General features: G+C 44.0%; 2 protein-coding genes across 3 annotated transcripts; one reads left to right on the top strand and one right to left on the bottom strand.

Annotated features, from left to right (window-relative positions):
- The first annotated feature begins 71,777 nt into the window (after positions 1 to 71,777).
- Positions 71,778 to 82,476, top strand: SMNDC1 (survival motor neuron domain containing 1). Its single transcript, XM_080347690.1, has 6 exons — positions 71,778 to 71,938; positions 72,590 to 72,709; positions 76,542 to 76,684; positions 78,613 to 78,774; positions 79,896 to 80,049; positions 80,732 to 82,476. The coding sequence occupies exons 2-6, from the start codon at positions 72,590 to 72,592 to the stop codon at positions 80,867 to 80,869; spliced, it is 717 nt and encodes a 238-aa protein (XP_080203816.1). The 5' UTR covers positions 71,778 to 71,938; the 3' UTR covers positions 80,870 to 82,476.
- A 5,073-nt stretch (positions 82,477 to 87,549) lies between these two features.
- Positions 87,550 to 143,800, bottom strand: MXI1 (MAX interactor 1, dimerization protein). Of its 2 annotated transcripts, none has more exons than XM_080347552.1 (6): positions 143,517 to 143,800; positions 132,991 to 133,123; positions 116,466 to 116,495; positions 92,108 to 92,222; positions 90,743 to 90,914; positions 87,550 to 89,448 (listed from the first exon to the last, which is right to left on the bottom strand). In XM_080347552.1, the coding sequence occupies exons 1-6, from the start codon at positions 143,698 to 143,700 to the stop codon at positions 89,285 to 89,287; spliced, it is 798 nt and encodes a 265-aa protein (XP_080203678.1). In that variant the 5' UTR covers positions 143,701 to 143,800; the 3' UTR covers positions 87,550 to 89,284. The 2 variants fall into 2 exon arrangements, with proteins under 2 accessions (XP_080203678.1, XP_080203679.1); XM_080347553.1 differs by lacking the exon at positions 143,517 to 143,800 and adding an exon at positions 133,818 to 134,316.
- Positions 143,801 to 144,179: the final 379 nt, after the last annotated feature.

Raw genomic sequence — 144,179 nt, 5'->3', positions numbered from 1 at the left:
GTCTCATTATAGATCAGTCCTACAGCTGCCTCTTGGGCAGAGCTGTTAACTAAGGTGAATGACTTCATTTGAACAAGCTGCAGTCAGACACGCACAGAAGACCAGCTCGGGAGCTCTTTATTTTTGAAGGAGATCCTTCTCTATCTGTGCATGGCCAGCATTCACAGCAGAGGTCCTCTGCTGCTCTCACTTCTTGGCATGTGACAGACTGAAAAGTCCCAGCTACGATGTCCCAAGCAGGGCTATGTAGGTGATGTAGAGATCCACTATCTTTTCATCGTAGTGGGGAAGAGTTGTTTTGCTCCCCCAGCCAAGCTTGAAAACTCTCACCCTTCATTTTATTATTCAAAACATTTTCAGTTTTGCGGAGGAGGGTTTGCTGATATTTCAGAAATGAGAAGACAACTGCTTTGTGATCTGGTAACTAGGGAGAAAATGAGAGCTTTTTAGAAAATGGGAAAGGATTGCAGGAGAGTTACACATTTCCCACCTTACTCCTGTGGGTTTTTTTTGCATTACAATTCAGTAGCTTAAAAAGTCTTCTGCCACAGATCTTGTGATATAAGGTGTTTTCCAGGGACCCAGTCTTCTTGGGAGTCAGAGCAATACCTAAGACACTCAAGAGTAAAAGCAGAGGTTTCTGTTTCACAGGACTGAAAAATGTGGGCAGCAGGAAGCCTCAAAATTGATAAGCAGGCCGTCCATCAAAACCAGCTCACCTGGAGACCTTGGCTTTTTGTTGTTTTTGGAGGGTGTACCTAAGGGTTTTTTATTGCTTGTGCTTTAACTACCAAGCACAGTGAGTGGTGTTACAGTCAGTACTAATCAACTTCCCTGCATGCTGCCTTGGGAAAGAAAACCAGAAATTGTCTCATGTGGGATAAATTAGCATGCACCTCTATAATGCTTCCTAGTCCAGGCTCAACCATGAAATTCATGTAGCTGTTCTGACCGAGCTGTGGTTGAGATATTCAGGTGATAGCAGACCAGGGAACTTGTCCACTTCTTCTCGTACCAAGATCAGCACTTTGCCTGAGCAGGATTCAAGGGGCTCTTTCTCAGGCAGCGGCATCTCCTCCAGGGAAATCCCACCCAGCTCTGTCTGCATGCTGTTCCTTGCGGCACGCTGGGTTTTGCTTTGCAGTCCCTCCATCAGTTTTTGGGCCAGCACTCTTGTTGAACCCAGTTGTCTCTTTCATCTATGTATAAGGCAGAGGAACAAATAAATAAATATACAGCTGAGGTTTTGTGGTAGAATTTAGAGCCTCCTTTCTTCCCCCTTGTCTCAGCATTTTGTACGTAAAAAAGCTGTCAGATAGGTACCGGAATGTGGAATCACTGCATCCAGCATGTACAACTCTTTTTTGTTGTAATATTGCTACATTTCATCTACTCAGGGTCTTTGGAAGAACAGGGTGCCTAAAATATTTATACTTGGAGCAACAAATATAAATAACCCCAGCTCTAGACAGTTCTCTATCAAGTTCACAATCAGTATTGGATGTGCTCTTTGCTAGGGAGTTACTTTTCTCTTAAGGGAAATTTGAAAGAAGAAGCACAAGGTCTGTTAAATAAACCTTTTCTAACCAATTGTTAAATTGCCTGTGATTCCTCTTAGTGACAAAGCCAACAAAGCCCCACTGGACTGGTTACAAACTCCATTATAAGGAGACAATTGTAAAGAGTTACCTTGAAAGTAATTAATCTTATCTAAGTCTTTAATTGTAAATGCATGAAATGATAGTATGCTAAGCTTAAGGGTGCTTCATTTGCTGCTGAATGCTGGTAATAGGATAAGATTTGTGTCACCTTATTGATCTGTGTTTACACACCACCACTGAGCAGACAAGCTTAAGGAAAGGGCCACATTTCCTCTGCTAAGGGCTACACCAACTACTTCCCAACGGCTTGACAACAGGGAGGAAGGGAACCAACTCGCTCCCTTTGATTCAGAGGTGTGGGCTGTGCAAATGTCTCCCTTTCATTTAAGATAGAAGATTTGCAGGCATTATCCTTCCTTTTGAGATTCTCCCTCTGTAGCGAGAGAGCCCATCTGAGCAGAGGAGACTAGGGTGCCACCTTCTCCTTAGCCCTGGCCACACCTACCCTTGTTCCTCCAGAAGGCAAGTGTGTAGGGAATTAATTACTTTTTTCTCATTAATGAATTACTTTTTTTCCTCATAGCATCACTCCTATCCCAGCCCAGTTGTCTGAAGTGATTCGCTTTCCAGCCACACCAATGCAAGTACTGGCTCAAAGGAAGGAAAAGGACCGCAGTAGCTCTGATTTATGTCTGCATGAAGATGCTGTGATTTTGTATGTCCCATTGCTGTATCTGTAAAGGCCATGCCCTCTTCAGGTACCCAGGGTGAGGATGAGGAGCTCCTCAGGAGGAAGGGTTGCATTGCCTTGCCTATATGGCTGAGCCACACACACTGTGGGCAGCCTGGGAATATAAATCAGAAGCCATCATTGCCCTGGCGAGCAAACAATGAAGAGTGAGCCAGTTAGTTACTTCTAACTGAACAGCAGGCGGAATGTAACAAAAACGTGCAGGTTAAGTCCATTCGACCACACACATTCTCTCGCTTCCCTCCCTCTCCCAGGAAAGTAAATGCCACATGTTTTGTATTTCTTAAAATATCCCTCGTTAACATAATGAGACCATTGACAGTAACCTCAAGTCAGCATCCTACAGTGATTCCGACAATTCAGCAGCATCCTCACAACTCCAAGGAATTGGAAAATACAAGTAGTGCAGAAAACACAAACATCGATGTGCAAAACAAACACATCTGATGTATCAGAGCAGCAACAAAGAGCCTCCAGAGACTGCAGGGAAAGCACCTATTTGTTGAGAAGAGCAAACTCGGGAGACGTAATGAGCTGGTGAGGCACGGTTCAGCTTCTGGGGATTCAGAAGGCAATTAAAGAAGGCAGAAGTCAGCAGAACAGCATATTACACTGTGACTTCGTTAAAGTCATCAGCACTCACCCCCTACTGAGAAGTCTTCTCTTTTCCCTTTCTCCTGCCCCAGGCACATTTTATTAGCAAAACCCAGGGTCACCTCACGTAAATGGAGAAGTTAATTTTAAAACTTTCTCAAAAGGCAACTTGGAATCTTAGACTTTCTGTGCGGGAAACGTATAGAGGAAATCAAATCAAGTAAGAAGAAGGTTAGTCAGACGGTGAAATGAAATGAAACTGTGGCTGCAAAACTTCATGGATTTTTATGGTTGGGGGAGCCCATAGCAACATTTTGGTCTCCTGCCAGCATAGGCAGCAGCACAAAACCCAGCACTGTCCGGGTAGATCAGTGCGTATCTGGCACAAACTCTGCTGAAACCCAGCCTCATACCTGGCACCAGTACAGCTCCATCCTGAGTTCAGAACGACTGCTGATTTTAAACACTGATAGAAGAAAAACCTGTCTGCAGTTGGCTGCCACAATATAGTCGTCAGAATGGTATATATCTGACACTGGAGAGTATTCAGGGCTAAAGGGTTGCTTTCAGGCTAGTATGGTTACATAGTTCCACACTTCAAGGTCTTTCTAGATGGAGTTTTGGGGGAAGACCTTGTTCCCTCTCATTTGCTTTTTCGTTTTCACTCATAACTAAATATCCTGTGTGTGGCCGAAACTGGTCAAAAAACCATTGTCAGGAGAAGTGATCTCACGGCATTTCCGAGCAGGCAGGGCACCTGGTGCTGCAGCGGCTGTTGCCGTTACTGCAGTAACCAGAACATTAAGAGACTTTTCCAGAATGACGCAGCCTGGAGAACAGCAGGCTTGCCTAAGCAGCTTTGCAAGGCCAGTGCCACATGGCCCAATACATCATCCCAGACGAGGCCAGACCCGCTTTGCAAAGCTTACATTCCCAGAAAAGAGGAAAAGATCAAAGCCATGGGAGTACTTTTAAATAGAGAACTGCCTCACTCTGTTCTGCTGTGTGAGAGAAGGACTTTGTTGGAGAATTAATTGGTTTTCTGTCAAGACAGTAACCTTGCACTGCCTCCAGCCCATTCCTGGCCACGCTGACCTTCATCACACCTTGAATCTTTCAGCCCATCTGGCTATAAATTAAGACAGACGGGTTACGCCCTTTCCTCCTCCTGTACTGCACATGAACATCTCGGCAGGGCTGCTGGCACATAAAAGCTTTTGCCCTTTCTGTTTCCCTCCCCAGATAATGAGCCATCTATTAGGGAGGCAGATGCAGTTTTAGCTGGTGATCTCTTATGTAATTATGTGGGTGAACTACAGAGACAGAGAAAAGATAAGATGGTGTAAACCAGGAAAAGCCAAAGGGGCAGAATTTCCAGAGCCCCAAGAGCTGTAATGTCACCAGTGTTCTTCACCTTCATCATGTCCTCACCACTGGAGCCTGCAAGAAAAGCTAGCTCCCCATAAGTCCCAAGCAGCAATTTTCCACACTGGTACTATACCAGACCCATTTTAAACAAGTCTCAAAGTCCAGCCTATCCCACCAGTGTCAAGTTCTTACGTTGACCAGCTTACAACAGCTGGACATCAACCAGTCCAACCTTAGGCCTGGACTCCCAGGAGAATGAGGTTTTTACCCAAGATTTGTGTATCTCATCGATCCCCCACTCTTAACCATCAAACAAATAATATCTTTCCACTCACTTGGTTTCTTTGGTATAATGTCCACCACGGGTTTGTGTGCCGTTCCTTTGCTTGTGCCTATATTCACATGGACTTTCAGACGCTCTCCTGTCAAAACTGGTGTGACCAAGGCTGCCAGAAAACATTGTAGAGGCAGTCTTCTGAAGAGGAAAATAGTAATCCTGGTACCAGACAGGGAACAAGAAATGTAAGAAGCTAAAATATTTTCCAGACCTCAGATAAATATCGGTAGGATGAACAGTCACAGGTGGAAGCTGGATTTGGGTCCCAAGCGTTGCTTTGCCTCAGTCCAGATCTGTGATTTGTTCTAGATGTGGGTGAAAATCCAACCCAAGTCTCACAGCCTTCTGATCTGAATGGTGAATTTGGCTTCATGATGAAAATAAAAGGTTTTCGGTTAAGTTTTGGGCAAACTGCTACTGATCTTACCGTTTTGTTATTTTTACTGCAGTTACTCACCCATCCCTACCCTAAAGCTGACAGAAGCTTGGCTCACAGACCTCTCCTGTGGGATCCACTTGTAGCTGCCAGCCCTGCACGCACACGCACATTAAATCTTACCTAATGAGTAATTACCAGGGGACTGGGACATTTCATTTGCCTGATAACAGAACACACCTCAGGGAATGAAATAACGTTTTGAGGCTGGACACAAATGCACGTAACACAAAGATGTAACAGTTTACCCCACATGACAGTCATGACAAAGCCCAGATACAAAATGAGGAAGCAGGTAGGAGAAAAGGTGCCGTATGATGCTAGGCTCTCTATGTTGACCTGGGAACAGGCAACTTTTTCTTAGAAGATTTTTTCATTTAGGACATTAGATGGGTGAGATGAAGTACAGCTATTTTCACGCCACAGACTGGAAATGGATGCACAGATGTGAGAGGTGATTTGCACAAGAACTTGGTGGCAGAGTCACAGACCTCTTCTCCTTCGCACTCATTTCTCAATGCTTTACCTACAACATCTCCCCTCTTACTAGTGGTGTGTGAACCAAAGACAGTTCTGAGTGGGGAACTTTGCTTCCGCAGGCATAGTGGGAGTGTTAGAGGTCACCCAGACTTTCACATGTAAGCTGGAAATCCTGCATGGACGTGCTGTCTCTGGCCTGGGGCTCTAGGCACTCTCCTGGCATACTCACTTCAGAGAACTGTTACACTGCCTTCTTTTCTGCAGCAAAAGTAGATATGGTCACGGGTCCATTACATAGCCACAGACAGCCTTTACATCAGATAGTGCTGCGTCTCTGTTCTCCTCATATTTATGGTGAAAAAAACTGGGCTGATTGCACTGGGCTGTACTTACGCACATGCCAGAATGATGAAATCTCTCCTTCACCTCGCCCAGCGCACGCACGCCTGGACACCAGGGTATACTGGCACCAGCTTGAGGGCCGGATGGCTAGTTTGGTTTCCATTGTTCACTCCCACATCAGTGTCTCAGACAAAAATGTGAAGAAAAGACTGCCAAGTTGAAGAGGCCAAGGAGCCAGGCACACACTTGCTGAAGCAGATTTGCAGTGACACCGCATTTCTGACCCACAGGCCAGCAGGCACTCTGCTGCTGGTGCTCCTGTCAAAAAGATCTAGATCTGTGTTGGGGTCAGATTTGCGTTTAGGAACATACTGTAGAGTTTTCGCTTCTAATTTCTTGCATGACTGACTCCTTTGCCCACCGTGTTAGAAGCTAATTTAGGTCCAGTATGTGAAAGAGCAGCATGTAGGAAGCAGAATGATACTGGGGAAAATAAAATAGCAACAGGGTCCTGTAAATAAAAACTACCTGGGAAGGAGCATTCAGAAAAGGTGCTAAATGAATATGTTATGGACAACTTCAAACTGAGATGCAATACAGAATACAGAAGTGAATATGTTTTCTGATCTCTAAAAGGGGTAGTTTATAAATAGAATAAGACCCATGAAAGCACTCATTGAAGAGATAAAATTATATTTATCCCTCAAACTCACCATGAAATAGCTACAGTTTTTCCCTCTTTTTTTTTTCTTCCTTTCCCCTTTGAAAAAGAATAGGAACCTAACTGGTTTACCTTACTGTACCTGCTGTAAATACCTTTATGGCAAGGTAATTGCTAAGTGCATTGTGTTGAACAATTCGTTGCATTGTTAGAGGAGCATTTGTCATGCCCTTCGGAGATGGTAGAAGAGAATTCCCCTGTGACCTTTGGAAAATTAAATCAGTGGCATTACTCAGAAGCCGAAGTCGAGAAGTTTAAAAACAGACTTAAGAAGGGCTTCCCATGCCTCCTGAAAAAGACATAATCCGTACTTCTACTGCAGCCAAGCTAGCTTATACCAGCCCTTTTAGACCATTAATGATTTGTGCCTAACTAGCACTCAGGGTAGGTGATTCACTGCTGAAAGCGCTGCAGGGCTCCCTGTCCTGTGCACAGCCCCATGCTCGTCATCTCAGCAGTACAGGACACAACACCGTGGGCTGCCTGTGCTGGAGAGAAGATCATGAGCTCGATTGTGTGCCACAAACAAAGAGAGAGCCATTATCAGACGCTGCTCCGCCAGGCTGCATGAAAAACCGCCTCTGCAAATTACATAATGCCCCTGGATGTTCCCAGCAGTGCCATGGCAGGCCCACGGCGCTGGCGCTCGGACAGGGAGGAAGCCGGATCTCCTCCCTCCCACCCTCCCTCCCAGCATGGGAAAGCTCAGGAGAGCTGTTGTGTAGGCAAAAAACCCCCATCACTTATCTCCTGGGAAAGAGCTGCGCTGCCCTGGAGTGACATCTGACGCACAGAGTTGTGGTCATGGATCAGAGGGAGCCCAGCATGGCAGCAAGATGTAGCGCAGAGCTTTGGGGAGCACCTAGAGAGGGAAACAGGAGAGATCTCACACTTGTTCTCCTTGTGCAGATAGCATGTCCCTGTCCCTCAGCCTGCACTCGTCTTGTTTGCTGAGATAGCGCACCCCAATTTTGATCGGTCACTGTGCATTACAACAGGAAACTATCTACAGGACAGGGAAACACTGTAAATTCAAAACCTGTGTGTACCAAAGACCCTGTGTCTCACACTCAGTGTACAAGAGATGTGGTTTAACAACACAGCAAGGCTGCTGTGGTACCTTGTTCTTTGCTGCCCATGGGTGGGATGAGTATCTGTGCCTGCACCGAGGAGGGATGGGAAGAAAAGTGCAGCTGGGGCAGAGGGCTGCTCGATTGCCTCAGAGGTACTGTCAAAATGCAGCGTGAGGCTGAAATCTCCAAGTAGCACAAAATTCCCACAGGAACAGCAAATAGCAACATTCCCAGCCGATGTTGAGTGGGCAAGATTTCACCATGAGCTAATGTGACCATGATAAGCAGCGTGTGTGACCTACCCAGCTTCATTTCACTTGCCTGAGAGTCCATATGGTTGGAATGCTTCTTCCTTCACCTCCTCTGCCTCCTCCTCCTCAGCTATTACTGGTGGCACCAGGGATTTACGAGGCACCAGGGAGCATTTCCTAATACTGGTTGGGTGTAACTTTCCAGCATGACTGATCGTGCCATTAACTGAGGCAAAGGGAAGAGCACAAGTGGGCAGGCAAGGGAGAGCGCTCCAAACCCTGGAGATGAATGATAAGTGATATTAAATAGTTCCATGTATGCAAAATAAATGTTTGAAGTTTGCAAGGCAATTGTTACAGATGTTCATGGGTTTATTAGAAAAGGGAAATCTATGTAGAAAAGTGGAGCCTATGTAGGAAAAAATGAGATCTATGTAAACAAGACAAAAAGGAGCTGGGAATTCATGGAGTTAGAGTTGCAGGAGAGTTTTAAATTGAAGACTGGGGGTAAGGGAGAGGTATGGAAGAACACACAGTTTGGTTCAAGCTCTCAGATCTCTCTGTTAAGAAAAAAGGATAGGACAGAAGGCAATGGAGGGAAGTAGAAAACAGAGACTATCAGTGTCTACAAACGAAGCCCCAATTAAGTAAGGTGCACGCACACACACAAACCACACAAAAATAGGTAGCTAGCTCAGGACCACATTTAAAACTACTTCTGTACAAATGGCAGTGGTCTGAAAATAAACTAAAGGAGGATGAACTAGAATGCCTGGCTTTAAAAAAAGATATTGGCAACATGCTTATCTGGGAAACTTTCTAGAAAGAACTAATTAGTAAAGTAGTATTATACCAGTTTTAAACATTATAAATGTCAGAACAGTTCATGCTAGGGAGGGAAATATAAGTAAGTGACTCAGGTTCTCAGAAGATCAACATAGGCTGAATGTACCAAATTAAAAATTTACCTTTAAAAAGCAGAACCACATAAAAGTGAAGAAATTTGTTGATGTCAGCAGCTAAAAACAGTAAAGCACTTGTAGATGATATAAGGTTCAGGTTCAGATGATAACAGGCTCAGCATCAAATAAAAAAATATTCAAAGAAAAAGTAAGCCAACATGATTAAGCATGTAAAACTTCTCAGATGTAAAAATAAATTCTTAAAAAAATAGAGAGTTAAGGAAGATGGAAAAGAACACAAAGTCTGGCAAAGTGGATGTGAAACTGCAATAAAGTACAAAATAAATGAAAAGCAACTTGTTAAAGGCACAAAAGCGAATGATAAGATTTTTCAAGCACAGCAAAAGCAGAAGACTGCCAGAGTTCATGTGGTCCATGGATGATCTGTATGTAAAAGGAGCACTTGAGAGAAACAGGCCATAGTAGAAAATTAAAACAAATTTGTTGTGTTGGTGTTCTCAGTGGAACTCCCACACTGGATTACTCTTTAAGGAGGATCAGTCTTAAGGGGCAGTTCCATGACACCTTCAACAGGACCAGGCTGAGGTCTCTGTGACTTCTCCCTTCTCCTTGGTTGGGGTCTCCTGCTCCATTTCTTGTATCAGCACTGATCCCATGGTGAGCTGGCTCAGGCAGGGAAGGCAAACCCAGGTGAGTCACCGAGGGTATGGGCACACAGACTGGGATTCCACGTAGCAGGGATACCCTCCAGCGCCAGGGATGCTCTGCCTTGGTATTACAAACTACCAGCTCTCCCAAGGAGAAGTTTGACAAGGGACTTTCAAGAAAGGGGGCTGCAGAGACAGAAGCCACTATCTGGAAGCTCAGCCCAGCACACAACAAGAAAAAGACATTATAAAGGAACTGTGAGAGGGGCTGAAACCTTGGACATTAATATAAGTATTTTATGCCATAAGCATACCTGGGTCCACTGCTGCACGCAGGAGCCAACAAATCTCACCCCGCCGAACACTGAGCCAGCACAGCCCATCACATTGCCTTACTGTGACTACATAGCACTCAGCAGGCAAGGAGGGGCAACGTGTTGGGGATGCGAATACGACATTTCTGAGCTGTGTGGTTCAGAGACAAAGCAGGTGGATGTCAGTCAGCCCACTGAGGTGGTTCATAGGGGCTGGTAAGGGCTGCTTTCCTTTACCTGATACAGAACTGACACAGAGCAAAACATTAACTCTCCATTCCTCATTGAACATCTTGATAAATTAGGATAATACCCACCCCATGAGGTTTTTTCAAAAATTAATTAATATGGCCAAGGCTTTGAGATTCTTAGATGCACACACAAATTATTTAAACAGCTTTTAAGCAGTTATCTTTTAAATGTGAAACAGGCCCAGTTACGTCAAGGTCCTTTCGACTGGATATGTGACCAAGATGAAAGTGAGGGTCTGGAGCTGATCATCTTCAAAGTGGGAGCACCTGGGCTGGCTGCTCTGTGTGGATGCCAAGCACCGCGCAGGCACTGGAAATTCAAAACATTCCAGCTAGTGATTTGTTACACCAGCCTGTTTCATCTGAGCTAGATCAGGCTGTGAATCAACATGGCACAGACTTCCTGTGATGGACAAAATCATGCTGCAGTCATGTAAAGTAGTGGCATACTAAAGCTGTATCCTTTTGATTTCTGAGCATTTCTGCTTATCAAACAATTAAGCAATTTCAAAACTTGCAGTTTTCCCATAAACATCTGCCACAAGCAATTACATTTAGCCATGTCTTGGCAGGTCTTGGTTCCATGAGCAGATTTTTAATAATAATTTCTATTTCTCTAGTGGTAGCTCTCCAAGACTTTATTGGGAACCACTTTGTGCTATCTGAAGAAGAAAGACAGACTTCATATTTTATCCAGACCCAAGAATAGGATTCTCTGAAACCAGGCACAGCCAGAAATACAAACGGATGGCTATCACAATATCTGACATGCTAACACTAATTAAAACAAAATTACATGAAGATAACAAGCCTTTGATGATGGCCTCTTTTCCTTAAATTTGGTTATTTGGAATTTCCTAGCCACATGGATCTTTCAAACCAAAATTTCAAGTGTTCCTTTTCTTCACCAAGGGTCAGCACGCTCTGTCTGAGGGCACTAGAGACTTTTCAGGGAGGCATGGTTGGAAATACTGTCTCCTATATGTCCCAATCAAGCTCCTGAGCCACACTGGTATGGGGGCACGTGAGGTTGGTGTTCAGATTCTTCTGAGTAAAGCTGTACATCTTGGCAAATGCTTTGGATGAGATGAGTGCTTTCTTCCTAACATCCCTCCCTGGAACATCACATGGTCCAGCCTTGCCATGCAGTCTAACAAACAAGCTTAAGGTTTAGGTTGTTGTTGCTTTTTCAATCAGACCTTAGGTCACCATCCATTAGGCCTTAGGCACTTTGAAGCTCAAGCATGTAATTAAATCCAGTTAAACAAAGGCTAAAATCCATCTTGTCTTTATACTGTCTTGAGTGCTGACCTGAAATAAGCTGGTGTTGTGTTTGCACTTTTCGGCATTCTGCAGTGGAGATCAAACACATCCCATTTCTCATGCTGGGATTAATAAATGACTCCCAGCTAGCTGAACCTCTCAGCTTCCACTATACGAATACCTCCAACACTCTCATTTCCAAATAATTTAGCCACTTTCATGCCATTACTGCAATCTCTGATTAATCTCATAGTCTTGAATGCATATATACCCATCACATCTATGTGACTGACAGCTTCTGCCAATAGTACAGATGGACAGCTCTGGACCAGAGAATACATGTCCCACATCACGGCAGATACCTTCCAGCCCCTTGGAGTCCTCAGCAGCCAGCATAATCACTGCACCAACTTTTCTTTCCCGTTTTCCCTCTAGCAAAAGACATGGGCCAAATCCCACTGGCATCTGCGAGTATCTTACCGTGGACTTCACAGACCTTCTGCTGACTTCAGCAAACTTGGCTCAAACATAATTGCTCCTGCCAGCCATCCTGTGTTCCTGGACTTTGCAAGGTAGCTGCTAAGGACAGAAATAAACCCTTTGTTTACTCTGGTAACTGGAGCGCTGCTTTAACCTCTGGCTAAAAACAGGTGCATTTCCTATCAGGTTCATGAGTCATTTCATCCGAGGAAAAACTGGTGAACTTGGAAAGCCCAGCACTCACTGAACAACAGGAAAGGATGACTTTTTAATTGAAGGGAGGCAAATTCCATCATCCGGTTTTCCTGGGTGGCATTTCTCTTTCTAAGTCATCAGTTTAACACAGCTCAGGCCTGTTCCTTGCAAATTCCTTTTCTGTGTGGTATTTCAGCATCATATCCAGTTCGAGATGGAAAACATGACTGGTGTTAGACTCCTATAGGAAACAGCAGGTGTAATGTGTGACTACATAAACAGTGCAGGCAATTAATACCTCTGTAAAAGATTCTGTGCTTGATCCAGCATAATAAGACCTTTCAGCATAGGGGCTTTTTTTTCTTTGTAACGTGAACAAAAGTGCTCCCTTTCTACAGAACTATTTTCACAAAAAACAGTATTGCTTCTCACATGCTGTCTAGCCAGCAACAGCCAAGGAATTCTTAAAAGGTGACCTTTGAAGGTGACTTGTTTCTGATGAATTAAAAAAAAAAAAGCAACTGGCAATATGTTTCCTCTCCAATTTTAACACTAGAAATTCAGGTCTCATCATCCACAGCTGAAGACTTATGATGACAACCTAAGAAGCTGCCCTGGCGATATTTCTCCACTGCACAGTTAACTCATATTCTGACTCAAAATCAGTGGTTCTGGTCACACTCACAGAAGAAACCTCTGAGCTGGACAGGGTGTGCTCCCAGTCCAGCCCAGTTTACCTGGCTGGCTGTAGGGAGCAGAACCTGGGACTGAACCCTGTGTGTTTTGCACGGTGACTGCAGACAGGAAAACTAACTAAAAATCACCTGAATTCTGGTGGTTCTCCAGTGTGCCTCCTCTGGCTCCCCTGTGGCAGCCAAGTGGCTGCAAAAGAGTCCTAGAGCCTCTGAGCCACAGAAAAGTCTGGCTCTGTCACTCGATGCACACAGATCAGTGCAGCATCAACAAGGTCACAGAAATACAGGCAGGTCTCTGCCTCAGATTAGGCCAGGTGAACTGTCCTGTGAGAACAAAGTTTAGGGGGAGAATCGATTTTTGTGTGAAATTGCTGATGGCTTTGCTAACACCTCAGTAAGTCAAATGTCTATGAAATAAGAAGTCACCTGGTGCCTACAAGGCAGGGATGTTCAAAAGAGTCCTCTCTTCATGTCTGTGTCCTTTGAGGAAGATCAGTGTATGAACGGTGAAGAGAAGGATTGACACTCTTGGCTCTCGAAGCAGATAAATATATCTTCAGTGTCATGGGAAACATACATAGATCCTTCTCAGCAGAGTTCACAGAGGAAGATGCATTGAGCATCTCCCCCTTTACACAAATCAGTCTTCAAAGGCCCTTTTCTTCGTTTTATGTCATAAACCACAAATATTTCTCCTTCCTACCTATCCCTACCCCATTCCTCCCTCTTCCCCTGCCTTGCCCCGCTTCGGGTCACTTTGAATGACACTGGCAACACTTGCAAACACAACAGAAAGTCAGTTACCCATGTACATTATTGCAGGGTTAACGTTTAACCTCTTCTGGCTGCACAGTCAAGCAGCTCAGTAAGACATGTTCCTGCAGCCAGTGACTGAGTGACAGCTTTCTGTTCCTGTTGTGCATGATGCGGAGGCTCCCACAGGAAGGCAGAGTCCTGCAGAGCTGTAGCATGTGCTCCCAGCACAAGCCCTCGCTGGGGCAAGAGGCCAGAGGGCTGCAGAAGCCACACGTGCTTGAAGGGCTGCAGGGATACATATAAGAGAAAAGATGAGTGCTACACATGCATCTGAGAAAACTGATGTTAGTTTGGCTAACTGTGAGTCTTAGAGGTCCACAGTGTCACAGCCAGTGCTTATCCACCATGACCAAAGGCAGCGTCAACAGGCTGATGGGGAGCTGGGCGCTGGCTGTATCTGTCCATGACCTCTCCAGGTGCCACAGACCCCAGATTTGGTGGAGCAGGCAACAGCACACACTGCACATTCACTCCACGCTGTCAGGGAGAGGATCTGCAAAGCGTAACTAACCCTGGTGGGCCAGGAGTCAGTCTTTGCCTGGCTCGTGCAGGGACCCACAGCCTCGCAGCAGCAGGGAGCAGCCACCACCCAGCTGGGGAGAAGCATGGGGACAAGCACCATGTGGGGCTCTGCAATGTGGGGTGAGCCCCTAAAAAAGGATCTTGCTTCTCTCTGCCACCTCCTGCAGCCTCAATGCCCAGTCATGTGCTCCAACTGAAACAGCTTGCTAGCCCTACAAGACACCCAGCTCAGAAAAAACGTACAATAAAAGATATATAAAAACATAAAATAAAAGGGATGAGCAGATATTTTCTAGCATAGCAAATTTAACAAGCTCATCCAAAGCATTCAGAAGCACCAGAGCTGTTGTAAGCAGTGAGAGAAGGTAACAAGGATGAGCATTATGGAGGAAAAAGATTTTCTCTCTGGTGATGGGCAGTTGCTAAGATGCCTTGCACCATGGCAAGAACAACACCTTTAGTCTGTGTTGAGGGAAGAGCCACTTGAAAGTGTGGATACCTGAGCTGAAGCAAGACAGACAGTGCCTGCCCTCTACCTGGCTCCCTGCTTCAGCCTTCCCTGCAGTGGTCCCTGTGTGTCCACTGGGCTGCACCAGAACTAGTGCTGGCACAGGAGGGAACAGGTTTACATGGGGTCCACATGCCCGTGTGGTTACAGAGAGAGTATAACAGCAACAAGGAAGAAAGATTTACAGCTTGCTGAGATACATTTTATAAAGTGTATGAAGTTTTGTCAAGTCTGTTCTTGGAGTTATGTCCACGGACTTTCCAACTGAAAAGCAATTTTCTGCTTTTCAGTTGAAGATGTATGACCAGCTCTTTTGAACACTCCTCACTGGAGAAAGCCCCAAGCACAAATACTTTTCCCATAGGTATAGTCTGGAACAGAACAGAAAAGCATGATGAAAGAAAAGTACAAAACAATCAGCTTGGTGATGCCTGCACAGGCAGCAAAGCCTCAGCCTCCAACCCCACTTCCAGGGGCCAAGTTAATGTGTGAGAGTAACCCTCTCAGCTTGATAAGCCTGCAAGGGGAGTTTTTTGACAATAAACTTGCCTTAACAACAGGCCGGCACTGTGAGCCCAAACTGCGAGAGAATCCAAGGGCAAAATTGAGCAGAGTGGGTGAAACAGAACTGGCAATGGAACTGCGCTCAGACATAAAAGTGACCATATGTTCTACTTAAAAATAATTACTCTGATCTCAGCTGTCCTTAAAACCACTAGTAAGGAAACTGATTATTATACTGGTTATTATTTTTTTATACATATAAAAAAGGAATACTACTAATGCTAAAAATACTTCCGCCTCAGTGACAATCTAATAAAGGCTTCTCAATTCTCTTCCACACTCCTGAACCCTATAGGATTCTATTACCTTTAGGGCAGCCAGTATAACATGCCATGTGAGCACAAACACAATTATTTCTAGTTGCCTGCTTGGAGGCCAGTATACTCAGAAGCCAGCCCAGCCTGCTCTGAGTCTGATCTGCCCCAGACACTGTAAACCAGGAGAGAGAATCCAATTCTGCTTCCACCACTATCACTTCTCCTAATGGCAGAAAAAGAGGACTGGTCAAGAGCAGGTGAAAAAGGCTCTTTCTGCCCTGCCAACATTACAGATTGAAAGCACCAGAGGGTGGGAAGGTGATGGCTCAGTACATTTTCACAGCAGAGAGAGGAAGGACATCAATAACAGAGAAAAATGCACCCTGCAGCTCTCATGGTACCAGTGCTATAACATACATGCATTTCTGGGCCACCTAATAATAGCAGAATATTGATAAATGGAGGGCTGGGACTAGAGTGGACAATGAGTGGGGAGAGCAATGACGACAAAGGAAAAGCTGATGTGGGATGAGGCAGGAATTGATCAATATGAGAAACACAGGGGCACAGAGTTAGCTCCACTATCAGCTGTCCACATGCAGGTGAAGGACATAAGTGGGCAGGCTGGCCAAGGTGACAGCCAGGCTGCAGGAGGGATGGGGTGTTCATCACCATGGAGGTGATGAGTGTCAGGTGAGGGACAGCAGTTTGAAGGGAGGTAGTGGCTTTTTTTTTCTACACTGCTCAGTTTAACCCAAACCAGCCCAAAACAGTGTAGCCCCATGCACGCATCAGCACTGGGCTGCAATGCAAACCGACCTGATGCTCTGCAGCCCAGCCCCCAGCAGAGAGAGAAGATGGGTTTCTCACCACCATGTACCACCCTGTGTCCCCATCCTGCATGATGGCCAAGGCCAGGCTTTTACACGAGTGCTGATTTAACAGGATTCTCCACCTTTTGCAGGATTTGGTCCTTCAGAGGTCCATAGGGTGAGGCCATCACATAAGGCAGCACTTTGTAGTGAGACAGAGAAAATCTAGCACTAGGGAATCCTCCCCTGCAACGTGAACCAGTGTGGCCTCTCTGCATGCCCATAAGTGTTTTTTCCTGGAAGTAAATTGCTAGTAAATAAACCAACACATATGTTAAGGCTTGGGGATTTTTGTGTGTGTGGTTTTTTTTCTTAGTTTGGTTTTGTTGTTTGTTTGTTTTTTTCCAACCTTTTCAGGCATTTAGCAGCTACGAAGAGGGATGGGAGGATCTAGTTTTGTTTAGGAATTAGTGAAAACTTGCCTTTCTTGTTTACATGTCAGGGTTTAAGGAGCCAGCGTTGAGCCCTCGCTGTGCGTGGCCACGAGCAAGTTGTGGCTTAACCACCGCAGGGGAGAGCGAGTCGGAAAAAATCCCTCGTGGATTCCCAAAGCAGTCACTGGCTGATCTGGTCCTGAGGTGACTAATAACAATTTGGACTGATTTGACACTCTATGGCTTCAGTGGAAAGTTAACTTTTCTTCTTCCCCTCCCCACCCCCAGCATGAAGAGGCTCCCACCCAGTGCTGGGTTCCAGGGAAATACAGAGGAAGGTCAAACAAAATAACAATTTACTTCAATGCCATAAATGTCACAACAATAATCATGGGAGGGAAGTGGGGAATTTCATCGGACCTGTGCTAAAATTCCCTAACTAGATCATGTTCATTTCTGGCATCTCAAACAAGCCCCACAATAAATAAGGCCAAGAGCAGAGAACAAAAACACACAGTGAAGAGGAGAAATTTAAGCCAGTCTCTTTCAAAATGTAGTGCAAGTTGGGCCTCAGTGCACCTTGATCTTGTTCAGCTTCGCTAATTACCAATCCTGGGTTGGCTGGTTCTTTGCTTGGCTTTAAAATACTATTTCTGTGGTCTCTGGTTGAAACCTATTACACCTGGTCTCCAGGTTTCATGGGAGCATTATCAGCCTTCAAAACCTCCTGCATTCCTCCTTCATTCTCCTGTTTCTGCATCACATCATTCTCCACCAGCCCAGAGGTGTCAATTAGAGGATGATCCCAGGGCACTCACACAATGCCATCAAAAAGCTGCCTTGTCACCTCCTCACACCACTTCCTACAATTCCCATTTTGCTGGAAGGCAGGAGCAGGAAAACAAATGTGAGCTGTGCTTCTCCAGGACAGACTCACAGTAGCTCTTTCTGTCAAATTAGTAAAAGGAACTGGCAGAAAGGAGCCTGTTATTCCAGTTCTACCGGCCACCTGATGACAGAAGCAATTGATCCCAAATGCAAATAAAAATGTTATGAAATGAGTAAGAGTCAGTTGTCCTTAAAAAAAAGTCTGCAACCAGAAAGCTGCATTTTTTCTTTCCTTAGTAACAAGTTCAGAAACAAAAATAAATTCGTCAGCTGAATCATCTGGAGGTGCTTAGTCTGCAGGTTTCTCAAAATAATACTGAAAGCTAAGATTTTTATAAGTAGCAGAAGATGGATACAACCAAGTTGGCCTCTTCTTCCCCTTTTCTAAGCATGCTTACCTGCATTATCAGCAGAGGTACAGAAAACATAACAGAGGGAGTTCAAGAAGCTCAAAAATGCTACATTTTTTATATTGAGTTCCAAACTTTTCAACATGAATCTTTTCAAGTGGGATGAAGAGAAACTTACATTCTTTACTTAAGAAACAAATAAACAAAGAAGCCACCCACAAAGGATAACACCACAAGCCATCCAAGCCCTGGTTTCAAAGTGAATATTTCATGTAAACCTAACATCTAGTTTTGTGAAATTGCTCCTGAGAAAAGCTTTAAGCCACAAATAACTCAATTATAACATTTTCAGACCTGAAGTTCTCAGGATTCATAGTGCTTTGGGGCATTTGCATTTCCCTCCTCCCTCACTTCCTACTTCACTACGGCAAATATTTCAGGGAAGCATTTAAATGCAAGTAAAAATCTGCTTTCAGTGTTGACTATAATTTTCAAGTACACAGTATTGAATAGGGAAAGGAGGAGAATCTATTTTGATTTTTTGTGGCTTTGTTCTGAATCACAAAGCCCAGATGGGTAAGTTCAAGCAGAACTATTTTTGTGTCTGAATGGGAAACACACAGAACAAATGATAGCAAAAGCCAAACCTCCTGCATAGCAGGTCCCTCCTGTAGCAGTTCTCAGAGTGAAACACAAAAAGCATCCCTGCCCCTGCAGACCCCTCAGAGATGGAAAGCTTCAGAGCACTGCAATGCCTTTTTAACAGATACTTCATAGCTATATGCACCAAATTTATAACTGTCTGTTCCTTCACAGACAATATAGGATGAATGAACAGTGAAAGGCAAAGCTCTTTTTTGCTCCATTAATATAAATGTGGCCAATCCTTTTCTTCTTATACAGACTCTTGTGTGCACGTACTTTGTGTGCAAATAAGACAGTAAAACGTTATTCTGACTTGGCCTTTACCTCTTACCAAATGGCTATAATAGGGAATAAACATTTTTGTGAGTATATCTTGCTTCAGTCTCCAGTATTTCTTCCTATCTCTTTGCTATGACTTACTTAAACAATTATTTCTACACTTACACAATCCAGATGCTAACTGACTCACCTGTACTGATTAAACCATTCTAAAGGGATTATCTCCATTTAATCCCTGTGGTCCTACAGCTACAAATTAGAGTAGCATTTGAAATGCACACTAGGCAACTCGACTAGTGTATTTAACTTACAGCTTCCCTGCTTGCCGAGGCGTAGTCACCTCCCTTTCTTAAATGAATATCTTCCTATTGCTTCCCTTTCCAAAGCTCAAACATCACATCTGCACCTACACAATTCATCTGCTTTTGTACCGTGCCCCTCCATATTCCCTTTCCCACCTGTGTCGGCTCTTTTACCAGCTGCCCATACTCCATCACCCTTTTACTGTGCAAATACCTCTGAGTTTGTACCTGTCCCTTCAGTATAATGAGAAGAGCATCCCTGCTCCATGAGCTGCTGCTCTGCTGGACACCCGCTCCAACCAGGGCAGGGAGAGAAAACAATCAGTCCACAATAGCAAGGCCTCTTTTGACTGTTCATATTTCTTTCAAATTTGCATATTTAGGAAATAAAGACAAGCCTGAAGCTGTGTGATCATGGACCCCTCTTCTGTAGGTTTTTTTTCTTCCATATGCTACATGTCACGTATTAGACTGCAAACTCCTTGCTCTGTGCAGTGTCTCTGTTCCCAGTTTTGTAGTTTGACACAATGAGCCTCCCTCCTTCATTTCAACCTGAGTGACAGGATAATAAATACCCAATAATAAATAAACCATAATGAATTTCCACATGCTTACTGAGTATATCTGAAGGAGACAGGCTGTACAACAGCATCCCTGGTGATTGCTTGAAACCTGCAGATCTAATACTCAAAACTTCTCTAAGCCTGGAAGTAAATAACCTCTCTGTGGCACTGCCCTGTGCTCTACCCACCAACTCTGCTTTCAAAAAATAATAGGCAGTAAGTGAAAATGAAAGGGTTAATTTCTTTGTGTCTCTAGTTAAGCTTTCTGGGCTATTCAGTTTCCTTTCAGACTCCAGCCCATTGGAGGCATGTGAGGTGAAGGATAGAATTACATACTGGGCATGTTTCCTGTACTTAGTGGGTGGATAGAGCACAACTTCCGCACTAATAATGTCAAGGTAATTAGGACATCCTGCAAAACCTGTAACAAGGAAGAAATAACCATTGTTTATTGTCATTTCTATTGCTGAGGTGGTGGGCTCCCCTCACAACTCTTCTTGCCTTTCGTTTCGATCCCATCTCTACTTCAGCAGAGACACAGCTGGGCCAAATACAAGAACCCCAGGATTTGCAATATGGACTTGGGCTAAAATCTGATTTTATTCCCCAGCCCCAGCACCCATCTCAGCCCTGTCTAAGGGCATGAAGCAGTCACTCTGACCCTCACATAAGCCTCTGAGCTAGCAGGCTGCAGAAGCAGATCTCTGGCTTGGCAGTGAATTAGTTTATGCAGCATGACACATTTCCAACAAGATGGATCAAGACAACGTTTTGCACACTCCTTTCTTGCACAAAGCAGACTCTAGGCCTGGCGGTCAGGACAACCCTCAGGCAGATGAAGCAGGGCTTTAGAAAAGCATCTCCCCTCTTGAGAAGAGCCCAGCATGCAATAGCTTCTTACCGGAGTCACTTTTCCAGGCTTCTGCTGGAAAGAAATGCTTCTCACTTGGATCTTGAAAGAAAAGTCACCAGCACTAACCTTCAAGCATTATGAAGGCAAACAGTCCCATCTCAGGCCACAGAGTGGGGTAAGATTGAAATAATTCTGCTCAGTGTTTCCTACTGGCACCCTTAAAAATGTCCTTTCTTTGATGTGGGCTTTGGTGGGTGCCGTTTAGAGGAGCAGAACTCTTCCTCTGTCCCTTGGGAAGTCAGATTTTGGAGAGAAGTAACACGCTTTTGTTGTGGCCAGTGAATGTAGCTGGAAAAAAAAAAAAACAGGCAAGTTTTGGGTAACTGAAACTTTTTTTAGATCTCTATTTCACAAGGTTTTTAGCAAGAGACAACTGACCCAACAGGTTTTCTGTGACCTGCCTCTCCTCTCACTAGAAATATGTTGAGTATTATACGTTTGCATGGGCACAATACTGGCAACAAGCTGGATGCGCAGCTCAGGGCTCCATGTTCACTGATGGATATGAATGGGAAATGAGACAACAGAGAGAGAACGTGCAAGCCTTTGCCCCTCAACAAAACAAAACTAAAACCAAACAAACAAACCTACCAAAAAAACCCCTTTGCTTGTCATTTCTGTCTGCAGTGACCGCAGTCTATGCACGCACACAGATGCCAGCACAACCTGTCCCATGTCACAGGAAATGTCTACGTGGTCAGATGCAGTCAGATGGTAGCTCAGCCCCGCTGGAGAGCTGGAAGCTGCTGGGTTCCTGAAGCCATTTAGATGCATTAGCAAGGACCATCTCACTATCACTTAAGCCTTGGCAAGGGAACGTGACTGAGCAGACATACCCTTGACCAGGGCCGCCAGCTACTAATTTGTGCATACGCTGCCCAGCTAAATGGGCCGTATGTCTGTAATGGAATACAGATAATGATCTGTTAAATTATTGCTTTTTCCTCTTGTAAGGTTTCCGGGCTGCTGGCTGCTGATGTTTGTAAGCTCCTCAAGGAAGGCAACCTTGATTTTTCCTCAGGTGGAGGATTTCAGGATGCCACGTGTCTCTTGTTTGCTCTGCCAAACAGATTTCCGAGAGTCGTGGTTTTGCACACATTGCAGGCACAGCCTGCATCAATATCCTGGAGGGAGCCGTGATTCTAATTAATGACAGAGTCCTTCTAAAGGTGTCTCTATTAAGCCTGTACGTAAGGGCAGTCTGCTAGGAAATTTCCCTTCGGTCTCACATGGCACAAGCTGTTGCCATCTGCAAAAGATATTGACAATAATGCTGAGCCTAAATTGTTAAGTGCATTGCTGCTGGGCATGTGGGAAGAGCCACATGTTGTACAAGCCCTATCTGAAGGAGCTTGTATGTAATGAAATTCTGCACTTGATTTTCAGAACTGCGAGGTTTCCAAATTGCACTTGTGATTGTCATCAAATTCAGCCTCTAGAAGAAAGCTGTGCATTTCAGATGTGAGGGAGAGGCAGGCAAAAAGGATCTTGGGTCCTGAAATACTTAAAGATGACTCTGAAATAGTTTGAGAAAGTGAGATTGTGAAAATAAGTAGCAGCATAAGTCAACATGGGATTGCTATCAATCAGAAGATAATGGTTGTCTGCAACTATGCTTTTCACCCCATAAAATAACATTGGTGTCTAAAGGCTAGTCTCCACTCAGAATTTACTGGCATAATCATACTCCTAAAAACATCAGTATAGCTCTGTTTGAACACACTTATTTCAAAATAAGAACATTCATATGGGGTAACAAAGTATATTTTGGTAAACTTCCCTTGTGCAGACAAACCCTAAGGAAAAAAACTTGTCTGGTCCATTGCAGGCATAGATTTTAGAAGCAATCTCCAACACACAGACAAAAGAAAGAGCATGCCCACCCGAAAGACAGGTCCCACAGCCTGTGTGCTTCTCTGTCTGCCAGGCTAAAACCAAAAAGCTGAGACTTGCAGAAAAATCCACCTTTCCACAAGAGTCTGGAAGGAGGAGGTTGGTGGCCAAAGTGACTAAGTGTCAGCAATGCCTTTGGTCTAGCTCACTGTTTCCTCTTTGCTGCTACAACGTGGGAACAAAGCTGTGGGATAACTGGGGGTGGGAGAGCTGTGATGGTTGGTCTGGGCAGTGCCTTTCCCTCAGAGACAGAGAATTTAATATACAAGGCAGCCTGTGCCTCTCAGTCTTCTGGAGGAGTGCGGGCCGGCAGCGGTTAATGATTGACCCTAATCCTTCTGCCTGGGAGTGGGCTGAACTGAGGCAAAGGCAGCAGAAATTCTTGCTGACGGGTCTAGAAGGGTCACCTAGTGACAGGCTTCAGCTCTACACAAACTCTGAAGAATGTCCCTGCTTGCCAGTCTTGCTCAGGCCACTGGAAAAAAAATGGGGATTTCATTGGGCTGCTCAGCTGCAGGATTTTCCACTTGTTTTTCTTCTGAAAAGGAAGATCCCAGCCACTGGACTTGGACGCTGTAATCCTGAACGTCATCTGTGAGCAGTCCATGACCATGCCCTGCCTCAGTGCTTTGCTCAGCTCAGCCTGCAGTCACACAAGTTCCACGGATTTCAACCACTTCCTTCGCAATGCTGCTTCATAGATATCCCCACAAGGAATGCTATTTCCTTTTGCTGAGCTTTCTGTGCTATTTCTAGTCATGCCCAAGTAGCTATTCTCCTGTCTGACTTACTCAGCCTTTGAAGACACACAGCTCCTAAGAGAGGCAGGTGCCAGAAAGTGTTCTTAGGAGTCCGGCATTAGGACACAAACACTTAATTGCTGAGGGCCTTCAAGTCCCAAGCATGTTGCACCAAATCCACTAGCAACTATCAATAGCAACAAAAGAAATACTGTTTTTCGTCCCAGAGACTCTCGGATACTTGTTTGTAGCAGAAGGCTTTATAGAGAAGAGCTGTCATGGCCTGGATACAGACTGCTGTCCATTCTGCTCAATGACCTCTCCATTGAGGCCTTCAGTTCCTCTCAGTCAACTTTCTAATAGAGGGAAGCAGCTGCCCAAGACTCAGAGTTCTTCAGATGTTGATTTAATCTGTGCTCAGAGCTGTGTTTGCCCACAGGAACTTGGAGATTTGGATAGGTACAAGGAAGAGCTTCATTCAGAGAAACACTGCTGCCTGCTCAAAGCTGCTGGAAAACAGTGGGGCAGGACACAGCAAGTGAAAGAGGCCTACAAAATAATAGTAGCCATAGTCACTTTGAACAAAATGTTGTGAATTTACCAGTGAAAACCCTTCAAGAGAGAAATTAGCCACCAGCGAGCCTAACAGCAGGCTACAGACATCACCCAGCTTTCTGGGAGGAACCAAATTCTCTTCATCATTCAGTGCCATACAATCAACACCTCTGCATCTGGGGACAAGCATCCAAAAGGGATGACTGGGGACAAGCATCCAAAAGGAATGACTAGTGACAAGCAAAGTAACTGAGACACTTTGCAAGGACCCTTCTTTAGCAGCCCTCTCACCTTTTGCATGGTGTTCCAGGATGGCGAATGGGGCACATTGCCTTACATTATGCTGTCTGATGGAGGAGACCAGCTGGAGCACTCAGAAACTACACAGAGCCTCACTGAGTGTCTGAGACCAATGTAGATAACCTGTGCTGGAGCTCTACTGCCAGGTGGCATTGGGACTTTCATCAGACAATCAAAAGTCACAAAAAACATGTACAAATTTTAAAACAATCACTTAACACCCTCAGAACAGAGGTGAAGAGTCTTCTCTATGGTTACTACAGCTTCATATAGCTCCAGTTGGTAATAAAACCATAAAAGTGCTCTTCTCCTAAGAGCAATCACAGAAGAGATATTTCCCATTTCAGGCATCATTCTGTAAACACCACAGAGCTCAGACTTTGCTTATGAGACACCCTGGATGTCATGAGTGAGATAAGTCTACTAATTCCCCATAGTCATGCCTCCTGGTTCTTCAAAGGAAACAGCAGTCTCACAAAAGACATATTGCTCATTGCCATTGGATCTTTTCATGCAGAAGAGAAGCAGAGCCATTCCCCACCAGGTGACCCTGTAAGGGACATCCTGTATAGGTATGCTAACAGACCCCTGCCCCAGATCAACAGACACCTTCAGTGATGATGAATCCCACAGGCACCTTGTCCCAAGTCAAAGTGCTTGCAGGAAACAGCAAACGACAGAGATTCCTCCAGCTCTGCATAGGAGGCTACTGAAGTCATGCCTGCACTGAAAAGCAGCGTTGGCTGTTTGCTTTTTTTCCTTAGGTCACCCTAAAACAATCCCTTGATGTTAACCGAGCCCTATTCCTGCCAGGACACACGCATATTCCAGCGCCATCTAGCCAACTTGCCTTAGAAACATGCAGCAGCACCCAAGTGTTTCTGCACAAAAGCCAGTGGAGAAGTTGTCCCTAAAAGGGCAAGCCTCTCAGCACCAAGCCTGACACCAAAGGTCTCCCTGCCTGCACTGCAGTTTGCTAAAGGCCTCTTGCACTTAGTTGGCCAACAAGTTCAGTGCTACCCAGAGACTGAGTTTCATCTGCCTTTGCTACCAAAAGAATGAAGATAACAAGAGGTCTATTGTGGCTTCAACTAACTTTCATTTCAGATTTTGTAGTTCCTTTGGATGAGAAGCAAGAAGTGAAACCTTAGGGTGAAGGTGCAGTGTAAATCCCCAGACAGATCTAATTACATGAAAACTAGAGTCACCATTTCAGTGCCGCAATGTGGCTTGACCTAAATTAAAGCTGGACCTTAGCGAGGCAGACTTTGCAAACAACTCCAAGCAGGAAACTCAGCCAGGATTCCAAGGTGGGATGGCTGTGACATGTATGGAAGAAGAGTCAGTGCTAACACAGACCAGCAGCTTTCATTGAAGGATTTGTTTTCATGATCAGTTTAAGCCAATACAAGTCTGCTTCCTCCCTGCTGTCTATTGCCATCACCCCTCTTGTGTGGGTAGCAGTCATCACAGGGTTAGGTGCAGTGCCAGACTGACCTGCTGATCCAGTTGAAAACCAAAGTCCTGAAAAGACAAAGTCTTCAGACAGGTAGAAACTAATCATTCTCCCAGTACAAGTGCAAGCACCAAGAAGGGAAGCAGCAGGAAGATGTGGCCAGATGCTCAGGGGAGGACAGGACTGCTTCTTCTGGCAACAGTGCAGACCTAAAGCATAAATCCTGGCACTATAGAGAAATAATTTAATTCATAACAGCTAGCTAAAGTACATGCTCATTGTCCTCACTGAGTACACCCACCTTGCAGGTAAACTTTCACATGAGGCAATAGAAGATGACATAGAAGAAGCCAGAAACTGAACTGTAGTAGTAACATAATAGTACCACCTGTAAAGTGACACGTCTGAATGCCAACCTTTTTTACTGAAAGTTCATTCTGCATGAAAAATGAGAATTTTCCTGTAATGTCACAGGGAAAAATAAAAATAGATACTTGGTTCATCAGTTGCATACTGGCCTGCTTTGTGTGTACTGAGGATCCCCAGAATTGACATGACAGAGATTAAAAAAATTAATCACAATTCTTTCTGGCCTCATGTGGGCAAAGGCCACTAAATTTCAGTGGAAGAAGCTTCATGATGGCAGACTTTTCCTTTGCAGTAAACACTATGGTGGATGTCAGCGTGGGCAGTTCTGGAAAGCTGAGCTGATGTGGAGCACTGAACATGTCAGTAGTGAGTTTGAGATGACGGATTTGTGAATGCCTAATTTTGGAAAATGTGGGAGTGGTACCCATATTCCATCATCCGAGTGACATCCATTTATATTATGAGCCTTCTGTGTTTCTGAGAGGAAATATCGGCCTCAAGCTGGTCCAGCTTGGTTCACTAGTCACCAGGAACTGGCCACAGAAGACTGTAGCCTACCTGCACGTCAAATCGAGACATTGTTTGCTGCCTAAATGAGAAGTTAAAAGTTAATCCTCTTTAGAAGGGAAAGCTGCAAAGGAAACACAATAGCTACTTTCTCCTGCCCTTTGAATCCATAAAGAAATACTGTAAGCACCCAGTTCAGAGGCTTGAGCCTCATACTGTCTACCTATGGGGTTCCCTGTCCAGCAATGTAAGCACCAGCTGACTGCATGGTGTTCTTTCAGCAAATATAGAATCACTGAAACATTTTGGTTGGAAGACACACTTAAGATCATCAAGTCCAACTATAACCTAACTCTAGCACTAAACTGTGTCTCTAAGAACCTCATCTATACGTCTTTTAAACACTTCCAGGGATGGTGACTCCACCACTTCCCTGGACACCCTGTTCCAGTGCTTCACAACCCTTTCTACAATTTTTTAAATCTCAACTGTGACAGGAGGCAGGAGCCATTCAGGCATTTCCCCTAAGCATCTAGTGCAGATGCCAGTCAGTGCAAAGGGCACGGGCGGTTTCTGGCAGTGTGGAAATGCAGCTCCCAACTGCCAAGTCATGGGAGAGTGACTTGGAATGGCCAGCTCTGCTTGTCCCTAGGGCCACAATTTCCTCACTGCAGCATGTGGACAAGACTGTTTTGGCCAAATGTCTCTCCAGAGACACAAGGTAACGGTTTAACTTTCACCCATTGTCCGACTCACCCCATCCAGAAGAGTCACTGGACTGGCAGAAAGCAATGGCATGATACTACTTCCTTGGGCTATAACCCACCACACATTTGAGAATTTGGCCTTTTTGTGAACAGTTTTCATTTTCATTTGCAAGGATTTTAGTGCAACTTACAATCTGTGCTTTCCCAAATCCTTGAAGAGCAAAATGGTCAGAGCTTCAGTCCAAGCCTATCTCCAGGCCACAGCTTGGTGAGGAAACCACTGACAAAGACCCAGTATTTCCAGATATAAATGTTGACAACAAAAATTCCCCCCTCCACAATGTTACGTGAACTGTGATACAGCTGTTTCAATAGGCACAAAGAAGGTGAGAGCTGAATTGCAGATCTTTCTGTGTCACTCCTGCATCAACTGTGCTTGCATTAACCATGGTAGGGCTGGACTCTTCATCGCTGGATTTTCTAAATGAAAACAAGGATGTATTTGAGATATGTGCTTAAAAAACCAAAACAAAACAAAAATCCAGAAGTTATTGGGCTCAGTGCAAAGATAAGAAAGACAAAATTCTCTCTGAAAGCACATTTCAAGTCTCAACAGTAGCGAATCATTTCTATGTTATAAACAATGATAATGGGAACACAAATGGGGTTACTTCTGAGAGTGATCCAAGTTCATGCCAATATGGGAGAAGTGCTGTATCCCTGATTCTGCCATGCATCTTGAGTCAATCTGCTCTGCAACACCAAGAGAGGCAGAAAATCTCTCCTGGTCACTGGTTTAGTTACCTGCCTCTTCAAATCATCACTTGAGGTAACAACATGGCAAATGAAGGAGTGATTTGGTGTCATACCATGAATCGGATAGAAGTTTATTTAGAAGGCACTTATTTACAAGTGGGCTACATCAGAGCGAGTCTGTTAGGGCCAGTTGTTTGAAAGTTACAGAGATCACTGAGCTGATGCAGAGGAGCTAATATTTGGGTAGATGTTCTCTGTTTGGCAAAGAGAGCTACAGAGAGTTGGCCTGGCAGCAGCCTTCTCTATATAATAACATCACAGTGACAGGAAATTCATGCTGTTTTCCAGCATTAAATTTCTAATTCTGGCATCTTGCTTCCCTCAAAAAAATTTTGTCATGTACGTAGCTGCACTAAAGCATTATTATCTTTCGAAAGCCTGGTTTGCAGCTTTGTGAGCTACAGTCGAACATGAGCAGTTTTTTGGCTTTGTACAATAGTACGTTATTGCTCCATCATCAGGGAAAATGGAGACATTTCTTTTGAGGCAGAGAGGAGTTCTGGAGGGAGAGAGGGAGGAAATAAGTTTGAAGGTTGTTATGGGCTTGATGGAGATGCTCTGCTGTTTTTGTCAGTAGCTGTACAGCTCTTATATAATATGTTTGGGCAATGGCCAGCACAGCCTCATAGAAAAGTTTTGGCCAATGTTTCTTGGAAAGTAGGAGAGGATTTGAATATATCTGATATCTATGGGTAACAGAACGAAAGACAAAGATGATGCAGTTAAAGCTGCAGCCCACATACACGGCTTCTAAACACAACCCTTGAGAAAGGAATTTAATCAGCAACTCCTCCCTGGCTATGTATGGTAAACATACAACTCAATGCTGTGATGGCTGAGAATCCTAAAAAGTACCCAGGGCACCCCCTACATGGGGAGATAACACTGTGTTAACTGTTTCCCCAGTACCACTGGTAGAGTCCCACCTGTATCCAGCATAGAGGCACAGTTTGCTGAGTGGGAAGGGAATAAGTATTGTGTTATATAAAAAAATCCCTCTTACTAGAACAGCAGCGTAGTCACAAGAAGCTTTACAACCCTCCTGGTTAAAAACAAAACAGAAGGAACCCAGACATCTAATCAGTGTAGTTACATCCCCTCGCCACCTACAACAGGACACCAGGCTGGGTCAGATGAGCACCTTGCAGGGAGACCTGTGATTTGACATGCCAAACAAAGTATTCGGAAATTACTGGATAGCTGGAATCCTGAGTTTAATGTATACCAGCCACTGGAGACTAAAAACCCCACAGCACTACATAATACCCATAGAGTTATTTATGGTATACCTATTTACCTAAGAGTGAAAGGGAATTACTTCTATTGTGAAATATCTTCCTGCTTCAAAGTTACCTCTGTTCCAGTAAATGCTGAAAAGCCACTGGAGGTGCCCATGTTGATGCTCTACTCTGTTAGACCTGCTCTGGTGTGGTAACTGTCACAATGTCTGAAGGTGGTTACTCCCTTCGCTTCTCCATTCAGGCGAACTAAGTACATGGTATTGTTAATTCTGAGCCTGCTGAGCAGATGACTGATGGGAATAGTCTGAAGTCTGCCTCTAATAACTGCAGCTTCAGTTTCAAATTATACTATTGCTGTGATTCCAGGATACATCTAAAGCAACCAGCTACTTTCTTGGATGGTCCATTTCAACTGCACACTCAGCTCAATCCAGTACACTTGCTGGGGTTTCAGCTCCCATGTTTGAAGCTGGTGTGCTGATGTGTGCATAGGGTGCGGTGTCACTGGGGACTACTCTGTCCCCAAAAGTACCAGCTGACATCAGGAAGGAGAAAGGAAGTGGTGAAAATTCATTACTCTTGGTGGCATTAAACCTTGAGATTGCATCATGTGAACAAGAACATCCTCATAAAAGCCTTTGTGCCTGCCTGGGGATTTGCTATTTCAATATTTCATTTACGAGCTGTGGCCAAATTTAGTTTCAACCTATGACACTTTTCTGTCATATTTGTTCCGATCTATATTCTTGATTCATCCTAAATTAGCCTATGGCCCAATCTAGACTGTAACAGTCAAGGACTCAGTTACAACTTGTGTTGCAATCAGGTCTGGGAACAAATTATTTCCGTTTTGTGGTGTTGATGGGAACTGTGCCCATGAAAACTTGAACCCAGAGAAAGCCAGATGGTCCCATCAACTCCCTTGATGGGAGAGAGGAGCAGTGCTGGCAGAGCTGCTTTTGCACTGTTGTGCTGGACTATTATGAGAGCAAATTCCTTTCTCCATCCTTTAACCCAAGCTCACATACCCATTTTGGGTGGTTGGCACATCTGGCTCTCAAACTTATTCTTTCTCTGATTGACAGCTGGCAGAGGTTGGTGGGTGATTTTCATGACAAAAAGTCTTTTGTTTGGCGCTCCTTCCCAGCTAGCAGATGAGAAGCAAAGACACACACAGCAATATTCAATGAACACAGTGCAGCCTTTTCCAGGGATAATTTCTTTTTGAGCCTTTTCTGTAACAAAAATATCTTTTCCACTGAAGTCTACATATTTCTGGAGAATTAATATATGTATAATTGGTGTTACTTCTCCAGAATAAACATAGATATTTTATATTTTACTCTACCTGCTGGTAAGACTATTCAGTTTGAACAGCCCTCCCTGAACAATCTCAAAAATGAACTCAACATATTGAACTCAAGTCTCAACCTCAGACTCCCCTAACCAGTTTAAGCAAATCCAGCTCAGGTCTGAATCTTATAAATATGAACAAAAACTTCTTCATACAGCTCTAAAATAGGGAATGACTGCCTGCATTATATAAAAGGTTATTTTGGTCTTGTACAGAAATCTGTTTGGCCAAGGTCACAAGAATATTCTGGCAGAGGAAAGAATAAAAATCTTGATTTCTTGTCTCCCAATCTGCCCTTTAGGCAACTGAAACTAAGCAAGTACCCTGGGGAAGGAGATATGCAAGCACCATGCCAAATTGGGAATAGGAGAGGAAGAGAATTTGACATTGTGACAGGACAAATATTCTCCTCCTCATGGGAACTGTATCTCTAAGGCCCCTTCCAGCAGAAGCTGGAGCTCAAAGAAATGGCTGATCTTTGTTCTTGTACCTTGGAAGTGCTGAGAGCCCATAGACAAGCTGTAAAACCAGAGTACCGACATTTCCCATCCCTTCACTGACACCCCAGGGGAGTTTACATCTGACACCAATTACTCCATGCACCCCAGATGGTTTTCAAACATGTATCGGCAAATATTTAAGGTGTGTTTTTCCTTTTTAGCAACTGCTTTTCTCTGTGGCTTAAAGAAATGTCCACTAATGAATGGATAAGAGAGGAAATCAACAGAGGAGTCAGACAACTGTGTGATTTGCTCCCACACCTCACTTCCCAAATCACTTCAAGACTTCATCTGTGAAGCAATTCTTCAGCACATTAAAACACACCAAAGCAAAGCTCTATTCCAGGTTTCAGCCACCCATTGGTGTTCCTGTAGGTTTCCCAGCCTGCCAACCATAGCAGTTGGCACCCATCACCCCGGGCTCTCTCATTGTCCCTGTCTGATGGCACCACACTGACTCCTGTGTCACCTTCTCTTTGTAGCTGCTTGCACTACATACAGTCAGTGTACACTGCTGCAGTACAGGCTGGTGTGAGGAGGAGGCTGCCTTCGTGAGAAAGGCTGGATTCCCACCTTTCAAGCCAGGAGGACACGTTGTCCCCACAGCATACCTGGCTCTGTGCTGCTGTGGCAGCTCAGCCATCAACTACAGTCCACAAATATCCCAGTTTGCATCGGGGCCCTTTTACTGGGCTGATTCCACCACCATGGCAGATCCTGGAGTATTTATTTCACCTCTCTGAAAAAACCGCCATGAAATGAGCAAATTGCACCTGGCTGCTAGGAGGAAGAGCGGGCTGATAAACCTTAATAATAGCATGCTTGCCTAGAAGCAACCTTTAACAGAGAACTGACGGGCACTGACAACACACCAGTTTTTCAGGTCTGAATTTGGGAGAGGCTGAGGGTATGCAGTGGGAGGAAACAAGCGTCTAAATGTGGAAAAGGCATGTGAACTGTTAGACACCATGCTGTCAGGTGAGCAATCAAGATCATCCAGGGCTTGCTTGGATTACCACCAGCAGTACCTAGAAATACTGGTCCTGGGCTGAGCCGCACCATGCTCCTCAACATGGTGCAAACACAGAACAAAGATGGTCCTTACGCAACATGTTTAGCAGAGGATACCCCAGCCCATGGCACAACCAAAGCTACTCACCTCCACTCGCTGTCAGTACACAAGCTTGTTCAGGTTAAGAAAAAAAATCCATCTGTAAAAGCCTGTTGGGATCTTTGGACAAGACCCAGAGCCCTCCTACATGGCATCTGTAAGAAAAAAATAGGTTATATTGCATTGGCCTCTGAGGATAAGTTCTCATAATAAAGCCTGGGCCTGCTTAACTTAGCAGGCATTAATACTGACAAGAGTTCAGGGTTCATCAGTCAAGCTAATTTGTTGAACATTACCCTGCTGTTGCTTATCTAGGATAATCTTTCTTTCTGAAGAAGGGCAGCAGCAGGCTAACACACTTGGTCCCCCTTTGCATGAACCAATTTCAGCTTCTAGCCAGGGCTCCTGTTTTATTACAGCATTTCTGTTTGAAGGCGGCCACAAAGATGGAAAAATGTGTATGTGTTCTCTTTGTTTCTATTTCATGATGTGCCAAGGAGACAAGGAAGGCTTATTTCATTACGAACACTGTATCTGTGCAGTTTCAGCAGCAGCACGAGAGGGCTGATATCACAATAGGCTGAAACAGAGGGCTCTGGAGCAAATCTGTTCTGAAAAGTCTCTATTGAACTTGTTTTTGATAACCCTGATTTTCATTTATCTTCCCAATACACAGTTGGGAGAAGTTGTGTGGGAGCCATGCCTGCCTCTTCCATTGGGAGCTGAGAAAACTTTCGCTCATCGATTCACTTGTGAAATTCTCCAGCAAAAACAACTGCCTGAAAAATTTCAAAAACATAGAACATGCAATGTGAAAAAGAATCTGAAAATTACCCTTCCCTTGACAGAGCCTTCAATGAAGGCAGAGTAAATTGTGAGACCAGATCGTTTTAGCAGGGAACCATCAATGGGAACAGAGCAGGGGAAGGGCTGAGGGACCACGTGTTCTCTGAAGCATATGGTTACCAATTTGCTGGACATATGTTGTATTTCCCACAGGGCACAGGAGGACTTCTGGATTAAAGGGTGTAAATCATTGGTTATCACCATAGAATTAAGTTCTATTCTAAATGTAAAGAATCTAAATATATACCTTTTTCTCCCCAGAGATCTCTTCCCCTAGTTGCAGGTCAAAAAAAACCCACCAATCACACTATGCTTTGCTTTCAAGAAAGAAAATGGAAATAACTGTTCACACAGACTTTCTTCCCTTTATTATAAGACTTTATAGGAGCTGGGGAGGCAAAGAAAAGGGCAGGGAGAGAGTAGAAAGAAAAATATCTTGGGACATTTTATCCCATAATTTCCAGAGGGAGCCATTGATCACAGATGTGCTTTTACACCATAGCAGCACCTAATCATTTCTCAGTACTGTTGCAATACATGCTTAGGAATCTCTGAATAATAGAACCATATGGTAACATTGTCAGAAGGAGAAAATAGAGACTAGTAGGCTGGGGGAGGGAGAAAGCATTAAAATGTACTGGCTGTAAATAGAAAACAATTTGTCAAACAAAGAATGAGGAAAAAGCAGAAATGTGAATTGTTACAGATAAAGATTTTCTTCATGTTCTTTGGAGAAGATTCCAAGAGCCTTATTCTTTGTTTCCCAGCCTTTTTGTTACAGTCATTCCCAGAACATCTGTCCTGTGAGACTGGGTACGGTGCTGCCACAACATTTTTTGAGGGTTGAGAAGGAGCTTGGACAGTTGTTTTACACCAGGGAAGGCAACCTGGACATGACATGCATGGGGAGTTCTGGATGTGCCATCAGTTGTATGAGCCCTGATGCTTCTGTGAAAGCTTCTCCTGGTGTCCTGAAAGGTGCTGAAGCATCTACAGAAATATGGGATTTTGCCATGAAAGCTTTTTACTTGGGAGAGTGTCTGTCTGGACAGAAGTTGTCCAGGCAATGCTGGTCTCCAGCTTCACAACCATACAAATGCAAACTTGTGGCATCCCCACTCTTTCCTGAAGAAGTTACGCTGGGACCCGCTGAAGGGTTTGGCTCTCAGAGCCAAACAAAGAGCTGCTTTTAGGCCCAAGAACTTCCACCTCTGCCTGGAGCATCTCAGAGATAAATAGATGTGTATGGAATGGGTAACAAAACAGAGGAGATGATCTGATACATCCACAATGACATCCACTCTGTTTTACATACACTCTAGTTACGGTTCACCCGTAGCCCTGGACGTTCTGATGCTCCATGCCTGCAGCTAGGCTGTGAGATATCCCCAAATCCCAAACATATACCCAAAGTCCTCAAAATCCTCATAGATAAAATGGTCACCGAGAAAGAAGGGACCTGCCTGAGGAAAACCCAGGCCAAATAACTGGTAGGACTGTGCTGGACACTATATCGGAGCTGAAGTCCCTTCCCTTGACTTTATTTACATTCTCAATGCAAAGCAGGCAGGTCAGAGCTCAGCCTCAAAAGCAGCCTGGGCTTAACCTGCCTCGCCAGATGAACAAGAAAATACATGCTAAAAGTACACATGTTCTGGTGATAAGGGCTCCTCATCTAAACAGTCACAGAACTGGGAGCTAAGTTTCCAAGATAAACCTACAATGCAGTACCAAACGCAGGAGGGACACTCACGCACACAAGAGGAGGTTTTTTCCACCACAAAGCTTGAGGTTAAATGACTCCACATGCTTGTCATCTGCATGGGCACTGCAGTGCAGGAACCCACCCAGCTGAAATCAGGGCATCAGAGGGTGACTAGGGGCTGTGCACAGCAGTGAAAGGAGCCTCTCCTGAACAAAAGGATGCCACAACAGTGATCACAATGTCCCCAGCATGAGGCAGGGGCAGTTGTAATGGTCCAAAGTGCTATTTATTCATTACCCTTCACTGAAGCTGTACTCTTGATTGTGCCTCTCAAAAAAAAAACCCCTTCAGGGCCACTTCTTTCTTGTCCTCAGCAAGATGCAATTTCCTCTGTCCTCCTAGAGAGTACACTTAATCATTCTACAAGGGACCAATGAGTTTACTTCACCCAATGAGTTAATTTTAGATCTTCATTCTTGCCTTCATATTCAGTTCAAATACACTTTATGAACAAGAAATACAAATGCTAACAACTTTAGGGTCACATTTTTCCAAGGAGCTCAGAAATCCTCACTGTAGCTGTGTTCTTTTGCATGTATAAATAGTTAACAATTATCATTTGTGACTTTAGTTATCTGCCTAATGTGCAGAGAGCATCAGGTAGCCAGATCTCCAAGGGGAATTCACAGCAGCTACAGCTGACTGCAGGAACAAAACTGGAAACAGCTTCCCACACACAGGCCCGTAATGTCACTGAAGGATCAGAAAGCTGAAGGAAATATGAAGACCCATGTTCCTCCCCTCAAAAACCCCCAAACCTAAAGAACCTGAAGAAAAGACAAGAGAACTAACTACCTAGCCTTCCACAAAACCCAAAGCAGCTACTCAGTCTATTCAAAAATAACTACAGATAACATTATTATATGTTACCATCATCCTTACTTAAATAAGAACAAACTCCTCATGCTTATTTCTTTTTTTTTTTTCTTTAGCTAGCTATAAAAGAACTGATCTGGGCATAGGTAATAACCTCACTACACATGAGGAAACTTTCTACAAGGTGGTTTACTCTACTAAGACTCAGTTTACTGCTGATAATTAAAGCAGTGCAATATTTTGCATTGTCCTGTTGTTGGTCCTTATGAATCCCTCTGGATTGCCTCAGATGCTGGCTGAGGAAGACAATGACCATGTGTTGGCCAGGCTTGATGGGGAGAAACTGTTGAGTTCAAGACCCAGACCTATCAGTCCACCAAACATTTTCTGATTTGACATTACTTTCTGCTTTTACTTACCATTGCCAGTTTAATCTTCCTGTCCCTTCTGGCTCTCTTTAGCAGTTACCATTTCCTAGATCTCTCTTTTTTACAACATCAGTTTTGAACTGTTTTCTTTCCAGATCTAGAAGTCTGCCCAAGCCAAGCCTCAATGTTAATTTCTGCCCAGGTTTTTAATCCTCCTAAATCAATTTGTATTGTCTTCTGTCAACACTGGCTGTTACAAAACCTCTCCTATCTTGGCACAATCAGCTTTTAAGTATTTTCTTAATCTTTTTTGCTCAGGGCAGAAAAGGAACATTCTTTATTTCCAGCTCAGCACCAGAAGCGCCCAGCACACTGTTCCAGAGCCAATGCATTGCACAGGAAATACGTTCCCTATAGACATTCCTAGATGACAGACTGGAACTTGCATGTGACAGACCCAACTCTGTTTTCTTAGTGATTCATAAAGGATTTGCATCTACAACAGACACCCAATATAACAATAATTACATGCCTAAATCCTTAACAAACCAAACCACTGAGAAAGGCTTCCCAGATGCATTTATCAGAAAAAGGTTAAAACAATAGCTTCTTCTGCTGCTGTGGTTCTATATCTGACCCAGACACGCTGCTTCCAGACTAAGAGCAGAGTTTCAGTTTTCATGGCTCATTTCACCATTGACTTATCACTTATTCTTTTATGAGGGCATCATGCAAGTGCTAACAAAGAGGATACCTTCCACATATGTCCGTGGGTACGAGAAAAAGACCCAGAGCATCCTATTAAAAAAATAAAATACATTAATGAAGACCTGTTGCCCCAGGCACAATGGGGCAATAAAAAACCAACACTGCAGACTGTTAGTAGAGAAATTCACTGGGTACTTTGTCTTACTTAGGTTTCCTCATCTGCTTGCATAGATAGCCCTGTATACACAAAGTGGCTTTAAACTGTGTGGCTATAACATGTCCACCTTAGATAAAATGTAAGGCTTTCTGGATGCACAGCAGTCAGTCAGGGGAAACCTTCTTAATGGTGATATAAATTTGGAAACACTCATTTCTTAAAATCATGAAGGTGACAAGTGGACTCAATTAATTCAGCCCATGATCTTCTATTAGGTGTCCTTGACCTTCACCCGCTATCAAAATTTTCTGGGCAAGAACAGCCTCCACAGAGCTGAGGCTGGGGGTTTGTACACCCTCCCTTGGGGTGCTGGTCTTGGAGTCCCACCGTCCCAGAGCCTACTCTTGGCCCTTTGTATCCCAAGAAGATAATTTGGGGCTAAACTCTAAAACATGGCCAGATAAACTCTGTAGATGGGATGTATTTTCAGTCTCTCCATAATGCTAGTGAATAATGGGTATGCAGCAACAGATTCACATTTCCATCATGTCAGGTCCACTTAGCATCCTTTCAGAGTTTCTTTTTTCTGATACCACTGACTAACCTGACAGAGACTAACATAGCATGAAGCAAGGTAACATGATTGAAGAGTTTGAGAAATATTACACTGAATACATTGCAATGAAATTCATACCACTAATTGTTTTCCCTCCCTCCTTTTTCTTAAGAGTGCAGGTAGGGGTATTCAAAACCAGAAAGGGCCTTGAAAGCAAATCTTGTGAATCTCTCAGTCCAGTAACAGGAAAGTTGGCCTTTATTTTGGAAATCTTCCAGCAGTGCCAGTAAGCTCAGAGGGGAAAAGTGACCTTGGTCCTAACCAGGGTCTTTCCTGTGTTGATGGTGTAGGCACTGCCAGTCCTCAGTGGAGAACCCCTGCAGATGACTCAACAAGTTAGATGACACATTTTAGTTACAACCTTCATTTTCTTCCCTTTATGCTAAACCTGAATCTGCTCTTTCCTCAAAACAAAGTCAGAGCTGGGCCTTTCCATTCCTTTCATTTCTTCCCCTGACCCCTATTTTTAATATTGCTATTAAAGTATGATGGCCCACAAAGTTGTTTTCATTTATACCCATAAAGTCATCCACATTTGGGGGCATCAGAATGAGAATGATGCTGTCCACAGCTTTCAACCCTTTCCCTTGACTTTGATTCAGGTTATCCACTGCCATGACTTTCCATTCCTTTCTTGGGTGTTTTGGATCCTGTGATGCAACCGAAGAACACTGGTCATGATATATTTCTAGTTTAAGTTACTCCAGTTTTTTTAATAGGCCTTTGACTGAGCAACTGCTAATTCCTTCAACCTTAGTGTCATAACAATACTGTTTTCCTGAAAGAAAGATACAAAGGAAAAAAAAGACAGAAAGGACAGACAGAAAGAAAAATAATGTACACAACTTACTTAGCATTACCACCAAGATGTACTTCAAAACTATGCAAACATTCACAAACTCCTGCACCAAAACCTACGCATGATTAACCAAAACAAAGCTATTCTGTATCATCATTGATGACAATAAGGGGTAAAATTACAATCAAGTTTCCACTGATTCCATAGTACTGCAGCTCCATTACATTGGTATCTTAGTAAGGAAACCTTAGACATCTATTTTAAATTAATTACTATTTCAACAGAAATAGTCTTATGAAAAGTCCATAGAATTAACAATAATTAAAACAAGTGTGATACTGATACTTGTTGCTTTCATAGAAGTGGGGTCTAAAATGTCTGATAGGACAGAGAAAATATCAGATTTTTCTTCTCTTTTCAGTCTTTATTAAGTGATTTTTCTAACTCAAGCCAACTGAACAATATCTTTCTTCTTCTTGCTTTTTAGTTTGATTAAAGTTCTCACATGCGCCTTTAACTTCCTGACTTGCCCTGGACTTTACGTGCATTTTTTGAGGTTACATTTCAACCTGGTTTCCCACCCTGATACTTCAGCGTAAAAATACATGTTTTTTGGTGCTAGCCGTTCAGAACATCTTGTGGTGTTCATCTTGTTCATCCACCTCTTTCAGTGTTGACTCATCTTTGTGACGCCCACTATTATTTGTCCTGTCATTTCTAATTTATGCCTTACAGCATTATGATGTGTTTTCCCTTCCACACTGGTGAACAGATATGATTTGAAAGAGAGAAGTGATAGAGAATAAAGGGTTTTCCTACTGATCTCATGTCAGCTGGGTCACTCCACGATGACACACTTTTCATCAGAACCCCCACCAAAACCAGAGGAGACCTCTGTTCCACAAAATATCAGCCTTTCTTTAGCTGGATGTCCTTAATCACCATTTGTTAATTCACTACATTCCCACTCAGTGCTGTTCTGTATGCATTTTTGTACTCATGTAACTTTACTGGTTCAAGTTGAGCCATTTCCCTGTGAAATGTCTACAAAACATAGGCTTTTAAAAGGCGCTTATACATCAGGAATAAGTCTGATGTAAGAACCTCTATTCCTACTTAACTGCAACTGCTACCAGAAGGTTCATTCCATGCAGATATACCCACCTATACATGGGTTGAGCCACACTGGCACAGATGCTACGTATAGACTGGGCACAAATGTATCACATCATACATACATCACTTCTGGGTCTTGAGACCTCCTGTGACAGTGTCACTAAGGGTGACTTTTGCCCCTCAGAGCTGGAGGCTTTAGGAGTAACTGACCTAATCAAAGAACAAAGAGCTGCCCATACCAAGATGTTTGACAGAACCTTCCTGTCCTGGTCATTGTCTTTGGTAGTTTCATGGGTTTTGGCAGAAATCATGTCAACACCTAGAAACCACATTAACCCAGTAAGGTCTGTCTTAAGGAATAGCTATGCACTAACACAAGTTTCTTTACATTAGATAAATGAATGCCTAACAGGTGGTACAAGCAGACCTAAAATGAGTAGCAAGAGAGTAGGATGTGATAAAAAGGCATTATTTAGGGACACAGAGTTAAATCAAATCATCTGCAACAGCAATCTGAGGACAGATATCCTGCCCAGGAAATAACAACAGGAAAACAACACTTTACATTGCAAGACAACAGTAGGTGACAATCATCTTATGGCCTCATCTCACTGCCATCAGCAGTGACCTGTGCAGCTGTTAGCACCGTTGGTAGCTCAGCACTCTGCTCCCCAATTTCGCACTTCAGTGCGACCAGTACTTCACACTCTGATCATAACTCAGCAAGGAGGTACGTTTCCCACCAACACTTCTGTTGGAGAGATCTTTCACAGTCATCCTGGATATTATACCCATGAAAGATATCCTGGATATCAGACCTATGGGTATAATATTAGAAGAATTCCTGGCAAAAATCAAGTAAAATCATAGTGACTTACAAAACAAGCCTGAAGACATCACTCCCACTTCTTGGCTACCTACAACACTAGGAAGGTAAATTATTGCATACTAACATCATGTTTAGCTCTTCCTGTGAACCGTAGTGGTGACATCCTTCCAAAACTAAGGACAACAGTGGAGAGGAAGACGAGCAACATCCCATTGCACATGGGCTGCAGACCTGTGTGAGAGCAGGTCCATGACCTTGCACAACCCATGATTGGTGGGCACCACCACACAGTCCCGCTCTCTCCTCTGCTTGAGCTGAATCAAGGTTTCAGCCACACATCTGTGTTCTGCTCCAGGTCTGGGGAGCTGATGAGCATTTTGGAAAGGGAACCAGCAGCCTTTGGAGACTGGTCAGCAAGACTGATTCATACACCCAGACAACTGGGCTGATCCAAGACGGACCACGTTTGGGAAAGGGAAAGCTGCAGGGAATCAGCTTTGCAGGTGATGTAATGTCTCTGGAAAGCAACACGGGCAGAAAGCTCTGATGCATCGTCTCTCTGTCACAAGAACAAGAACTGGGGATGGAGGATATTCATACAAACGTGGGAAAAGGCAGAACAGAGGGAGGAAGGAACAAGCAGACGGGGAGGAGGAGGTGCTGAAAACCGGCAGGGGAACAGCTCTTTCTGGGAGGGAGTAGAAAGGATTTTGCGTTGAGGAAAGCTGTCGCCAGTTATTTTTGTACAGATTTTAAAGTTCACCGAACCCAGCTCTGGAAGTTGCATGTTGTGTTTTTGGCTGGCAATATCAACACACCATATGGAGAAGCCTCAGTTTGAGTTTTACAATATTGTTTGGATTTGATATTGACGTATTTTCATTACTGAACCTGCCTTGAACTGTATGTTCTTTTATTTTGATGTACCAGGGGTGAAATAAACCCATAAAACAAAGAAGAAAAGCCTAAAAACAACAAAATAAATGCACAGGGAAATTCCTGTATTTTGAATTAGGCCTGAAATTCATTTACTTTAGCATTATGTCTTTAACAGCAGCTACTAGATAAGGTAGATTCCAGACAAGAGGAAGAAGCAAGAAATACTCTATTACTGTAGATATCACAGATGCTGTTTCTCCATCTGTTTGTCCCATTATTATTGGACTGCTTCCCTGTTATAGAGATTTGTTGATCTGCTGGGGTAAAGGGGGGAACAGCCTAAAGATAGTCCTTACATTTACTGGTATAATAAGAAATGAAGGGCAGCAGCTCCCACCTTGTACACTCTGAGAAGAGCCCTAGCAGGAAACAATCTGGAACAAAAACTTGGAATGGGTGAAAATGCGGAGGCTGAAGAGACTGAAACGTATGGGAACAGAGGAACCAGGGGTCCCAGAGACACAGGAGCTGAAACCACTTTCTAGTTTCTCTACCTCTAAAGCTTTCCTCTTGTGATGTTTTATTCTCCTGCTGAAATTGTGCCACTTTTACTTTGAAAAGCTCAGGGCTTTTGTCACTCCAGACCACTGATCACAGCTGCCAATGGCAAGACTGTCAGGTAATTAAGTGCCATGCAGCTAAGCTGCTGACCTGGTCACAGCACTTGGCATTGGAGCCCAGGGACCTGATCTAAGCCGATGAGAACAACCATGGCCTTTCAGATCAGCCCAGTTAATGCTTGAATGGAGCTGTGAGGAAGGGCAGGACAAGTCAGAGGGTGGCTGCAACTTTCCAGACGTGAGAACCACTGTTGAGAGAGAAGGGCAGCTTACTTTGCAGACCCATCATGCTGCAAGGATGTCAGTTAATAACATGGACCGTTGTCCATGGGGAATATGAGAATCTCAAGAAGCATTCTCTGAGCTATATGGGGGAGCTGCAAGAATCCAGGGGAAGTCTAAGGGAGGCTAGCTTCATAAGGTCAAAACTGGCATTTGGGTATCTGTGGTTGGTTGGTTTGGAGGGGCAGGAGGAGTGATTTTTTTTTTTTTTTTAAATAATATGTTAACATTGCAAACTTTTTGGAACACAAGTACTGTTGACTACATTCTTGCTGTGCTTACCACCTTGTGTCCTCATCCTGGATAGGGCCTCTCATTGCTACTGTAATATGAAATCCAACATCCAGCAGGATCCAGCAGACACCCTGGGCTGGATTTGAACCTGAGAGCTGTGCAGGGAAAGATTTCACATTTTTTTAAGCCTCTCTTCAGCCAGCCACTGTCCCTAGCTGACACTTTTTGCTACAACCTACATTTTAATAAACTGTACTTTCCTCTGCTAATTACCACCAGCAGCATGAATTCAAGCAGTAGTAAAAAGCCCTCCTACACATCTCTTCCTCCTCCTTGCAAGCCCATGCTCCACCAACCCGCATATTTGCATTTTCAGAGACTGCTTGCCTGAAACGTAATTGAAGACATACAGATCATCTGTTTACAGTAACAAATTACAGTAATTTCAGTGAGGCTTTCATGACAATTTCACTCATAACGTGGCTATTTTTGATATGCAGTTAAAACAGAAAAAAGATGCTGGTGACATGATCAGAAAACCTGTTAAGATGTTAGATGAAGAAGGAATATTGTAGTAATCTTTGCTGCAGATATAAGAAAAGCTATACTGAAAAAAGACCTTGAAAATGTTAGAAGTCATTCTGGAACACAAATTCTCCTTGAATTTCACCAAATGCTTAGTTGCAACTCTTGATCCTCAATTCAGTTCTCCCATAAATTCTCTCTGATTTTCTGGCCATAGATAACTTTAATACAAAATGTGTTTAGGTCTACTAAGTAATCATTATCTGCGATGGCAACCTTATATTTGGAGAAACACTAGAAACACTAGTTTGGTTCAATCGATATGGTTATCCTCTTTGAAATATATCTCTCTGCAAACCCCTCAATGTCACATTCAGTGCAATGGACCTTCCTCTGTGCACCAGTATGAAAAAGTAAGACTCTCTCTTCTGTCTTCAGTGAGCAACCATAAAAGGGAAGAAGCTGGGTAAAACAGCTTCAAGACCTTAAAAAGGGGCCATAATCCAAGTCCTATTAACCCATCATGGCTGTTTGGAAAAAAAAATATTTTCATCACAAGTAAGAACATGAAACATTGATGAATTGATGTAGATTAATAGGGTATAGCAAGTACTACTCAACTACTCTAACCCCATCAAAGTAGCCCAGTTATTCTAATAAAGCTGTTGAGCAAACAGAGACAACTGGAAAACACAGTTGACCTTGAATACATGTGATAACTACCTATTAACTTAAGATACTGAACGTACATATAAAATACTATAAAGAACTGAAAAACATTCCAGTATAAAGGCAGCCTGACAGAGCAGAAAAGCAACAAAAATACTAAATTCTGACACCTGTATCAGAAAAAAAAAAATAGAACTTTATATCTTCCATTCTTCAAGCAACAACAGTTTACGTGCAGATGAGAAATAAACAGAAAAGTTCTATCAAAAGTCTGGAATTGTCCCATTTATAAGGCAGATTAACTAACCCAGGGGAAATTCAGGTCAGCAAGAAAGTAGAACAGCCTTGCAAAACTGACTTCGTCATTTTCAGACTGGCAGATTTCAGTAATATTTTTGAATTTCTTTTCCCCATCTCTGACCTTCTGGTCAGAAATGAAATACTGAAATACTTGAGCGGAAACAGCCAGGTCAACCCTCCTGCACTTATCTGAGCCCACTCAGCATGTGGGAGGTAGGATGGTTCCACGGTTAAGTCAACTGAGAGTCACATTCTGTTCCTGGCTTCCTCTGTGCCTGTGGTTGCCTAAAAATTATAAATCATTTCTCTGATAAAAGAGAGGCTATAGAGGAATTTCATTCATCATTGTGTGCAAGCACGCTCAGATACTGGAGAATTAGCATATGCCAAAGTCCCTCTGTGTGGAACATCTGGTGTTTTGGAGGTTTAACTACCACTGCACTTGAATTTAAGCCATAAAATTTATACCAGATCTCAGACATGTTTCGTACTCAGGTGTGTTCTTGCAAAGACAGGGCCAGTGTGCACAACAGGGTACAATGGGGATTGTACTGTTCTGCCATAATGAGTCCTGAAGTTTTCATGTGGCCCTCATACAGAATTTTACTTTTAAAAAAATATATCACTCAAGTGAAAAGAGAATCAAATGAACATATCAGCCTGGCAGACAAAGCATTACTGTCTATAGCCAAAAATGTCCATTACAAACATGGGAAGCAAGAGGCTGTGAAGCATATATTGCTTCAGCTATATTTTCAACTGTAATGCCTACAGCCGTTTCAGTTTCCTATCTCTCACTTGTTTACATTGTGTCTACAACACTATGTGAGCCAGTGGCAAGCTCTGCTATCCATCACACTGAAGCTGAAATGAGAGCAAGTTGTCCTTCAACAAATACATTGGGCTAGATAAGACCTTAAAATGAGTCAGTACCTGGCAACAGAGCCAGAAAACTCCTTTCTCTGCCTCTATTTCTGCAGCACACCTCTAAAGAGACAGTTCTGCTCCAGTCCACCGCAGAGTTCATTAGGAAGATGCTGCATGATGCATCAGATGTAGGTGTGCGTGGGAAGCAAAGTTCATAGTTTCGCAAAGCATTTTTGCAAATGCTTTTCTAGCATGTGTAGCATCATTTGCCTCAGCTGTTTAAACCTTTGCATTTAGAGCTCTGCTCAGAGTATTTCAGGCTGCACAAGAAAAATTTAATTAAAGCTTCATAAATATTTCTGTAAAGAAAGCTAAGTGAATTCTGTGCAAACAAAAGGAACCAAACTGACTGATACCTTTATGAACTGAATTCCCTGGTTTACTTGCAAAACAGTCTGAGGGCAAACACAAAGCCAAATTTCCTCCTACACAATAAATGTCAACCTGAGGAACCTTCTAGGAAAGAATGCACCCATTCATTCATTTTCTGTCCTAAGACTACCAGCTAAGGAGACAGAGCTGGGGAGGGGGAAGGAACATAAGAACTCTGTGTGAGGCAGACCCCTGCCTACTACAGGCTTGATGAAGGCCACTAAATTATTTTATATGATCTTAAGAACAAAAACAAACAAACAAAAAAAATGAGACATTCAAAAGCAACCTTTCTAATAGGGAAAACATACACACACCTACCTATCCTGCCCTCAGATGCTTATTTTAAGAAGAGAGATGGAGATCAGCACAAAGAAAACTTACATAGCTGCTAGAGCCGTATGAACCTTTCCAGTAGCAGGAGTGCTTCAACCTCCAGATACATTAGGAGGGAAGTGACATTTATAGCCCTATTGAAAACAGAAATAAAGAAAAGCAATGAAGAGACCAGTTGTTTCCCCTGCCTTCCTTTCTCTCTCGCCTCCTCCTAACCCACATACCCTCCAGGAAGAAAGATTTGACTCTATTTTGACTTTTCAGAACAGCTGGTCTGTCTCTAACAAATGAGATACGCAGAAGAGGAAGTTACGGCATGATGGAGCTGCTGAAGAGATGCAGCTGACCTCAGGGCATCACTTCCCCTCCATTGGAGAAAGAAACCCAGCTCTTCCCAAATGCCAAAGTTGAGACAATCCCCCCCAGAAGTTCAGGGAAATCTCTATTTTGTGGAATGCATCTTGCGAATACTTCCCATCATTGCTCAGATCTCACTCTCTGTTTCATTTGAGGAATGCAGGAACAACCCAGCCACTGTTGCTTTGACTGTTACACCACTGACAACTGCTGTGAGCCTTACACACAAAGGGCTACAATTTTAGGTAGAAATTTTAGAGTTGTTTCTAACAAGCAGTATTTTCTTACTTCTTTAGAGATTTGTCATTTGTTTACTTATTTAAGTGGTGTTAGGTTTCCTCTAAGCAGACGGAAGAAAGAACTTTGGATCAGAACAAAAGCTGATGCATTTCCAGCCCGATTCATAAAAAATGCTTTCACATCAGGTGTAGCAATGACTTGGGAGAGCCTCATCATTCTGCACAGCCAAGAAAGATTTTCAGAGTTAATAGAGAGAGCAATACTGATGGCAGGCTATCCACATCATTGTTCCATGCTAGCAGTAGTGCAAAATGAGAGCTACAAAAAATGCCAGGGTGAGCAGAGGGACATCGTGTTCATTAGGGGGTGCAGATGGTAGTTAAAACCGATCAGCAAAGTGCTACGTACATTCCTTAAGCAGCTCAGTTCAAATAGCAAGCACAGAACGCTACAGGAATCACATGTTCCTTGAGTAATTTCCAAAGCACTGGCCTCAGCTAAGACCAGGGGATCAAAAGCTGCTAATGAATGAACAGAATGATTCTTCACACTCAGTGGAGGTGGAGTAGGTGGTGTAGGTCAGAAATGATGTCCAGAAGACTGAACAAAGGAGCGTGTTCTAATTATTATTAACAGCAGCCACGTTTTGTAAGAGCTCCTAACTTTCTTGAAATTGTACCCAAAACCTTTAGACTGTTCAGAGACGTCTGTCTTTGAAACACTTCATTGTGAAGCTCCCAACCACACGTCTGCCATCACTGTCCTGCATCCAGTCAGACAACTTGGATGTCATTACAATCAATTCCTAACAGATATCAGCTTAAAGTGGCAAATTTAGATCTTCATTCTGCCGTGAACTGACAAATATTCAGATGCAAGATCTGAGCCTTCTCCCCTATTTCCAATAGATGTTTGAAAAATCTACCTTGAGAGAGTTAAGCAGCAGCAATCTTTAGTTCAAGCATGTGCTGCCGTAACATACCATGAAATTATCATCTAGTAGTGACGTAATCTGTGACCTGAAAACTATCCCCTTTCCCCAGGAGGGGGAAGCAATACTGCCCAATCAAAGGCTGTCACTCACAAACCAAGTGCAATTAGCCAGAGGCATGTTGCTACTGATAATAACTATAATGAATCCCAAGCAGAGACACCTTCCCTGGCAGGCTGCTGTTTGGGCTTGAAAAACAGTTTCATAATAAATAAAACAAAACCAGAAGCCATCACATTAGCTGCTGATTTTTCACCTCCTACTCAAGCACTCCATAGAGATCCACTCTGGGCTCTGTCAAAAGCAAGCAATTACTCTCAATCAGAGATATCTGGCACAGAGGGAGTGACTTAGTGCATTCCTTGGGGTGGGCGGGTATTTTTATACTAATTCAGATAATGGAGTTAGCTTGCTGAGTGGGAGAGGACTACTCATTCCCAAGACTATCTCCCAGCCCCCCTTCAACTCCATTCCTTGATTTTTAACATACTCCCACTGCTTTATGACTGGTGCATTACACATAACCAGCTCCTGAGGTGACTGCTCCTGGGTAATAGAGAATTGCTCACATTCCAACATTGGGCGAGTTGATTTTCTTTTTTTCTTGTACTGCATATAACAACATGTATATTACACTGCACTGCAGCAAACCCAGATTTTTTCCCCAGCCTCTCCCTAAATCACAGAATTTAGAAAGGTAACTGAGAACGCCAGGAACAAAGAAATCAGACTGTGTCCAGTTGCAGAAACATCTGGCCGCAGCTTGTGCTCAGCTTTTCACAGCTGGTCTCAAAATGTACCAGATTGGTGACCAGTTATCTCAGCCAAAACCAGGACAGGAAAAGAACTGGTGTCTGACTTCATGCTGACGCCTCTGACATCTCTGGCCAAGGCCTCCAAGACGATATCCTGGGCTGAGAGATGGTCTGAGCATGTACTAACTTGTCTCCCTTTTGCTAAGCCAGCGTTTGTATTTCTGGTCCCTTTCACTTGTCAGAGGACAAAGTAAGTAAAGAGAAGGACTATGACGGTGAGATGAGAGCATTCCAGGTGCATTCCAGACACGCTGTTGGTACAGACAACTTGTTCCAAAATACAGCCAAGACCTAGAGCCCCCTTCCCTCTTCCAGCTACTTCAAACCCGTCAGCCCCTGCTGGGGTGCATGTGTAAAGTAATGTTGTATCTCTACAGTCTTGCAAGAATTTGATGGTGTTTGTAAAAAGCTTTGTTGTTACGAAGTATCAAAGAGTAGTGTTATAAAAAGTAACTTATTTGTTGTCTGGGAAAAGAAATACAAGGGAAATATTTTAACGTTATTCCTTGATACTCCCCTATTCAGCATGGTAGGTCAATTATGCCGTGTTATCAGCTATGCCATGTTATCACTAGCCTCATTGCCTAGAGGTGCTTTGCTGGAAGATAATTCACTAGACCTCTTCTAGTTGAATTCAAAGGTTTCTCTTCCTTCCACTTTTGCCTACACATTCTCCAGAACAGAATAGAAGTCGTATTTAGATTGTTGAACGACAGTGTTAGTGAAATCTCTTTCCAGCCTTATCTGCGCTAGCCAGCTGGCAACTGTGGATGTCTGTAGCATCCAGGTAGAGACATTTTCAGGGGCTGCTCCTGGCACTACTCTACAGCACCACAGCCTGCGATGTAACAGGGATTTCTTCTCAGTACTAATCTCTTTTTTTAAAATCTCTTGCAAGAAACCACGTCCTTTGCCAGCATAACACTGCCTGCAGTAATCCGACTGCAGAAGAGCAAATAAATTACAGTGGCACATCAAAATCTCAGAGTTCACTACGGGGAAACCTTGTCAGCGAATTTCCTCTGTTGGATACATAATCACTGGTAGCAGACAGCTGGAAGTCAAACAGCAGCTGTAAACCCCTTTGAGATGTGACAGTGGCACCTTACAAATGGGTATTGTTCAACACTCGTTGCAATTTCTACCACTTTATTTTCTTCCCATTATGAATTACACTGGTTTCCCTGATATAACACACACACTGAGCAGATAAGGCCAAAGAAAGCAAATCTTAGCTCAGTATAATTTCACTATGAAGGTAACTAGTCACATCCTTGCTATTATCATTTAAAATAATGCAGAAGAAAGGACCTACCCACCACTGAAAGATTATTTAGGTTAAGATAGATAAGACTTAAAGACAATACTAATATTTGAACAATTTAGTGTTCAAACTTAATCCAGAATAAAGGCAGAACTGCTGTGATTTACCTTCCTCAAAGATTTGCCTTCCAGGTAAAAGAAATGAAACTGAAAGAGGTAAAGAGGTATAATTTCTCTAAAATATAAAATTATTATTAAATACTTTTTAAAAATATCATAGAATATTGTGCAGATAAATCCTCAGATTTTAAGTAAAAACAATTCTTTACTATGAAAAAAAAGAATGTTTATTTGAGGTAGCATGTCAGAACAAATATGCAAGAGGAGGGGAAAAGGAGGGAAACATAATGGAGAAAGAAAAGCTTTTAAGTTTGGCTATGCGTAAGAAAACAAAGAATTACTCACTTCTCTCAACCTAAATGTTGCTGAGTTTTCCTCTTATATAAATTTAGGCTTCCAATCCAGTTTCAGACCTACATTAGCATCACAACACTGAGTCACCCAGCTGACTGACGCAGACATACTGAATTCTCCAGCTGAAGAATTTAAGCCTTTCTCCATTAAAAACAGAAGCTTTTTTCTTTTTTTTTTTTTTTTTTTAAATCTTAACACATTCCTCCTCTGAGGAATATCAACAGTTTTAAAATGGTATAGTCTAAGCGTTGTAACACAGAAATTATGCTCTCTTCTTAGACAATAACCAACGTGTAACCTGAAAACAAATGTTACTTTCTGTGCCAGCCTGGTTCATTTAAACTTTAAAACCCTTTTCACTCTTTTGTGCAACTTCCCACAAATAAAGTAGAAGCCCACTCCACCAACTGTGGTCATGGGAAAAGCTGCTGCCAAGGTACTATGCTGCCCGACCACTGTACATCAGTTTTAGTGTGAAAGATTAAGAAATAATCCCCATTGCACAAGTATTTCTGGAACTCTTGAAGGTTGAAAGCTTGTTAGCTGTGAACAGCTAATGAATATTGAAGGTTCCAACAAAAACAGCGTTTTGTAACTCACTTCAAAAAGTTCTGCCCGCAGTGGCTGCCATAATCTCTCATGTTATCTTGTCTTTCAAATGAAGAGAATTTAAATGAAAAAATGCAACCCAATTGTGTATCTCACCACTGATTAAGCAGCAGTTTGTGTCTTAAGCCACTATTAATAAGCAACGAGTAGCTCTTCGTCATTCTAGCAGATGAGAGCACTTTTCCATTAAAAAGTCACTTGCCCATAAATCAGAGCTTATCAAAAGCGACATTTGACGTGCTTGCAGGGAAGTAGGAGAGGAACTCTGTGAGTGAGCAGCAGGCAGAACAAGCGCACAGAAGCGCACTATACGCTGGACCAAATGTGCGTATCACACAGAGATTCAGCACAGCTAATGACATCTTTTCTTGCCAGGCATTAAGATTCCATTAACTGGTGAATCATTCTACCATCTGCAAAAAGCAGGTCCTTCCTCTCTCCTCCCCTCACTCAGGACAAGTAAAGGGAAAGCTTGAAAATGACTTTCAGCTCTTTTAATTTGTCCTTATGAGCAGTTTCATTGTCTCCCTTGGTGATACCATTGCTGGTATCTCCAGTTCTCTCTCAATGGGATTTTACTACAGTGTAACATAACATGCAGAGACCAAGAGGTTTCTAAGCTGCATGTATACTAACATCCAAAGTGACAACCAGAATTGACACATTTGAAGACAGCTGCATAGACAAATAGGTGGTTTTGTGTTCATTGCCATTAAGCAAATCAGCATTCATTTTAGATCCAGGACTGAAGAAATAAAAAGAAAATATTACAACAGAGCATTAAGTTGGGAGATTAACAAATAAAACTCAGCCTAGCTACCTGCTAAGCCCATAGTCATCTTGCAATCTCCAGAGACCCAACAGGAATCTTCTGGCAGGTCAGACACAAAGGAGGGCAGTTTGCTTTGCAGGTGAGTGCCTGCCACAAAAATTTTGTAATATCTGGTGGCTTGGTGCTCTGATACCAAGCAAAAACCTAGACAAAGAAAAAACGCATGTCACTTGTCTATCTTGAGCTACCAGAGGCCAGGAACTGCTTCTCTTTGTCCTTCCAAAGAGGTCAATTAGTCACTCATCAGGGTGGGCAGACCTGGGACCATTACACTGGTGAGTTACGGGTTCAAAAGTTATTATGAATGTGGTTCTCCAGGAATTTCCTTAGTACCAGTCCACATCCCACACCGTTCCAACCAGAGCTGGCACGGCTGTTTGGACACCCCCACTGGCAACCAGACTGGGTAACCGATCCAGATGAAAAAAAAAGGTATTTTTTTGCTGTGCTAGCATCATGGGCAGCCGGCATGAAAGCTGGTTAACATGACTTCAGCAACATTGCTGTAAAAAGTAAAACCACAGCCACATCATCTGTTTTAACAAGGAAGTTGTTTGGTTTTCATTTTTTGAAGCTATTTTCAAAACAGTTAAAGCTGCAATTCAAACTCTGCATCGGCAGTATCTCCTCCCTCACCAACAGCTTGTTGGGTTTTTTTTAACACTCATGTGGCTTCCAGATCGAAATGAGAGTGCCATTAATGGTCCTGAAATCAGATTAGAGGAAAAAACCAACTGACCAACAAACCAATTCAGAAAGTCTCACTGACTTCACAGGCATTTAGAGAGACTTTTTCATGGCTGAGTTCAGACTTAGAAACAGGCTATAACATGCCCTTGCCCCTCTCAATCTCTAACACCTAGGGCTGCTCCCTCTCCACTCCTGGTCAAGAACAAGGTGGGAAGGAGCCAGTCCAAACACCCTCCCACCCTAGTCTACTATTCACATGCCGGCTCCTATTTCTACTAAGAAAAAGGAAATATGGGGGTTGGACTAGATGACCTTCAAAGGTTCCTTCTAACTCAAACTATTCTAGGATTCTAAGAAAAGAGCATCACAGTGCTTAACACCTAGTTTTTCTAGTCATTTCCCATAAGTCCCACATTTAAATAAACAAGGATTAAAACATGAGAAGGAGGATGCGCCAGCTGCAGTTGCATCAGTTTCAGGGGCTTCATGCTGAACTGAACACGATGCTCCTAAAATTTGTGTTGCTTGGTGCACCTGAAGGATCATTGGTATCTCAAGAATGACTTTTGCAGACCTTGTCTTTTTGGAACTTTGTTTTTTCAGACAACAACTAACTTCGGAAATTGTAGATATTATTTCGCTAACATGCAAGCTCCCTCTTGCTTCGTTATGGCATGAAGCATCTAACCTCCTCTGCGCTTTACAAAGAATGCACAGTTCTGGCTTTAAAGAGAACATCAAGTGCTGTGCCAAGAAACCTGATTAAGACATTATTTTAATTTGTAAGTTACAAACATTCAATTCACAGCTTTAAATAGATGATAGAAGACCTCCTTTAAAATAACATTTTAAAAATCAAAGAGGTAAATCAATTCTGTCCTGACAGAAGAGGAAAAAATTATTAATTCATTAAAACTAGTTTGATATACTGATATACATTCACTTGATATAGAAATGCAGATTGTCACAGCTGTCTTAAGCAGCGATTACAAATGAGTTATTCAGAAGTCGTACCCATTCTTTGCTAAGAGTTATTCAAGTTACTATATAATGGCAATGCACTGCCAGTCTCCTGACAGTTCCCCAAGGTCCCCAGCAGCTGGAAGTGGCAACCTTGCACCTTCTGACACAAGCTCCTGCAAAGGGGCAGTACTGCACCACTGAGCTATGGTCAGGGAAAAACAACACACTAAAACTTCACCAAATTCCCCAGGAATGTAGCTTTTCTTTTTATTCATTTTTTTCCCCCCGTTTCCTTATTCTAAGATCCCACAAATAATCCATGAACAACTTATTCAGTGATTTCAGCTCCCTTTTTGATCACCACTTGTGTGTTTCATGGTGAAAAGTTTCGTTCTCTTTTATTCCTAGCTGTCCATACCCACATTCCAAGTGTACCGCTCCAGTAACAGCTGGTTGGGCAACTCAGATGGTGCTGTTTGTGCACTCCAAGGAGATGAGCACCTCAGTGCTGCACCCCATGGTTGTCATTGCTGAAGAAGCCTCTATGTCATCAGTGTTCCATGGACATCACCTCTTCATGGGGTTTCTCCTTTCCCTCCCTCCTCTGTCCTCAGTTACCTTCAGCTTGTATGCTCACTCCTCTAGTTTCCAAACACTGTTCTCACTGTGGCCGTAACAACAGATGCAGGAATTTGGGAGGGAGCAGACATCTCATATCAGTGCTTTCCTCAAGACACTATTTCATTAACTGCATGGCAGCTAAGCTAATGCCTCAGGATTAGACTCACAGGATATTAGAATTATATAGGGGGAGAAAAGGATATGAGTAGCAAGAGGAAGTGTTTAAACAGCATGTTTAAGGCCAGTCTTTCTGTCATCTTGCATCAGATAGGTAATACTGTAAAAACCACTGCAGGGAGCAAACAAACAACTTTCTGCACAAGTGTATGTGGCAGCTTTCCCTATGGGAAAAGTTTTTATTTTTCTCTGAGTGATTTATCCACAACTCAAACCTTCATGTCCTCCCCACTCTTCAGTGGCTGCCAGTGCACAGGGAGTTTTGTGACGTGATTGTCACTGATGCATCTCACGAGGCTTTAGAATGCTGCCTTATTTTTCCACTCTGACCAACTCTCTCCCCTAAAACTTCCCACAGGGCGAGAACTTGAAAGAAACAAGAGGAATCAGTCACTTAACTTCACATTTGCAGTGAGTGGCTGCAGCCTGAGCTGAATCAGAGCCTTTTGAAATTGAGTCATTTTGCCTAGTTTGCTCAAATGTGATAAGCTAGATGGGATAGAAATTCTATATATTATTACACAGAATTATTTCAAAACATGAAGTTAAGATAAAAGCAGAGTCCAGGGAGGGCTAATCTGTGCCTGGCAGCCCACACTTTAATCACATGCCGATTGCTTTGTTAGTCATCTCTTCATCAGTGCTCTCAACCCACTCCTGCTCCTCCTGCAGTAAACTTTAATTAACCAAAGAAACACTGAAGTTACTCACCGAGAACAGAGAACCAGAAAAATGGAGGAGCTGAATGCCTCTCACAATAGGTGAGAATGAATCAGTTTGGAGGTAAAGTCAACTCCTTAAACCAAAGCAGCAGGAATACCTGTCTGTATGTGAACATTTTGAAACAATCCAAAAGGAAGATTTTTTTGTGCCATTGCTCTTTCATGTTTCTTTCCCTGGCATATGTTTTGGGATAGCAGCCAGTCTTTTACAATAAATTAAACCAAGAAAGAAGCAAATAGAACAACACACGGGTCACCTGTGTGGAGAGTTCACCAAAATCACTGCTCTTCATCTGCTGTGCATGATCCTTACCCTGACAGGACAATTGTCAGCTAAAATCCAAAACCAAGCAAGTCATATAATAGCAATGTTGGTACTTTAGGCTGAGCCTTCAGTTCTTTCTAATTTTAGTGAGCTAGCACCACCCCTACATGTCATGCTGATTACCACAACAAGTAACAGCATCTGTCATGCTACCAGCAAGTAACATCTGAGGTGTTATGGTTTTGTTATGCGCTTAGGGATAGTAATTAACCATTGATGGAAAGGAAACCACTACAGTAAAGGGTGATCCCACTGTACAACTAGTTGAACAAGTTGTCATAACTTCCTAAAGAGAATCTGTGGCAGAGCTCAGGTTTTATCCTCCTGGATCACCATCCTTGCACCAGCAATTGCACTCTTACCCACCACATCAAGCAGGGCTGCATGAGATCTGGTAGATGACTGAAGGAAAATAAGGCCCTGGCTCTTCGGCTGGGCACATTTCCACATCAGTTCTCAGATGCGACAAACCTACTAGGTTACTTTAGCTGTTAGGTGAGTATCAGAGAAACAAAACAGTCTGGCAGGTCCCAGACTCTCCCAGGTTTTACGGTAGCTCTGAGTCACACGGAAGAGCTGTGCCTCGGATGAAAGCTGTCTATTAGCCTTGCATGCTCTTAAGAGATTCAGCATAGCATCCCACACCCAGCATGCACCTGGTGCATTTGCAAAATTCCCAGCATTGGAGTAGAAAGAAGACGGATGAAAACAATGACTGAGGCGATATTCAGCTCCAAATGGATGTGCTGCTACCACCCAGCCATAACAGGCTGCTGACAGAACTTGCTTTAGAGAGATTTGTCACTTCCTTGGTCTCATTGTCTCTTCATTCTTCTCCTAACCTCTGTATTACTTCATTAATGCCTCCCCCAGCTTCTTTTTCTTCCCACTTCTCACCACGATCTACATTTTGGCCATCAATAGCACTCTGCTACCACAACACTCCCTTTCTCCCACTCATGATGTGATGTTTGTCTTTGTGCCAGCGTCTCTGCTTCAGCCACAATGGGCCAAGATCAACTACACCAGGATCCTGCTTTTGACAGTGACTACTGGCAGATACCTGAGAGAGGCAATAAGAATCAGCCTCTTTTTGCTCCACTTGTGAAGCATCCCCACTTCTGCCCCTCACCAATCAGCACCTGCTCTTGTGCCTGCTCATGTGAAGATACAAAAGATCATCATAACCAGGTCTGAGAGGAACAAGAGCAAAGCTTTACAAGAGCTCACCATCTGGACAGTGCTCAGTATAGAGCTGTCACTCAGTGCCACGCTGACATGCCAAATCGGATCTGTCATTAGAGAGATTCCTGTATGCATGAGCTATATTCATAGCTGAACCAGAGCAAATCTCAGCGAATTAATCTCCATTTTTACACCCTTTCTTTCATCTCAGGCCATGCTGTAGAAGCAGTGTCTCTGATCGGGCACTTTGAGATGCTATTGCTGCATCCCAAACGGCAGAAGAAGTACCAAAGTTGACAAGACTTCGCTCCTTCTAAACACCGTGTGAAAAGCAGGAGATTCTTTCTTACCATAAAGGGTCCCATTCCCCTTAAAGAATTTCAATTTTGCTTCAGGAAACTGTTATCTACTTTCCCTAATAAAAAAGAACCCCACAGCGGTAAGTGCACTTAACCAACCTCTGTATTTCAGAGTCCAGCAAAAGAGAGAACAACTGTTGTGTTGGCACAGGATGGACATGCAGACGGCCACGCACAAACCTGCTGACCTGGCACAACATTCAGCTCTAGTGCAGAACTACTTCCCCATGCAACTCATCGTTAGTGTTTAATTGCGAACACTGTAGAAAAAGCTAAGGGATTTGGGGGGAGGTTATGGGAAGTAGAGCATGATCTGGAATGCTGTTCCACAGTCTAGAGAGCGGTCGAGGAAAGACAGCAGAGGCTGCCTGGATAAATGAGGAAGGTTGAGAGAAACTAGCGCCATGCAACAGCCTGTCTCCAAGCACAAATATGACTGGATTGACACAGAAATCAAGTTTCATAGCTGCCCTCATGCCCACTATAAAAGGTATAAAAATCACAAATAAAAAGAGTAATAAATCACACAAGTATTGCATGATTCTGGGGGAGCAAAGGGAAAATTCAGCATGGTGTTTGCAGAAGATTGAAGTCCCTGCCTACAAAGGGGTGGCTTTGGAGCTGAAGGAGCTCATATTTTCATGAGTACTCACTTTAATTTCTAACATATAGATGTGCAAGTCGTGTGATACAATACAAGCATATAAATAAAATGTGAATAAAATTCAAAACTGAAGTTCAGTAAATTCACATACCAATGTAATATAAGCAGAGTGTAAAGAACTACTAATTTGTTGTCAATGATGTCAAGCTCAGACCCTCTTTTTGAGGTAAGGTTTTCCGCTCAAATATAGTTATGTCTTACAGTTTGATTTAATACCACCAGCTCTCATCTCCTCTAGATTGCACACAGGAGTTTTGATAGCTGAATAATTACTTGCACACTGAAGGAACGGACTTCACCACACCTTCTGTCACAGCGTGTTACAGCTCTTCCATCCAAATCACTGCTAAATGCTGTATCTCGTATGCCTGTAACTGCAAAAATGTGGGAGTAACTGTATTCCTTACCTTTTTCCTTTCATACACTTGTACGCTTTGATAAGAGTTGCAACAATAATACAACCACCAGAGAGGTAGATCAGAGACAGAAGTTTCAAACACCCCATCTCCTCCCTGTGCAAGAAGTTCTTCCAAGCACCAGGTTCTTCTGCTGGTTCCCCTTTGTACTTGGCCGAAGCCCTGTTCATTTCTGAAATTTCAATCTTTTGTTTAGCTAGCATGAGACTTCTTAATAAGGACTGAGGGTTTTTTCCTAAATTTAAGATAGCTTAAATTGCTATATGATCCATTGATGGCAGAAATCTGCATCTTGATATTTGTACCTGTCAGCTATATGTTACAACTAACACTACGTCCAGTTAAAAAAAAGAGTCTTAACTAAGCTTCACAGTCGCTTTACTACAAATAAACATCATGCTTCACTAGGCCATCTTGCCAATCACAGTCCCCTTCCTTTCAGCTCAGTGGGACCCTTGAGTCCCTTCTGATATTAAATTCCTAACAGGAGCTGTAACTGATCATGTCACCCAGCTGGAACCCTGCTTAGGGTATTAAAACCCAAAAATATATGCTTCTCAATAGCACTCTCTTGATTACCTAATTGATTTTTAGAAATCAACAATAATAATGCTAAAACACCCAGCAGCCTAATTATCAGCTGCTTTTCATTTATACTCCCATTAAATTCACAGCTGCTTTGCAAAGTGACAGGCTGTTGTATGAAGACTGCCTTGTATGCTCTCACTCAAGCCCCTTCCATTCATTCCGTAGAGAATGACGACACAAATAACTCAAATGCCTGCTTGGTATTTGGCAGATGCCATTCGCATATGACATGCTATTCAAAAAGCAAACAGCAAGAATGACATGACGTTCTAAAGGAAAAAGCAGGGCATTTTTTTCCTCTCATGCTAACAAAACAGTTAATTTTCAAGCATCTGCTAATCTCTCTGCTATCCAAAGGAATTTTACTTTGAGTCAAATCTGCCAGCTTACCTGTCTGGTAACAAACCAGAGCTGAAAAGTGGATAGTTGTGAATACAGGAACAACTGTGGAAGGGTGGGGGGAGAAGAAGTGACAAGCAAAGGCATCTGCATGACTGGCACACTCTGGACAGGACCCTGAGGTGTACAAGTACCTTTTTCAAAAACCCACCCAGGTGAGCTCCTTGGCAGGAACACCTCAAATCCAAGAAAGAGCCTGCAATTACATTTGTTTGGCTTTGAAACATGCTACATTGACTGAATATATGTCAACTTTGTGCAGTGAGATGTTTCAGCAGCTTTAAAATGTATTTGCAGGTGCTTTTTTAATTTGCCAGGGCATTCTCAACCCCAGCCCTTGACTGACAACACAAATCTACACCAAGAACAAATCTGCAACATCTCAGCTAAGAACTAGAATACTTTTGCTATACAGAAGTAGGCTGATTTCAGGCTAGACATCCCAAGGAAATACAGGAAGCTGCATTATACCCATACATTACGTAGGAACAGCCTTGGAGTGACTCAATCTGCCAGTGCTTTGGCCCCTGAACTTTCGTTGCCCATCAAATCTGATGCAGTTTTTATACACGCGTTCCTGTCCACTGAGGAGCAGGCTGGGATTTGCCTACCTGTATCAGGTTTAGCAAAGGGCTTCCACTGTAAAATCTTACCTACTAACATGTTCCAACTGGAATCATCCAGACGACCCAAGGACAAAAATCCTAAATAACAAACAGACACCCCGCAGTGTTTAGTTTTCTAGGATCAACTAACCACACATAACTTAATTCAGTGTCTCCAACAAAAGTGAGAAGTACAGCTGAGACATCTTCAAGTAATTACATTTCAACAGCAACCAGTTTCATCACCATATAAAAGTGATTTCTAGCCATTCAGGCTACTCACAACTAAAGTATCAGGAAAAGTACACAAGAGATTGAATATTGGTTTTAAAGCAGCCATCAAAGGCCAAACACAACCTTCAGACTAAGCTGATGTTTGCCTAGTCCTGATTTAAACCAGCAAGAAAATGGGATATTCAGGCCATATTTGATTTACAAGTTCTCCTAAACAGACTCCTCAAAGCCAGTGACAGGATAGGGAACAAAACATAGAGGCTAAAACACTGGACATGCTCAATTTTTGAAGACATTGATTCTATTTAAAGAAGAAAAGTTTGTCCTGAAAAAAATGGAAGCAAATAAAAGTGCTGGACTCACACAAGATGCGAAGTAATATACAAAAGCAGTTTGGCAGTATTAGTTGATGTGATAGACAACAATCCCACATTTTAGTGGTTAAGAATTGTAAAAAACCCTTTCTCATTTACCTCCGAGCCCCTGTACTGACAGCAATGCTCCCTGTGCATTCCTGCAGAGCAGAGGTTGCTACATTTCTCAGACAAAAAGCTTGGAACAGGTGTAGCTTATAAACCACCAAACAACCTCAAAGTACAAGATGCAGCCTTAAATACTAATTGGCAGTAAATGCCACAACCTGAGCTGAAAGGAGAGAGAAAAAGAATTTGCACTTGTTATTTTAGGGGTTGACTCAGCCAAAAAGCCAAGGAAACCTTGAAACCTTGTTTATTAAAAACTTCTGACTCATTTTTGTCTTCTTATTTTCAAAGAGTAATTGAAAACCTAAAATAATAAAATATGGAAAAGCATAACAAACCTAATAGCAATAGAAATTTGCAGTAGGCTCTGCATGCCTTGGTTTCTGTTTTAGAATAAATCAGATGCCAAGTTTGGATTCAACCTGGAGTTTCATGGGGTTTTTTATTATGGGGCAACCAAACCATGAATAATGTACTTATTTAAAGTTCTGTTACCAAGTCCATCAAAAAATGTGTCTTACAGTCTCTTCTAACAATCCTCAGCCAGCATACACAGCGTACAATGATACAAACCTGATGAATTACATCTAGTTTCATCATCCTGCAGCTCATAAACCACAAAGCAGACCAGAAGCATGTTTTCGCAAAATAATTTGGAGTTAATCAGGTTTCACAGTTTAAAGATTTTAAACTTGGAAACAGAGCAAGAAACAGGAGGCAAATGTGAATTTAAGGCAAAGGGCATGTTTACTATAAATGATGTTCCTTCTCACATGGCCATAAACATTTGGGTGGCTTGTTTTTGAAGGGGTAAGGAACACATGACAAAATTAGATTCAGTCATTCTGTTTGTTATAGAAAACAAGATGTTTTTGTTTATTGGTTTATAACTGAGTGCTCTGGGACCTCTCCTGATAAATGCTTCACTAGCTGAGTCACAGCATGCGCAGGATTAGTCACGGCTGTAGAAGTGTCCTAAGGTTTCATTTACATCTGCACATTTACCTGATGTATATTCATTTCTTCTGTACGTTGAAACTCTCTGAAGCTGCGTGCTTCAGAAGCTCCTGGCTCCGTCTTCTCCTCCACGTCACCACACGCGCCACCTGCCCCGTTCCAACACGAGGGTCAGACTGCGACAGCACGCAAGAAGGAAGGCGATGTCTGCTGGCCGTGGTAGGGAAGAGGAGCGGAGGGCTCACAGCTTGTACATCAACATATGTTATGTGGGCCACAACAGAGCAGAGCATGCGTCATGCTGACTTGATGCTATTTTAAGCAGGAACGGGGAAAATAAATTACTTAGATGAGCGACCAAGCACCCTCCTTTCATTATATGTTCCAGAAGAGTAGTCTGAGTGTCCAGCAGGATCTCTGTGCATGTTAGCTTCTACCTGCTGGTATTCCCACTCTGCGGATGGGGAGCAAGGACAAGAAGTGAGTAACTTTGCACAGGGTTAGACTGCAAATCCTTGGTAGAATAAGCCCCCTGACAGTACCTCAGGCTCTAGATTTTAAGCCACTCTCTCCATGTAATCCCTAAAAATCCTCTGGCTGGAATGACCTAGCACAGCCCAGCTCTTCCGTGAGGGGTGTCAATAGACGCCTATATTGGATCACCAAACAAACACCAGGCACCTTATCTCAGTGACCCTTCCTCACAAACTGGTGCAAAGTCTGAACACAGGTGCATGCAGGAGTTTGCTGCATGTTCTCTGTTTTGGGAGGCTTGCATGAAGCAAAAGGAAGATCAGACCTGACCATGTGAGCAACAATATGAAACCAGAAACGCAGGATTCCTAAATGGCTTAAATGTGTAGCCAGCCTTTGAAACCTTAAGGCATTCGGCTTTACTGCACTTTACATCCAGCTTTTACATATGCTTTAAACACGGTACTATTTAGACACAGAGAGCCCTCCAATGGTGCCCACATCCTTACGCTACCTGTGTGAATGATGCTCCTTTCTCAATGGGCAGGTCACTTTCTGCTCAAGGGACATCTCAGAGACTTGTCCCCGACCAACTGAACTACAGACACACCTGAAGTTACCTCCAATGGAAGTCTATTTTAATGGGAAAACATTTGAAAAGAGAAAATTGTAAAGTAAAAAGTATTTAAACTGCACCTGAAGAGCATGTCATTACAGGAACAGCTCCTAAATAAATTTATAATCTCTGTTAAATAAATCTTTACACAAAAGCAAATCATGATGAAGCAGACAGCGAAGTCCAAATGATGGCATTTATTTGCTCTATGCTGGCTTATGTTGTTTACAGTATCCAAGACAAATACAGAGGTCAATTTGCCTAATTAAAACAAACATTTCCACAAGACTATTCTGTTTCTTGTGAGGTGAATATACACTTTATTCAGCTTTGCATGTCCATGAGGCATGTGCTATACATTAAGTCAGTTCTGCACTTCTTCCTGCAGCAGAACCCAAATTGTTAACTCTCATCTGTAGCTTAAACCACCCTAATTTCCTTCCTTCTATTATTCTGTATTCTCCTTCCTTTCTTCCTGTTTCTGTGCTAAGGATACTGACATCTACTTATGACAAAATTTTTCTCCTCGCTTTCAACAATTTCTCCAATCAACAAATTGCTGTAGAAGGTCCTTAGCTGGTCTTATGAGACACATGGAGTTCTTTAATACTGTGTAAATGCAAACATACTATCTGAAAGCTTGACTAGCTCCAAAAGAGAAGTGAATCAATATCTACTGAACACTCTGTACTAAAATCACTTATATTATTAATACAACTGATGACAGGACTAGTCCACAGAGAATTATCTAGTGATTTAAAGTTTCACAACCAATAGCATTTCCCTGCTCAGACCCATACAGATGCTCCAAAGAAATCTAGAAAGATTATTTCCCAAGAGGTTTCACTAAACAAAAAAAAAAGAGGATTAACACAGCTGATCTAATATTTCAGTCACTCTGCAACACAGTTCCTGACAACAACTCCCTCAAGGTTAGCCTTAAAATTATATCACAGCTCAATTTGTCCTTGTTTTACATTAGTCTGAAACCATATCTATATTTTATTGAACTCTGATTCTGTTACTGGTTTTACATATTACCCAGATTAAATTTTTAAGACAGTTTCATGGTTTGAAAAGCACCATCATGTACTGGTAGGGAGTATTTAGTGCAGCTGGAAATGGAATTAGGAAAGATCTGCTGACTTAATCGAAGATGCCGCTAAAAGCATTTGTAAACTGCAAATATCCTGCCCTTCTGATTTCAGCAGTGATGCTGGGAGGAGAGTATGGAGCAAACCACCCTCCCTGCACACAGCTGTAGAGAAGTCTCTGATACAGAATGGACTTGCCCAGGTACATCAGATAAACATTATCTCTGGAAGAAAAACATAATTCGGCATCACAAAAACCACTGCTGCAATGTATATTTGAATGCCCAATGTAACAAAAAAAAAGGATGAATGTACTATGAAAACTCATCCAGAGATATGCAAATGGTTATTTCCTATGCTCGCTATTCTGATTTACCAGGCAGTTACTGTCTTCATTCTATTACACTAAAAGGGAGGTGGAGAGCCCGAATGAATACCCTAAATCTAGACATAGTGAGCTTCATGAGTGTTAGTGAAATAAGCCTGCTTGGAAATGTCTCAAATGAAAAAACAAAAAGAAGGCAGAAGGTAAATTTTGAGCTTCCCTCCCGTGTTCTATCACTGCGGCTTAAGATATCAGTGTCCTGACTCACTCTGGGGATTGAGTTGCTCTCTGGGTGACACGACCTCCTCATACCAGCTTTGTTCTTCATTCTAGTACAAACTGGTCATCCATGAACACCGAATGAAGAAACTTCCTTATTAGTCATATCTATAAAACTAATACCAGAAAATGATATTTAAACAAGGCCACTGGCACTTCAGGTACATGCCCTTCCCACATTTCATACCTAAATCATTTCATCAGGTGTGGGAGGGAGGATAGAAAAACAAAAAAAAAAGTTAGACATCTGCTTTGAGGCTCTAGATAAAATCTATGGATCAGCACTTCTTGCAGCATTTTGGATCCATATTTAGCTTTTCATGTTTATTTGCTTGACTGGCAAATCCCAAGGAGATTCTGAGACTGATGCTTAAAAAACAAACAAACAAACCAAATCAAACCGCATCAAGCCTTCAAACTCGGAAGGCTCAGCTCTCAGCTACACTTCAGCTAATTAGCTTCCCATCCTCACTTATGCTATAAAACACTGTGCCTTCCCATATTCAACCACAAACAGCACATCAAATCCTCCTGCTGAACAGAGGAAGAACAGGTGCTTGCCCACACATGCTCTTGCCTGCACCTCTCCTGGAAAAGTTCAGTACATTACTAACCTGGCATGAAGCTAAAAAGTCAGAGAAAAGCATACTGCTTCTCAGTAATTAGTGTGGTTATAGTGTGGTTGTCTAATTCAAAAGATACTGCAATAGTATCAAAAAATACCTCTCACAATGGTCACTGATTAAACATATTCTTATTCCCACTGACATTGGTTGCTTTTTGTTTTAAGCTCTCTCCACTGGTAACAGTAAGGGGTCAACTGTCATCAAACAGCGTATTTTACCCTCTCACCAAATGATGTGAACAGGCATGGAGGACAAACATCCCCATAATTTTAGGAGACATAACCAGAATCTGTCAACTACCCCGAGTCAACAAAGTATCAAGCTGAGTTGTGAATCCTTGTGCAGCTCTAAAGCTTTGGAAAGACTTTGGATCTATAACTACACTGAAGAACTAAAGCCTTCTTGCAAAGAGAAAAGAATGGAGAATCAAAAGTCTCACGGCACATTATATCAAATATACGTTTTTCTTTTGTAAGTAAATGAAGTACATAGCACTGCACCTGAGACGAGTAAGATGAAATTGCGAAAAACCTTGAAAGAAAAACAAAAACAAACAAAAAAAAAAACCCCAACCAAACAAAAACCTCCCATAGATATTTTTAGCCAATACACGACAAGTAAAAATTATCCCAGAGCCCAAAAATGTTGATACCACTGTATGAACAAGAATCACATAGTTAGGCTTCCAAATCTCCTATATGTTAGTATACTCTTGGTAACCTGTCATCTTGGTTTCCCTGTCACATTAAGATGGATACTGCAATATTGTTAAATGGAATTTGGCATTTAAATACAGATCAACCAGTAGCTCTGCATTTTTTCCTTCGAGTAGCATATAAATAGAAACATTTGTCAACAGAGTTCTAAGTGCCTATCTGATATACTCTTCTTTTATTTGTAGCCTCTGCAAAGCGCCGTTTGCTTGCCAGGGATCCAAACTGACTTCATTTGGGAACAGCTGCAATGACATGCAAGACAATTACTGTAAGAGACATTTCAGTTTCATTTTCAGAGGAAACATCTGTAGAAGGACTTTCAGTTTCTCTAAGCATTGGATCAGCTGTAGGACGTGAGACAACACTGATTACCAGGAACAGGATGCTAAACCACATGAAATCTGTCTCACTGCTCAAGTAGTGACTAACATGATGTAGAAGGGAACATTTAACAAGTTCATTCACGCAACAGGATGGGTGGCTGCCATACCTCACCACTATGTGCATACTCCAGAAATTCTCTCACTTCAGGAAAATTTGTCTGAAAGTCTGTCAGTAAAATGAAGGATAGAAAAGTTTGGAACAGCGACGCGCATATTTTGGATTTCATGCAAATTGTACATATTGTATATATTGGTAAAGAAAGCACATTGATGCATGTCTATTCTGCAGCTACTACAGCATAGTTAATGTTTTTAAAGATTCATGTACATTGTAGCTACCAAAAATAATGTTATCATAGTTCAGCATTAAAAACGTTAACTTCTAGAATCACAGGGTGGAAGTCCTTGATACTGCTCTGATGCCAGACATTCACAATCTGGCTCTATGTCAGCAGAATTCTATTTTAAAGAGAGAATTCTTAATTTTCTTACTGGCTTTCATGTGATATTCATAAGTAGTGTGCTGCAGCATTTCTTAAGTATTCTTTTCTACAACATAAGGCAGCTTTACTATGCCTTGTTCTACAGGAGGGCAGAGAAACAGAAATACCAAGGTCCAAAGGTGTCCAAGCAACTAATTAAAGTATGATCTTGTTAACTTCAGGAGAAGCAGCAAATAATCAGAACCCTCTTTATAAGTAAGTTTCACTGTCTCAAATTGCTTCTTTCTATTCTTGACCACTCTTAAAGAACTACTCAGATGGCCTAAGTAACATCAGGAGTGGCAGCAGTTCCAAGGCAAGATGCCATGATTTTTCAAAACCTAGGAACGTATGACAGCTCCTAAAAGCAATCTAACCTTGCCTCAGTGGCAGCAAAAACACCTCCAGCTGAATCAGAGCTTCTTTGGTCAGTTTTCAATGACAAGTCCCATGGGGCAATTAGCTCTGAGTTTACACTCTGAGCTTTCTTTTTTCCCTATTTGTAGGTCTACCTCACTCATACTATGTAGATACCCCTACACAGATCTTTATAGGGATATTCAGTAGCCCTCTTGGAAAGCTCTCTTCCTCTTCTTTCAGCTCACTTTCCTTTAAAATTCAGCAAGCAGAGTCACAGGACCTACAAACAACAGCCCACCTTTAACTAAACATCCTTGAGTGCTGTAAATCCTGTGTTCTGAACAGAGTGCTTAGATCAGGAGTGTGTAGCTCCCATGTGGGTGGACCAGGACCACCACAGACCAACTGCCAGCACTGCACTGCAGCTGCAGGACATGGCTGAGGGGTTCACCAGCGCAGAGCAGCCCCCCAGCTCTTTGGGGGTGACCACAAAGCCCAACTTGTGCATGGCTCCCATACTGGGGAAACTGTGCCACTGTACTCAACACTGGTGAGGCCCCACCTTGAATCAATTCTGTGTTCAGTTTTGGGCGCCTCATCATAAGAAGGACATTGACATACTAGAGAGAGTGCAGAGGAGGCAACGAAGCTGGTGAGGGGGCTGAAGCACAAGTGTGATGAGGAGCGGCTGAGGGAACTGGGACTGTTCAGTCTAGAGAAAAGGAGGCTGAGGGGAGACCTTATCGCTGTCTGCAACTAACTGAAAGGAGGTTGTAGTATGAAGAGTGTTGGTCTCTTCTCCCAAGTAGCAAGTGATAGGACAAGAGGAAATGGCCTCGAGTTGCACCAGGGGAGGTTTAGATCGGAATTAGGAAAAAATTCTTAATGGAAAGGTTTGTTAGGCATTGGAACAGGCTGGCCAGGGAAGTGGTGGAGTCACCATCCCTGGAGGTGTTTAAAAGGTGTTTAGATGAGGTTCTTAGGAATGGTTTAATGCTAAAGTTAGGTTATGGTTGGACTCAATGGTCCTGAGGGTCTCTTCCAGCTGAAATGATTCTATGAAAATGCACACAGTCATCACTGCTGTCAGCTGCAGCGAGTACCCCCTTCCCTCTCTTCTCCTGTACTCACTGCAGGTTTCCCTCTCCTTACATAGACAACACGCTTCCTTCTGTCTGCCTCACTACACCAGGACTTGGACCTCCTTATAGTAGCTCCAAGTTCTCAGGCCTCTAGCACTGACACGCTCCCTGGCACAGAGGGCAGAATGCTTCAGAGAAAGAGCTGCACCTTGTCTTGGTGTATTGCTCCCAACTGAAGACTCATGTTGAGCTGAAAATACCATCTGACAAACTGCATGTTGTGTAAGTCTGATTAAGACCCATCAAATGGACCTGCTGCTTGTGCCAGAAAAGTGATCACAGTGGCAGGTTGTCATTTCCCACGTAAGTTGGTGTTTGTCAGCTCTCACAAGCCATCAGTTGCAGGGGAATGAAAATCAAAGAGCCTCAGACTCTTCTGAACCAGATGATGTCCTAACTGATGCAAGCTTTTGATCCATTTCTTCCTAGTTCTGACATTTTCTCCTTCTCTCCATGCTGCCCTACCCTGGCTCTTATTCCTCATCCAGTTCTGATTCACTTTTCCTCCTCAGTTTTAGTCACTGTGCCTTTTTCACTGATGGGGCATAATTACTGCGATCATTCAGAGCACACAACATGTTTGAGTTCTGCTTCTTTGCTCAGCACCACAATCCATGTTGGCTCCCAGGGTTGTAGAGAGTTAAATTATGTTTGGAAATGTGTACTTCCTTACCTAACTGACTTCACTTCCACACAAACTTCTATGTAAACAGGTATTTCAAAACCTTACAATTAGGTCAAATTTCAGGACAGTAGAACAGCAAAAAGTGAAGCCTTAAAACAAGCAGAAAATCCCTAAGTTTTAATCCTGTGCTTTAGAACTAAGAGGCACTTGAGCCTCTCAACAGAATAGCTGTATATTTTAATTGTGTGCCCAGCCAATCCGTGTTTCTTTCTATAATTTGATTTTATAAGTCTCAAACCGCTTAAGCTTTCCAAAGTTCAGCCAGAGCAGGAAAAAAGTCCAGCTTATAGAAACAACTTCTGCAGGAGCAACAACAAAAAATGCCTTATAATGGGAAATATCACATAACTGCATCTATGGACAAAGTTGACAGCTCTGCCCATGATGATGATGGTTAAAAAAGCACCGATTTTGCTCAGATGCACAGCTCGGCTGAGAGAAAACAAAAAAGCTTCAGGTAAATAACTATCAACATTTAATTATTAATTTGATATTTACCTGATGATTGGATCCAAATTAATATACTAATGACTTTCATCCTGACATACTGTCCTACTAACAGGACAATGCCTGCCAGAAAAACCTAAAAAAATCCAGTGTATCCATTTTGGCCTAGATTTGTATTGGAATGTCTGTCATGAGGACTGTTTTGTTTGCAGAAGATAATGCTTTTTCTAGTGACTAGATCCCTGTGCTGAGCACAGCAACCTATCTGCACTAAGTTGAAAATCAGGGATATTAAACCATTTGGACATAATTGTCTTTAAAGCATTAGTTGCTGCTGAGGACTTCGATCTCTGACCCTTGGCTCCATCAGGATTTAACATTAAGGAATGCAGGATATTGCCGCTTTAAGTGTACTTATTCACCGTAACTCATACACATTATAGTGTATGTATAGTCCCAGCTGTCTTCAAAAATAACTTCAGATCTATGCTCCCATTAGCCCTAGCTATAAAAATAACACAGCAGACTATAAAAAAGAGACATAATCGTGTACCTACGACGGAGTAAGTTTCCTGCGTGGCTACTTAAACAGGGCTGGTGACAGGGATGTGTTGTGCAGCACCACTACCACCTCATGGACAAACTGAGCAGGGCTGCAGGATGCGCCAGCGTCTCTTCAGGCTGTAAAATACTTTGTCTTGGAGACAGGCAGGTCCTCCAGGAGCCCCAAGGAATACAGAGGTTACTGGAAACCTCCCCTCCCAACAAGCTGTGCCCTTCGCCACCGTGTCACTGCTGCTGCTGCACTGGCTGCTGCCCACGGCACCAGCACCATGAGAAAGTCTCCAGTTACACCCGCTTTCCTCAGTTGTTCCCCAAGTACGTCCATGTCCGTCACACACCTTCCCACTAGGAGTCAGAGTGGAAAGCCTCAGCGGCAACAGAGCTTGGCTTAGATAAGAGCTGATAAACTTGCCTTTTCTTTCTGTTACTAAGTCAGGGAAACAACTTCTAAGGCATTTGTGATGAAGTATTGTCTTAAATTTACATGTCTTCATTCAGCAATGAACTACACTACAATTCTATGTATTGTAGACGAGAAAATGTGATAAATTCCAGTAACATGGTACCAGTTACTTTGTAATAAAGATATTGCTGCGGTGTAACTTTATAGCCTGTAAGAAATACGGCTTAATTCTATTAATACACTGTAATACTGCACTACAATGCATAAACATCTCATTAAAAAGTAAGGGTTTATGAGGAGATACAGTTCTGGCAGATATTCTGCTGCCCACAAATACGTAGAAAGTACTGGATGCAGCTAGAAACATTCAGATACAGCCCAAACATACCTGAACCTGCCTTGATCTCCTAACAAATACAGAAAGAACAAAATCTTGACATGAAATTGATATATATTGTTTTAAATAGTGCTAATGTGCTATTATGCAGATATTCCTCCAAGCACCAACCATCTTGTGAACTGGAAAACATATTGTTTGAAAATGTTAACCTGTAAGACAGGAGGAAGTCACACTTATACTGTGTTATTCCTCAATATAGTATAAAACAGCTTCTTTAGTCAAACAAACAAAAAATCTCTGCTTTTGGGTGATGGCAGTTTTAAGGATGCAAATAATGAGAACTTCCAACTTGAGTTAAAGAGCAGTGGTTTGAAGATCCATCTTGTCTTCCTATATGTAGCAGCACGTACTGGAATGACAACGTGTTGAAACAGCTGGCTAATGGACTGAAGAAACCAAGAGAAAATAAAACTAACCAACCAAAAACCAAAACCAAACCAAAAGAGAACAAACCAAACTCTTAAAGGTAATTGCACCTTTAGCTTCCAGTCAACTGGGCATAGTAGACATTGCGATGTTTTTATGTTTTGAGTACTTCATACTACCCTTCTTTCAAATTAGTTACATGTTGCAATGAAGTCACCTACTCTTCTTCCTTTATAAGCTTAATAGATTGAGCACTTCAGTGTTTCACTGCTAGAAAGGCACTTTCTCCAGCCACCGAATCATGTTGGTGGCTCTGGTTAGAAGTCTGTAGATGCCACAAAACTCCAGAACCAGATATACTCTTTTAGTATTAACTTTCATCAAAACTTTTACAGAAATACTTCCTGCCCTCGTTCCTGCTGATGCAACCACAGAAATGTTCTCCTTTTTGCTGTTGTTGCCTCTGGGGACACTTCAGGTGTCCTCAGTCCCTCTCTGTCACTTCAGTCCTGCAGATATGGCCTATATCTCTTGTTCTGAGAGGTGAAGTTGAAAGTGATTGTACTAATGTGCATTTTATCTCATAAATACACTCAGTCATTAGGGTTGCTCTGTATCAATAAATTTCTATGTCTTTTCAACAGTCATTGATCTGTCCATGAACTCTTACCAGAAGATGTTTTCTATATCTATTTTTAGGTCATTAATAAAAATGCTAGAAAGATGCTACTGTTGTTTTCTTAGTTGTTAGAGTTGGTCTCATCAATCAGTCTGCAAACGGCGTCCAATACTTTCTGTATTTTAATTACCAAATCATACACCAAGATACAGAAAATGAGTTTTATCTTCAGTCAGGATATCCTCTGAGGGTATAAACCAAGTGTCACAGAACACAGTAGATATATTTCTCCCTTAATATGTAAACAAACCCAAGGAGTCCAAGTGAGGTCACTTTCCTGTGAAGCCACGCAAGCTGTGACTGCGAGGGACAGGATGTTCGCAGGAGACGCTGATCCTCCTGGTAATAGCAAGAAACTTCTTGGGCGCCCGCTCAATTCACCCGGCCCAAAGGCTCAAGGCCAAATTAATGACTGGATTTCCAGCAGGAAATAATTTTTCCTTCCTGTGACAGGCTTGAAGAAGCCACTGAGCTTTTCCTGCCCCTTTCCTTTCCTATTGTAGGCTCAAATACCGAAAGTTACTCTAAGTTGTTTGGTAGGAAGTTTTGCATGGTTTTAATTGTCACTGAAGCAGCCAGAAAGTCCCGTGTTCGAGAGTGCAAAAATAAATACATAAAGGGTGAATGTCACAAGGTTGGAGCCAGGCCCTTCTCAGTGACAACCAGTGATAGGGAAAGGGGCAATGGGTGCAAATTGGAATGCAGGAGGTTCCACTTAAATATGAGAAGAAACTTCTCAGTGAGGGTGACAGAATGTTAGAGGTTGGAAGGGACCTCAAAAGCTCACCCAGTCCAATCCCCACACCAGAGCAGAAACACCCAGATGAGGTTACACAGGAAGGTGTCCAGGGGGGACTGAATGTCTCCAGAGTAGGAGACTCCACAACCTCCCTGGGCAGCCTGTTCCAGGCTCTGTTACCCTCACTGAGAAGTTTCTTCTCATACATAAGTGGAACCTCCTGTGCTCCAGTTTGTACCCATTGCCCCTTGTCCTACCATTGGCTGTTACCGAGAAGAGCCTGGCTCCATCCTCCTGACACTCACCCTTTACATACTGATAAACACTAACGAGCTCATCCCCGATCCTCCTCCAAACACAACGCACCGCACACCCCCTGCACACAACCCCCTCACACAAACCCCGCACACAAGCCACGCACACAAGCCCCGCACACACGCCCCGCACACACGCCCCGCACACACGCCCCTCACACACGCCCCTCACACACGCCCCTCACACAAACCCCTGCACACAAACCCCTGCACACAAACCTCTGCACATAACCCCCTCACACAAGCCCCGCACACAAGCCCCTCACGCGCTCCCCGCGCGCCTGCGCGCTCCCCGCGGCCTCGCGAGGCTGCACGGGCAACTCCCCCCGCCCCGCTGAGCCCCGCACGTGACCCGAAGGCCGCGTGATCTGGCTGAGGCGCTCGGCCAACCAGCGCCGCGCGCCGGAAGCACGTGACCGGACGGGGTGGAGGGGGGGGGCTCTCGCGAGCGCCGGCGCGCGCTCGGCCTTTGCCCCGCCCCCGCTCCCGGTCTGCGGCGAAGGAGACGGAACCGCCGCGGCCCGACGGGATCCAGAGCGGCGCCGTTCGCCCGCCCCCGGCCGGCACGGGCCCCGCACGCCCGCCGAGGTGAGAGCCGGCGGCTGCTCGCCGCCCTCCTGGCTCGCGCTCCGCCGCCCGGCGGCCTCGTCCGGCTACGCTTTGGCGTAGCCTGGATCTAGGCCTCGGCTTAGGCCTGAGCCTGGGCCTGTCCGCCGGGCCCAGGCCGCCTGCCGAGCCGTTCCGCCGCACCCCGAGCCGCCCGGCTCGGGCCGACAAGTGGCCCAGGGATGGGCTCGCCGGGCCTGATGCCGCGCGGTTGGGTCCCAGGAGGGTTTCGCTGCTGCGAACGTGGAGGAGGCCGTGGCTTGGGGCAGCCGGAGGGGAAAAGCCGCAGTGCGCGGTGGTTCTGTAAAGACGTGGGTGGTTCCGAGGGTGCTTGGAGGCTGCGCTGCCTGTGTGCTGTAAGTGATACGTTTTCCCAGGGCACACAGGCGCATGTCTAAGCTTTCTGTTTTATAAATTGCTCGGAAGTAGTTGTGCAGTACAAAACTAAGGTAAGTAGCTATCTGTAGTCAAATAGTGAGTTACTGAAAGTTAGTGAGTTGTGTTTTTAATACTTCAGTAATAGCTTTTCGTGTTATTTATTGATCAGTTCCACTTTACTTGCTCCACAGGAGCTGATTAAAAAGCAGCAAGGCTGTTGGTTTTATCTGTTGTGTGTGTGAATGTTTCTTGCAGATGTCAGAAGACCTTGCTAAGCAGTTAGCTAGCTACAAAGCTCAGCTTCAGCAAGTTGAGGCTGCCTTATCTGGAAATGCAGAAAATGAAGATTTACTAAAACTGAAGAAAGACTTACAGGTGAGAACTTGAGGGTATGAGCAGTTGAAACTTTAGGATGTTTTGCGAGTGTTTCAGCTTTCCTGATTGTTTGCATTGCAGCAAAAATATATGCTTTGTGGTTTATTACTTTCTTTTTTGCGTATTTTGATACAGTTATGGTAGGGATGGTTTGCAAAAACACAAAATGTGGCCTATTTTAAACTTATCATGTAGGTTAGTGAAAAAGATGTACAATTTATATAGCAAACTGATCTGCTAAAAACTTAGCCAGAGTGATGAAAGATATGCCAGTGCTGTCTTGACTGTCTCTTTTATTGTTTTTTTATAAAGCATTTCTCAGAAAACAATTATTTTTTTGTTGGTTTTACTATGCTGAAGCCTGATGATTTGGCTTAACATTGTAACTTTCTGCTTATTTTTGAGTCGTCAGATCATTTGATCCAGAATCTGTTTGTTCGTTACTTGGATTTGCAATGATAAAAGCTTTAGAGTGTAGTTCAATATTCCTTGTACATCTAAGCCTTGATGGTGTTAAGGTTTTTCTATAAGAAAGGAAAAGTCGTATTCTTCATTTACCATCTGCGGTTTTTTTAAACGTTTGAGAACATACCGCATTCTTAAGAGCTAAAAGTCATTTCTGGTCCTTAAGGTATTGTTTGGTGACAGGAAGACCACCAGCCTAATTTTAAGCTGATAAGTGGTCTCTTAGATTTTTGAGCATATAAAGACACATTGGCATATAAATACGAAACCAGCAGTACTGTTAAAATTTATCATGAGAGTGCAAGATGCTGCTTCATTTCTGTTGTGGATTGCTTTAGCTTCTGGATCTAAAAATATATCAAACTACCCAGAGTTAGTAACCACTGTTTGTATGGAAATAACAGCAATAAAAATGATGCTTCAACGAAAGTGCGAGTAGTGCCTCAAATCAGTGATCTTTAGAATTCCTTTTAAATTACAAAGGCTTTGTGCCCACAAGGCACTTTATAGATCATCTTAATGTCCTTTGTTGTACACTGTTAAAAGCATGTGTATATTTTTATATTTTTAAAATGCACAGCAAAACCCATATGGGATGATATTTCCGATACCAACACGACCTCGGCTTTGATATGCAGAGATCATTGATGTGAAAGGACAACTTGCAAACTTTTTAATAAAAGCTTTCTGCACAGAATGGGGAAGATCTTTACACTTTCGTCCCCAAAAGGTTTGCTATCCATATGTTCCACCTTGAAAATGACATAATGTTTTGCAGACTTAATATATGCCAACCTAATGATTGTAAAAATGGGTTCGATGCTTCAGTGTCCCAACTAAATAGCTTTTTCTCTGTTCAAAAAGAATATTAGTATGTAATTGAAACATTTTTTTCTATCAGAAATAGTGATGCACTAGTGCATTTGGTATACTTAGTTTATTCCTGAGTAAAAGGTTAAATAAATATTAGAAGTCTTTCTAAATATGTAGCTTTTCCCTTTTTGTTTCACTGAAGTGCTTTTAGGACGGTGTCCATGCACCCAAGGACCCAACTTACCTTTGCATCAAGTAGAATTGATGGCAGCTGTCATCTTCTGTAATTGGAGATTATATCTGTGGGTGTTATGTTCTGGAGTGTGGAGCTTTGTCTGGCTTTGTAAAGACCAGTTGGTCAGGAAAAGCCTTGGCAAGCTCTAACTAGTATTCTCTGCGGGTCACACCTTTGGGTCACGGGATGTGGCAGCAGGCCATGCTGTTCAGCCCATGTGGCTGTACTGAGCCGCTGTAGCAGTCTAACACATGCTCACAAATTTTATTTGAACGAGTTATTCTGTTAAAGACTTTAGAACTGTCCCATGGGTTGCAATAAAATTACTGTTTCTATTCTGCATGATTAGCACTATGATATGATATCAGATAAAGATGTTTACCAAAAGTTTGCTATTTATAGCCTGGTATGTATGTGGCTTTTATCAAATTCAAAGAATCCTTGTTAGAAACTATTCACATTTGAGTTCTACAATGAGCCATCTATGGATGTGGCAAGAACAAGTCAACAGTTTCGTATTACTGGCAGTCAACATAGCTGAAACACACTTTCAGGTTGCTTGTGCCTGATGCGTTGTGTTTGACCTGCTGAGATAAGATACCTTTTCCAAACTGTGATGCCTCTTGGGTTTTCAGAATACAGCTGTCTATATGTTGAGGAATAGTTTGGGGTTTTGCATCCGGGAGGGGAAAGTTAGGCTAATGCTAGATATTCTGCAGAACGCTTTCAAATTAGGTAACTTGATCAAAATCTGTTCTGGTTCAGCTGTAGTTTTACAGAAAATGGAGATTTAAGTAGTAGAAGTAATTGTAAGGATGTTTCAGTGCTTACAGTTGCTACTGATTGTGCTTACTGTTGCACTTATTAACTAGTAGCTCCTCTAAAACAAAGAACAGAACTTTTGTTAGGAAGGTGTTTGAAATTCAGACATTAGCAGCTGCAACAGAAGCATAATGTTCGGCCATACATGGCAGTTGTATAGTTTATCAGATAGAAATGCACATCAGCTTTGATTTGGCAGTTGCTGAGGATCCTGTAGGTTCTTGAGGAATGAAGAAGAGCGGCTTTACTGCTTTGTCTCAAGCTAGTCTTTGTGTGCCCACAGCTGAACTGGGATGTGAAACTGTGAGGAAGGTTCAGGCTTTGCTGAGCATCAACTGAACATTGTTTATCTGTAGCTTTACCTTAATTTTAATAGTTCCTGTTAGTTAGGAGAGTGACAATAGTTCATGGTGAGATACTCAAATAACTGGAGAGTTTTTCTTTTTAAGGACTGCAGAGTTGCTTTCCCTTATACAGAAAGTTTAAATGGCATTTTAGGTGCTGACTCCTCTTTAACAGTAGTGAAAAACAGTGGTCTTGACTGCACAGAATAAAAATGTAACATTGGTAGGAAGTTGGGGAGGGGCTTTTGCATGTTCCTGTCTGTGAGTGAATAGTATTTAAAGGAACTGGAAAAAAGTTGTGATTTTGTTATTTGTCTTGTTGTATTAGCAATGGGGTGCCTGACCTGAAATCTTGAGATCAGTGAATTCAGAGAAAAACAAACACTTATATCAAAATGACTTAAATAAATAAATTTCTTTACTATGCACCTGAGTGTCTTCTGTAAATGAGAGGGCTTGACAGAATGGCAGTCTTGGAAGGAACTCTCCCACACTGGCTCTGGGTGCTTCACATATTTTTGAGTAAACTGAAAAATGTTTAATCACTTAGAAATGCTGCAATTATACTGGTAGTTGTTGTGTGGTTTAGACATTACTATATATAATGTAGCCAGTCCCAAATGGGAAGGGATGGGAATAAACTGCCCAGCAAGAGAGAGAATAGAAGCGTTATGTCCCTTCATGTTTTGTCTTCAGAGCACTGTCCTGCTGAACACTTGCTCTGACACATGTGTTGTGATTAATTTTTTTATTTTTGGTTAATAAGCAACATCCCATGCAGCCACGTGTACAGTCACTGTTGATTGGGTTTTTTTTGTCTTCTTATTGGAGGCTGGCTGTGTCTTTGTGGTTATGGATGAATTAATCTAGAAAGAAATGCCGTGAAAATAATAGGCTACTTCTTGAAATTTTGAGGAGGGCTTGGGTAACTTTACTACAATGCAGTGAGGACCATACATATTTCTGTCTGCTTTGGCAATGAATGAGTTTAGTTAAATGATCAAAAAAACAAACCAAAGTTGGTCCACTTTACATCAGCTATGAATTTAATATTGTAACTTCAAAAAAAACCAAACCAGTAAGCTTGGGGTAAAAATATGTATGGTGAGAGAGTCTGAAAAATTATTCTTTGTGGGTTTTTTGTCTTTTATAGGAAGTCATAGAATTAACCAAAGATCTCCTTTCAACACAACCTTCGGAAACTCTTGCAAGTTCTGACAGTTCTGCTTCTGCTCTGCCCAGTCACTCCTGGAAGGTTGGGGACAGGTGTATGGCAATATGGAGTGAGGATGGACAGTAAGTGTAGAAAACTTCTCTAACAGTTACATGAAATAGTTCAATGGTAAGAGACTTTCATTCAGTTTGAACTGCCTCTAGGGTGACTAAAAGCAAAAAGAAATTAAGAAATAAATATGATATTAGGTATTCTGGTACAGGCTTTATTAAAGGTCAGTATTTTAGAAAAAAACAGAGAGATGTGGAGTCACTTTCCAGAAATGCCCTGTTTGTCACTAGCCTTATAAAAGTAGGGTAGCTTTGGTAAATTACCATTTGCTTATGTAATACGTGGTAGACTATCATGAATTGACCTGTCAGAGCAGTCTTTCCTAAAGGATTCAGGATGTATAATTCATAATTTGTCATTGCATTCATATATATGTAATTGATTGCTATCAAGAAAAATCCTTGCTGTATTTCAGTTTGTGCCTCTAACTGGCAATTATTTTTTATATTGTAAATGCTGGTTTTTGGCTATGAAGTTACTAGCTGTATAAGGTAAATACAGAATTAATCAACCTTTTGGTTTTAATCTCCATTACATTAGCCTGTGAAGTTCTGGGAACCCAAGCAGATCATTCTGACTTCATAATCTCTGAAATAAACATTCTAAAATTACTGTCCATACTGCAAAAATGTCTAACTGTTGCAACTTTCAAAAAATTACTATTTATGCAGGACTAATATCCCAATCATTCTCACTTAGAGAGAAGCTCTATTCAACGAATGTGGTTTTATTAACAATGTAGTAACCACATAGAGATTTTGGTGTAGCTATTAATGTCCTAGGTAGAAAATAAACCTAAATGTGAACAATTTTTCTGTCACAGATTATTAATAAGTAAAATACTTTTGTGTAAGAACTTAAAAATTGAATTTTACTGTATTAGGTCACCATTGGTTCATTCTTCGTGCTCTGATTGCTGGGTTAGAGAACCAGAGGTTGGGGAAGAGTGTGCCAGAGTGTCCACTGAAGTGGATCTTATTGGACTTAAATGTATTGCCTTTTTTTTTAATCCTTTACTTCCTCTGCAACGTTCCTGAAGTGAGCAGTGTTTCATGAAGAGCTAGCTAGAGATGAATACTTTTTACCTCATGCAGTCTGGGTTTCTATGTATTTTCATCTAGCTGAACTCAAGATTTTGTCGGCCCACTAGAATAGCAAAAGAAATTAATTTAGTGAATGTGAACTGGATTATTGTCTATGAAACAACTCATTTTATTCCTCTGTTTGCTTTAGATGTATCCTTCTGCTCTGAATTTAGACTCATTTATTTTAAATATTTTTGGAAATGTCGCTTGTCTTTTTTTCCCCTTTCCCATTATGAGGTCAGTTCGACCAAAGTTTTTCTTACACATAAATATGAAATTGACTGATTTCTGCTAAAATTTCAAAATTGCTATTTTAAATCCATAAGAAAACTTAATTTTGAAGAGGGAATATTTTGAAAGCTTCAGGGGTTTTTTTGTTTGTTTGTTTTTCGTATGGAGAAAAACGGAACTAAAGCTTTGCTCTTGTGAACTAACGTCTTTCAGAACTACTCAGTGAATTCGCTGACAGCTGTGGCTGTGAATGCAGTGTTCTATCGGGTTTTTTTTTGTTTGTTGCTTTGTTTGCTTTTCCAATCTCATGACCTGCCAGAACTAGAACCAAATCAGGATATCTAATTAGATTGGCCCCAGCATTAATCATTAGTCCTGGTAACGGTGAGGCCTTTGCTTCTTGATGCTAACGGTCAAATACAGCAGCTTCCAGTCTTTGTACTTGTTCCTCTTTGCCCTTAAGAAAATAATCTCTTGGTTTGATTTGTGTATTGACCCTGAAAATGAAGGCTGATATGTTGCAAACTTTTTACTTGATGCCATTAGCTGGCTGACAGTGTAGGTGTTGAAAGGCTGAGTATTAAAGCTTTACTCACATGCTTACAGCCATGATATCTTTACAGGTGTTATGAAGCTGAGATTGAAGAAATAGATGAGGAGAATGGAACAGCTGCGATCACATTTGCTGGGTATGGCAACGCTGAAGTTACACCTCTGTTCAACCTCAAGCCTGTGGAGGAGGGAAGAAAAGCAAAAGAGGACAGTGGCAACAAACCTATGTCCAAGTAAGCAACACACAGGCATAAGTTTGAAAGCTGCTTTGTGGTTTTTCTGGGTTTTTGTTTGTTTGTTTTTCCTCCCACAGCTATAAACATCTGTTAATGAAATAGAATGTATCTTCTTTTTTTAATTTTATATCTCTTCAATATCTTCATGTGTGCTTGAAAAAGGATCTTAAATCAATCTAGCATATAATGTTTGGTAGATTATTGTGGCCGATATCATGTGTGTTATGTATCCTGGCAAGATAACATGATAGACTTTGTTTTACTCAGATTATGCTATCTCAAGGTATAAAGTGTGTAAGCAGTAGATGAAAAAAATGCGTACTCTTTCCTTGAGAGCAGAGAGCCTGCAAGTTTCAGCCCAGATTGAGTGCAGGCTGTTCTCAGAGCTGTGGTTTGGCTAACAACAGGAACAGGTATACTCACCAGCACAAAGGGCCTCTGCCCCCTCCCTGTGTTGGGACAGCTGTGTTGACCCCATTGCAGGGCAGGTGTGCTGTACACACTGTCCTGCTGTGTCTAACACAGGAAGGTATTTTTAAGGGCTGAGACCATTTTTTTTTGGAGTGGGGAAAAAAGGCGATATGATTTTAATTCATTATAGACAAGGTTCCCAAAGGGATTTCTCTGAGGGGCACTGCATAGATCAATTCCTTGAACTTCCTTATCTTTACTAAAGTAACTCATCTTTGTTCTTTTCCTCGCATTCCTGTCCAATACTTGGTAGCATGAGAGTCCTTCAGACCTCCAGAAAAGTTTAGGCTTTTCACTCGAACGGGCTATTCAAATTTTCCAAACCCTAGATGTTTCTAAAATTTAGAAGTGCTGATAGGTACCTTTTATGTTTCAGAAGCGAATTGCTTGCAGTCCCATGGGTTGCTGTGTTTGGCATGGTCTCAATCAGGTGGTGGTTGCTGTTATTATGCCCACATATTTAAAAGCAACATAATGCTTATGCATGGAAAAACTTAATTTTTTTGTTCTTAGAAGTGGAGGATATTTACGAGCTTTGTTTAGTCATTTACTCACGGAAAACTATTGTGCTTGTCTGTCTTAAAGGGGTTTTAGTTTCTTACAGGAAAAGGCACAAACATAAAATGTCTTCTTTTTCTTCTCTCCAGAAAAGAGATGATAGCCCAGCAACGAGAGTATAAAAAGAAGAAAGCTTTGAAAAAAGCTCAGAGAATTAAAGAACTTGAACAGGAAAGAGAGGACCAGAAAGTCAAGTGGCAACAGTTTAACAACAGAGCCTATTCTAAAAACAAAAAAGGCCAGGTTGGTTTGACTTTTGTCAGTATGGGAGTAACAAGGAGGTGTAGAATTCTGTGCAGTACTTTGGGAGAGAGGAGAAAGTGGTTTTAAGGGGAGTTCATTGGGATCCTGAAGTGTGCGATGTGGTTATTTTGTACAGGTGAAAGGCCTGGTTTTGTGCTCAGCTCACTGTTAGTTGCCAGGTGGTGTTTGTTGGACCTTAGAACCTGATGGCCTGTCTAATCCTCCAAGCCTGACTTCTTGCTGTGTTTATGACCTGTCAGACACAGGGCTAAACAATTGCCTTGGAATGGCAATAACAGTTCAAAAAAAGGTAGCAAGGACACTTTAAAGCCTTATTTCATTTTTATCATGGCTTGACCAAGAGCTGCTGGCCAGTGTGGGAAACTTCAGGCTTCCTTATGAACTATTATTAGATATCATCTTATGAAGAAGGTGAATTTTATTATCGGCCTGACCCAAAGTTCTGAGTACTGCAGTCACATCCAGTACTTGGGTACCTGGAAGTTCCCAGCTGTGTTGTCTCACTTGCTGGTAACATGAGCTGGCACTTAGAAAGTGCACCTGTCGGTAGAATAAGAAGGTGAGCGTATTGAAACACTTAAAATGGTAACAATTGCTTAGGTTTTTTTTTAAGAGCCAGTTAGTAATTATTCAGAAATGGTGTTTTCCGTTTCATTTGCAGGTCAAGAGGAGTATTTTTGCTTCCCCCGAGAGTGTAACTGGCAAAGTTGGAGTTGGAACATGCGGAATTGCAGACAAACCTATGACACAGTATCAAGATACCTCTAAATATAATGTCAGGCATTTGATGCCTCAGTAACAGAGGAAAAAGGTGGAGCTTCATCTCTGCAGGGCTTTACACTTATCTTTTTATCATTATATTTTTCTAAAAGTAAATTATTTGTTGGCACATAGCGAGTAGTCCATTTTGTCACCATCACTTTGGCTTCAGCTGATATGAGCCTTAAATCTCCAGCTATTGATTTGACCCTCCCTCCCCAATCATTAAACTTTTTGTAGTTGCATTCAAATACATTCTGCAGGTAAAGGCTTCCATGAACTGCTGTTACCTGTCCCTCTGAAAGCAGTGGTTATCTGCACCTTTGATGTCTGGAATTTTCCATTCATACTAGTAGTGGAAGTTTGTTTTTTTTCCTTAAGAAAAGTGGTGGTAGGATAAAAATGGCACCTTAACAGCCCCTCTTGTTTCTGTAGTCCCAGTGCGAAGCTCAGCATTCCAGAGCTGCTGCAGCTCAGAGGGAGCACTAGACTCCATCACAGCTTATACATCATGTGGAGTTGCTGAGAAGTTCTAAATTCCTCCCTTACAAATCCAGTGAAGATCGATCTGTACAGCAGTTAATGGGGGTAGAGCATGGCCAGCAGGATCTTTACTACTAATGAGGATTCATGTGCTAGAAACAATAAATCTGGCTTTAATTGAAGTCTGAATTCCCTGTGTTACAAGTTAAGCAGAGGAGATGCTGTTTTGTGTTGGTTTGCCTTTTTTTTAATACTCATTGAAATTTAATAGGAGGTTATTCAAATGTAACCAGAAAAACATAGGACATGCTATTTTGACTTGTTTCAAAGTAGAGAACTGTATTTAAAAATGCCCACCCCTCCCCGAGAATAGAAATGGTTTGGGCAGAAACCATCATCTCCCCTCTTGCAGATGTTGCAGGTTTGATGGTACAGAGCTGGAGTGCACGGAACAGCTTGTGTCTGGGCCACCCCCACCCCCTCACGCACAACTGCAGCACAGTGGGTACAAAGGCCGAGATCCTGCTTAGTTGTGCGTCAGTCCAGGTTTGCCTGAAGTTTCTGTCCTTAAATAAGTGACTGGCCCTAGTGTTACTGTCACTTCAGCCGTATTACAGTGCTGCTGAGCCCCTTCAAGTTTATTCAGGAAAGAATGTGTAAAAGCTCTTGCTTGCTTGTATTTTATATGTGACCTGTTTTCCTCTGTTACTTGTCTCTCACAGTAGTGGTGCCATCTCTGACCCTGTAACGTGTTTAAAGAAGTTAATGGGTAGCCCTGTATACAATGTAGATATTATTTTTGTAAAATCTAGGGCTGAGTTAATGGACGAGAGTACATCAGCTGTTTCCCCCATTAAAGGGTGTTTCTTGTCCGTTAACCCTGACCATTATTTCCCTGTATATTATGTTAATGTAGCTCATTCTGTAATTTGTTAACTAGATCAGGTCACGTCAGCAATTGTTGATGCACTGATTGGTGGAAATGTCCATCAGTTATCTGAGTCACAACTCAAGCTAAACTCTACAACTTGTAGTTTAGAATCCATACATAGAAAAAGGTTCTCCCTATAATGGGAGAAGATGATTTTTATGAATACAAAGTGTGTTAATTTCAGTTTTGTATGTTTTAACTTTTATTAAATAAAGTGTTTAAAATCTGCTGGATACATTTGACCAAATTATGAAAAAGTAGTCATGGTGGGGGGCCAGTAAATGATCAGGAAGCTGGTAAATATAGAATCTGCTGGCTGGAATGTAGTATATGAAAGTGAATCAAGTCACTGCAAGATGAAGTAGATTTTGCATAATGCCTCATCTTCGCTGGTAGCAGAGACATTACATTTCCTTTTGCATAGAAAAGCTCTTAAGAATAAAATAATCTGACTCCATGGCTCTTTGAGAGGGAATTTGTACTAGAGCCTGCACCCTACAGCAACAACTCTGAGCAGTGACATTAAATAGGTGAACATCTTGCAACAGTGACAGAGTGGGGAAGGTCACCTGGTGTCTTTCGTGGACAGCTGTGACACAGAGATCCTGTCTCCCTCTCACTATCCAAAAGAAACATCTTCAAGTTTTCAGGAAGCCATGTGAGCTTTTCTTAACTCCACCTGTCTTTTCAAAAAGAAAATACAGCCCTCTCCCATAGCTGGCATGCACTGCATGTGCTCAACTTTTGATGTAATAAATACAATAAATGGTCCATCACAGGGCTATTTGTTCACTAGTCCTGAAGAGGACTAAAGGTGCAGTGAGTCAGTGGAACACAATGGGCACATCAGCCTCCCTTATGATAACAGACAGTCCAGCCTGAGACAAAACTCGTGGGTCTCATGGACTTTGTCATTTTTGCTGAGCCTTTCCAAAAAAACTCAGCAAAACTGGTACACTTCTGTTTACTTACTGTTACCTCTTATAACCGGGGTTGCCTAATGAACTTAGCTGAGCTAACTCTGCTATTGGGCACTGCAAAGAAATACTGAAAGTTTTGATACATATTTTTCTTAAATGCCTTACCTGGAATAGATTGTAACCCAGTAACAACAGAACATTTTGAAGACAACTTGAACTTACGTTCTGTTGATTTCTGGGGCTCTCAGCAGGCAGAATAAGTACAGTTAGTGATCTGCTAACGAACAACCTGATGAATCAACTTCACTGACATGTCAGAACTCCAGCCTTGAGCTGAAGGCTCTGCTATACAGACCACTCACAGGATTTCCTGTTGCAAAGCTATTACCTTTCTGCGCTGAACTCACCTCGCAACGGTTCTCTGCTCTGTAAGGACCTGCAAAGCTTTCCCATAGTGGATGCTGACAAAAAATGTCTTGCTGTCACCTAGACTGTAAGGTGGAACTTCCCAAAGAGAAGTAAGTGCTCTGTGAGTAATAACAGTGATGCTCAGTTTTAAACCCGACATTTTTAGCAGCCCTACGGAACAGGTATTCCCTAAGGTGGCGAGTGCTGTTTTGTACAGTTGTCCACCAGTCCAGGACAGGAAAGAGCCTTTGTATTTCCCCATCAAGCCTTCCAGGAGGAGATCAAAACCAAATCATTGTTTTGAGACAAGTATTTTTGAAAAGGGGTCAAATGGCAGGCATTTCGTAGCCTGGGCTAAACCGAACCCTAGCTACAGCACTGGTAGCCCAGGTGAAGCTATGAACTAGGTCTGTGCGCATTCTGACCAGCAACACAATGTTACAGCTACCATAAAAATCCTTTAAATTCTTCGACACTGCAACATCCCTTAAGATCAAAATGAATCCTTGCTGGAACACAGCCCTGCTGCAACGTTCAGACCACAATGAGGCTTAACAGACAACTCTTTCATTTTAGTCATAGCGACACCCCAAACAGAAACCCTAAATACTACATATTTCGTACCAGAGCCGCAGTACCAATACCCATAGAACTGTCATCTCTTCTTCTGCCTAATAATTAAGATCATTCCTCTTCTCAGAAGGAAATGAGCAGGGAAGCAGGAGGTCAGTGCTGTGCATTATCCCCAATTAAACCACCTGCCTTTCTATAACAGATTGCTCCAAAGGAAAACTGTGTGTATGCAGACAACCGCTCTCATCTCTCATTCATCCTCCCAAACATCACTTAGATCTGTTGGCCAATTTCAAGCAAATTTGACAGCAAATGAGTATTTTCTAAATATTTGGTGCAGACTGGTGAAGACAGAGGAAGAGGGATGCGCGCCTTCTCCCTGAGGGTCCCCAGGACAATTCTGACTGAATTGCAGATGTAGAGGAGTTTCAGTCACTAGCAGGTCACAGAATTTATCACTCACTAGAGAACCTGTATACAGGACAAAGCCCCAGGAAAAAACAATTAGACTTTACTCTGTTATTTATAGACTTTTCATCATTATCACCTCCCTAACCTCAGAACAAAGTCCTGGGTTTTACCACTATCTTCTAGGAGGCGACCCCAGTTTCTCTCTCCGAGGACGCACGCCTGGTGTCAGAAAACACAAACCAGCAAAAGCTTATGATACTAAGGGAAAAACAAACAAACAAAAAGACTCCATTTAGTGCACGTGACTGAAGCCAAATGTTTCACCCATTTCAACAGGGCAACACAGAGTACAGATTACATACAGTGAGCAGCAAGTAAAAGAGAACAAAGAGCAGAAAAGCAGGAGGCTGGAGCTCACAGGCCAGAAACAGATGGTAGCAAACAAACAAACAGAAAACACAAGGCAAAAGCTGGCAAACGACAGGTCTGTGTGGTTAACCCCATTCCTATTGACCTACAGATTTCCTGAGACAGACGGATTCGAGACCACCTTCCTCACTGACATGCCTCTAATGGAACGGACATTAAAATGACCTTCAAGTGACAACTCGCCACAGGATGATAACCATGACAAATGCTGCCAGATAGTCATCTCCAGCTCGTCTGCAGACGCGAGATGACACTGTGTAATACACTTGTGTCAAAAGAAGGAAAATGCTGGATGGTGGTTTTAATGGGTTTGTCTGTAGCAAAAGGCCCTGCTGGGGATCTAATTTCAGGGGGAGGACTTGATAGAATGAGCTTACGAGGGAGCCGCTTGCATGTGTGCATAGTGGGTGGGCAAGTGGCCTAGGGAAAGCACATCCAATTCTGTTTTTACAGGAAAAGTAATATTATTCTTGTAAAATTAAGCAGATAATAGATTTAGGGCTTCTCTTACCCTACAAACACAAAAATAAAGCAGAAAAACAATAGCAACCATAAAAACCCTCACGCTATTTTGCAAAGATGAAAGGAAAACCTGATTCCGTACCAAATTACCATGTGGTGAGAGAAGTGTTGTTCTGGATGAAACCACAGTTAATATGGTGGGCAGACACCTCAGGACACAGAGAAGACTCGAGTGAAGTGTTTCATTTTACTCTCTACTTGCAAAGGAGTAAAATGAGGCCTCGGAAGCAGCACAAATCCCACACCATTGTGGATTAAAATATATCAGAGTTGGGAACCCACACAGGGTGTCTTTATCTTTTGGGGTGAATGAATTTTATATATATATATATATAGTTTTTTTAAGGCAGAGTTTGGACAGAACACAAAGTTTCTGTGAGTACTTTTCTGGGGAAAAATTAGTAAAGTGACTTGCTGTACTGGATCTCTTACAGTTCAGCAGTGTGAGGGACCATCTCAGCTTCCAAAGGGTAAGAGACACCTGACCCTCGAGGGTTTGGATTTGCACCTTCAGATACTTGCTCTGTTTTACAAGATTTCAGGGTGACCATAGAAATTTTGGTGATACTTTGAAAACTGACATGATCTTAAGCAGATCGGGCACACAGGACTATTCTGGCTTGCCACAACAGGGAGATTCATACATTTTTAAGCAGAAGGAACTATTACGATCACCTAACTGATGACCTCTATAACCATACAAATTGGCCTGTACAATCATCTAAAAGTAATTTATAGCAACTTCTCTGAGCCAATTAGTCATCTTGACTGTGTCAGCACAACACATCAGACCAACAAACAGCAAAGTGAGGAGCGTGACAGACTGCATGAGCTGCAACAACACAGAAAAAGCCAGAGTCCCTGGTGCAGTAATAAAGCGGTGCAGAGCAACCTCAAAAAGCCAGAAATAGGTGTTTCCATCACATAAGAAACTCTCCAAGCCCCAGCTGAAGTCGGCTAAGCCCTGCCAAAAGAATCCTCCAGCAGAGCAAACAACCTCTTGTCTGTAGCTGTTATCATAAACACTCTTAATATTGTTTTCTCGCTGTCCGCACCAGCGCTGCCAGCTGAGCGGTGAGGCAGGGGCAGCTGATGGAACCTCACCTCCTGTACATCATCCCCATGGTATTTGCACTTGATACCCAGACCCCTTCAAGGCCACAACACTAGAAAAGGTAGGAGATGCCAAACTGGCTCTGGAGCATCCAAGCAAACATTTCAGATACGTTTATTCCAACCACTGTTTTATCCCAACCAGGAGAGCAAAGCCATTCCCCACCCCTTGAATTCCTTCAGGATTTCTCTGCTGTGGTATTTCTTTCACAAGTGGCCATTTAAAACAAACAGGAATAACAGGAAGGAGGACATGCCGGGACAGCTACAGAAAAAGGGTTGTAAATAAGTGAATCCCACTGGTATTCAGCCGCTCAGCACCAGGGCTGCCTGTGGTCGACACTTATGAGGAGAATAATAATGAATAAATAAATGAGGCCTTGCTAGAGCTGAAGTTTCCCACTTTTCACCACTCAGATGACTGTCCCAAACTTTGTGTCATTCAGAGATTATATGGACCCCAAATATCAATCCAAGCAGCATTTCTTCTTTGAAAACTCTTGGGCTCCATTCGCTAACCTAGAGCTCAACTCAGCCCATGGCAGAGTCCCACTTGGCCAGGTCACCCCCAAAGGAAGCAGAACAGATGTACAGAGCCACCGGATTACACACACGCAAGGGAAAACAGATTTCACAACAGCAACCTGATCCAGATTTAGTAAGCAAATTAATTTTAAAAACCCAAACCACACAGAAATCATTCATTACAGCCATGGAAAGATTATAGTGTGTTATGCCTCTCACAGGGGATGACACATTTTGGAGGAAAGTGGGGAAACATCAGAATATTTAAACACAGGCAACTTATCATAATGCAAAACTCTACAGCAGACTCACTCAGGATCTTCCCACTGCAGGATCGAAGGGCACAAGAAGAACAGAAGGTTGGCTAAAGTGATACGAATGAGCAAGATGGAAGAACACAACTCATTTCAGATACAGAAATGTTTAATGGCGTTAAAGTGCTACTTTAATGGGGACCATATGCTAACATTTAAACACAATTCCACTGCACTGCTAAATATAGTTGTCTTTATTTTTTTTTTATTTTATTTTACCTCTTTTTGCCCAACCCTACGTAAAACAATAAAATAAAATCTAAAGAACTGAAATTAACAACCCATTCAAATCAGCAATAAGTTATGAATTTTATAAAGCATTTTTTTCCTCTTTTTTTCTTAGTAATGAGGGGTAGTTAAATTACTTAAGGATATACAACGTTTCAAACAATGCCATAGGTGAGGACTCTATTAAGGTTCTTAAAACTTGGAAAACAAAATAATCCTGGCCATTAAAAAGACAAAAATAAAAAAAGCAAAGCCCTCAAAGTGCAGGTTAGAATGCTCATCTCCGAGAAAATTAGAAAACATTTGCTATAATAGCTCTTAACAGCACCTGCACAGGTAAGATGGCAAGGCCCTTGGGAACAGGACGTGCAGTCAAAACGTTACATTAACATGAGAGACGTGCTGAGCTTAACTAGGTTAACTACTGGACTGGAACTTTGAAAGTCAGCAAAGGGAATGATTCTAAAAAGAAAACCGAAGAAACCCCCACCAAACCTGGCCTCTTCCAGCTAGCACAGCCTTCATCCATTGTGTGCACGGCAAAAAAAGCATCTTCGCATTTCATTGGGTCAAGTGCTTCATCAAAACAGAGATCTTTTCATGGCGTAAATTCATATAAAAGACATCTAAGGTTTCGTATGGATAAGCTCTAAAAAGACACATCAGACTCGGGGTGTTTCCCCTCCCAACACATTTACAAATGTTTATCAAAAAATCTCTTCAAATAAAAAGGTCATAGTGGCTCAGTATCTGGGCATGACTTTCGGGCATATCACCTCTCGGATGTGCTGGTTTCTTTCTGTCCTCAGCTGGTCGTGTGCCCGCGTACGAGCACCATCTACCGGGAGATCTGCCGTGGGTGTCACAGCCTGAGGCGTGTGACACAGCCCACGATGTGCTGGTAGATTACAAGCGTGCACCCCTGGCTTTAGCCACGCATCAGAGGTACTCGCTTTTTAAATGATGTCCAACAGAAAGCTGAGCTGAATGGTGTTCTCTCCTGAACATCTCTTTGCTGCCCCTCTCTCTCTGGGCACCGAATGAGACCTTAATCATTATTGTCGTTGTTATTACTAGGCTACGTCAGCCTTCTTAGATTTCCTAGTACATTGTGACAGCACTGGATTGTGATAAATTGTAGGACATGGTCCTTTTAGGACCACAAAAGCTCTTCAGAAGGGCCTAAACTAGGTTGTTTAACCTGAATGCAATAGAAGAAATTGTGACATTTCTCAGATCTCATGACAGAAAGAGAGGGATGAATTTCTAGTATCCTCTTTCAAACAAATAAATTCAAAACAAAGTGTTTCATCGCTAAGGTCTAGATCCAGGTCCCACAGAAACAAACGGATTTCACTGACTTCAAAGGGACTAGGGTTTGGTCTAACTTTTTGCCAGCAGGAATTGGGATTGGTAACACAGTCAAATAAACACATGTGGGTTTCTGTGGAGGCTTCCTTTGCCCAAAAAGCTTTATATACATGTGTCTCCAGGACTAGCTGTCAATATGTCATTTCTGAAAGAGGATACTTGCATCTAAGACCCAGTTTGATCACCCCAGTGAAATCATTCGCCCTGCACTGTTGTCTCACTTGGTTCTAGGAAGCAAACGAGAGCTTGACACTGGCGCTGGAGTAACCCTCGTCACTCCCAATACTCTGCAAGCTGCTGTGATCATCAATGTCACTGATGCTGGTTGTGCTGATATTGTCCACTTCTCCATGGGAGAACTCTGTGCTTTCAACGTCCACTTCAATCTCTTCTAAAAAGGAAAACGAAAGAAATGCACACAGGTTAGCACCAGACCCAAATGTCCCTTCAAGCCACCGACCTGCCAGGTCTCCCCCAGTCAGGGATGAAGCTATAGGCTGGCAGGATGGGCTGGGGACATGATTTATACAAATACCAGATATCAGCTTAGAGTTTTATTGAGGGACTTGGCAAAGGGATTTGCCTGCTCCAGCGTGCAGGCCACACTGTCAACACAGGCAGGACACCCCATACACTGAGCTTGTTCCACTGTTTCTTCAGAGCTCTACTACCCCAGTGATGGAAACAAGCAGAAACAGAGAAAAAAGAGGGCAGGAGAGAAAATGGAGCATGAAGTTACCCTGAAACATGCTCCTTGCTTGATATCACATTGTCAAAGCTGGTACCACTCAGGGCATCACGATGCATTAGCACGGGGATCTGGATTACTCTCAGAGACACTCAGTGGATTTTAAAACATAAATTGTATTTTTCAGAAAGACTCAGGAAGCAGAAATCTAGGTAACCAGACATCTTTGTTCCCATACTATTCAGGATTTTTTTTTTTTAAACTACAGACTCCCACCCAAACTACATAGCATCTTTGGGTCTGTCAATAAATATCAAACCATCTATTGTGCCTAAGTATCTCTCCACAGCAGAGATATTCAAAATAATAAAATTATCTGAACTCAGATAATTTCAGTTAGCCACTCAGATCATTTCTATCCAGTTTTAACTGAGAAGATGAACTCTCTGGGAAGCTTGGAAAAAAAAAAAGATGGGGAGTGTAGAATGACTCCAGGAATTTTAAGAGGCAGTTTGCTTGGTTATACCATGGTACCTTGGTTATACCATGACCCAAATACAGAATGAGAAGCTGGATGCTGCTTTGCAACACTCATTCCAGTCCCACTAATATCTTCTTAGATTTTCCTCCTTGTGTCACCAAAAGATTCAGTAGACCAAAGAACACAACAGATATCTCAACTTTGCCATCAGGTATTTGGCTATCATCTTGTGATCACATTATTTTTCCTAACAAATGGTTCTGCATTTTAGAGAACTTTTCAGAGAAACAGGTCACTTTAAATGCCACAGAAAACAGCTGAAGTTGACAAGTTCTTCCAGACTAAATTAGATACTAAATTCTTCATACATATATGGATGTCTGTGTGTATGTGCATATGTGTGCTTAAATACCAAAGGCCATACGAAGGGGTCAGCTGAGAGACAAGAAATGCATGAATCTCGAGCCGTTGCTTTGCAGAGTCCTGGGGATTCAGTGCTAGTTCAGTGACACCCACCTCGCTCCGAGTCCGAGCGATCCGAGGAAATGGTAGATCCGATGCTGTCCATTCGTATTCGCTCTATCTCCTGAGGACCCTGTAGTTGTTCCAGTCTTCTCTTCAAGAATCTTTGTTCTCGTTCCAGGTTCTCAAGCTGGTGTTGGCTTCTCCTCTCAGCCTCTTCAAGTTTCTGCCATGATGAAATAAGAATCAATAATTAGTTTCATCCTTTTCTCCTTCCATCCCACCTCTACTGCCCAGCCACCTGTTTTTTTCACATGTTCCCAGGCCCCCGAAGGATTTAAGCTGCAAAATAGTGCTGAATTGAGCTGAGTTACACTCTCCAAGAACAATGCCACCTCCTCATACCTTTTCCACCTCCCAAGTCCTGATAAATCATACACATTAGTACAAAAAGTCTCTGAGGACAGCCTCTCCAGGGGAAACAATTCGAATTGTAGCAGTTTGTGGGTCACTTCGCATGAGTTCAGCCACTTGCATTACCCAATTTGTCCATGAAGGGGCCTCAACTCCCTTACCAAAGCAATTCACAGTTTGTTATGATCCACTGTAACATAAAAACATGCTCTGCAGTTCTGTGTTCCTTGCTGCATGGTTTAGTAGCATTTCTCAGAAATAGTTTTCTATTCATTAAGTGATTTACATAACCTACTACAGATTTCTTTGATCGCAGCTGGGAAATCTACCAGGACGCTGCTCGTTGGTTCCTACGACAAGCACATTGCATAAGGACGAGTCATTTCAGGCAAACTCTGTGCCTTTGACAGTGCTTTTTCTCCTTCGCCATCCCTCCTCCCTCCCGCTACTCTGACCTGCAACGAAGTATTTCAGCCTCTTCCAGATACTGACAATGCTGCATTTTCTTTTCATGCTTCACTTTGCCAAAAGTGAATCTAGAAGAGCGCTGGGCTAGCTGGCAGGTTCACACATGAAACCTCAGCGAGCCAACCCTGTCTCATGCTCCTGTGGTTTGTGCTAATGCTTCAGCAGTGGAAACTCGCTACCACATCAGAAAAAAGCTCTATTTCCCATCAAAATGCGGCCACTTAACAGTAGGTATGTTTTTCTCTAATGAGATGCAGCTGTCAATGAATGATCACAATATAGAACAAGACCCCTGCTCTCCAAATCAATCATTTCTGCAGTTAATGGAGTTCATTATGAACTCTTCTAATAATGTGGCTTGTAGTGAGATGACAAATGATTAACCAACGGGGCAAGGCTTACTTGCTTTTGCCCTTTTATTTGTCTTAAAGGTGTTAGTCTCCTTCAGCAGTGTTACCTCTAGGCAGCAAGAGCGAGCCACTGAATGGCCCTTCCCAACAACCCAGACCGAAAGCAGCTGGGAAAAGCAGCTCTTACCTTGATATGTGCTTTGGCTTTGTTGAGCAGCCCAAGCGTGGTGTGCCTGGTGCAGTCTGGTCCTAGCGGTATCAGAACTTTTAAGCGTTCTAGACACAGGCGGAGGTGAGCTCGGCTGCAAGGGGAGAAGAGGAGGATCAGAGCTATGCTTTCAGAAAGGGAATATCATTTTCTTCTCTACTCCCTTCCTATGAGGCAGTTTTCATATTTCCCACTTTCCATACATCACAAGATTCCCCACAGGTACCAGGATAGGCTGCAACTCAACTATTTACACTGCAAACATCAGCTCACCAATACTTGGATTATTGCTAACCTCTGACAGACACTGTTTATTTTTTTGCTGTCTGAACTGATAAACTGACTCATCTGGATGAACTTTGTGCAGGGGCAAGGCACACAGGCAAATGGTACAAGTATCTCCTGGGTTTCCTCTCTCTCAGCTATTTGGTGTCTCTTTTGCTGAGAAGAGCTCTTGTGAAAGCAGGTTCAAATCTCTGCTACTCCCTGCACACTCGTGCACTGCTGGCTCGGGGACATTTGCTATGAACTGATCTAAGTACAGTCTTTTTGCACAAAATTAAGAAGCTCAACGAGAAACATGGTCAGCCCAAACCATCCAAACACAACCCATTTCAGATACAGAAGGCACCAGAGGGATGGTAATTCCCAAGAACCACACTCTTACTCCTTTTTGTGCCCAGGTCTGAAACACTGCTGGGGTGCAAGGTCTGTGGGAACAAGAGAACTCGAGACCTTCCCCTGGGCAGTGTTCTGACCTTGGCTCACGTCTACAGAAACAGGCTCCAGCACGGCAGTGCTGCTGAAGATTTGAGCCACTTTCTGCAGAATATGGAAACATGTTCTGGGGTAAATAGTTCAGGCAGCAATGGCAAAGCACATCATCCTCGGGCTGCAAAGGAGACTATTCCCACTGTCTCTTCTTCTGTATCACGTATGCAGGAACGAACAGCAGATTTATGGAAAACTATCAAGTGTGGGTTGCCTTTCTCCCCTACCTCTCTCTTTCTCAGACATTAATGATTTATGTTCAAACTTGTCATCCCAATCAATAGCACAATGACATCAGCTCCACCATTCACAGACAAGAAACACTGGGGCAAAAGAGTCCTGAAAGGCTATCCCAGCCCCTTCTCAGGCACAAAGAAACCGAATCTTAGCCTGATCCACCTCAATGCAGGGAAAGGAGAGGAAAAAAAGAAAAAAAGAGCACGGACAGTTCATTTCCATTTGTTTTTCAAATTCACTATTGCACCCAGTTTGAAAGGGGTGGGGGAGAGGAGTCTGTAATCAGGCAATTATGTCAGTGACAAGCAAGGATGATTAAGGGTGGAAGGGTCAGGGGTTTTACTGATGAACTGTCAGTGCAGGGGAGTGTTCACTAGTGGTGCTGTAGCCGTGAGCTCCTCACTGTTTCTATTATAAATCTCCTTACAAAGGGTCCATCACTCTGTCTCAAGAACAGCCACAGGGCTGCATATGACCAGCAAGGGCCCTGAAGAACACGTATTTTTCATTAAATATTAACAACCCAAAGGCTCGGGAAAGGGAAATCATGATCCAAAAATCAAACTGAAAAACCAGTAATCACATCAACCTCATCTTTTACTTGTCAGCTTGCTCTAGGGCAAACCCCACTGTCATTGAACCCATATGGCTGACACAAGGGGATTCTTTCCACCTGGAAGCCTATTTTCGATGTAGAGCTTGATCAACAGGAGCTGTGTCCACTCACTACAGCTGTTTGCCCAACATCTCATGATGACCTGCTGGGCCAGCAATGAAAAAAATTGTTACTGGTTCACACCAGCATTATAGTTCATGTCATCCCACGGGAGAATGGACACTGACTTCTTGCAGCTAGAGAAAGAAGGAGGAGGAGGATCTTGTGGTTAAAGATATTCTCGGTTTTGAACCCACTTTTGGCTAAGCCACAGACTTCCTGAATGGCCACAGAGACAAGTCACCACGTCAGAGTCACCACGTCAGCACAGCCACCAAGCTGCAGCATGGAGCAGCACGTGTCTCTTCACAGCACAAGCCACACACTTCACTGACGGGATCAGCCCAAGTTAAAAATGCAGTTTGAGCAGAGCTAAAGATATGTGCACAGAGCTGGGGGTGAGGAGCAGGGCCAGTTCCACCTAACAGGGGATTTGCTACACAGCACTTGCTACAGGTAGGGACCACAGACCCCACCTCAGCCCTGCTGAGCAAGGGCAGCTCCCAGCCTATGGTGAAAACTGAATTATTTGTGCAAGAGAAAACAAGAAATTCGTTAAATCATGATCTAAGCAGTGTCAATCACAGCCCACTTCTGAACACAGAGAGACATAGACAATGCATCTACAGCTGGAGCTTTGGGCTGAGTCTTGGTGTTGGAGGTTTTACCAGGAACCAGGGAAAATGCTGCACCAGGAACTGTGATTCCTAGAACCAGCCACCAACTTTGGGCAGGAGCGAGCAGTGGCTGCACTGCCTAGATGCTGATTAAAAGGATGGCACTGATCTGCCATGTCAAAAGCCAAGTGATTTGCAGATCCGACAAGATCAACCGTGTTAAGCATCTGAACACTATATGCAAAATCCAGACACGTAATAAAACCCTGAACACTAATACAGTTCCCATTGTGTCCCAGGACCATGGTGAATCGAAGAAGGTTGCTGTGCTCTGCAGGCCCCGACAAGGGCAGAGAGAGAACAAAGCAGCCGGAGTGCCTGTCCCCACAGCGACACTGGAAAAGCTGTCAGAAAGTTACATCTCCATGACTTTGTGGCCTCAGAGGGGACATTCCCCCAGTCCTGAATTGCCACATTGGCTCTCAAAGTCCAGAAGGTTTCCCCAGGCTCACCCAGATGGTTTTCAGAGCAGCCACTCCTGCCAGCAGCTCTGCTGGCCAGTGGCCAAAGGCGGTGGCCCACAGTGTGGCGATGGCCTCTGCTGGCACACCAGGCATCAGGGGGAGGGACATGACACCTGCCTGTGATGGAGGGGGTGAGCACGAGCTGATAAGCTCCTCACAGTGCAGGGTTTGACTCAGGCAACCAGCATGCTGCAGGGACAGATAGCACTTGCTGCGCCAAGGCAGGTTTGGAATAGGTTTGACCAAAGCAATCACTTTTGCACTGCTGCTGGATTTTCCCCTTGTTTCACACTCAGAGCTGAGCTGCACTGAGTTTTGACGTCACTACAAATGTAAGTGCATTTATATCTCCAACCACAACTTAACCAGGGTAACACAAGAGGCTTTCCATGAGCACCGAGCAGCGAGCCAGGCTCAGAGCACAGGGACAGCTGGGCCCTTCAGCCCCAGCAGCCACCTCCCGCTGTTGGGATGGCACTGGGGGAGCTGCCCAGGCCCGGTGCAGCTGTGATAGCAAAGAAAATCAAGCCCACAAACTGTCCTGGCGCATCAGCATGTTGTTTTCCATCGGAGAGATCAAATCAAACAGCTTCCCCAGCCCTCTCCCCTCCACAGTGTTCAATATCTTGCCTTTTTACTTTTAAAAACTAACCTGGTCATAGTCCCTGACCTCTCTCAATCTCCAACAGCCCTCGAGTGGACCATGATGGGTTCCTAAGCCATGGAGCACAAAGCCAGGACTGGTACACTGATGGGTGCCTTCAGTAAACCTCAGAAATAAAACTCCAGAGCTCAAAAGCATCAGAGCAAACTTAGCTGAAAGACCGTTGCAGAAAGAAAAGCAATCACAAACCTATTCATCTTTCTTATCAAGTCCTGGAAGTGAATGTGGGCAGCTGTAATCCCATGGGTCAGGCCATGATATGAATGTCTTTTCCCCTTTTTCACCTGGACCCTGTTGCAAGTGGCTTTGACAGTGCTAAAGGCTCTTGTATTCAATGAAAATACCAGCACTGTGCAGGCTCCAGACAGAGACAGACGGCTTTCCATGTAAACCACTGGATTATGCCAATATTTGACGCATCTGCCAATATCTGGAAAAACAAGTCTAAATGCCCATATTGTTATATAACAGAGAGACAACTTGGGCTTGGTGCAAAAGGCTGCCTTCATCCTGGGGAAGATAGAGGATGACAGAAGGAGAATTCCAGTTTCAGTCGAGGCCAAAGCCTTTGCATACTAGCCGCAGGGTAGATGGGAGAAGCCAGAGCCCCTTCTCCTGCCTAAAGGGCCTTGGAAAAAATCAGGCTCTCACAGCAGCATCAGGAGCACACGGTAGATGCTGGATGTGCTGAAAAAGGAATCCAAGGAGGACTTGAAAGGAGAGGGTACTCCTTTATCCCAAGAGACCAGCCCAGTGCTCCCCTCCTGCTCAGCTTGATGAGGGGGAAGACTCCTGTTTGAGATTTACATGTGGGACACCAGAGTGGCCACAAAAGGAGCAAAGCACACAATCGGCTTTGGAAAACCAGAGCCTAACATGAACTTCTCTGTTCCAAAGAGCTGAGGACAACCTTTCATTCTATTCTGTTCCACCTGGCAACTCCGGCTCGGACAGAGCCCCTCCACCACTTCTGCCTCCTCCTCTGTGCAGAGGTCTAGAAGCAAGGGATGTGGAGGACAAGCCGAGCGAGGATGTCCTCTGCCAGGAGCTGCTGTGGGAAAAGGTACATCAGCCCCTACACAGACAGACCACATCCCCTCCATGCCTGAGCCCCCAGACCCTCTGTCCTGAGCCTCTCTCGCAGAGGAGCCTGGCCCTTGCTCCGTGCAGCCCCTCCTTGCACTGGGCTCTGCCTGGCTGCAGAGGGCTGTAATTTCGCAGTCTGCTCTCCTCTCCAGCTCCCAATGACATCATCCTGTCTGATTATATAAAGCCTGGGGAGGAAGCCTTTATTTATGCGTGCTTTTTGCTCATAGCTCCAGCTGTCTCACTGTACAACACGCACCCAAATCCCACTGCAGGAACTGGGCTCCCTTTTGCCTGGATCACAACTGCAGTGCAGAAAAAGGTGTGGGTGCAAAAAGAAAAAATCTCCCATTTCCTTCCCCCACTGCTCTGAGGACATTTTTGAGGGGTTTGGGTAGGAACCAACCTACCGCACCACTCTGCACCACAGCAAGCTGGGCACAAAGCCAGAGCCCCTCCCCTGCCCAGGGAGTCCCTAGTGAGCTGAGGGACCTGTGGTGGTATCTCCAAGCTTTGTGTCTGCTGGTCACAAAGGGGCTACACTGGAGCTAGAGACCCACCTACCTTCAATGCCTGAGAAGCCGCCTGTGACGATCAGCCCAGGGCTGGAAGGCCACTGGCAATTTACCCTTCCAGTCCCTGGTGGGCTCAGCCAAATCTCTGTGCACCCCCTATAAAAGGGTGAACCCCTGGCTCGGGTCCATCCTCCTCTTGCAGATGTCACTGCTGTGGCTGCGGGCACAACCATAAGGGAACCACCCCTGAATGTAAATATCCCTGGTGAGACTGCAGCATTTTTGCTAGGACAAGTTTTGGGTTTGTGGGGTTTCTTTTCAGCTTCCACTGTGGGCAGAAGTAATGGAAACTGAGACAAGAAACTTTCTCTGCTGAGGAGTCAGTCACACATACGTGCACACTCGGCTCTGAAGCAGCAGGTTTACCAGATTCAGCACTATCCCCTAGTCTGATACTCCAGATCGACTTTGCTGAATCAAGGCCTGAACATCTGCAAAACACAGACACAGACACACAGACACTCTGCCCATCTTTAAAAGATCAAACCCCTCTCCCAGCAGGAAATGACCATCTCGCCTCCAGCAGCATTTCAAAATGCTGAATTCTGATTTTTGTGTGTGGAAAGAAGGGAGCATCTGAGGGAAAAGAAAAGCATTTCCAAGATATTTTTGTACTGTGCCTGCAGGTCTATAGGGCTTGAATTCACCAGTGTATTTAAGCATGTGCTCCACATCAGGAATATGCTCAAGCCCCAGTGAGGCTAAATCAGACCACTGATTTCCAAAAGATGTTAAAAAAGACAGGACCAAATTAAACCAAAGAACCACCGAAAAAAACAGCAGAAGGAAGATTCTAACATGGAAAGGGACGTTATAATCCTTCCCTTCTGCCTTTCTCCTCTTCTCTCTACACCTTTTCAAACTTGGGTCTAACTTAACCCTGAAATTAGAAACCACCAACTTTGTTTGGATTTCAGAGCTAATAGATTGCTTAAAAAATTCAACAGGGATCACTGGTCAAAGAAAGCAATTCCTGGAGAAATGCAAGTGACCCCACATCAATAATTCATTGGACAAGAATGATTTTGAGATAGAAGTAATGAGAAGCACATGCAAAAACCACAGGGCAGGGAAAATGATGGAAAACATGGTTTCCTTCTAAAAGCAGCTCCCAGGTCAGAGACGTGCTTATCTCTAACAGCCATCACAAGACTTGATGTTTTCTCCTTACTCTTGTCTTTAACCCCCAGCACAGCACTCTTTGCATCACTACCCACCCCCTGCTTTACTGGATGCTTGTTGTCAGTGGACTGGAGGTTCTGGGAAGGCCCCAGGTCAGGATGGGGAGGACCCGGGTGCCAGGGGCCGAGCTGGTGCTTCCTTTGCTGTAAAACATCAGTGATCGCTGCGATCCCTCCGGCCAGGAGCAATAACGCTGCAACCCCTCCAGCCAGCAACAAACACACTTGCGCACCTCGGTTCCACCGGACACCAGAGAGGAGACGTGTTCGAGAAAGAAATCTGGCTCAGAAATATGCAATTAAAAGGTAATATTCTCCACCTGAGCTGTGAAATCATCCAGAACAAGCCTTGTTTTCTGATTTTCAATCAGATCTCTTCTCACGATTATTTATTTTACTGTGTTTGCCCCCAGTTTTAGGAGATGCTTGCTCATTTGCCTCTTTGTTTCCAGTCAATCTCTACCAGTGGCTTCCTGGCATGTAGGAGTATTTGTATTCCAAATGCTAATAAAATGTGCTATGAAAAAGTAATTGAAAAAAAAGCCTTTAGATATTTACATTTTTAAGCCTGTCTGTCGTTCAAAATAAATGAAAATTTAGGACCCACAATAAAAAGAATTGACAGTAAATTATAAATAGGAATTTAAAGGAACAAAAAAGTTATATAGGCAACATTTTCAGCCTGATCTTAAATATACCAGAGCTGTCTGCAAAAATTAAAGATGAACATAAACCCAACTGTATTCTCAAATCAAGGGCAGATGAAAAACAAACCACCAATGAATAGACCTACGATTAAACAATAGTAAGAACAATAAGAAAAAACAACAAGGCAGTGCAGCTTTTCAAAGTCACACACATCGATGCCCCTCTGCATGGCACCGAGCTACATAACAGGGAGATAAATGGTGGTACAGTGGTCAAGAAAGCAGCATCTCAAATCAAGCCCATAAGTGGAAATGAAATACAAACAGCAATGTGTTGATGCACTCCGCAATAGCAGTGTTTTGTTCAAAGGCCACTTCAGTCACAAGACCAAGACAAGGCACACTGGGAAAGGAAGTTTCCAAACAACTGAGATACTTGGAAAAAATGGCCAGTTTTGTAGCACACAAACCCTTCTCAACATCTGCAACAGAAGCTGCAAGCCTTATGGTAAGCATAAAGTGAGGATTTTAAGTTAAAATACACTGCCTACAGTGTCCATTGTACAGCTTGGAAGAGGCTGCTCTGCCAACCCTGCCCTGACTGTCCCCCAGCCCTGCACACCTCGCACCTCAGAGCCAGCGTGTGGCCAAAACCCCCCAGGCACACAGAAATCACCTCTCCCCGCTGCTCTTCCAGATGGGAAGACTCATCACTGATTTCAGCTTTGGCAGAGCTTCAGGCTCTGGGCAAACAGAGGCTACAAGACCAACAAACCTTGTGCTGAGTGGTCTGTTGCCACCACTGGTCGTTTCCAACACAGGTCTTCCTCAGCTGCTACTGCAGTCTTGGGGAAGACATGCTCTCCCCACCACCCTCTGTCACACAGCTGTCAACGTCCCTCCCTGTCCTGAGACCCCTCTAAGTATAAAACTGAATGTTATTGAGAGGACTCTCCTAATTTTGTTATGATTTTGAAAGCAAATGAATTCCTTCAAGGCTTTCCAAAATCAAAAACGAGGAGGAGAAAGACAGAGAGAGGGGAAATCAGGTGGCCTCCAACCCCTTGGTGAAATATGGAAATACACTCTCATCTCACACTGAGTCTCTATTACCTTCCCTTCCACTCCAACCAGCACTGCAAAGGCTGGGCTGCGTCCTCCCAGGTTTTTGCTTCTGTCCTCCTTTCCGACACTGTATTGCAAACTCTTTGGAACAACAACACAGCTGCCAAAGGCACTGAAGTCTGAACAGGATCCTGTAATTGCACTCAGAAGTCAAGCAGGTCCCAAACAATTAGGCCCAAGCAACATTATAATTGTGAGGCTGATGTGATATATCTGGGGCTATATTTTATTTGCACAATAACTTCTGGGCCTTTGGGTCCTATTTGTTGCATATCTTGAAGTTTTTCTCTTTGAACTAGAGGGCTAGAATACAGAAACTTCATTTAAACAAAGAAAATAATTTAAAAGAGAGAGACCATCTGTAATCCCACGACTTCCAAAACTAGGATGTTTAATGGAATGGCAAAAAAAATGGAATACTGATGCTTACAGTAATAAAAATGATACCATTCGGGAAAGTGCCTCCTCCAGAAAGAACTCAGCTGTTTAGTAACATACTGCTCATCCTTTCCTAACCCCTTTGATCTTCAGAGGCACCAATGAGACAGGCAGCTTCAACTCGGTAGAGAAAGATCAAATACAACAGCCTGTGCTTCACAATGAAAAGGTGATGAGGGCAGGGTAGGTGGCCACCGGCCCAGCAGAGGAATGGAGTCAATCAGTGTCTGGCATTTTCTTTTGCCCCTTCATTTTCATCCAGATCCAGCACCAAGCTCTTGGTGTCTGTTCAGCAGTTTCTCTTCCCTCCTCCCAGCTCCTCTGGCTTTTGGCCTTTCTTTGAAAGCAACTTGGACAGTTGTTAAGAGACATCAAATAGCAACAGGTGCTCTGCAGAAGAGTCTATTATTCTTATTTATCAAAGTTAAAGTCCCCCTAAAATTATGTATTGAGGATCTACTATTATTGATCTTGGCCACTAGTCATAAAATATTTTAATCCCTGGTGAGTATAATTAACTGAACTTCACTGTAGCACAATACATGATGGTACCAGCCAAACCTCTTTCAGGCTAAGCTGTGCTTACAACACTGTGCTAAACCCTGTAGCCATCACAGGCCATAAATGGTCTACATCACATTCTCCTTCTGACCTAAAAACACAGGCTGGTTGCTGCCGGTATGGTTACATACAGATACCTCTCACACAAGATCATTTGGCACCAACTTTTCAATCAAGCTCACTACCTGATGCATGGGTATCGCAGTTTTGCTACCCTGGTTGTAACATATGGTTATGATCCTGCATTTGGCTATCAGGGAACACACAAAGCAAGCTGTAAACATCAACATGCAATCCAGACTGGTTAATTATAAAGCCCTGACTAGCCCAGTCTAATAAAAACTCTGCTAAAAGGTGGTTAAAAATAGACTGGGTCTTTAAATAGCCAACGGTGTCCTGTGCCCTTGTTCTCGCTAATACCGTTATAATCATCCTTCTAGGGATGTGCAGGGTACTCAGAGCCACCAAGTCTGGCAGCAGTCTCCACAGCACTGCACCTTCGTTAGAACCTGCCTTGGCGAGGTGGAGGCCGTAACCTGCTTTGTTGCGACCTATGGATTTCCAGCTTTACTGCTAGAATTAGGTCACTGGCAAAGATAGCCAAGATTTTTCCAAACTCACCAGCTATTCTTGGTTATTCTGTTCAGAGGTTCCCTGGCTGAGCACCATGCCTTTGAAAAGAAATGAGGAGGTATTTCAGGCTCCTGCAAGGTTTCTGCAGTCAGACACCGAGAAGTGGGGATGCTCCCACCCCATAATCATTAACTGCCTTTAAAATTGCCAGGCAACAGGGAAGAGCTCTCCAGTTTGGACCTACTGCCATCATGGTGAGTTCTTATAGCCTCTGAAGGACAAATCAAAGATGGTGCACATCAGAAAAGAGATGAATTCGCAGGGATCTGCAGAGCACCTTGAAGGCCACCTGCCTGCATTGAGACTGGAAGAACCTGAGATATTGGCAGTTGAACAGTGTCTCTGAACCTCCTGGCTACAGCAAACAGCTCCCCAGGGCCCACAGGGTGTCACAGCAGTAAAGGCACAGACGGGACCTCAAATCAGAGCTTCTGCTTCTTCGTAATACAACTGAAAGAAACCCTGGACTTTGGTGCCTACTAAATATAGTCAGTTTTTAAACTAGTAATGCCACTAACCAGTCAAAAGAAGCAAGCACTTGCTTTGTAAGATGGACATTTGCCCATAGGTTAAAGACTAAAGGATGCTACCGAACTCTTATTTGTCAAAACATAATTCCTGTTTTTGAAATAGTTGCTGATATCATTAATATATTCTGATCAGATACTGTATGTTATTTTTGTCATTAACATGATTTTTAAATTCCCCAGATAATCTATTGCTATTGAACGATATTTTCATTGTTCATTAAGATAGGACAGAGTTTTTCCACTCCATACATTTATTTTCTGAAGCTATATTTCAGTTTCCTCACCTCACAGAAGAAAATGAGAATTCCTAATGAAAAAAATATTCTTAGAATGTGACCATTTGGAACACTTGTTTACACAGAATCTTTTATGCCAGAAGGAAAGCACGTGCTCTTCATCTAATACCTCTTCACACTGTCAGAAATATTTAAGGAGTCATCAAATACCTACTGCACCTTTTAGGTGTAGAGGGCATACATCTGGAACAGAGGAAGCAGTGCATGTAATTTCATCTTGTAAAATTATTCTAAATTCAATCTCAGACTTCCCAGGAAAAAGGAATTACCAGCCAAGGTCACTATCAGACATATGTTTGGAAAAAAACACAAGGAGAATTTAAGAGATCCTAGCACTATTTTTCATATTGGATATGGATTTTTTGCACACAAAGAGCAGTAATACTATATTTCAAAAGTCTAGGAGTTTGTTAATGTTATGCAACAAACAGTTTTAACGCAACTGAACTACATATGTTACTCAGCAGGGGAACCCCAACAGAGAAGCACAGCTACCAGCACCATGACAACAGATGAGTCGTGTCCTCATGATCTCACATACAGAGGTACCAGGAAAGAGAAGTTTTTGAAAAGAGGTGCCAGAGAGTGTGAAAACACACGTTGCTTCTGCTTAATTGCTGTGATGTGCTAATACAAACTCACTGTCAATAGAGTTCTTCCAAAGAAGAGCAGGGTTTATCTCCTAGCAAATTACAACAATGTAAACTTACAGAGAAAAAAATAAAATAAAATAAAATAAAAACACATCCCCTGTCTCGCCCTTTCCCTTTAACTACCCTTGATATCTTCCTTGCATTTTCTTTCTCTCCTCCGGGCTCGTGTGAAGGCCAAGAGATGTAGAACTGCTCAAACCTCACAGAGGGAAGAAGCATGAAGCTGGCCACTGGGAAACCATCGCCTTGGGCAGAATACAAGACAAAATGTATCCATAAGACATGAGAATTGCTTGACTTTTTCCAGCTCAACTACAAAACTCCTAGTGCTTTCAACAGGGCTCAAAAAGTCATTATATTAAGCACAGGACATGCTTAGTGAACCCTTGATCAGCTGGAGAAGATCATTACAACCCCTGCCTGGGTCAGCAATGCCACAAACTGATAGGATTTTAATTCCCCCAAATCAAGAACAGCTGTAGTTGAGTAAACTAACATTTGTGGGAGGATTAGCTGCCTTATGCTCACTCATTCTGTATTCTCCAAGCAGGAAAAGGGTTAGGATCTCACCTGGGAACAGACCAGACACTGAAAGGTTCATGGTTTGTTTTGGAAAGAAAAATAATAATAATAATAATAAAAGGAGCTGGGAACACCTAGTTCTCTAGTTTGATGGAAACTAACTGGACAATATTAAGAAAACAACCACACGAGCTTACAGAAAAACCTGCAGTGTCATTGTATTATAATCACAGCCACAACCTTCCTTCCCTGTTATTTTGTAGGGCATATGTCCCTCAAGAATTTAGGCAAAAAAAATGACTGCTTCATGGTCAGGTATTCTCCATACAGCATCCCATCCTGGGATTGCTCCTTGTTGGTTTCAAAAAATCACTAGTGTTAAAAATAGCAATAATTAAAAACAAACAAACAAGAAAAACAACCAAAAAAGATAATTTGCACTGCAAATCATTTATCTGGGGAGAGACTGCAGTGGATCTCCTCATCATGCGAGCCAAACAGCAAACCAGAAGCACAGATTTCCTGACTTTCCTAGTGCTGTGCTAGCCTGCAGAGTTTGCACGCACTTTCAGGAAGGGCGAAGCAGCAACCCAATGGAGCTGACACGTGGGGTCTCTGCAGAACCAAGAGAGTGTTATGAAGCAGGCAAGGCCTTTCAGTGAGAGTCCTGTCCACAGACAGCTTGCGTGACCACAGGTAAATCCCCTGAGGAACTGAAGCACGCACCGCTCGTCCACAACAGGGAGCTAATCCTAATTCCTTCACGGAGCGCCGCGCAGCTAAATCTGCTCTTGGCTTTCAGGTGCTTGTGTAGCTCCGCAATGACACTGGTGTGTGACGTGCCCAGAGAGCAGGACACTTGGGGAAGCTAATTCATTCAGCTCTCTCTGCTGGCTAGTAATGCCAAGAGTACAAGATGGCCACATCTCTTAAAATGGATCAATCCCTCCATATATGCAGCAAAAACTATCTTAAGCCTCCTCTTGCCTCTGTCCTGAAAAATTCCCAAGATGGAATTTCAGCAAAGTTCAAAGGAGTTTAGTCAGAATCAGGACAAGATGAAGGCTGTATTGGTGACTCTGCAATCAAGCAGTCATAAAACCTTTTATTTCTTTAAAACATTTAGTTTCTGATGTCTGACTGTAAATTCCATGCATTCAAAAGATTATGATCTAGGCCCCATTAAAAAAAATACACCAGAGTAGCTCAGACATCACATGATTTAAAGAAACAAACATAAACACCTACATAGGATGCTCCTTCTCCTTCCTGTTTTTTAAATACAAAGGTTACACTGGCTCATAAACTGGTTTTATGTGAGGGATAGAAAACACTTAACTCCAGTTGCTGAGATTTGAGAATCACAGAATATCACCAGAATTGCAGTAGAAATTAAAAGAGCTTTTTTTCACTTTAAATAACAGAACAGTTTTTAAAAGTGCTCCTTTAAAAACACACACACACACACACACAAGAGCCTTTAAGAAACTCATGCACTTTGTTTTCCCTGGATGGCTGATGGGACATGCAAGGCAGCACTGTCTGCACAGACCAGCCAGCCCACAGGGCTTATGGAGTCCCCTACTTATGTACAACAGCTTTGCACCGTGACTACTGCCAACCATTCACAATGTGCCCAGTTAACAGTACAACCCCTTTCCCACTCCACTCTTTCCCCACCACACAATTTTTTCTCAGAGATCACTAAGAAAAAACAAACACAACTCGAAGAAACTCCAAGAGATGCTCATGACTGCAGAGGGCATTCACATGTTTTCCTGAAGGATATGACACCAGATTTAAGATTTCCCTTCTCCTCCCCCTTTGCAATCCCTTCACTGAAATGCATGCCCATATGTGCTTTTTCCAGTGAACACCAAGCCTGTAAGCTGCTTTTCCAAGCCAAGAAAAGTTTAAAAGAGGTCACGCCACGGAGAACAGGCTCTGCGTATTTCCTAAGAGGGTCATATTACGTAGAATATCCACAGGAGACAAAGTGTTCCCATCCGGTTTCCCACTTCTTCTGGCAAAGTTGCTTTTCTGGGTAGGTGAAGTAGCAAACATGCATTGGGAAAAAGAAAGATGAGTATTTTTTTCTCTATTTCCTTATCTCAGCCAGAATTCCTTGATGTACTTCTAGAGTCTAACAGTGATTCTTGCTATGACAGCTGATGACTATATTCAGCGTTTGGGACTCTCCCCTTGACACACACACAGACACTCAACTTTGAACGGCTTTTTTTCTCCCCTAGAACAATCCTGAAATCATTTCTAGGAAAAACTTCCTAGCAGTAACAACCGTTGATCAGGTCAATAGGCTGCACTGCCTCACTGGGCAACCCTGCTGTCAAGGGTTTTCAAGGCCAAGCTGGAGTTGCAACTGTCAGGAAAGGTTCAGACAGAGCTCACCTTGACTTGGGGCAAGAGGACAGACCAAAGGAATGCTGCAGGCCCCTCTCAGCCCCATCTGTGACAGCTTCACAAAACACCACTCCAGCCTGAAGAGCACGGATTCTTGCCCTCCTTTCGGCACAGGGCCCAAGCCAGCTGCAAGGGCAGCGTGCCGAGTCACTGGAAAGCGAAGGGGAATTTTGCCTCTCTGATGTATGACCCTGGTGACAGAGGGAAAGATCTTCTACAGAGTGGCAGCTGTAGCTGCTGCTTGCAGCTGGAAAAGGGCAGCAATGCCACGTGTGTGGGAGCAGGTAGGCAAAGTAAAAGGGAGGATCCTGAGGCGTTTGCAGGGCACATTTTCCAGTACAGAATGACACAATCCACTGCCCTGCGGGTTGGCGAGGAGAGGAGCAAAGCAAACAGGAGGGGCTGCAGGGAAAAGGAACCCACACCCCAAGCTGCTGAAATCAGTTACAGCCCAGTCACCCCAGCGAGCTTCTCTGTGTGCAGTTATGCAGCTGCAAACGTGGAAAAGAGCAGCCAGCTCTGAGGAGCGCCAGGATCCAGCCCACGAGAAACACTGGAAACAGAGATCAAAGGGAAACACAAGGCTGTATACACAGCTGGGGCTGTCTTCCCCTGTTAAAGAGAGACAGACACATTGATTTTAACTGCGAGCTCTTTGTGTGTGCTTGCACGTAACTGTGTGCATCTGTGTAAATGCGAGATCCTGCCCCACATTCAGCTTCTTGACATTACCAAAGTGTAGCTAGTGAATGGTATTTTCCGAGTTATGTGGAAGATTCCAATACAGATGAGCAAAATCTGACTGGGCAACCCACAACTCAACCCACTCCAGGGAACAAGGCCAAACCTTTGATTTCTGCAATAAACCTGTAACACTGTTATCCCTTTCAGGATAACCCATCTGAACAATTTCACTGAGTTTTCAGCATGAGCAAAACATCTACGGACTGGACTTTGGGCATTACAGAGAATTACTCCAAGTGTTGTGTCTTTAAGCAGCATTGGAAAGTTCCTCCTGGGAGGAAAAGGTGGAGGACAGATTGCCTAGAACTTCCTCAAGGTCTAGGAGAGTCAGAGCAACCCCTCCTGCACAACCCAGCTCTGAGCAGAAATAGCAGAGGAACACACTGCGATAGCAGCTGGATATGCTGGTGGCTGACCATTCTCACATCCTGAGACACTCTTGGCTGACCAGTCTCTACTTCAAGGCTGGGGACAGGCACAGTGAGCTCCTCAGGGCTGATGTCACCTCTGAACCCCTCTGTTCTGTTCCTTTTCTCTCCTGGGCTGCTCATGGGGAGATCTACACATACAGAAACTAGCATCAAAATCAAGTCTGGCATCAGCTTCCTTCTCCTTTCCACACATCCCTTCTGCTGGGCACACGGCTTTGCCAGCTTTCATGAGGAAGGGTCCTTATTTCTTCTCTACGAACAAATATACCCGCTTATTCATATGAAGAGTGGTGTCTATCAAATGCCGTCCTTGTGTTGTTGCATTTCTCACTGTCCTGGAGAAGAAGCTGTTTGGTACAGGAACCCTTGGCACTGCTCTCCGAATGACTGGGCACAATTACAGCACTGTAGAGACAAGCAGGGGGAGCAACAAGAATCCAAGTGAAAGAGAAAATATTTGAGAGTCATTAAGGGCTGTGTTCCTAAATGATTCAGATGCTTTTAGATATTCCACTCTAGAGTTCAGCAACCAGCCAGCTCAGAGATAGTCATGCTTATAAAGTCAAGTACAAAATGCTAAGTTTTGTGCAGCTGTTTACTACCAACCACGATAAAAACCACACCCTCATCGTATGAACCGTTATCAGCCTGGACCATGCGTGAACCCACTGATACCATTCACAGAGTCTGTTTCTGTGAAAGGAACACTGCATTTGAAGCTCATGTCCTGTTTCCACTGGAGGTTTCAGCCTCCCCTTCTGAGAGCTGAACATTCCCATTTGTGAAATCTCCCATTCCCAGCAATCCCTTTTTCATCTTCAGTCTTAAAGTATTCTACTTAAACTGCCAGGGAGGAAAAAAAAAGTGCAAAAAGCATCCATCCTTTGCAAAAGCTTTTCATTTTTTCCCTAAATAAGTCATGTTGCTTTATGAATGCACTCTCAAAGGTAAATAATTAACAGGCAGGAGGGACAGAAAATCTTATTACACAGCTAATGGGAAGTGATGCTCAGGCAGCAATGTACACATGAAGGACACCCTCAAAAGACAGCCCTTAATTTTTTTAATGGACCATTGGGCAGAAAACCTGAGTCATCCTATTGCTCTGGGATCCAGGGATTCCTCAGTGCTCCTTTAGACTCAGGCAAATCCAAAATCTTAACATGAGATTCAGCCTGCATCTGACAAATCCAAGTGCCACCTTTGAAAAAGGGGATACTCTAATTTTGCAAAGGCACAGTACACATTTACCAAAGAGCAAACACAGAGTGCAAGACAGAGATGATCTCTATTTCTACACAAATTCAAGCTCTTAAGACACACAGAAAGGGAGGCAGGTAGATGACACCATTACAGCTACATCCTGCCATGAGCCTGATTTAGCCCTGCACATGTTACCCAATGGTTTCATGGGAGGAGAATTCCTAACCCTTGGTTGCACATTGCCTATTTAATTGTTTTATGGTTGTCACACGCACTCTGGGAGGAAACCTGTCTGGTCTGTTTGCCCACAGCTATGCAAACTGCTCGGGGTGACCAGCACCATTTGCAGCCAGGCAACAACCACAGCAACGGCGAGATGAAGCCCTTTGCTTTCATTTCCCAGCTGAGGCTGCCAACGCCTGTGACACCTGCACTGCCCACCGCAGCTCCCAAAACAAGGGGCTGGACCTCCCTGTGCTGAGCCCTGCCAGCCACCCACAGCAGCAGGGGTACCTGCACTTTGCGCTCCTCTTCTCTTCTCAGATGGGAGAAGGTGCAGGGCAGGCAGACAGCGCCAGGCAGCACCGCCTGGCCCTGGACAACACTGACGGGGGGGAGGGAGAAGTTTTGAAGGCTACAGAGGTGGGATGCAGGAAACTTTTATGAAGGAGAGCAAAAGCAAGCAACTGCCTGGAGGTGTGGAACAATGAAGCAAAGGTTGATGTAAAATTGTGCCTGTTACTTCAGGCACTGGATCCCTGTGAGTTTCTGCTCTTCACTTATTAAATGGGGGTATCTGATTCTTCCCACCCCTCCTTGACAAAGTGTAAGGTTATAGGTTCTCAAAGGTAAAATGGGTAAAAACTTTGGTAAAAATGGGCCACACAGAATGGAGAATGAGAAAGTTTCTCACCTACGTTTCCTATCCCATGCTGAATTTACTTTGGTTATCACAAGTCTGCATGGGCTATGTTGCTACAGTACTCTCAACACACGTACCAGATATAGATATAGATCAGCACACGCAACTCCAGCTTCTGCCCCAAGAGTAAAAAGTCCTGAAACTTGTAGTTAACACGTAATCTGTCTCAAAAATTATACTCCTATTACCTCATCTTTTCTAAGGCAGCAACTCCCCAAGTGGCTTTTAGCTAAGTAATGCTTTCAAGGCCCATGAGCAACATTACTCATTTGAACAAGGAAAGTTGTTGCATCAGAATTTCTGGCTCTCGGCACTTCAACAAACACCACCTCAGGAAAGAAAAAAGCCAAAAAAAAAAAAAAGAGCCTGTAAAGTCTCCAGAGATGCATTTGGGAAAGATACGCAAGTACAGAGCCCTGACATGGTTGAAAACTGAGCCAGGAAAGCTGGATGCTTGACTTCCTACCTGGGGCCAGACTCTTCCCTGGTCCAAGCTCACTGATTACAGAGGAGATTTGCTCAGTCTTTAATTTTCTTAGGACAGCCATAATCATACCTAACTGTAGAGGGGTCAGCCTGAAAGAAAACTGTGGCAACACACCCAAGTAGAAACTAGAGGATGCAAGTTTGGGAAGCTGTTCAAGAACCAAAGCTGGTGATGATGCACTCCGAATCAGATATCACCTAAATACAGAGAACCACTTCTTTACACACCTACAGCAACTACCAGACCCCTCCTGGCTCCCCAAACACAGTAAATAACCAGTAACACACCATTTGATACCTCTTTATTCACTACTCTGGAAATCTTAAGTACAGGATGCTGAAGCAAGAACTCAGCCAGTAAGCGAGGAGACTTGACTGTAAAGGACGTTTCTTTCTAAGATGGGGGTTCCCTCTAAAGTCTCCCTTCTGGGAGGCAAGACAATGGCAGAACTCTCAGCATCAGGCCCTTAAGCCAAACAGATTGTGCTGACATTTCTTTCTACACTATGGGAAGAAAACACATCATAAAGTGTCCCGAAAACACATCTTAGTTGAGAGGGCTTGGTGATAAATATCTGTTTCTGAAAACTGGCTTGTAACAGGGATTTTATTGTGCAACATTATGGAAACAAAAACATTTTGCTTTGCAACAGTTTATCCAAAATACTAGTATTGTTCTTTTTCCTTTTCCTTGTCTAACTGCCATTGGATTCATAGGGGAGGTGCAGAGGTCTGGGAGCAGAAAGGAAGGCAAGCATGCATTCATTCTTCACTTCATCATATTGAATAAAATATAAAACTAGAAATTCCAGTATGAGCAGTACTGAAGGACTTTCAACAAAATTATGATCCTTTTTTTTTCCTTCAAGTTTTGGCACAGAGACTGTCTCTTTTCAGCAGGTTTACTCAGGGTTCAAAATGCTTTGCTGCCCAGCCAACATGAAGTAAAGCCTTCACAGACTTTTGATTGCAAGTGAATCGAAATGCTGCTTCTGCTACAAGGAGGCACTTTGCATGAGCAAGTGTGGTGGTTGGCCAAAGGGAGCAGATCACACTTTTACAGGATCTGACTGGTGAGTTCCTGGAGCAATGCAAAGAAATGACCAGAATATAGCAAAAGGCAGACCTGATACTAAACAGACGACTGAGCCCAAATGTATCCAGAGAGAACATTTCACTGACAGCCTTACTCTACAAGCTGCAGACTTCACTCTCTCCAGATCAAGCAAAAACCGGCACAGCAGTGTAATAGTTATACAGATCTTCTAAACCAGAGGAACAGGCTTCAGCTCTGCTGACAATTGTTAGACCTTGCTGAAAACAGAGGCATCTGTCATCCAAGCAACAGAGCTGAAGACAGGCAGCTACCTCCAGCTCTTGCTCCATCTTGGCCACAGGACAGGAGTGTTTAGCTACAGTTTCCACAATGAGCAGGTTGGATCAGGGCATGCTCTGACCTTTGGATGTGTCCAAGGAACCAGTGTGCTCAGCTGTATTGGCCACGGCTTGGCTGCTGCAGGGAACATCACAGGTTCCAACTTTTATTAACGAAGAAAACAATATGTACTGTCAACTTTTGCTACATGAAGTTAACATGAAAACAAATCTCACTCCAGAGAACAAATGAAATTTACTGGATTAGTTTCTTGTTCCAGTGCTCCTGATAAATAGCACTGAAGTCAACACCACATTGATTAGTTTGTTAAAGACAAACACTGATCAGATTGCCTTGGCAAGTATATATAGCACTACAAAAGCACAATCACCCATGCCTATTCAGAGGAGCAAGGTTTCACTACATTTTCTCTTCTCTTTCCTCATCTTTCCCAGCCTAGACAGCATGCCTGCACCAGAATCATTTAAATGCCCTACGTTAAACATTTCACCCTCCTTCTCTTGCATTTTGCTAATAGACACACTCAAGTCCCCCTGTTCTAGAGAAACGAACTGTGCAATTGCTGCAGAGCCTCCAGAAGGCCCACGTTTCAGTGCAAACTGACCCAGGTCATGGTTTTATCCTGAACGTTCAGAAGGGTTTTTCCATCATCTCATCTGCCACCTCAAGTGTGCAGCCCAGCAGAACAGGCAGCTCTGCATGAGAAACCGTTTTGGAGGAACGTTGCAATAAAGATCCTGTTATGTTGAAGAGAGAGTGGGTGGGGAATCACAGAAGATAGAAGGGGGATCCTGACAAGAGAAAAGCTAAAATCCACAGCACTCGACCATTGCTATATGTCTGTCTTCTTCACTGTGTTTCTGATCATCTCAAAAGGTATCAGAGAAAAAGGATCTTGCATCACTTCACCCTGTGCTTTTTCACTCAACACAACTCTGCAGCAACTTGGTTTAGAAGGAGTTTTGTCTCCTTTAGATTATGCCCTTTTTAAACAACGTATTTTTGCAGAGCCACAAATTCTGTGAGATCTTCAGAAAATTCTGATTTCAGCAATTCTCTCAAGGTGTCTTTCCTTCCCTAGATCTATCTTTTGTTTAAGCTAAATTACTGTTACCGGAAGAAAAATCTGCCTTAATAACTCATTCCTCACCCAGTTACTTGGCTTTGTTTTCCTTCCTTCTGCTGTATTACAATGTAATCATCACCAAAACCAAACAGATCAATCTAGGATATACAGAAAGACATTGTTTATATGTATTTTCAAAAATCTGATCAATAGCTTTATAAACATCTTCCTTGTTCTATGAGGACACATAACCCTTCTGACAGACACCACCACCATGCTGGTCTACCAGAACTGCCACTTCACAGAGCAGCAGGAGTCGCCTCGGTGACAGGTACCTCCTCTTCATACCACACTGACCACATCCTTCCAAAACCACTGCCTGTCTAAAATCTTCACCAACAACAGCCAATTCTGCTATCTGTATAACACACACCATTTAACTTAAGCCTGAATTTTATTTATTACCCTCTTTTGAGAAAATATTACACTACCAAAGTTAATCTTTAAGTCCTTTGCTTTATCATGTTTTCTTTTAGAAGATGATGGGTTGCTGCTTATGAATCAGGTTTTTGGTAGGCACGTTAAAGGACTAAAAAGTATTGTTTTAGTTATGCCTTGCAGCTTATGAGAAGCAGAATACCAGTTTCTTGTTTAAATGCAAGCTATGACTCATCCCGGGCAGAGATAAGCTGAAACGCATACCCATTAAATAAAAAACACAAACAATTTTCCAAAATAAGGATTAATGACAGATAATAACTAGAAATTAACTTTAATCTTTATAAATCAAACAAAGCCCCTTATATAAATGTCCCTTCAATCTTTTCAGATAAAAAAAAATAAACTCAAATCAAAGCAGAAAGAGAATTCACTTAGAGTAATATTTGGTACCAAATCAAACAGCTCCTTAGCAGAAACAGGAGTGGTGCTTAAAACATCACTTTAATTTTTTTTAATATATTTTCAGTTACTTTTTAACATCAAAGGAGTACCAGATTCTTATTCCTGATACATTGAAACATCACCAGCTCTGCAAAGCGAGTCCAAGTTAAATCGCATATTCAAAAAGGAGGAGGAGAGCATTTTGTTTTTCTACTATTGTCTTGCTACTGCTTGAAAGAAACTCTGCGTAACTGTTGAATGGGTTAAAACAACATTTTAACTGAACATAAGAAGGCTGCTGTTCACAGACAAGAAGGGAAAAATCAGAGTCAGAGACCTAATAGTGCACAATTTTGAAAATTACAGTGTGTGTCAATAATGGAGATAACAGTGAAATTCAAAAGGAATAATCTCAAATAATAGGGAAAATGAGCACCTGCCAGCCACAAAGCCATTAGTATCAGGGCTTTTATCTTTGCAATAGTTAAGTCTGGAGACACTGGCAAACTTAACGACACAGTAAATAAAACATGATGAAAATCTAACCAGGAAGCAATCCCCTTCACTCAGAAAACACTGCTGTGGAGTTTGAAAATAAATGCTTTCATTGTGAAACTCACTGTCCAGATCGTTGGTAACAAACCCTGCAAGCCCAGCGTAGCCAATACAGGGTCCAGCTGAGTTTGCAGGTGTGCGTAGCTGCTCAGGCCACAGCATCTTCATCAAAGGACAGACAATCCCAAACCTGAAGCAGCAGGCTCCTGACCAAAGATCCCAGATACAGGAGTTCCCCTGTACCGACCACCAAACGTGATCAAACGTGTTCTTCCCAGAAAGATGAAAACTAAGGGCTTGTAAAACTGTGTCTGAGACACAGACCTGGAATCCAGTGCCTCGCAATGCGAAGCCCTGGAGGAAGGACCTTGCTGAGAAGGGTGATGGTTAAAAGTCATCAATCTAGAGCAGGTGGGGACTACAGAGCATAACCAAGACAGAAGGAGAGGAAGAGAGAGAGAGAGATGGTATCACACCAACCACTAATAGGAAGACACATTCTGTAGAAAGCAAACAGCCTGTCGACATCCAGAAAAAGGTGGCAAAAGGTGAAGCACAGGTAATAATAATCCTCTCACTAGCAACATAAATAATAAAGCACTGGACAGTAGTCAATCCTCCTGATAATCCCACCACAGGAAGTATGGTTAAAGGAAGTCCTCGGTTAAAGACAAGGAATCACACAGAGAGCTCGTATGTGGCATATCCTAAACCCATCACCACTCGACAGCCTTTGTCTGGACAATAAACATGGAATGGCAGCTGCTGAGATCTCACCCACAGGGAGTTTGGAGCTTCAGTGCCTGTCCCACAAGCCTAAAGGTAGAAAAATATGGTCACAGATCCACGCAAATCTGGCTAATGTCAGAGGACCAGGCTAGTGCAGGGAAAGATGGAGACAGCTCTGCTCTAAAGCTGTACTGAGGGCGAGCAGCGTTTGCACTAACAATTAGATATGCAAATAAGCACATTGAAAATTAGTGACGGTTTACTGTTGTCATGGAGAAAAAAAGCACCCTCCATTCTGGGTCAGACCCAAGCACTGCTTGCTTTTTTTTTTTCCTTCCCCTCATTGGTAAATAAAGCTGCAGAGAGCACTGGAAAACGCATGAGCCAGCATTTCTCAACAAGGCTCAACCTGGGACCAGAAAGGTTGAGACCTAGGGGAGACAGGAGCATAACATAACCCAAATAAAAAAAACTCCCTGCATCACCCCAGAAAGGCAGGACCACAACAACTTGACCCTCAGAAAGACCAGAAGGTAGAAGCACAGCCTGGAAGAAAACACCCACACCATGTAAAGGCCAAGCTGCTTCCCAGCACTGCTGCTACTGGGGGAGGCAGATATGGGGAAACTGCGAGCAACACAATGCACAAGGTACTCAGCTCTGATTCCCATGAAGCTACATGGGAAGATCTTGTCTGAATGGAAATACACACTTGGCTTGAAGCCTCTGAGTGTCTTTGGCCATCCATACAGTGGTCCAATTCCTTGTTAAATGATGGCTGCTAAGAGGGAAGAGGAGGCAAGCAACCTATTTAGACTCAGCTTTCCCACCCTGGGGGTTTTCTTCATAGGAGCAGCTGGCCAGAGCACTGCCTTTGTTCAAGGAGCCATAAAAAACACAGGCATCACCCCACCCCCCCACCAGCCCTCCTAAAATCCCACAGAAGAGTCAAGATAAGTTTATAATAAAAACCCTGACAGAACCTTAACTATAGCATCCTGAATGGAAGGCGATAATCTGATCTGTGTGTGAACTAGCTCCCCTTGTCTCAATGGTATTTATCTTACTTTAACTCCAGTTACAAAAGGATTGAGTCATGTAGCAGAGCCAGCCAAGTAACAAAACTGCAAGGCTTGCTAAAACTTCAGATTCCAGGATAAACAGGCGCAATTCTAAAACAGGTTAGAAGAGAGAGTCTCCACAGGAGCACTGGTAGCCAGACCTCTGAGCCTGCAGACAATGGTATTTTCTTCTGCACTGCAGAGATTATCACAGCCCAGCGGAGGGGTGAAGGGAGAGGGTACAGAGCACAGGGCTCTGCCCTTCAGTTCATGGTAACAAGTATTACCCAGGGCCCAAGAAACCTGATCCCGTAGCAACCTCATGTATGGAAAGTGCCCCAATCAGATTTCACTGTGTCAGGAGAAGAACAGTATTTACTCTGCATACAGATTAGTCACAAAACTGGGTCACTTCTTGCCTTTTCAGAGAGAGAGAGAAAGAGAAAAACACAAAACAAAACCAAAACCCCAAACCAAAACAACAACCAAAGACAAGGCTTCTTTTTCAGATCTCATTGTATCTCCCACCCAACTTTTAAAACTATGATGCAGTGTGGTCATTCACAGCTGTCTAAGCTGATCAAACGGCACCTGCATGTGTAAGGTTAAAGCACATTACACTCACTAGGCTTGCATTTCTTAGAATTCAGCTCATTAGCTACTTACCGGTTCTTTTCTAGTTCGTTGTGCGTAGACCTGGAAGACAAACAAAAATTTGGATTAGCCACTTTTGACCTCTCAGCACCACAGATCAGTCGCTGCAAGCTGTACAGATCCCCAGCGGCATATTGCAGTGTAAAGACAAGCAAATACATACATCACAATTTATAGCTATAACCTCAGCCTCTCTGTCAACTAGAGATTCCTCCCCTCCTACGTCTGTATTTCCCTGCTACCTGCAAAGCTGGTACTCTTACCGGTACTATGGAAAACGTTCCCTGGAGACTTAAACACACACAAAACCACAGAGAGAGACAATGCTTGTAACAGGGGACCAGAGTCAGCCATTTCCAGACCACTTCTGGCTCTGCCACCACCTCAGTAGAGGGCTGCAGTTATGTTTCTTTCTGTTTCAGTTTCTCCATCCACCCTGTAAAAATATTAGTATCATCTGCTAACACAGGAGTTTATGGAGCATTAATTTCTGCACATCAAACACATGGGAACCTTCTAGCAGAACTGGCTCTCTAAGGACAACCCCCAGAGCCCTTTAGCATTCACATGCCAGATTTAGCAAACCTAGTACAACTCCAGATACAGCCAGCATTTGAGCACAAAACGGGATGACCATTATTGCCATGTTTGCAAACATCAGCGGCGCTGAGCAGCACTTTTAGGATCCCTGGAAACCCCTCAGGGATTGAACCAGCACTGCCACAGCACTGGCTTGCAGCAAAGCAAGTGACCCATAAAGTGGCACTGTGACCACTTCACAAAGGAGGGGGCTTTGTCTTTATACCTGGCTGCCCCGCCAAGCACTCTGCCCAGTTTACAGGTCGCAGCTTGAAAATGAGACCAGCTAGAAACAAAAGGGAAATAGGCAAGTTCATTCTCCTTGTCTCTGTGATGACAGCACCAGTGGCAAAAAAAGAGCTGAAATTCTTTCAGGATTTCTACTCCAACAGTGTTATTAGTAAACCAGGTACAGTTCTTAAGGATTATTTAAAAAGGATAGCCATTTATCCAACTTTTCTCTTTAACAGAAGGTCATTTTAAAATAAGAGTAAAAGGAGCCCAAGAGCTTAATAAAAAGGATCTATTTTCTGTAATTTGGCATCACATTTCTTCCGGAGCTCTGAGAAGATTATCCTCTATCCCCCATCTGGAGAATCCCACAGAGAATTCTACAATTAGGGAACTGAATGGAGGATGCGCTCCAAGGGAAACCCTGTCATAATTAAATGCTCCTCCAAAAAAAGGGAGGAGGAGCGCTTAACAGGTGTTAGAACCTCATTGAAGATGACAAATAAACCGTGGATATCTGTGAAAAACAAGGTAAATGAGTCTTTGCTAGCCATGGCTGAGAGCTGCAGGTGGCCAGAGGAAAAACCAAACTTTACTGTATGCCTGTGCAAGGTACCCTGCAGAGCAGGATATGGGGTACCCTAAAGGCAAGGCACACTATGGCCCAACTCCTAAAGTAAACTCCTAAAGCAAATCCTTCCCTCTTGATAAGAGAGGATCCCTTAAGTCTGGTTCCTAGGAATCAGAGAAATTAAACTAATATTTAGTCCAGAAAATTTCTCAAATCAAACCCACACCTCCCACAGAGCCTAAACGGCAAAATCCATTTGTCCAGGCAATCTGGATGCAAATTAACCCGCCAGGGCTGAGCTGTGGCCCTTTAAAACCACTGCCTGTATGTTCTTTGGAACGTGCTTATTGTTCTTATTTACAGTATGTTCCTGCAGGAGACTTCATGCTCTTCTTGGCTATGACATTAGCAGTTATAAAGCCAGAGAAATGCAATGGCTTGAATTCCTATATTATATTGAGTCAATTATCGAGGCCAGCACTGAAAGAACAAAGTTTGGCCCACTGCTGTGAACAAAATTAAAACAGCAGGTTCTCCCTATTCCTCTCACACAGGAGACTCTTTATTACCTATCTGCCTTCTGATGAACAAGACAACTGAGAGGGGCCACAGGCTTTTCACCAAGTCAGGAAATTTACACTGTGACTTTTAACCATACTGATGACAAGGAAAACTCCAACCCCCCCAATGCTTTCCTAGTGAAGCTGAATGCAAAGGAAAGAATTTCAGCAATGCTAAATGAATCCTATGGGGATGATACTGCCCTTACCTGACTATACTTTGCTTTGTCTTACTGACGACAATATGAAAAGTTTTCATTTTTCCTTTCATCTAAATTTAGGAAAAAAAACCCAACAAAACAACAGCACTGCTCCCCACTACCACCATTCACTAACTTTTATTTTCTGTGCCACTTTCCCTTTGCTTGGAGAATGGATACAGGAAAAAAAAATCCCTCTTCTGTTCATAATTCATTTCATTTTCTGTAGCTCTTGATCTAGAGATTAATTTTCTCCCCTCATTTTTGCGCTGCACATGTTACTAAGATTTATTTGGAGTTAAACAAGGACAGTGCTCTCAGTGAAGTGGAAAAAAGTACTGGAATCTCTATTGATAGTACATTCAGAAAAAAAGATCATTCCAATAGGTACAGAAACAAGTGTAACTGAACCTCTTTTAACTGAGCTAGTCTTATCATCAACTGAGAACCTAGAGACTATCACCAGACTGAAATCAAAGCCCCATCCTTGTATGCCATCACTAGCATTTTGATGGGTACAGGACGAACACCGCAGCTGTAAACTATTGCAGCACTCGGGGAACGTCTCAGGGTTACTTGTAGCACACCGTGTTCACAACAGCGAGGAACTGGTGTGTTCAGTGTGATGCTGCTTTGCTGCTTTTCATAGTCAGCCACAGCCCGTGTCGCCCAGTGAAATAAAGACACTGTGTCAAGCACAGACCACAAAACAGAGGAATTCACATGTCCGCTGTCAGGCAGACAGGACAAGCGGGACCTCGCACCCACCTGCAAAGCTGAAACCGCAGCCACGCAGGTATGGACACGCTCAGAGATGAAAACAAAAGCCCAAGCACACTGCTCAAAACCTCAGCTGCAATGTGTAAGTAGCTCAAGCACGAACTGTCCACAGGGTTCTCATTTAAAAGTCAGGTTTCTATAGCAGTCAGTTCTTTAACATTAAATTTAAAACACCCAAACTAGTAACTACTCCTAAAAACTGAAGGAATATTATATAAGCAGAAGGATCTGGCTGACTACATTTTGAAAACAGCTTGGGAAAAGATCAAGAAAGAGTTTTAGAAGCTTAACATAAAGAAGCCAAGCAAACAACAACAAAAACAGCAGAGCAGTTCCCATCACAATTTTAAAGAACAAAAAGCTGAAAGAGAAGAAACAGAAGTTTATCCCTCTTTAACCCAGATACCTGAAACTGTGTACAAAATAAGAAACAGGGAAGCAGCAACTGTCAGTCACTCTAATTTAAGGTCAGATTCAACAACCTTTTTGAGCCCTGAGTCTGCCTGCAACCTTGCTATCCAACACTGTAACAAGCTGTTGCTGAAACATCAAGCTACACTAAATTCCCCCAGTGAATGAGACATTGTAAATGATTTATCACTTTATCCCATTTTCTGTATTTAAATAAAATCTCTCCTACCATGGTAGAGGCAGACAAACTTTCCCTGAGCACAGGTAAGCCAACAAAACAGTGTCAGGGACAAAGAAGCTCTAAAGAACACAGAATTCATTTGTCATTGGGTTTTTTACTGTAATTAAAATCACAAAGCTGCCACATGACATTAAACACAGCTGACCTTTCTAGTTTACACATTTAATATTGATAAATAGCCCAATGAATACATTTGCAGCATATCTGCATTTCAGTTAACCTCTTAGTGAGGTAACTATTTTCTATCGGGAAAACACAGCCCAAGAGCCCTTGTCCTATGCAATACACAGATGGCATTTAGACCCAATGACCCTGTCATCTCCTTGTACCTGGTCACCCTTGTGTCTGTATCTGGCTCCAGAGGAGCCCAGGACTCCAAGAGCTCCATCTTGACCACAACAGACACTGGTGGCTTAGGAGATGCTGCTGGTCTTAAGTACTGTCAGGAAAAGGGGTCGGGAAATAAAAATGACCTCTTGCAATACATGTTCTTAATGCAAAGACAGAGGCAGTGCTTCTCCTCCAAATTCACTCACCCCACTCTGCTTTAGCAAGAGATTAATCAGGACAGAAATATTCTATCAGCTTGTACAAACTGAGGCACAGTTACCCAAATCATGTTTAGCAAAACAGCAAGAGCATCCATCTGCAGACAAGGACAAACACTTTCTGGTTTACTTCTCTCAGATTCAGCCACCTCTGGTACTTATACATCATCACACCACTTACAATCTCATTCTTCATTTTACAGACCTTCCCCACCTTCTGGCTCTGTTGACACCCATTCACTTGGCCACCAAATTCCCCTGCAGGAAATGCAACCATCATTCCCCAAGCCAAAATCAACCAACCCTTCTGGAACCAGTGAACTACATTACTGCTCTCTCTTTTATGCAAGTTCTTCCTCAGAAATTACTCCTATAAGAAACAGCCAAATGACAAAACAAATCAAACGAAAAGGAAGGGGGATCAACAGCTTTTTTCAATTTTAAATCCACCTGTGTCCACAAAACAAAACTTGCTGGCTGAAAAACCCCAGTGTTTTGCCAGGGTTTCAGGCAGCAGTGGATCAACGCTGTAAGCAGTCTACGAAACCAACTGCACAAGCCACAGTCTGGGGAAGCCTATGGAGAAGCTGCACCAGTAGCAACGTGTGAGGCTTTCAGACAAAAAATAGCTGTGCAAGAGTCAAACCTTCCTGCCCAGATGGAGATGCTCGAGGGCTGAGTTTCTAAGGGAGGTGTGAACCCATCTCAGCCCCAGGAGGCCCAGAAGCCTGGCTCTTGGGGGACTGCACAGGAGCCTCCAGAACCCAGCACCTTATGGTAGTCAGAGCTGCCAAGAGCTCCTGCAGTGAGGACTGGGACACAGCTGAACAGGAGATGGCAGAGCTGGAGCAGAAGCCCTTCTGCTGCCATCCTCATGCCCTTTGCAAGTACCAGCCTCAAGTACAACAAGAGCCTCACCTCAGCAAATCTAACAAAACATTTTCCTTCCAAGCGATGCTAGAGACAGAAGTTATCTTAGTCATTACTGTCTCATGATCCCCCTACAGTGTCTGGCCTTGAGGTCCAGAATAAATGCTTCTCCATGAGGAGCTGAAGTGAGGTGCCAGAACAGACTGTTTCACCTTCTCACTGACGCCAGTGGAGATGCACCAGATTAACCTGGCCCCAAACTCTGGCTATTTTTTCTGTCACTCTTAGATGGACATGGTATCAGATTCCTCCCAAAGCTCTGATCAAAGCTGTTTTCCCAGAATCAAGCCAGACTCCTTCCAAAGTTCACATTCTCCGTCTCCAGCAGAGAAGGCAATGCAGCCGTACTGGCATCTGGTCGTGTTTATTCATCTTTACAAAAGGTGAAATGGCCCCACAGTCTGTTTTGAGCTCAACAAGGGGGAAAGGAGCTCCACACAATTCACAACTGCAGAAGGTCACCTGCCCCTCGCTTTCTACACTATCTTGAAAGCCTCCTGCAACACTCAGTCAAAAACAGCTTTAAAAGGTACACTAACCGCACACATCCCTTGAAAAAGTAAATGTCTTCCAAGCCACCTACAGTATTTACACAGCCCCTCTCAGTTTGGTACCTCTTCCTCATAACGATGACTTGTTCGCAACACTTCTGAAACTAACTCTTCCCTAACACTTCTATGCAGGGGGGACAACAGTAACACAGAGAAAAGCTAAATTATTTTCCCAAGGTCATACAAGAAGCCTGTGGCAGAGCAGGGTACTTAACTTGGGCTCCCTGAAACCCAGGATAAGATGTGGATTTGTGGGGTGCTGGTCTCTGAAATCCCAGAGAGACATCTAGTAAGGACATTTGTGCCACCTGATTCTTGGGTCAAAGACAAAAAAATGACAGAATCATTGTAAGCTGCAAGTGAGAGAGTGGAGAGAAAAACAAAACAAAACTCACACACACACACAAAAACAGCAAACCAACTCAAACCTAAACCAGCACTCCTGTCTTGCCCACTTTCTACCAAGTGAGCCAACCCTGTTCTCAGACACCACTGTACAAGGTGCCAAAGAATCTAAACTGGGATCCAAGCGCAAAGTAATATTAGCTTAGTGATAAAACTAATTTGATAGACACATCAGGTGTAACTCATAGGTAGGGAAGGAACTGCAGCTGCACTCCCAAAGCATACTGTACATGTTCTGCTTTTTCAGCACAAGGGAGGAAAAAGCAGAAAGACAGCTTGTTCCTGCTGAGCACCATGAGTCTCTTCCAGTCCCAGAGCTGAGCTCCCCAAAACCAGAGCAATGCCCTGACAGGCAGCACAAGGTGGCTCTCTGCAGGGGAGGGGTTTTCCAAGCCAGAGCACAGAACAGCAAGAATGTTGTTTCGCATTCACTGCTGCAATCTGGGTCCAGCAAAGCAGCCCCCAGCTGGCTTCTCTCCCTACTGCACAGGCTGGGAGCCAGTGCTGGTGAGGGTCTTCTCCTGTGGCACCTGAGACTCTACGTGCAGAGGCTGGTCACAGTCCCAAGTGATGGGGGAAGACTGCCCCATCTCATACACTCCCTCACACAGGGCCCTGCACGGCCAAGAGGAACCACATTTGCCGAACAAGCAGCTATTCAATATTTTGTTTTCTCCTCATTGTTCAACGTGTGGCCTCAAGCCAAGCCCTGCTCTGAATACAGAACCGGTGGTTTCCTTACAGGCTTTTCGACAGGCTCACTGAGAGCAGCGGCTAGGCAGTTCACAAGCATGTTTATTGTCAAGCATCCTCACCTTCCAAATCAGAAGCTGAGAAAGAGAGAAGTCAGCGTTGCAGCTTCTTGCCCCTCAGAGTGCTGCTACAAAGGCCCCGAAGGGCCTGGTTTTCTAGGCCGCTTTACAAACTCAAAGCACAACTCCCACTGGTGGCCCTTACAGCTGTGCATCATCAGCACTTCCACAGCTCAGACCCCAGGCCCATACCCTGGAAAAAATCACAACACAAGAAACAGACTAATTGGGGGTCTCCTGTGACAAGCCAGACTGAAGGGGACTTGCTGACTGAAGACAGAGCTGCTGACAGGGGCCAGGAGCACAGCGAGTTCTCCAATGCACTATTTGCTGCTCCATTCATCCGCTTTCTAACTCCTGAGACAAGTGAGCGAAGGTTCTACAGAAATCACCTCCTTCCCTTCCCAGCCCACAGCTAATCACATCAGAAGGGGCTTGTGCACACAGATCAGATACAAAGGCTGATGTATGTTCATTTTGGGGGGTATGTTAGCAATTTCAGTAGGGAAACCCTGGCCCACCTCCCTCAGACACGCAGCAGCCAACATCATCTACAGTGATTTAGAACCTGACAAATTCAGGTAGAGTCTCACAGGTCAAGAAAAAGTATATCCTTTGCCTTCACCATGGCAAGATTCCTGTCTATGATCCTTGAGGTAAAAGAGAGTTTGAGCTTTTTGTAGACAGATTCTTGACTTTTTTTTTTTTTTTTTTTAAATACATTGACAAAACCATGTTTTTCAGGACCTGGTGAGGAGAAATGTCAGGTGCCTTCACTGTGGCACCTCCAAGCTCCCCCACGTACAGACAAAAGCATGGCCCAACATGAGGACAGGAAAATACAGACACTTCCTCACACTAATGTCAGGTGTGCACCATCCCCCAGGGCTCTCCCAAGTGCTACTTGGGAAGGACAAACTCCCCACACGATCATCATAAACAGATCATTCAAAGCAAAATGAATTATTTAAGTAGAAGGAGGCACAGACTTCATCCCATCCCCTGCTAACACCTTAATATCTCTGCTAATGAAATTTCTCTGTTGAATATTGAAGTATATTACACAGCAGGGGAAGGCCTGGCAGAGTAGAAAGCTCTACGCAGTCCCTGCTCCACTGACACCCAGCAGGCTCCATGAGTCCCACTGTATGGTCATGGACTCGGTCTTTCAAGGCCCCACCAGAATCAGTATCAGAGTTGCTGGTACCTGCATGGCAGAGAGATCACAGTGATTCAAAGAAAGAGATTAAAGGTACAGGAGGCAATTTTAAAATCTACCTGTAAAACTTAGGATGCTAAGTCTCACCTTCTACCAAACAGCCACAAGCTCCAAAACACCAATTCTGCTTCCTGAAAACAGGATTAGAAAAGTGCATGCACTACCCCAAGGTACAGATCGTACAAACCATGTAGGTCATCTGACGTGCCCAGATCTTGCAGCCTTTTGGCAGCAAACACAGGAAACGATCCAAGGGCCCAGCCCTCTGCCCTGTACCATGCTTCTTCCCACACATAACACTACCCTTTCAAGGAAGATGGACATATCCAGAAATAGCCTTGGCAATGTCATCTACAGAGGAAGAGTCTGTTCAGGTAACATGTATTTTTCTGCAACACACATCCTCTGACCTAAAGAAACTGCCTTTGGATGCACTGGGGAAAATCAGGCTTTTTGAGTGACTGAAATGCACTTTGTTTGAAAAGAAACTGACGGCATTTGTATGGCTGCAGGCCAGGCCAGACCTTCTTCCCTTCTATTTAGACTTGTTAGTTATCTCTAACGTTACAACTATATTGCTGCAATACTGTGCCTGCAGATGAAGGGCAAGGAAATATACTTGAAAATACATTAGCATCACTGTTAGCTACACACTGTATTAGGGAAACTGAGGCATGAAGACTTACACACGCTGTAACAATATTGGGAAGAGAACTCAGATGTCCTGATGTCTGGGGTCATATTCTGTCAACAGGGACATACTCATCTGGGAGGTCCATGTAAAACAAAGGTTGAGAAAAACAGAATAGCTCCGATTTCTTCTGCTCTTACGGTTCTGGCTCACAAGCAGCAGCAACTAACATGAAGGCAGCAAGGTGGCTACCTCCCACTGCTCCCAGATGGCCAAGCTACTTGAGAAACAGTTCATGAACTGCTGCAGTTTGTAGCCTAACTGTTAAAGTCAAACCAAAACTGGTGCCATGTTACCTTTCCATATCTACACATTGCTTTATGGTTGCCCAGGCACCTGGGCATGATGACTGGAGTAACAGTCTCAACAGAAATCCCAGTGTAACAGATGGAAGGAGATAAACGAGAATTGTTCGGAAAATAATCAACTTATTTATGCAGAGGAACTTTAATCAAAACTGAGGCAAAAGAATTGCTCTCAGTCCACTTGCCTGCTTGTCACAGAGCAAGCAGCAAAGTATAAACAAGTAATTAAGATAATGTTGGAAATCATGTATGCTACTTCAAACTGGATTCATAAAGCAACCGAACTGAAGTGAAATCGCTTTCATATCAGACAATGGAAGTACAGTAGGGAGCACAAAAATTAGAGATGGGAATATATCCAGCAGAATGGAAAAAGCAGGCCTGTTCCCTCTGAGCTGATCAAGAAGGCAGCATCTTACAGAGAAGAGATCCAGGCAAAGGCCAGCCAAGAGCACAGCCCCAGAGACCCACAGGCTCTGATCAAGAGAGCCCAAAATAGTCAACAAAAACACATCTTTGTTGGTAAAAAAAAGGGGTAGGGAGTAGGAGGCAATGCTCTCAAGAAACAGAAGCCAGTCTTTGAATTCGAGCAGAAGTTTGTCAGGAGGGATCGGGAGATGAATAACAGCAGGAACTTCAACAAGCAAGACAATTAATTCAGCAGCATGACATGGATTGGGCTGTTTAGGTCAGAAGAGAAATAGATTTGAAAGCTCAAGCAGGAGTGTGAAAGGAAAAAGTCAGTCTTACCCACAAACAGGGGAGCAGATGGAAACAATGCTACAGGTGACAACCAACTCACTGTCAGGCAAAGGATCAGGTCAGGTTAAACAAAAGCAGGAAGGATAAATCCCTGCATGTGTTGTGGACGAGGCATTACACAGAGAAGATACAAAAAGGGTGCAAACATAGCAAGAGGGGAAAAAACTCCAAAACACCTCACAAACAAGGAATACTACTTAAACCAGGGAATTGACTGTACTCTGAATAAAATGGGAAGAGAAAATTAGGGCATTCCAGGAACAGATGACCAGATTTGGCCCAAATACCCTCCCTACCATCCCAGGGCATCAAACCTCTCTAGGAGCTGGGGCTAACAACCTTCACATTTCAAAAGACCCTAAGCACCAAAATCTGAAGTTTCTTGTCACTGTGTCAGCCCTGCTGTCAGTGATGCAAATCAGCCCACGGCCGTTGCAGCACCACTTTACCTGGGTAGAGTGCTGCAGCATGAGCCCCGACTAACAGTCTCATTGCTGCAAACCAGCATGTTCCTGCAGAGGCTTTCCCCCAAATCTGGGAGGACAAAGGGATCATAAGCCTTCAGCCACAGAGAGCAACAATTCACGGCAGACAGATGCTGCAGCAGTGAATTATAGCCAAATTGGAGATAACATCAAGAACTGGGCCTGCTTCTAGTTTACACAAAGGCCTCTCTGCACAACCTGGACAGTGTAAACAGACTACAAATTTACATTTTACACCTACTGAAGGTATCGAAGTATAAATCCAGCCCAGAATCATGGGTTTCTGCATAGACTCCCTGTCACATGGATCTCCCACTGCATGGCTACATTATTAATACACAAAGGAAAGCAAGAACTGCAGCTCTGCAGGATCATCCCACTTGGAGAGCTATAAAATAAACTTGGGTGACAAAGGGGAACACAGCAGTTTACCCCATGGGACCTGTCAGCTCCAGTGCTTTTGGAGGCCTCATTCCTCACTAAGGAGTGGGGTTTATGCTTACCATGCCATTTGCTGGGCTCACCTTCACTTTCTATATTTTGCTTGGTAAGCTGTCACTTGTATTTCAAGCCAACCATCACTGAGAAGACACTGCATACAAAACCTGACCTACATGGGCTATTTTTTTTCCCCCAAACTCATTGGCAGGATCTCAGCTTCTGCTGTAGATCAGTAGAGACAAGGGAAGGCACAACTTAGTGCCAGCAGGTTCAGGAAGTCCAGCATCACTACAACTTATTTGTCTACACCTGCAGACTGCATTGGGACAAATTACATCAAGCAGGCAGATGGGATGTACTGGGTCCAAACAGAGTTATTTGAGTACAGCCCTATCTGCCAACCTGCTCTGATCAACCGTATTCCAGTACAAACCTAAAGAACAAAGTGGGATTTTAACATGGGGTGATTCACCTCTCGTGCACGGGCCAGCAACCCATTCTCTCAGTCTAACACTCAAAACTTCATTATGCTTTCTCAAAAAGAAGTCTAACTATAGTCAATACTGCCAGCCAGTCCCCTTCAACATCTCTAATAGAGAAGCATTCCTTAACAGCTCAGTCTTGTCACGTTTATCTTTCTTGTAAAATTAACTGGGATATTCATATATACTCTCTACTGGAAGGCAAGATCCCACCTCCAACTCTTTCTTGACAAAATTTCAACAACTGCACAAAGATTCCAGATAGTAATCTCACTGTTTGTAGGTTAACAAAATGTGGCATAAATCAAAACATGACACAGCAAATTCTCTGTATTACACATGTGGCTTTGTACTGTACGAAACAGAGTGAAATCCTGAGCCATCAACAGAGCTCCCTGGCACTACAAGGCTTGAGACAAAGCACAGGCTCTGTCTCCAGCTTATTACACAAGGACCAGATTCTAACCCACCTACACACAGCAAGTCAAAACTCAGCTCCCACTGGCTGTGTAGTAAGTGTGTGATCTGCTGTGAGTGCAAGTGGCTAAAAAAAAAAAAATTCCCCAAACAAATAAACAAAGTACAATCCAGAAACAAATAACAACTGATAGAGGCTGGGAAGCAACAAAGCCATCAACAAAAAACCTCAGAGACCAGCTCCCTGGGATATGAGGAAAGGGGTAGGGGCTTTGTGCAGAAAAGCAGAACATCACGGGCTGACACAGAAATCCACTCTTTCAGGAATTTCTTACCCACTGAGGCACACCACTCAGCCCCCTGCACCTCTTCTGCCCCAATAAAATCAGAAATACTGCACTGTCCTAACTCCAGAGGCTGCAGGAAGGACTGAAAATTGGCAGGTACTCAGTGATCAGTGTAATGGGGGTGCAGTGAGCCTCCTCTGACAGAAAAGATATAATAAATTTAAAACTGTCCTTAAGCAAGTGTTCACCAAGCCACCTACTACTCCTCCCCTGCACAGCGAGGTACCACTGCACAGCACCGTTGTTCGGGTAAATCATGCTTACTTATGCACCAGACAGCCAAGGTTGACTTGCAGCTACACATGCCACATCCTTTTAGCTTCTGCGCCCGCGTTCATGAACCTGTGGCACATGAAGCCATCACCTGAGGCACATGAAGTACCTAATGCACACCTACCTACCCCCATCCTTTCTCAGGGGCACAGTGAGCAAATCAAGCTTAAAGCCAAGAGTACTTGAGGGTTTCAATAGTACAGCCCCCATCCCTCCCCTCAAAAAAACAGCTTTAAAGGTTATGAGAGTAGAGGGCTACAGAGAAGATTCAGCAGAAAACCAAGTGACGGGATTCAGAAGTGTGGGAAAAAAAGTTTCAAATGTGGCAGAGGAGAGCACAACAACCGAGAAAATAAGGAGCTGCCACCAGAACAGTCAGAAGAGCAAAGAAACCCAGACACCCAGATTTTCAAGACACCATGTCACAAATCCCCTACCATACACAAAACAGCTGCTGATTCCAAGCTCTGCAGTCAACCTGCTACCAGACTGTAGATGTCTGAAAGACTCTTGGGAAGCAGCCTCAGACACAAGGGAGGATAATAGGAAGAGAGGAAAATTAAAGGAAAAAGAAACTGGACAGAGATCAAACCCTCCCCCATGGAACTGAGCAACAGATCCTTTGAGTGCCCTTAACACGGGCCTCCCAGGAGAGCTCAGAGCTCCTAGAGCTGCTGGGAGGGTGCCTGGCATTTCCCCAAGATCAGACCAAAAAATAACAGGCTTTTCTACACACCTGAGAGTCTAATAAAAAAAAAGCCCAACACACAAATGACAATATTGTAATGTAATTTCAGATACCATTATAAATCTTAACTTCATTAAACTGATTGTATTATTGGGGGGGGGGGGGGGGGGGGGGGGGGGGGGGGGAATCATTTAGCATCCCTGCTGTTTATTTTATTTCCTGCTGACACAATTTAAATTGATTAAGAAGTCTTCTCAATTATTTCCCAAAATGTATAAATATCAAACCGATCTAATCTTAACTAACTATAAAGAACCTTTCAAATATCTGGGTCTATTCAGAACTGCAAATGTAGGGTCTATAAGAGCAGTTTCCAGTGACACTGAATGCAAGTTACTGTACTCACAGAACTGTACTCCCAGCATAGACTATTTCACTTCTCTAGCAAGTTTTTAGAACTCAGCTTCTGTACCAGAAATGTCTTCAGAAGGAGTAAACATTAAATAAGTGATACTGCATGTTACAATAAATCTCTGTTAGTGTTTCATCCCAGTCTGAAAACCAGGAGAGTTTTGCCAAGAGTAAATTTAAAAAAAAAAGAGGAAAAATTAAATTCTAATTTAATATGGGTTGGCTAATTGACTTGCTTGTTTTTTTTACTTTTAGCTATGTGTTAAATGGGATTTTTTTTAAAGTTTCCCTTGTTTATTATGAGCTCCAGGTCACAATGACTGTGATCCTCCATATACTTTTGCAGGTGGGTAATTTTCAGTACCTAAATATCCCTGACTAAAGCAAGACCACATATTCTGAAATATTTTCAGGTTTTAAATTACAGCATGCAATAGTATATCTTTAAAATACCCACGCAAATCACTACACACACATAGAGATAATATCCTGAGGATTGCAGAACCCCTCTGCAGCACTCCGCATGCTCTCGGTTGCACAAGTGAGACAAACCAAGGAAGAGAGAATGTGAGCCAAAACATCCTCCTTTAAAAATGCATCATGTAAATTACAAATAAAGCAGCAATGTTTTCCCTCTTATCTGCACACCCGTTTAAAGTAGAAAAAATATATTCTGGGAGACTATCATAGTTCTTTAAGAATAAGATTTGCTTCAGCATTGCCATCCAGAGTTGGGCTGCCTGTTCCTCAGAACTTTCTGGGTGTTTGTGCCATGACAGCACAGAGCCTGCTGGGAAGAAATAGCTGTCATGTCTGGGCTGCAAATGCTGAAGGGAAATACTTGGGTGTAAACTATCAAATAAAGAGCAACTAGGCTCTGCAAATACCTTGTGCCACATAATCATGGATTATTGGGTTCAGTAAAGATCAGCGACAATGCACATGTGTCAATTTCTGAAAGTATATAAATAAAGAAAAGAAAAAAAGAAAACAACTGTGCTTTGCCAAGGCTGCTTGAGAAACATTTTTACAGGAGGCTTTTAAATGACAAGATCTGCACAAGATCTAAATGTGCAATTTCTCTATACTAATTAAACCTTTTGAAATCAAAAGAATGTTAGAAAATCTCATGTCCACGCATGAAATATAAGTTTTGTCCCTCATCGAGGGCTTGATATTTAATTCAAAATCCATTCAAACGCCATTAGACAGAACTTACTGAATTGTCCCTTTGGTTTTAACAGGAAGGGATGATACAGAGCCTTCCTTAAACAAGGCTGATGCTATACTTGGTGTCACACAAAACACACTGCAGTGAATTTGGAGGCACCCTGAACTTCACAGTTGTCACTTCCCAGCACTGCAGCCATCTGGACGGCCTGCCATCTCCTGCAGCAAGCGCAAGCTGCTGGGACTTGCGCTGAAAGAAACTTCCATTTCCAACCGTGGGTATAATGTCTGAGCTCCCCAGAAGAACCACTCTGGTTTCTTCCAGGAGCGGACCTGACACTGGTCACTCCCTGAGGCTGAAACAAGCAGGGGAGGCAACACACTGGGTAATGCTCTCATTCTACACATTCAATTTGCTCTCAATATTCCCCGTACAATGAAGGTTTTGAATAAAACTAGAAGGTACCTTTTCTGTTCCTCCGGTGCTTTTCACCCCACACCAGCCTATTCAGCCTGTCATGCTAAATGGCCCAGTGGGCTGGTCTTGGCACAGCAAGGTGCTCCCTAAGAGCTGTGCTGGGGGGCTCTGTGTCAGCGGGGCACGCTGAGTACCCAGGCTCCAGGGACAGGGACTGCTTGGCGTCCCTCTCGAGCCTGCAGCCTGCTGGATGTGGTGCTCCTGAGGGGGATGTGCTTCCAGCCCTCCTCTGGAGAAGGGCAGGTTGCCATGACAAAGGCCTTTGAGAGAAAGAGGTGTGGGATGGAAAAATAGTATGTGAGAAACCCAGAGGGGAAAAACACAGAACTCGGTTCAGCATCGGCCATCATTTCCCAACACAAAGTCACAGGGATTTGGGACTTTGGCTCATGGGAAACAGTAAAGGGCTACAACTGCCTTGAAATCAGGAGAAGCTGGATGAAGGAGAGAAGCAGCTATAAACACGCAGCGTACAAAGAGCGCAGGATATGCTGATCCTGATGAAGAATATTTCCCCACAGCAAGGTGTCCTCACATCACTTCAAACAACCTTTATTATCAAATGCTGCCGAAGCAGAATTGCTGCAAGCAAAGGCACCTTTTCCCTAGGCCTTTACAGGTCCTTCCCAATGGCCTTAAGAAAGCTTTAATCACCTGAGCCACCTGCCACCATTTTATGGATTGCACAGGCCTTGCTGCAGTAACAGCAAGCTTGTGATTGCCTTTTCAAAATTATACTTCATGTTTCTAAAGTTTCTGTATCCCAGAAGGTCTCAAGAAGGTCTTGAACAATTCTACACCAGGGAGCAGAAGAAAAGAAAGAACAGGAACAAGAGGTGAGAGGCAGACCCTACCACAGTACCTCTTAAAATAGGCTTAATCCTGTTGTCTCTTCTACATTTAAGAAACCAAGAAATATGGCATTTTATAGTAAGAGAAGTCTCAAAAACACAGAGTTCTACAACTACTAGGCAATCAGAAAGCAGGGAAATCCCACTGCCCTGAAACGCAGAGTGAAAGACAGCTTCATTTTCCTGAGTTGAATTTTTAACACGTACATATCAGCCAGTCATCTCCCTCTCTCCCATTTGTTGTAGGGGATCCATTTCAAAACATCATTTCCATGCTTCAAATCATGCCTGTCATTACAATCCCAAAGCACTCAGGCTGCACGCACGCTATCCCTTAAAAGCAGTGACTTCTGGGTTGGAAAGACATCAGCTGTATATAATGGTAATAGCTCTTGCCTGCCTCCTCCCTGAACCCTATGAACAGATCTCCCTATTCCCCTTCCCTCTGCAGCATCTGAGCCTTGGCACAGCATCAGCTGGTAGTGCCACTTCAGATACAGCTCCCTCGTGTCCCCTCTGCTCTCAGCGCTACAGATCCAGAAGGGACACTGTACTTGTAGGTCCCAGCTCCGAATCCCTCTGTGCTCACATTCTTCCTGTCTTCCCCACAAGGTTTCTCTCCTCGGTCTCCAGCCTTCCACTCCAGCCTCACCATCCCAGCCAGCCCTGCACTCCCTGTTTTCCTGCCGACGCCGTACCTGTTGGTCATACTTCCATTGCTGCCACTGCCGCTGTGTCTCCTTGCCCGGCTCAGCCTCCGCGTGGGTTTTGGGTCTTGTAGTCCAGGGCTTGGAACTGAGGGGAAGGTCGAGGCGTAGCCATGTTCACACTCTGCATGAGAATCAACAGGCAGGGAATAAAGAAAAAAATTTAAAAAAAGGTCATTTAAGGAAAAACAAACAAAAAAAAAGAAAACAAGAAGTCAGCAGGCAGGCCTCACCACGAACCCACAGCCTGGCTGGGGAGGCCCTTAACCACAACAGCTCAGGGAAATGACCGATGATGTATTCAGAGGGAAGTGGACTGGGAGGTGGAGAAAAGAGAGGAAGGGGAGTGTAAAGGCTCTGCCAACCTTGGAGGAAGGACAGCATCACCACTCAAACACCTGAAAACATCAAAGAAAACACGACAGCCCAGAGAGCGCTTTGTCTCCTCCTGTCCGAGCTCCCTGAACCGGGCAAACCAGCCAGGCATATTTCACTGTGCCACTGACGTCTCTGCAAAGCCAGAGCCACCCACCACCATCCTTCCTGCCCCGTGGCAAAACTTTCACACCAAACCCCACTTTTCCTTCCAGAAATCGCACTCGCCTCTATCTCCCCCTCTCTGCAAAAACCTCCCACCTCAGCCACCAGCTCGGGGAGGACCTGTCAGCCCTGTCCCTCAGCAAACCCCTCGCTGTTCCAGGATTCACCCCCAGCCCACCCTCACTCCGATCCCCTTCCCCACAGCCGCTCCGACCCCTCCGCGGGGATTTCTGCCCCCACGCGGGGCTGTTGCCCCCGCACCCTCCTCCCCCCATTACCTCTCTCCCTTCGCTCCAGATACTCGGCCGCCTCCAGCAGCCGCTGGATGTTGATCATCTGGACCTGCTCCATGGCCCCCGGGCCGGCTGCCAGGGGACTCCGCAGCCCCGGGCCCCCCTCCGCCCCCACGCTCCCAGCTCCCCCGCTGGAAACGGGGGCGGCTGCGGGGGGGAGGAGCGAGGGATCGCCGTCTCTCCCCAGTCCCCGGGCCTCCGCACACCGGCAGCCCTCTCGTCCCGGGGGGGGGGGGGGGGGGGGGGGGGGCGGCTCCCCTGGGAGGGCGAGGGGCGGACGCACGGAGGCGGCGAGGGAACACACGAGGAAATGCCGGAGGAAGGAGCGGGGCCGGGATCCTCCTCCCGGGGGAGGCAGCGAGGCGAGAGCTGTTCCTGACCCCACAGCCCCCGCTCCGGCCCGGATTTACCCCCCACTTCAGCCCTGACAGGACGCAGCCCCCGCAGGCCCGCGGCGGGACCGAGACCGGCCCCTCAGCCGAGCCCGCCCCGCCCCCGCCGCCTCGCAGCACTTTGTTTACCTCTGCCCGGCGCTCACGGGAGGGGCGGGGCGGGCGCGGCGCGGGGCTGCCTGGGAAATGTAGTTCCCGGCGGCGCTCCCAGCCCGCAGGCCCCGCGGTGAATGGTGGGGCCGTGCGCGGGCACGACTGCCACCGGGACACCGCGGGCCGGGGCGGCCACCCGCGGGCAGCACCTCAGCCCGCAGGCCTGAGCTCCGCGCTCCACCAGCACGCCACTGCTGAGACACATTGCTCAGGAGGGACCTACGGCGGCTTCGTCCCTCCCCGTGCAAACACCAGGGCTTTCCGCATGGGAAACTGTGACAAGAAAAAAGCAAAGGCTACAAAAAAAGCTGCAGCCACAGGGTCGGAGCTTTCCACAACTCACCGGTGGAGATTTAACTAAAGACAAAGTGCCAGGCTCTGGGAAGCCACACCTGCAGTGACAGGTCCCGTGTTTCTCACGGGAGCCAGAGGTGCAAGACCCATTTGTTAATGCGCGCACAGTCACTTGAGGTCACAGACAAAAGATGCCACAGATCACAATCTCACTCTGTCCCATTTTATGTATTTGAAGAAACACGTAAACAAGTAACAACAGTGACCAACCCAACATTTTAATAAATACCGTCACACCTACACCTTGCAGTCCGATCGCTGTTCTCAGCATCTTAATAATGTATTTACACCCTGATTTTCATACAGGCACAAACTCTCATGATCGCTTCTGTGACTGAATTTTGCCAGCTACTTTAACATTTGCTGGAATTATGCTTAAAAAAATGGTTAGTATGATACCAGTCTATAACATACTTGATCTACACTCATAAAGGGAACAATCAGAGAACACTCAGAATCAGAACGCCCAGGGTAAAAATCAGAATCTCAAACTGATACTGACTTAGAAACCCTCCAAGCATTGTTCTCTAGCTCTAATTGGGGTTGTGTTTTGTGGGTCTGAACCTTTAGGCTGTGGCTCGTTACATTTTCAAGCATCCTTCCAACAGAATGGCAGCTGGAACAGTACCTCTAAAAACAACCAACCAAACAACCAAACCCACACAAAACAAAAACCAACCCCCACAAAAACAACAACAAAAAACAACATAACAAACAAGCAAAAAAAAGCTAAGATTCTAAATTAATGGCTTGTGTCTGGCAACAAGAGCTTTAAACAAAGCACAGGGTATCAGGAGACTCGTGAAGAAGTTGCAAGAGTTGGCAGCACTCAGCTTGGCCTGACAAAAAAGTGGATTTAGGGTAGCTAACTCTTCTTTAAACACTTGTTGCTGAATCACTATTTCTGAGGTTTCCTCAGAAAACTGCTGCTTGCAGCTGATGGAGGTAAAAATATTACCAGTGTTCAGTTCTTACACTGCCCTTCTCATCTCCGAATCTCGAAGGGTTGATTTGTTTTGTTTCTCTTAAGATGGGACAGTTGAAGAATAAAGGAAGCTGGGGGAACCTTCAGGGACATACCTCCCTCATCCTGCTCGGGGGAAAAGCAAGCCCCAGCCCTCGTTCAGGCAGCACAGCCTTGATTCAGGTGCACTGGTAAAACTTGGTGTTTGTCTGGAGGAGAACTGAGGGAAGGAAGTATTACCTCTCTCCCCACCTCTTTTTTTTTTTTCTATTCTGGAAACTGCCAATAGAGCAGATTATTGAAAGCACACAGAAAGTTTCATATTTGAGCAGTCTTAGGGAGTATTTATATGATCTTGGATTACTCACAAAAGGAAAAGGACACCACAGGTGCACAAACCACTCTGCAACAGCAGGGCTAATGCAAGAGCTTTTCTGGGCTCTGTGTTTCCTCTAACCCGCTGCCAAAACCAGGGAGCCATGTGCCTCTTGGGATTAGCAATACTAAACATTACAACAAACAAACAGCCAACAACACCACAACCCCCTCCTAAAAAATAAAAACATGATGAAGCCTCAAAATCACCACAAAACGGGTTCTCATCAGCATTCACCACCACTGGCTTTTCTGATGGCACATTCAGAGATATGCGGTGTCACCCTAGGGATTAAATAGGGAAAGCCACGGCTGGAAAATGAGGGGGCACACTTCAGGAGCATATCAAAGTGTCAGCCTCCTGAAGCTAAAGTTTAAGATGCAAAGTAAGAAGGTATGAAGGAGGAGGACACTGATACACACGGTGCATTAAATCAGCATTGGACTGAAGTAACGGCAAGATCAGCTCTTCCATTTACAAAGCCACTCAGCTTCCAAGTCTTTGTTTCTGAAGCAAACAATATACAATTAGAAGAAGAAAAAAAAACCAACTGTGTGAAACAAAGACAAATTTGAGAGCAATCGGTGGGACATCTTCCCAAAGAAGAAGCCCCGAAGAGGCAGGCAAGCCAACTGTGGAGACACAGCAGATCTGCAAAATCTCTCAGTTGCCATCCCAAGTGCTCGTGTGGGCAGGTCAGCCTGCAAACTGCCAGAGTTGTATGTGACAGAAACAAAAGTGGGTGGAAAGTGGCACAAAGAAGACCGATGCTGTTCAACTGCTGACCAAAAACCCCAAAGTCACACTTAAAATGTAGTTGAGCAACTCACAGGCAATGCTAGTGAGGGGCTAAGGGAATAGTATTTTAGGGGAGAATGAGATCATTTAATTTAGTAGCTCTGAATGATCAGTAAGTACAGTTTTCTGATTATAAGTGCTTGCTGCTTGGCATCCCTTCTGGCAGCTGTGATTCACTTTCATTGTGTGTTCTGCTGCTTCGCCCTTTAGAAAGGGGCTTTTTACATTTTATTAAATGGCACTTCGGCAGCCCTCCATTTCCAGCCTTAATAATGGATTTGTTAATCTCCCTGATAGCCTTTCCCTCCTCCTTAGCAACAATTTAAATATCCAAGAAGAAATCTGCAGTGCAGAAATCAATTAATATTTACATCTGAAATGCTGCTCTACTATTTTAATCGAGTAGAACAGATGTGGTCTGGTTTTTACCAACACCACCATCACTTGCATTAAACTAGCATCTTCCATCAGGGAAATCTTCTAAGAGCTTTCCAGAAAGTAATGTTTTGAGATTCTCAAACCTGCAAAGACTTTAGCTCTTTTCCTTCCACTCTGCAGGACAGGAAACTGAGGTGTAAGCAGCATAATCGTCCTCATGAAGACACACCCTGAGCTAGAGGTGGAACAGGAACACAGCTCACAAATCAAGATGCCCAACCCTCAGCTTTTAACGCAAGGCTTAGAAATAACACAATGCTTTGCAACGTGGAAGTTATTCTCAGTAAGGGCAAACCCTTTGGCTAAACTGCCTAGTTTTCCATCCTGTCTTTGGCTTTTTCTAAAATCCTTCTATCCCCAACTCTTTGCAACCCCTGGGACAAACAAGATAGCAACAGTTGTAACAGCTTCCTTTGCCCACCTTCATACAAACCCTGCAAAATTTTAATATTGTTTTCAAAGCCTTGACACTTAACATTTCTGCAACTAAGGAATGAACAGAGATCCCCAGCAGGAATCATTCTCTGCTGCTCTCAAAGCAGTGAGAAGATTCACTGATTCTCCAAATTTCTGGGGACAGCAGATCCATTAAAAAGATCCCGTTTTTCTAGCTGGAGAAATAACATCTCTGCCATACCTGAATATCCCACCTGTCAGCACATGCTGTAATAACCAGGTCTCTATTCTTGTACTCATGACTGTAGCAGCTCAGCATCCGAGGACTCACAGCAGCGGGCTGGAGAACATCCCGTCCCACCTACTCACCACCCTTCCAATGCTTGCAGTACCTGCACTAAGGGACCTACACCGCGTGTAGGACGTGGCCTCATTTCTCATCCGGGAGCCTCAATCTTTCACAAGGCATCAGATAATCCTTTTCAGCACTCCCACTGGTGCCTGGAACCCATCCACGAGTGAGGACAGACATTTCTCAGAGCCAAACCACCTGGACATCCAAGAGTTTGAACAGGAATAAAGCGCATGCTGTATACCTCACTCTGATTTAAAGGCCATGTTGTGTCAATCAATAAGGTAAAAGCCACAGGTCTCCCAGCTCTCTGGGCTACTTGCTCCTTTCCTCTGGGAGACGTGTTGCTGTGTTTTCAGACTCGTGCTGCGCCCCAGTTTATTCTGAGTCAGTGACTTACTCTGCAATTTTGGTTAAGTCCAATGACTGATGCAGCTGTAAAATGAAGAGGAACTCCTGTAAGAAAAAAAAATACATCATATACAGGGTCCTTCAGCTAAATAAGAAGAAGGTAGGAGCCTTCAGACAAAGGCAGATGGCACTTCCCTGCCAGCCCTTGGGATGCTCTGCTGACAAGGGATGTGATCGGTTCTCAGTGGCTCTTCTGGCACAGTCCCACCGTTTCACCTCTGCCCTATCATTTCTGCTGCTGTGGCTTCCTTCTGAACTTCATGCTGAGGTCCAAACAGCGTGAGTCAAAATAACCCAACCTGGAAGTGGCTAACACATGAATCACTGTGGCCAGGTCATGAACCAGGAGGAATGGAAGGGTTTATTGTGAATTGCATGAAAAATATATAAATAAACGAGTCTGCTGCTGTTCCATACATCACTGTAAGATCCAAGACCATCTATGCTGACCTTGAGCCATGTGTTCAGCTCTCATTGATTCAATGGGAGCTCTGCATACAGATGGAAGGCAGTCTTGTCTCCTTCTGCCCTCCGCTAGCTATAGGTTTCTGATACAACTTTACTTTGGCTTGTCAAAAAAGACCCCAAACAGTGCATAAACAATCAAAGGAGCCACGTGATGAAGATACTATTTACTCGCCCTCAGGGTTCAGCTTTCCTCTCCTTCAGACAGGATTATTCAGGAGCAAAGGACAAATCTAAGGTCATGTATTTGTTATTCCTGGTCAGAAGGTCAATAAACATATCCAGCACTTAAAAGTGAGGCTGCAAAGAAGATCTAGCTATCTTCTGTGAGGGGCAAAGTCCACTGTCCCGTGCATGCCCACCTCTACTAGACTTGTGAGTAAGGACACCACTGTTGCAGTGGCTTGCGTGTCTTCATGCTTTTAAAAGAGGATATAGCAACATAGCTCTGTATCTGCACTGAGATCAGTATATGTTACATACCATGTCTATTACAGATAAGTCATCATATCCGAAGAATTCAGCACGTGTTTACGCAACTCCTACTGACAAAAGCATGAGTCCATACAGATCAAGAGGATGCCTGGCATATACTAAACCTCAGCTGAGTTCACTCCAGGTCCCTCTAACAATGTCTTCCAAACTCCAACATTTCAGTTGCTACAGATTTCCAGCCATGCTTATCCATGAAGTGGCATTTGCAGCGGTTACAGATACACCAACAGAGCTGCCCTCAGCACAAATTCCATTTTTGAAAACAGCCACTGTAATTTTTTTCATGTGACGTTTCTATTCCTTAGATACCAAGCTTAAATTTCTAGAAACAGGTCATTTGGAAATCTGTACATGTCAGTTAGCAAGGTGTGTTGGGATTGGGTTTCGTGGTCTCACCATGAGAACTGCAGCAAGCAGGCAGGCAGCGCTATTACTCATTTCCAGAGGATCAACTGGAAAAACAATTCAGTCATGTTTCAGTAGCTAAAATGCTTCAGTTTACCCGAGCAGTCTGATAACAGGACTCTGGTCTCCCTTGTCACCGTACTGTAATACAGATAATTTTATTCCAATATTTTTTAAAGTTGAGTGAATACTACAAAGGTGGTTTCACTGCTGGTGCAGACAGGTCACTCCCAAAGCACAGTGTCCCACTGTCATAGCCCTGACGCTACATCCTACTCTCCTCTGTGGCTCTCAGCCCTGTCGTTCTATTTCCACACCATCCAGCCAACCCACGGCCCCTCTGTTATTATTGTCCACAATGATGGGATGTGGGACCTATAAATGTAAAAAAACCATTATCTGCTTATTTCTCCCTAAGCACCAAGCAACCAGGAAACTACTGCCTTAACTGAAAGTCTTGCCCTAGACATGGAAGGCTCCACCACTCATGTTACACCACTGACCAGAAAGCAGAGGTGGGAAACTGGTACATTTCGGGGGCTGAAAAGGGCCTCCTGGCTGCTTCTCTACCACCAGAAGGTGTGACATGCACACTCTGGACTATCAAAGCCTTTAGATCCACAAGACACAGGGTTGCCTCACCTCACATGGGGTGCCCTCACTAAACTGCATCCAGTTCTGCTAGGGACAGCGTTTTAAAAAGGTGAATAACCTGGTACAGCCACCAAAGGCTTGGAAGAACGAAAGTGTTTTATCAGAAACTCTACAAAACTACTAGGAAAACAACTTGAACTCACCCATCTGTAATAGCCCTGCCTTAAACTCCTGCCTTTGGCTCCCGAAACCCCTTGGCTCCCCCAAAGCTGTGATGCTGATGCCAGCCAGCCTCCCGGGGCTTCACCCAGCCCCATCCCATCCTCGTCCTGGGCAGGAGGAGACAAACACTTAACCTGTCACCTCTGTTTTTTTTAAGACTGTTTCCTTGAGGCAGGGCACAGTCATTCCCCTACGTGTTCAGCACCCAGCACAACAGGGCTGTGACTCAGCCACCTTCCTGATGGGAGGAACACCAAAATAGCTTGTCACAGCCCCGGTAACGCTGCGGCCAAACCACCTGGGCATCCTGCAGGAAGCAGCTGAGCACCGGCTCTGCCCACAACCCAGTTTGGCTGCAGTCTCTGTCGCCAAACTTTTTTTTTTGCTCTGGTCTCCTCTGTTATTGCTAATTGCCAGGTCAGAGACAGTAATGAGGGGTACCCAGCCATTACCAAGGTCTCTGCCAGGCCACCAGCACGGGATGCACTGAGCAATGGCTCCTGCACTGGCAGATGAAAGGGTATAGAATCCTCTTGGTACAATAACCTGAGCTCTGCATGCAAATCTCTTCCCGGTAAGACCATGTATATACATTAGGATATAATCCTCCTGCTTCTGTGGCTCTTCCTTAGTTTAGAGAGGGCCGCAACGCTCAGAGATTGTTTTCCAATCCCAGAAGCATTTTTCTTTGTTTGGGAGCAACACGTAAAAGCTGCCTGGTTTACGACAGACACGTTCCAAACAGCACGTTCAATAGTTGAGCTTTTAGTTAAATGGGACCTTTCAAGCTCAAATGTCCTGATTGCAAATTAAAACATCGAAAGGTTTTGCAGAATCGGCTCATAAAAGCGAGGATTTTCAGTACTATGATCATGATGATTTTTAGTGAAAGCTTTAGTGAAAACAAGTGCTCAGGAATGCAAACAGTTTGGATGCAAACAGCTCCTTTCAAAATTTAGCAATAAAAACCCAGTATCCTCCTGTCCTGCTCTTTTTCCAGTTCCGAACAAGGAACCGCATAAAGTGATGCATTTTTAAACAGAGATGAGATCAGGTACTATCCACCTCAATGGCAAGAACGATTCTATTCCCATACCTGCTCTGAAAAAAAAATAAAAATTGACAGTTCCCCTTCAAGACGTGAGCACTCTTAAAGAAAAACAAACAAAAAAAACCTCAGTGGTCTCACACTTGATTTCCAAAGCAGCGGTGCTGCTGCCTTCACATGCAAACCCCATTTTTGCTGGTAACTCCTGTCATTTTCCTGCTCGCAGCCGCCAGCCGCGGTGCTGCTCAGCTCCTCAGCCGCACGGCTTTGCAGATTCATTACGAAACAGCAATTAGCACGTGAGAAAAAGAAAAAAAACAAACCCACAAAACAAACACCTCAACGTTGATTCAACTTTCGAAAACAGAAAAGCAGCCAGGATTTGTTCTGGGCAAGCAGAGAACAACGGCTTTTGGCCCATCACCACCACGGCTTTAGCAGCAGAGCAGCTTCTCCGCAGTGGTATCCCCTTCCCTGGGAGCCTGCGTGCATACAGCTGTCCCTGCAGAGCAAGGGCACCCTATAGCGTCACCCGTGTGGGACCTATAGCTGCCATATAGTGGTGAGCGGCAAGGTGGGGGTGACGGTGTGATGAAGATGTGCGGTGAGAGACTCGCTGAGCCCTTTGTAAAGTTAAATGAAAAAGAAAACGCAGCGAGAGAGCTGCACACGCACCATTAAAAAGAAAAGAGGGAAAAGGGAAACCTGAAGGAAGAGGGAAAATAAGAGAGAAAAAAAAAGGGAAAAATTTAAAAAGAAACTGAAATCAAAATAAAGACTTAAGAAAGAGAATAACGGAGAAACCCGAGGAAAACAAAGGCAAAGCGCCGGTGGGGGAGTGATCCTGGGGCTCCCCGCGACGTTCGCATGTGACACCCCCCAGGGACACAGCGGCACCGGCGCCCCCGGCCTCGACCCCCGCGCTCACAACGGGCCTCGCGCCCCCCCCCCCCCGCCGCTCCGCGCACCGCTCGGCAACGCGTGACGTCACACGGGGGACCCCGGCGCCGCGCATTGGCGGAGAGGGGCGCGCGGCCCCGCCCCTCGGGAGGACACAGCCAATGAGAGCGGCGAGCTGCCTCCATGTGCGAACCATGTGGCCGCGGGGGCGGGGCCTCAGCGGGCGCAGCGCCGCGGGTGTCCGCTCCGCGCGTGGGGCTCCGCGGGCGCGCACCGCCGCGGGGGGCACGGCGGCCCCTTTGTTCCAAACACGTTAGTTCCCTACGGTGCCGCCGTCCCCCGCAGCCTGCGCTCCGCTCGGGAGAACACTCCGCAGGAGAAAGGCGCAGGCTACGCGCACCCTCCGCGCCCGCGGAGCAGGAGGCCAGCGGTGCGACGGGCCGCCGCCCCGCACCGGGCGCTCGCCCTGCCCTACCCTGCCCTGCCCTCTCCTCCCCGCCGGCTACCTGGCGAGTGCTGCCGCTTGCCTACGTGACTCTGCCCATGCCCTGGCGGGGGGAGCGGGGACGTGTCACCGCCTCCTCCCCCGCCGCTCGGGCTCCGCGCGGGGCCCCGGCCCCGCTCCGTGCCCCCCTCTCGGCCAAGCCGCCCTCCCTGAGAAGCGGAGATGCGCTCCCCCACCCCCTCCCCGTCCCGCTGCGCTCTCCATCCCAAACTTTCCCCCGGGCCTGGCCTCCTCGGTCGCCGGGGGATGGGGGATCCCCACGCGTGTCTCCGCCGCGGGGGTGCAGGCCGGCCCCGGCGCCCTTTGTCACTGTATCCCCGGCTCCTGCAGCCAGCCAAAAGTTTGGCTTATTTTTCTTTTTCCCCCTTCACCCCCCCGCCGGTCACGCACACGCACGGCCACAAGCCCACACTTACTTTTATTCTCCTTCTCGATCCGCTCCAGGTAGCTGGCGGCCTCCAGCAGCACCTGCACGTTGTAGAGGAAGGTGTCCATGCCCGCCGCGGGGCTCGTGTTGCAGATGTCCCCGAGGGGGCACCGGGCCCCGCCGGCCGCCCCCGCACCCCGCGGCTCCCTCCGCGGTCGGCCGCGCTTCCCCATGCCCCGCCGCCTCTCTGCGCGGCGCTGCGTGCGCGCCTGTCCGTCTGTCCGTCTGCCGGCGAGCCCGGCGGCCGCCGCGGTCCTAGCGCTGCCGCCCGCCCCGCCGCTCTGTCGCCCCACGGGCCGCCGCTGCCGTCCCGCCCCCCCCGCGCCCCGGCGGGGCGGCCCGGCCCGGCCGCGCCTGCGGAGTGCGAGGGCCGGCGGCTGCGCGGCTGTCGGTGCGCTGGGAGAGGGGGGGGAGCGGCCGGCGGGGCTGGGACAGGATTGTCCCGGGGCGGGGGGAACCGGCGGGTCTGCCCCCACAGCAGCCCCGGGATGTCCTGCACCCCTTAAGCGGCAAACGACCCCTGGGAACGGGGAGCTGTATTGGCGGCGGCGGCGGCACCGCGACCCCGGGGATGGTGAAACGGCGCTGGCGGTGCCAGTGTGGCGTTGAGGGTCCCACTGTGACACAGAGGCACAGACGGGCTCGCAGTGCC

Source organism: Nesoenas mayeri (genome assembly GCF_963082525.1).
Source record: "Nesoenas mayeri genome assembly, chromosome: 7".
Classification (NCBI taxonomy): domain Eukaryota; kingdom Metazoa; phylum Chordata; class Aves; order Columbiformes; family Columbidae; genus Nesoenas; species Nesoenas mayeri.
This window is presented reverse-complemented; position numbering and strand designations above follow the sequence as displayed.

Coding starts and splice junctions, on each gene's coding strand:
- SMNDC1 (XM_080347690.1), top strand. CDS start 72,590: ATGTCAGAAGACCTTGCTAAGCAGTTAGCTAGCTACAAAGCTCAGCTT. Junction 78,775..79,895: donor GGCAACAAACCTATGTCCAA/GTAAGCAACACA, acceptor TCTTCTCTCCAG/AAAAGAGATGATAGCCCAGC. Junction 80,050..80,731: donor CTAAAAACAAAAAAGGCCAG/GTTGGTTTGACT, acceptor TTTCATTTGCAG/GTCAAGAGGAGTATTTTTGC.
- MXI1 (XM_080347552.1), bottom strand. CDS start 143,700: ATGGGGAAGCGCGGCCGACCGCGGAGGGAGCCGCGGGGTGCGGGGGCG. Junction 116,496..132,990: donor AATGGAAGTATGACCAACAG/GTACGGCGTCGG, acceptor TTTGTCTTCCAG/GTCTACGCACAACGAACTAG. Junction 90,915..92,107: donor AAGCCAAAGCACATATCAAG/GTAAGAGCTGCT, acceptor TCATCATGGCAG/AAACTTGAAGAGGCTGAGAG.